The sequence below is a fragment of the Phoenix dactylifera genome, chromosome 3 (genome assembly GCF_051530095.1).
Source record: "Phoenix dactylifera cultivar Ajwa chromosome 3, Ajwa_hap1_PhDact_Kaust_v1.1, whole genome shotgun sequence".
Taxonomy (NCBI): domain Eukaryota; kingdom Viridiplantae; phylum Streptophyta; class Magnoliopsida; order Arecales; family Arecaceae; genus Phoenix; species Phoenix dactylifera.
Window position 1 is genome coordinate 1,884,556 of NC_143192.1, and position 143,330 is coordinate 2,027,885.

The 143,330-nt window shown below is 39.5% G+C and overlaps 10 protein-coding genes across 16 annotated transcripts; 7 read left to right on the top strand and 3 right to left on the bottom strand.

Annotated features, from left to right (window-relative positions):
* Positions 1-2,747: 2,747 nt before the first annotated feature.
* Positions 2,748-13,989, top strand: LOC103714533 (uncharacterized). Of its 2 annotated transcripts, none has more exons than XM_088717399.2 (4): positions 2,748-3,391; positions 4,115-4,339; positions 9,281-9,460; positions 13,385-13,989. In XM_088717399.2, the coding sequence occupies exons 1-4, from the start codon at positions 2,891-2,893 to the stop codon at positions 13,409-13,411; spliced, it is 933 nt and encodes a 310-aa protein (XP_088573525.2). In that variant the 5' UTR covers positions 2,748-2,890; the 3' UTR covers positions 13,412-13,989. The 2 variants fall into 2 exon arrangements, with proteins under 2 accessions (XP_088573525.2, XP_088573526.2); XM_088717400.2 differs by having other exon boundaries at positions 2,768-3,391; positions 4,118-4,339.
* Positions 13,990-16,242: 2,253 nt separating this feature from the next.
* Positions 16,243-17,633, bottom strand: LOC103714534 (putative esterase PIR7A). Its single transcript, XM_008801815.6, has 3 exons — positions 17,234-17,633; positions 16,837-16,971; positions 16,243-16,721 (listed from the first exon to the last, which is right to left on the bottom strand). Exons 1-3 carry the CDS (start codon positions 17,606-17,608, stop codon positions 16,443-16,445), a joined length of 789 nt encoding a protein of 262 aa, XP_008800037.4. The 5' UTR covers positions 17,609-17,633; the 3' UTR covers positions 16,243-16,442.
* A 1,553-nt stretch (positions 17,634-19,186) lies between these two features.
* LOC148714194 (LYR family of Fe/S cluster biogenesis protein) lies at positions 19,187-23,233 on the top strand. Its single transcript, XM_088717407.2, has 3 exons — positions 19,187-19,299; positions 22,435-22,551; positions 22,632-23,233. The coding sequence occupies exons 2-3, from the start codon at positions 22,446-22,448 to the stop codon at positions 22,772-22,774; spliced, it is 249 nt and encodes an 82-aa protein (XP_088573533.2). The 5' UTR covers positions 19,187-19,299; positions 22,435-22,445; the 3' UTR covers positions 22,775-23,233.
* A 1,722-nt stretch (positions 23,234-24,955) lies between these two features.
* On the top strand, positions 24,956-25,872 carry LOC103714535 (uncharacterized). The gene is made up of 2 exons (XM_089929396.1): positions 24,956-25,102; positions 25,183-25,872. Exons 1-2 carry the CDS (start codon positions 25,086-25,088, stop codon positions 25,541-25,543), a joined length of 378 nt encoding a protein of 125 aa, XP_089785522.1. The 5' UTR covers positions 24,956-25,085; the 3' UTR covers positions 25,544-25,872.
* Positions 25,873-29,459: 3,587 nt separating this feature from the next.
* LOC103714536 (uncharacterized) lies at positions 29,460-30,306 on the bottom strand. Its single transcript, XM_088717406.2, has 2 exons — positions 30,172-30,306; positions 29,460-30,091 (listed from the first exon to the last, which is right to left on the bottom strand). The coding sequence occupies exons 1-2, from the start codon at positions 30,186-30,188 to the stop codon at positions 29,731-29,733; spliced, it is 378 nt and encodes a 125-aa protein (XP_088573532.2). The 5' UTR covers positions 30,189-30,306; the 3' UTR covers positions 29,460-29,730.
* Positions 30,307-33,254: 2,948 nt separating this feature from the next.
* LOC103714537 (24-methylenesterol C-methyltransferase 2-like) lies at positions 33,255-34,558 on the top strand. Its single transcript, XM_088717402.2, has one exon. The coding sequence runs from the start codon at positions 33,305-33,307 to the stop codon at positions 34,556-34,558; it is 1,254 nt and encodes a 417-aa protein (XP_088573528.2). The 5' UTR covers positions 33,255-33,304.
* On the top strand, positions 34,446-63,446 carry LOC103708681 (uncharacterized). 5 transcript variants are annotated; one of them, XM_088717404.2, is made up of 14 exons: positions 34,446-34,582; positions 41,907-42,018; positions 45,613-45,725; positions 46,496-46,618; positions 46,717-46,925; positions 48,337-48,412; positions 51,345-51,431; positions 51,578-51,658; positions 51,767-51,799; positions 59,603-59,656; positions 59,758-59,799; positions 62,608-62,686; positions 62,769-62,839; positions 62,916-63,446. In XM_088717404.2, the coding sequence occupies exons 1-14, from the start codon at positions 34,577-34,579 to the stop codon at positions 63,003-63,005; spliced, it is 1,176 nt and encodes a 391-aa protein (XP_088573530.2). In that variant the 5' UTR covers positions 34,446-34,576; the 3' UTR covers positions 63,006-63,446. The 5 variants fall into 5 exon arrangements, with proteins under 5 accessions (XP_088573530.2, XP_026661059.4, XP_008791950.4 ...); XM_026805258.4 differs by lacking the exon at positions 34,446-34,582 and adding an exon at positions 39,020-39,681; XM_008793728.6 differs by lacking the exon at positions 34,446-34,582 and adding an exon at positions 39,069-39,544.
* A 4,350-nt stretch (positions 63,447-67,796) lies between these two features.
* Positions 67,797-78,822, bottom strand: LOC103708682 (uncharacterized). Of its 2 annotated transcripts, none has more exons than XM_008793729.4 (5): positions 78,460-78,822; positions 70,534-70,785; positions 70,293-70,436; positions 69,458-70,201; positions 67,797-68,104 (listed from the first exon to the last, which is right to left on the bottom strand). In XM_008793729.4, exons 1-5 carry the CDS (start codon positions 78,574-78,576, stop codon positions 67,874-67,876), a joined length of 1,488 nt encoding a protein of 495 aa, XP_008791951.1. In that variant the 5' UTR covers positions 78,577-78,822; the 3' UTR covers positions 67,797-67,873. The 2 variants fall into 2 exon arrangements, with proteins under 2 accessions (XP_008791951.1, XP_088573527.1); XM_088717401.2 differs by having other exon boundaries at positions 70,534-78,374; positions 78,460-78,705.
* Positions 78,823-89,423: 10,601 nt separating this feature from the next.
* Positions 89,424-98,570, top strand: LOC103708683 (putative RNA-binding protein C25G10.01). Its single transcript, XM_089929397.1, has 7 exons — positions 89,424-89,458; positions 89,566-89,585; positions 96,568-96,727; positions 96,840-96,939; positions 97,004-97,153; positions 97,764-97,833; positions 97,974-98,570. Exons 3-7 carry the CDS (start codon positions 96,648-96,650, stop codon positions 98,204-98,206), a joined length of 633 nt encoding a protein of 210 aa, XP_089785523.1. The 5' UTR covers positions 89,424-89,458; positions 89,566-89,585; positions 96,568-96,647; the 3' UTR covers positions 98,207-98,570.
* A 4,747-nt stretch (positions 98,571-103,317) lies between these two features.
* LOC103708684 (transcription factor BHLH3-like) lies at positions 103,318-106,294 on the top strand. The gene is made up of 4 exons (XM_008793733.6): positions 103,318-105,299; positions 105,443-105,610; positions 105,682-105,849; positions 105,952-106,294. Exons 1-4 carry the CDS (start codon positions 104,736-104,738, stop codon positions 106,036-106,038), a joined length of 987 nt encoding a protein of 328 aa, XP_008791955.5. The 5' UTR covers positions 103,318-104,735; the 3' UTR covers positions 106,039-106,294.
* Positions 106,295-143,330: the final 37,036 nt, after the last annotated feature.

Below are 143,330 nucleotides of genomic sequence, written 5' to 3' on the forward strand. Positions count from 1 at the left end.
ATCTCATGTTAAAGGGGAAAGAAAGGAGCAATTAGCTCTCTGGCATGCTCAATGGGTCATGGGTAACTACTGAGATACCACAACGGAAGAAGAGTGATGCTCAGCTAGGCTTGTTGGGAAGTCTAATCCACAATGTCGTTGATGAATCCTAAGTACTCTAGATAGAGTCATCCAGACAGACTCCATATGTTCACCTAGGAGTATTAAGTTCTTGGTGGTTAGACTGGTTCTGGTCTTCTAAGGGATCTTGATTATGAAGGTCAAATTCCTCAGGTAGGATTAGTTGAGTCCATGGCCAGTCCTTAGCATGACATTCTCTTATGGTTTAGACTCCATATGAAAGAAAACCAATAACATCTACTGGAGGCAATTACAAAACATATGTTGTTAATGCCGTTGATAGAGTAGCAGGAGTCTTCCTTGACTTTTATCACAAAACAAGTCAAGAGACTTGTCACTATACTCTCCAATATATTGATACCTAACATTGCAATATCCACCACTCAACTCTATGGTGAACATGGCTGATGGTATCCCTTACAAGATGAACTAGATAGCTGACTCTCATCTACAATATGGAAGTATCAAGACCTGGAAAGCCTGACCTTCAAAAATCTATAACGTATGAGAAGGGAAAGGCTAAATATTGTGTCAGTGAATCCTCAGGATCTAAGGATTAAGGTGATGGAGATGATTTTTCACCGATAAATATGGATCCAATAAGTTAGGCTGAGCTAATGATTCGAAATGCTTGAAGTTAATATCTGGCTAACTTTAGAACCTAGGATGAATTTCAGCCACCCAGATCTCCCGCTAAGTGCAAGGGAGAATAATATCGGCTTGGAAGTTGTCTTGGGACATATTCCCATACTGGAGATGGGTCACAGTCCTAATGCAGTGGCTAGGGGATGTCCTGTTAACTAGCCTATGGCATATGCTCCTCTGATGCCAAGGGCTAGGAGGCATCAGCCCTGTTGGGCACATCTCCTTCCAAATCAACCATGCATGTAGAATCCTTGTGCTGAAGGGCAAGCATGGTGGTGGATTTTACCTCTATCAGATCCTCCATCCATGGTCTCTATTTACTACTCGAGTTCACCTTTTCTAGAAGTAATCTTATCAACCTCCTCGGTAAGTGAAGTGAGTGATTGATAGGTTTGCAAATTATTAATAAGCTTTCCTTCAAATCAGCGAAGTTGGATGATTGCCAAATCTAAAATCTAACCATCGACTGATAGGATATGGGGGAAATCATTGTTTACACCGCATCTAGATTGATTACTGCGATTTATAGATCAACAAATTTTAAAATGTCATCCAGTGTAGACCTAGTAGTAGTAGGTCTTCCAAAGGAGCATATTATGCAATTGCAGTAAGTGGTTCTAAAATGATGTCAACCTTCGATTAAGTACCAAGGTGCATACTAAGAACTTAATTAGCAAGCTTAAGTACTCGACTGGTAAGTTGAAGTTGTACTTAACAAGCAGATAAAGTTGTGCTCGACTAGCATACAAATTACTTAGCTAGCAGGTTGAGAACTAATAGATTGTTACAAACCTCAGAGCAAATACCAAGTTGCATGCCCAAATACCAAGAATACAGGCCGAAGCATCAGAGGTGCAGGCCGAAATGGCCAAGGTGCAAGATGAAACATCGGGATGAAGGCCAAGTATCTAGAATGCAGACCAAGAGAGATGAGAGCTATCAGTTTAGGACAATGCCTTAAATGAAGTGAAACTCTAGAGGGTAGCTAGCCGACAATTATCACTATTTAGAATATGAGAGGAGTGGTAGCACTATCTTAAATGTAAAAGTGGTAGAAGGGAGGTAACTGCAATGCATAATTGTAGCGGCCCATATGGTGCAATAAGGTGGCATCCCAATAGTAAAAGTTGTTTATGCAGTAGAGCCTGCTACCATCTATCCTTTCCGATTCTTCCTCTCATTTGTTGCAAGCCCATTCTTCTCCTCCATCCCATCCAGAGGGGGAGCAAGTATCTTAGATAGGATTGTGGACCGAGTTGATATATTTGGTCGGTCGCATTATTATAGAGGTAAGAATCTCCATGCACAATCATTTTTGTCAATCTCATGGATGCCTCAAGATCCACTACCAACACCATCCCAGCCCTAGCCCTACAACCCCCATGTGGATCTCATGGACGCTTCCATCAAAGTTGCCACCCAAATGGAGAACAGCTCCTTCTCCTTTCCTCCGGCAGGTCGGATTTTGTTACAAGGTTCCATGTTGTTAGTTAAGTGAACATGGATGGGTAAAAGCCCCATATTGTTGGTTAAGTGAACATTGATTTTCTTTTACCAGGTTACATGTTCTTGGTCCCCATATTGTTGGGTAAGTGAACATGGATGGGTAAAAGTGGATCCCTGCTTTACTCTGCATGGAAGTAGGAAAGCTATTTCTCATAACCATAACCAAGTTTGATGTGGAAAATGGAAGGGTAATAAAATCGCCGTCCTGCAAATAAAAATAGATTCGATTGGCTCGATCTCCAGATAGGCATAAAGAACCCAATATTGAAGAGATATTGCACATGAAATGCGAAAGAAAACTCTAATTTAATATCACTAATATATTTTTAATTTATTGTTCCCCATTTTTTGGGGAGTATTTATTTATTGTTCTATTTTTTTAAATTTATTGTTTTATATAATATTTTAGAAATCTAACATTAGGTCCGTATCCAGTTAACGGGTCGGATTAAGGATCCTTCGAACGCGCGACAGGTATCTTTTTTATTTCAAACAAGCCCACCGCCCTCGCCTGTCTCCTCCCGCCGCCCCTCCTCTCCGGTGACAGCGGCGACGACTCCCCTGCTGTTCTCGTCCTCCTCCTCCTCCTCCTCCTCCTGCATCGCATCCAGTCCTCTCCATGGCCGGCGGCACAGCCTCGGGAACGGGGGAGGAGGACAAAGTCGACCACTACGCCGTCCTCGGCCTGTCCTCCGGCGAGGAGGGCGCCTCCCTATCGCTCAAGCAGATCGAGAAGGCTTACCGCGAGCAATCCCGCCTCCGTCACCCGGACAAGCGCCCCGACGACCCCAACGCTACAGCCGACTTCCAGCGCCTTAAGTCCTCCTTCGAGCTCCTCAAGGACGAGTCCAGGCGCCGCGAATTCGACGCCCGACTCCGCGCTCGCCGCGACCGCGCCCTCCGCGACTCCGCCCTCAGCGCAAAGCGCCGCAAGCTCGCCGCCGACCTCGACGAGAGGGAGCGCGCCGCGGCGGCGGCGGAGGAGGGGAAGGAGGATGTCTTCGACCCGGCCGAGCAGGCCAAGCGCCGGGAGAAGGAGGTCGCGTCCCAGCTGAAGAGGGAAAAGGAAGCGTTCCAAGCCCGGAAGGCCTCCGAGAAGACCGGTCCCCCTTCCACTTCGGTAAAGATTCGAGGGCCGCTCAGATCAGGGTTTCTAGGGTTTTACTTCAGGAGCGAATTTTTGACTGCTTTTTTGATGGCCGATAAATTGTCCCTCCTCCTGGAGATATTTAGCCTTTTCCTGCCTCTTCTTCTTGTTTTCTGCCCTCAAAATAACTTTTGTAATGTAGAGTACTCGTGAATTCCAACAGTTTTAAGGTGAGTTGATTGTTAGGAATGGATTGGGCTAATGAATGCCATCCTGAATTTTTTTTTTTATAACTTTTTTCCGTTTTTCCCGTCAAAGCAACTTTTTAATGTACAACATGTAGCCTCCTGAAGGATATAGCCTTTTTTCCCTAGCTTCCTTTTCTTTTCTCATCAAATTAAATTTAATGTAGGAATGCATGATTGCTCACTATTTGGTGACTAATTTAGCCTCCTGAAAAACTTTTATCTTTTTTCTGCTTCTTGTTCTTTGTTTCTTTCTTCCTCCTGAAAATAACATTTTTAATGTAGAACATGTGAATTTCCTAGATCTTAATTTTTAAGGTCATTTGAGTTTTGATATTTTGGTTTAGAATAACTTCTATAATATATGACTGTAGGCTTGAAACATATTTAGTTCAATGGATTGGAAGAATTGGGTCTTTTAGTTTTTATGCTTTTGGATGCAGAAATGTACAGGAGATTTATGGTTAGAATTATTTTCTAAATGAATTACTTTGGTTGTGTATAATTTCAGCAGACACCGGGGAAAGAGAAGGGAGAGGAGAATGGTAGGACGGCAGTGTTGGATAAGGAGAGGTTATTGAAGGTCTCCTGGGAGAGGGATTTGGGGGATTATAGTGCTGTCAAGCTGCGAGAGCTGTTTGAGAGGTTTGGAGCGGTTGAAGATGTTGTGATAAGGACAAAAGGATCAAAAAAGAGAGGTTCTGCCATTGTCGTCATGTCTTCCAAAGATGCTGCGGTAAGTTTCTGTTCCTTTCTACCATTTAGTATGTACGACTGTGGGTATGTGACAATTGCGCTACATTCTTTGCCCTTGCAATGGATTCATGAAAAGCATTGAAAACTGAAATACTTGCTATAAGAAAAACATGCTTGATCAACAGCAACTTTATTCATATTGCTGATGTAATCCATTCACTAAGCATCGACATTGCGTGGTGTATGACGCTCGCCGAGCGGGAGAGAAAGTGAGAGAGAGTGCATGGTGCGGATAGCGAATAAAAGGCCGTTGAGCGTGTTGGATATGGGTTAGGAATTGCACCACCCGAACGTACCATCAAGGGCTTCAAAATCTGAGGCCCCATCTGCATTCCTTCTTTTTTGCATTAGAGGCCACCACAAAAAACCTTTCCAATCCCGCATCCACAGCGGCGTCGAAACAGCAGATCCCTTTTCTCTTTTTCCACGGGTCTGAGATGAAAATGGAACATCTGACTCAATGGGAGCTTCACTAAAAGCTGGGGAAGGAAAGGAAGAGCTTCCCCGCAATAACTCCAATAGGCAGAAGTAATTCGGGATTGGAAAAACACCTATTTATAAACTCGCTAAAGGAGCCTTTTTTTGTCTGATTCTATATCAAATTAAGGAATCATGTTTCCATATCAAATTAAGGAATCATGTTTCCACTTTTCTCCGAGTACCAAATGAAAGAAAGTTGAGAAAGAGTCTTCGAAAGGATCCCACAGTTGCCGAAGAAAAAAAAAATGAAATTGGTGGATTCCAAAAATCCTCAGTTGCATCGCGTTTTGGTTGACCTTTTTTTACTCTCGAGTGCCATAAGGAACTTCGCCTACGGGAACAATACAGACTTATGGAGAGATCCTTGGCAGAGTAAAAGCTTTATATAGCTTATAGCCCGGGTCTTCTTAGTTTCACTTCGTTACGGGAATAGAAGACTTCCTCCAGTGCCTCTTCCAAGCAAAACATCGATAGGTCAACGACTTCGATTTGGTACCGCAACCCTTGCTTCTATTGTTTCTGGAAGAAAAAGTGGAGAATTTGCTAGAGAAAAAGAATCCCAAGATCTAGGGCGTCTTTTTGTATGGAGATAATGCCCTCAATTGTTCAAGCGAGACCGTCTGGATGATTGTCTAACCTATATGAATTTCGCACATGACTCCTCATCATGTGTATTCCGAACCACTTTTCGAAAGTTTTTTCATTTTCTCCAGTTCCCATAATTCGCGAAACTCGTGATGAAGAGGGAAAGTCTTTGAAATCTGGCATCTCGCATCGATTTGTGTGATTTTTTTTTTCTTTTCTTCTTTCTAATTCTGTATGAATCTTCTGCTCTGAGATTATTTGAAATTTATATGTTGAACTAGTGAAGTTGTATTTGAGAATTTAGGGAGGACATCTTTAGATATGCAGAATCACTAGCCTAATTGAACCTAATAGTCTAATGGTCTTTGTAATAATTGATTGTTCTGGTGGAAAAACCACTGGTCATGAGCAATTAGAAGAATGGCTTTATAGTTGGAAGTAAAGAAGAACATAGACTGAATTTTCCTCTATTACTTATCAGTTGTTGTATATTGCATTATATTACTATTTTAATTGAATAAAACATTGTCGCTTAAACATCTTATACCTGCATTGTGATAACAAACAAATTCTGATATTTAGATGAAGGTTTTAGAGGTTCTTGACAAAAATATGTATTCAAATCAATACAATTTTCCCCTCCCATAAAAAAAGGAGAAAACAAATCACTGCAATTTTCTTTACTGTCGCTTGCTAATTGCTATCATGCTTCTGCGATTTTTTAATGTTTTCTTACAATATACAATCCATTTTCTAAATGATTCTATAAAATGCTATCAAATCTATACAATAAACTTCTATCTTTTGTTCCTAAGAATTTTTTTAATCTGTTTCAGCTCCTTTCTAGCTCTTCTGGCAATGTCCTATTACAAACTCTTCTAATTTCTGTTTTGTATTTTTTCATGACATCTTGTCGCACAAGTTCTTATTTCTCAAGTCATGTCTTCCTAGCTCACTTTGTAATATCTGACATTATTATAGTTCATTTTCTTGTTTGGCTCTTGGGAGAGGCTGAACAAGACGTTAAGAGAGAAAGCAATTGCGCAATTGCACATCCCTTTGGCTCTTTAAGTTGGAGGAAGGTGGGGAAAGTGATTGAGACCAGGGTTCAATTCCTCTTCTGCAAGCATTTAATTTTAAGGGAAGGGTTAGAAGGCCTAGCATTCACAAACCACATTGCATGCAAAATTAGAAGAAAAGCCTATGTTACACATGTGTGTTTTAAATATGGAAATAAAATATCTGTATGTGAAAATAAGAATCATTTATATCCATCTCAGTTTGTTTTTCTTTACTTTGTCCGCAGTTGATGCAACTCTTATAGCTCCTGCAATATTCTAATTCCTTATCTTCCCATCCTAGTCTTATCAACCACCTATTTGAACAGTCTCTACCCGTTATATTTGGCTTGCACACACATGCGCACACATAAACATCTCTGAAGAAATATATGCGGTTACATGTATATATACTTGTATAAACATGAAGAAATGTGTATATTTATGTTGGCATGCATATATATTTTTGTGTATGTATTTATGTATGTTTACACATCAAGGAGGTTAAAATTCTAAGTGCTTGACAAAATCCGAGAAAGTGATGAGCTAGTAGATACTGGAGATCATGCATGATACCAACCTGTTTCATTGAAAAGTCATTAAATTTTTTCAGCAAAAAAAGTCATTAAATGTCAAATATTATTAGTAATATGATGTTAATTAATAGAAGGGATATCATAATTTTTGTATTAATACACAGATGAAGAAAATGAGGGCATTATTAGTTTGGATTATCTGTAATGCAAGTTCAGTAGGTTGGGTGAACATCTTCAAGAGAAGTATTATGAGATTATGTCTTCTTTGATATTTTGCCTAACAATTTCTTTCTGCACCTTCATGTTCGATGTTTATATGTAGTATTAAACTGTTGCCCTAAATAATATTGTAGAAGAATATAAAAAACTTATTCAGGACATCTTTTTTCTAAATTACTCGAGTTAATATTAGAAACACTAGTAAGAGATCTTGTTGGACACTTCTGTCATATTAGCAAGGGGTCACTTTTTCATGGAATGCCTAGCAATTAACATTCCTCCTTTTGGTTTCTTTTATTTGTAATTGAAAGTAGAAGAATGAATTTGAAAAGCTCTATAAAGATCCATGCCTTTGTTTAATAAATCTTGCGGGGAAGGGTTCTCACTGTTGAGAATCCTTCTGGAATATATTTGTTGTCAACGAAGATGTCACCCATGTTAATGGAAAATAAGCGTTTTGACCAATTGTTTTGTAAAGTGTTTTCCTGGTCAACTTGATGGTGCCTTGAAGAAAGCCAACTTTGCTCTCCCTTTTTTGGGATTTGTTGATTTAGCTCTTTCATATAGTCTGTCATATTCCGTTTTATGAATGGCTGGTTATAGTTTTCTTATATAGTGGGTGGTATGCATACATTGGAAGAGTCTGCTCTTCTCAGGTAAGTTGTCTTATGTAACTAGCACATAACTAGTGTTCAGTTTAGATCGAGTTTAGGATGATATGGTAGCTTTAGTAATGGCCATTTGTATAAATATAGGTATCTCCTTGTTCACTGATGAATGAGAATATAATGATGAATGCACTTCTTGCAAAAGTTGTTTTGTAATTTAAACGTAACTGGTTAACAATTCAGATAAAGATCAGGATCATATGGTACGTTTGGTCATGGCAAATATGTAGATTCCGATATCTTTTTCTTTGTTCATGAAGCAGAATTTTGTGATAGAAGCGGTCTTCAAATTATAGCATGTGAAGTCTGTAATTTAGACATGCATCTGGATCCATATATGTAAATAGAGGTTTCTCTGTTTTTATATACGGATTAGAATATTCAACAAACTTTTAAAAATACTGAACCTTAAGCTTATATATCTTCTACTTTCTAATTCTGTGTCTTTATATATCACAGTATGGTCCATCAAAGTATTAGTAATGGTTTGTAACTTGATGTCAGTTTTCTGTGAGACTGGTACCATTAGTGGCCAGGGATGCTGCAAGCATTAGAGGGGTCTTCCATGAAACCTATGAAGCTGTTTGGCATATCTAAACGGTTCGCATAGTTTAGGTTCTTCTAAGAGGGATTACTCTTCCGTAATTTCCCATACCTCGACATAGAGAGAATGGAAGGCTTCATATTGGGAAACTATGATTGTCCCTAAGGCACATATGTTGAACCATAGAGTAATGGAAAGAAATATCAGAAACATAGCTTTCTCCCTACTTTCTCTATTTATCCTCTCTCCCTAACCCTCATTATCTCCTTTTGCCCTCCTGGTTTTGTTCTTTCTTTTTCACTTAATTTTGGCACCCCTCTTTCCCTTTCAAGCTCCCTGAATGGTAGGCAGTATTATAGCAGGCATCCAAGTTTAAGTTGCGGCATTCTTTGTTGGTCTTTTGCTTTAGATTGGGGTGCCCCCTGGTCATGACTCGGCCTTTATGTTTTCGTAGCTTTCTGCCAGAGCTTTTGTTAGATGCTTAATTCCCACTGTTTTTTATACCATTTCCTCATATTCTTTTGCTGTTTGGGTTTTGTTTTGTGCTTCATGTGTGTGGGAGGTTGAATTTTCCTGTCCAATTTGTTGATTCCATATATTTGGCAATGACAAAAAAAGTTTTTGGGACAATCTCCCACCTTTTCATTTAATGATATTAAAATACCCTGAGCCAAAACCACAGAAGCAAGTCTTTTGGGAGCTAATTCTTAATCAAACTTTGATTTGCCATTCAAAAAAAATGCTTTCTATATCTAAGTTACTGGGGTATATCTGCATGCTAATATTCTCAATATACACTGTATATGCTCATTTATTCTGATTTTATCTCAGGAAGCGGCTACACACAGTATGAGTGGCAGTCTCTCAAATCCTTTGTTAGTTCTTCCTCTTCAAGCTGCTTCTAATAGCTCTCCTGCAAGATCTGCTGAACCAATCAACCCAAAACTGGGCAACATTGTTGGTGCTGGTTTTCAAGATTATGAGGCTTCTATCATGAAGAAACTTCAAAAGGTATAGAACATTTTTTCAGACTAATTGCTATTCCTCAACTTTTGTTGTTTGGTGTTATTTCATCATTCTATTGCTCCTCTTACTATATATTGATGGTAGCCTCCTTTCTTATGGTATAGGAACAAGATTAATCATAAATAGTAAAATATAAAAATTAAATTACAAAGTGCACTAGCAACTGCTTATTTCACCTAGCTGGAACTTGATATACTGATGCATCCAAAAAAAAGGAAAAGTCAAGAGAAAGCGCATATAATTACATTTTGCTAATGTTGTAATCTCCAAACCTGAATTTTCTTATTATCATCCATATAGACATGCATATATTATTTGCAAGTTGCTGTATGTGCATGTTAGTGTTTGCATTTAGATGTGTGCGCTAATGCAATGGTACAAATATGTGTGTATGTGCGTGCGTGTGTGTGTGTGTGTGTCTATATATATATATGTGCTTTTTCTTCAACAGTAAGCAATTTTATTGTGTAAAAAGAAATGCCATTAAAATACAAAAACATTTTAAATGAAGTTAAGTTTTAATATATGAAGCTTTTAACTAGGTAACTCAATGGGGCAATAAGGAAGAAAACTGGGTAACTGATGCTTTGAGCCGTCGTACTTCTTTGTTTACTATCATGCATGCTACTATAGTTTGTTCGATATTCTTAGAGATATATTGGCTACTGATCCATATTTTGTTAGCATTCTTAATGAGGTACGAGCTCAACAATATGGTGTATTTCAATTATAAGATGCCTTTTTGTTTAAAAGGACTCGCCTATGTATTCCAGATTGTTTGTTAAGGCATAAAATCCTACAAGAGCTATATCTCAAGGGTCACTTCTGCACGAGAGGACATATCAGCTTGTGTCCATGCAATATTATTGGCTCAATATGAGGGATGTAGTGACATATGTCAAGTGATGCCATCTGTGCATGGTGTCAAAAGGGATAGCAACCAATGCGGAAGTATACAATCTATTGCTGGTACCTGATGCACTATGGGCCCATATTAGCATGAACTTTGTGTTGGGATTCCCAAGGCCTCAGCATGGCTTCGACTCGGTCTTTGTGATGGATCATTTTTGAAAATTGCCCATTTCATCGCATGCAGGAAGACAATGGATGCATCTTTCATTGTAGGGCTGTTCTTTCGAGAGGTGGTCCGACTACATGGTGTTCCAATTGGGTCATATTTTTGGACGAGTTTATGTGGGAGATCGGAACAATTTGTTTATTTAGAAATGCTTACCACCCACATACATATGGGCAGACTGAGGTGGTGAACATGAGCTTGGACAATATACTGCAAAGCTTGGTTCGTAAGAATCCGAGGCAGTGGGATCAGTGTCTTACCCAAGTAGAGTTTGCATTCAATAGATCCATCAATAGATTGGTAGGTTGAGTCTTTTCCAGGTTGTGTATGGTTGGAACCTAAGATGTGCTTTGGACTTGGTGCCAATTCGACAACCAGGTTGAACTAGCATGCAAGTTGAAGACTTGGTACAGAAGCGTCAAGATATACATGCTTGGTGCATAAGAAGATCGAAGAATCAAAATAGGCATTCAAGGAGTATGTGATGAGCATAGGCATAGGGTGATATTCAAGGTTTGTGACTATGTGTGGGCTAGCATTACTAGGGACCACTTGACAGCTGCAAAATAGGGAAAACTCACTCCTCGTAAGGTTGGACCTTATGAGCTCATAGAGAATATTAATGATAATACATACTGTTTGAAGCTATTGAGTCATATTTGCATCCATGATGTCTTTAATGTCAAGCATCTCATGCCATACCATGATGATACATCTAATGAAAAAAATGAATTTGAGGGCAAATTCTCTCCAGTCCGGGGAGGATGATGCAGCATAGGGTGCAGCCAGTTGGTATTATGAGTAGTTGGATTATGCCAAACTTCATAGAAGCCAACACGTTCGAAAATTTTGACAAGCAAAAATTTGATTTTATTTCCATCCTGTGAGCGAGTGTGCGAGTAGGCCCATACTTTCTTTATTTGAGGGAAGCAGTTGAAAGAAAAAAGAGATTGTGCTTGCTAAGCGACTCCTGCTCTTTACAGATAGCTTACCTTATAGGCTTAGACCTGCAATCCCGGAAAAGCAACAGGATTTAGAGGTAATTGTCAGTTTTTCTTATAAATTGTTCATGAGAGATAGTATCGAATTTTAGCCAAATTTCTATATTTGTAATAGAATAATTTGAGCATGTTTTCTTATTATTGAGTTCTATTTTGATTATGATTTCGTACCAAGTTTAATGCTTGAATTAGGGTTAAGGGCTATATTCTATTTATATGCGTCTATTATATTGTATGGGGCAGCCTTTTGATATATTAGTAAAATTTCTCAGAGAGAACTTTCTTCACCGTATGAAGGGTTTTTTAATCCAACTTACTTCAATTTGTGTGCTGATCTTCGAAATTTAACTCCAACAATCGAAACTCCCTTCACCTTCGCGCTGCATCAAGATGTCTATAGGACTTGTATGATATGAAGTAGTTGCACTCTATGACGCCTGTAATCAGGAGATCACTGTGGATGAATCACCTTCAATCCAAATATTTGAAACATTTAAGAATTGACGGACCACCATGATGCCTTCCCAAGCACCTCAAAGTTCAGCCTTGGGAACCGAGACTTTATGGAAATGATACCCAGCTGTCACAAGCACAGAACATCTAAAATCTCTGATTAGAAAAACTTGCTCCATCCTAATCATTTTGCAGTCCACCATTGAACTGATCGATTTTCACTCAAGATTTACTGGGAATATTCTGCCTGTTTGCCCAAACCAATTGATTTAGTTTTATGGGCGGCGTCCTTATTTCTCAGTTTAAAATATAGTAGTTTTATAAATGCACTTCTACCCTTGTATAGAATGAATTGCAAAATTAATATCTCATCACATTTCATCGCACAGTTATTGGTGTGAGAGAGCTGCATGAACCCACATCTGACCTAAATTGCAGCTTATGGGCTAATTACAGTCCTTGAATCTGGTCTCCTATCTCCAATCAGGTCTCTTTTGCTTTGGAAGTCTGCTTCCAACATGGAAGCACCCCATCCCAAAACATCTAGAAGTTGGTCCGGTGCTGTAAAATTCAGATTCTTCCCAACCTTATCCTAATCAGATCTAAGCAGAAGTGACCCTTAATGAAATGAGTGTACATCAGGTCCCAAACTGTAAACTGAATATGAATTCAGGTTGTGTAACCTATGCTGATCCTTGGATCATTTTGGACCTGGACAAGGAATGATTTTCTTATATCAAATAAAAATTTGAGTGCAATCTTTTTCCATCCCAAATTTGGTTGACTTCCATTTCAAAACTACTTTGTAATTCTAAGTTTCCTTTTTCATTGCTTTGCTGACTAATTTGAATAACTACCATTAAAATAGAAATATTATGAAAGCCAATTTTGCAACTGAAGAAAAGTAACACATTAATGAACAATCATATGTGACACAGAACTAATGCCGATCGGATTAAAATCCAGGGATAAATTGGATAAAGTCTAGTTCATTATTTTTTTTATCAGTATTAGTCCTGCTCCAGTAGTATACAGTTGATTAAGAAATCCAAATGAAATGCCAATTTCTACATTTGATGCAGGAAACAAGTAGGTATGTTTGCTTCTGAAGGGATGATCTAAACCTTCTATTGAATGGAAAATAAGATTAGTAGATTATTTGCAATGATTTCAGAATAATAAAGCTACAAAGTTACCATTTGAAAATTGACTTTGAACTTTGAAATATATTATCGCATGAACAATTTAGAATATGGCAAGAAATTTTGTACATTTGACATCATCTAATATTTTGTTTATGCTGCAAAGTTAACTGCTTTTTTTAATTCATATTCTGATATTTTGGAGCTTACCTACAAATTCATTTTTCATATGCAGGCCAATGAAAAGAGGAAAAACATGTAATAATGTTAAGCAAGCCAACTTGGGAGATCATGAAATGGTTTAGTTTTTCTTTGACAACTTATACATGAAGCAAGTTTCTACTCCAATCTTTTGCGTGTAGTATCAAGTTTATGCCCCAGCAATTGATTTCAATTTAGATTATCCTTCATGAAGTATATGTAGTATAAGATCATGTGCTTGCCTGATGGTGTTCTGCATGAACATCATAACAGGGTGGGCGATACATTCTCTCACATATGGAAACAATTCTTACCCACAGATATTGCATTTGGAAGAAATTTTGCCTTTTCGTAGAACTTGGACATTATCTGGAGTATCCTTTCTACATCTTAAGTTCTGTATATTAACTCATCTAGGGGTGTCTGGGCTTGAAAACATGACATCGCATTCCCTGATGACATTTTACTTCCGTGTAATCTCCAGCATCCCTTTTTGAACGCTGCTAAGGAATACTGTCATGAATCCGCAACAAGTTACAGAATTTATACTGAAGGCAAAAATTCGGCATCCCTGTGGTTGTCAATTAGTTACTTGGACTATGTATTGAGTGATGTTTTATGAGCTGTTCTTTTCTTCTATGCTTCTCTTCTTGTGTTTTGTTTGACATGTGAGGAGCGATTGCGGTGATTAGAATCATTAATTACGTTGAGTGATGTAAGTATGGGTGAGCATGGCATCCCCTCCACCTAGCACGGGTGAAGCTATTTGCTAGCTTGCTGGTGGGTTTTACATGGTAGGCTGCAAATCTCTTGCTTCTGATGTTATTTCCTTGTTCATCATGGAAATTAGGTTTTGGGTTCTGTATTTATGGTCTCTAGATAACTGGATACAATTTATTATTGTATTCCAAATAACCTTCGACTTGTGGCTAAGTCTGGGACTGTTCCAGTGTCTGAGATGGTGATAACTGCCATTAGTAAAAAATGCTATTAGTATTTGCTGCCTTTTTTAGGCTAAGCTTAGAATCCAGGTCCATATGCTGTTTTTGGAGCTAAATGTACATCTGCTAGGGTAGATTGATGTGGATGTGAGCTAGCTTTCTAAACTGAGATGCTTATTATAATATGATCTTAGAGTAATTTTCAGAACCAGAATGGGTGCAAGCCTAGCTGCAAATTTGGGTTTGGATAGGAATGAATTTAGGTCATTTATATCAATACGGGAAACCTTGTCAATTGAGCTATTAGAAACCTGTCACTATTATTTTATTGTCATTAGTTATTATTTATTATGGAAGTGACTTATAACCATTAATTGCCTTAATTTTCCTTGATATTTTTGCTCTCTTATCTTGTTAGATTTCCAATCCTTCATAGAAATTTCCATATGAAAAGTAAGTAGCCATATTCATCCTTTTCTTGAAGTTTAATTTGCTACAACAAAGAAAAATAAACATAACCATAGCAAGGAAGCCTTGTTCCAATGACAGGTTTTTATGGACCCCACTGCTGACCTTTTGGTGTTATAAAAAATGTTATAAGATATTTTAATATCAATTTTGAATATTTATCATAGTTTAACATGGATTTTATGATTGACTATGAATGTAACATCAATTCTTAACCTTTTAAAGTATTTGAACTTTTCACACGATTTATTCGGTCCATCCTCATACAATTGCGAAGAGCCAAACAATTCAGAGGTAGACAATTTGCTCAAATCTTTAAATTCTCTATAGCAGCAGCAACAAGGTCATATTTTAAGTTGAATTTCTAAGAAATTTTTTCAACTACCTTTTTTATTTAATCTTCAACAATTTCAGCATATGCATGCATTTGATTAACAATTAGTGAATCATGAATAGATTTTCCTTTCTGCATAAATAAATTCTCAAATTTTCATCTAAGAGCTTGAATTGTAATTGTTATTACCTTTATAGTGCCATAAACTCTTGCTTCAAAGTAACCCATGCTGTAGGGAAATGTTTGGCGGCTGAAACTAAATCTCAAATATCTTGAAAGAAGAACATGGTCTTCATCTTTCATGCTCCATATGTTGGGAGTGTCTCCATTAAGGATCGAGATCGTAGGGTGTTAAGATCCCAAACTAATTTTAAGCATGAAGTAGTTCAACTTCAAGATCAGCTAATATATTATTTTGAGTCAAACTGAGCTTAGATTACGAGCGAAGCTGAATAGGAGCTAATTTTGATCAGCTTGCTATACTTACATCCAGCCCGTAAGCAGCGTACAAAATACCGTCATACAAAGATCTGGTACTTTTTATGTCCTTGGAGGGGTATTTGCTATTTGTTGATTAATAGAAGTGTGATATAACTCAAAACGTGAAGGATGAGGAGACAATTGTGGCTATGAAATTAGCAGTGCTAGAGAGACTCTTCATTTAACCTTCTCAAAAGTCTTCTACGTTTAGATGATTAGAGGAACTTCTCCTTATTAAATTCATCATGTGCTTCCTCTTAATTTGCCATAACCAATATTAGGCAATTTAGATGCCATCATCCAACAAAATCATGGTCTACTATGTTAAACCCAATCATATTATCTCCTGTAATTTGGGCTAAATACATGTTATCTATCAAAATATTTGTCTTCGGTTGGTTTGCTTTCACTGCAAACGCCTGCTCTCCTATTGAACTCAATATTTAATTGCACTTAGGAAAGTGGAGGAAATAAGAAACTTCCCCTTTTTATCACAAGAGTATTAGAAAAGAGAGTTGTTGATGAATGATTAGATGATTTTTAAAACTTGTGTTTGGTTACCTACTCCACCCCCCACCCCCAAAAAAACAAAAAATAATCATGTTTGGTTAGTTAAGATGCCTATTCTCCTACTAAAATCAATGTATCATCACATTATTTTCTATGCAAGCTGCAATCCAATGGTTGAAGATCGATCATTCTTTCGCACGAAAGATACAACCTGAACCCAACCTAGCCATGTATGCACCCCAACCTCATGCTATGAATCCAATGCAGACCAGAATGAATTCGTTTATTTCTGTAGTTTCTCCAATGGCAAGCGGAGAAACTCGATCTCTATTTATTATCAAGCCAAGTGCACATAAAATTCAATATTTCTTCGCAATCCCGAGGAGGACATTGCAGAGCTCCTTGGCTTTTGAAAGCATGACCATATGATCGGCGCCTTCAATCTCCTTCACCTCCACCCCTGGGCTTCTCTCCGTCATCCAATACTGGAAGTCCGGCATCAATGATCCATCCTCCTTGCTCACAATAAACACTCGGCTCACTGATCCATAGTTCTTCTCTGTGATCATGTCTTCTCTTGTTATTTCATCAAGGAATTGCCTCCCAGGGCTCACTAGCATAGTAGCCAGTGTTAGATCCTACAAACAATATTAGTATCGTTTGAGAATTACAGATACTTGATTTAAAAGAGGTTACGATAAAAGAGAGAGAGAAAAAAAAAAAAGATGGTGAAAATTTTGCTGCACATCATACCTCAGGTGGGCTAAGCTGATACATGGTGGTTGCCATGTACTTGGGGCCGAAAAGAAATGAAGTAAATGGATTTTCAGGATCTTCGCTGACAATAATTTTGGAATCCATAGGTCCGGGTGGATTTCTTCTTGAGTACTGGTTTCACCAAATCGTAAGATAAGTTAGAGATTCTAATTCTTTCAACATTTTTCCAGACTAATTTATACAAATCAATGATTTGGATATTCAGATTGACTGGTGATCCAACTCGAGCTAGCTTTCTATAAATTCTCCGCATGAAAGATTTGATTTTTTTTTTTTCCTTTATTTTCAAATTTAATTTTCCGTGAATCATGAATCAATCGAAAAGAAAAAAATAGACTAGTTTTCCCATGTGGGAGCATGCATGCATACATACCTCCTGCATGAAGACAGACATGGGAGTGGAGATGCTCGGCATCCATGCAGAGGCAAATACAGCGACTGCAATCTTCTCAGGGAATTTTTCCATGGCAAGAGCGAGGTTGAATCCGCCGAGGCTGTGGCCAACGAGCGCCACCTTCTCGTCCAGTGGGATCGACGCCATCACCTCCATTAGTGGCTCCGTGTAGTCGGCAAATCGCCGGAGCTCATCGAGACGCTTGGGGTTTATCCCACTGGCGGCGAGATCGAGCGCCGTGACTCGATGCCCGGCCGACCGCAGCAAGGTGGCGAGCTGGTACCAGCACCATGCACCATGGCACATCCCATGAACGAGGATGAAGTGCACCATCGCAGCACATTCCACACTCATAACTAGTATTATGTGGTGTCCATCGTTTCTCCTTCATGATATATATATATACACACACACATGCATGCATGCATGCATGTATACATACTTGGATAAGACTGATAGTTTTCAAAGTTTGCGTTCAAAGAAACAGTTTGTCTTCCGGCGACCAAAGAAAGTCGTAGTCTCCAATTAAAATCAATTAAAAGAGGAAGACAAGGGACAGCTGTTGAATGGCATAATGAAGCACTAGAGTACTAATACTAACTACCAGTCAAAGATGGATGAAAATTTCGCTCTCCTTACGCTGGCAGCAAAGTCCAGCTCAAATCGAGATGAATTCCTCTTTTAATTAAAATAGGATATCGATTATAAAAATAACATCAATATTTTAAAAATTTTAAAATATAAGTAGAAGTTTGATCTTAATTCTTATATCAACTTCATCTAGTTATATCATCAAATTATTTTTGGATTCAAAGTACATCTACATGGAGTCCTGAGTAAGTCTTCCTCTCCCTTTCTGAGAAAACAGGAATCATGGAAACCAAAACTGAAAATGACAAAAACCGCAGGCTTACCATGCTTTCTGCTGCATCGAGGTTTTCTTTGATTCGTGGGAAGCCATCAAGATCTTAATATATTCAAAGTACATCTACATGGAGTCCTGAGTGGGTCTTCCTTATTAGATTTCAAGATAAAGGCATAGAAAAGCAGTGTTGTCCTAAAGAATCCTTTCTTCTGGTTGTTTGTTTTGGCAACAAAAATCCAGATAAGAAAACCATTTTCCATAATTGATTGGAATTTGACCTTTTTGTTTTCTAAAATAAAGTTTCAGAAGATTACCACTTTTTATAGCAACAAAAAACTAGAAATTGTTATTTTTATCTTGAAAGTAATAAGAAAAGACTTTGCAACCAATGAAAAAAAAACCATTGTTCTCTCTCTATGTTTCTTTGATATATTTTTTATTATTGGATAATGAGCAAAGAAGATTCTTCTCCAACTTCAAATCTTTTGCTTTATCAGCAATCAAGTGTAAGAATATGGTCTAATTATGCAGACCAATCGCTGAGAGGCTAGAACCGAGGCCAGCATTGGACGCAACCGAGGATTTGGACTCATCTAGTCTCATAGTCTCCCTCTATATTACTTGGTTTAGGTCATTTTAAATGTGAGGAAATCATGGACATCGCAAAATCATAACCGTCGGTTACATATTAGTATAATTAGACGAAGCTGATTTTATTAAATATTTTTCTAAAAGCTTATCCTCTTACTTTGAATTTGCAACCATTTGCTGTACTCCCTCTCCATTTGATTTTAAAAGTGGAAGACGCTCTACTGTAGTTTCTCCCTGTGTCCACCCCTGGATTTATATCCACATAAAGTTCTGTAAGCGGGTCGAATGTAACCCAACTGTGTCCGCATCCACATCTGATTCGGGTCGGATTCGGATAAAGATTTTGGGTCCATATACCGATCCGGATAGGAAAAATGCCGCGTAAGTTTCGGATACGGATCTCTTTGGTTCCCGGATTCGTATTCCAGATATAATATTATATAATGTCGCGGATCCGGGAATTCCCTTCGGTTTTCCCTCGCCCTCGAGGCCGGCCAGGGTTTGTTCCCACTTCCCCACCGTCCCTCCTCCCGAGCGGCAACCGGCGATCGGCCGGACCGGCGAGACAAGCATCCAGGCGCGGTGCCAGGTAGTAGAATCTTGAATCTTGGTCCCTTTTTTCCTGCTTGTGTGTCGGTTGTGATGATTTATGGGTTGGGACTTGGGCGGTTATGGGGTTTTGATCGCGAGGTAGCGTGGATTCACTTGTTTATAGGGTTTTGACGATTCCTCTGGTGGGGGAAGTGCGGAAAGATTCAATGTTTGGAGGGATTTTTTTAAGCAGCGGTTTCTGGATTCTTGGGACGCAGGGTATGGGTGAGGTCTCAGATTTTGGAGGTCCAATCGTTTGAGTTGTAGAGTTGTCGTTTAGAGTATTTAACCGTTTAATCCCTATCACAGGGTATGCTTTGCACATCTGAAAGAACTAGTTCTAGCCCTTTTCCTCCTCAGTCTTGTCCTTCTTGCTAGAGGGATCGGCAACAGGCGACCCCCCTCATATGAGTAATCCAATTCACACATAGAGCCATGATTTCCTTCATGTCATTCTCTGGACAAGTCGGCAGCAACCACGACTATGATCTTATCGATTATGGTCTTGTAATTGAGTAAGGTTTGGAAGGATAAAACAGCTATTATGATTATGGTTGAAAACTAATATCCCCTGTTAGAGCCGAATTCGCCATAAAATCAGCTGCTTGATTACCTTCGTGGTAATTATGGGATGTAATAATCCACTGCCTAGTTGATTTCCAAATTTGAGTATCATGTAAGAGAGGGAAACAATGACATCTAAATGAGGAAGGGTTGGTTATCCATTTGACCACAGTTATAGAATCCCCTTCCAACCACAAATGCTGCGTGTGTAGTTTAGCAACAGCAACATTCCCAGCCAAGCAGCAACCAGCTGGGCATAAGGAATCGGTGAAGGGAGCAGTGATTTGCCTTCTGCTCTAATTAAGAGGCCTGTATGGTCTCTAATTGCAAACCCAGCTGTTGATCTAGTTTCTGTTGTTGCAGCATCAAAAATAATTTTAAGAACTCTAAAGGGGGGAAGCAGCCTAGAAACAAAAAGGTTATTAGAATTTGTAGATGATTGTCAGACCACCCCAGCACCTTAATGGAGGTAAAAGGTTTGCTGCTAACCAGAGAGGAAGAATAAAAAAAGGCTTTACTTACTAGCTGAATGTGAAGAGGATTGTTGGAAAATTCTTTCATTATGAGCGCAATGCAACTCTAATTCCTGTCTATAGCTAGGCTGTAGAAATATAGTCTGCTACAGCTGGCAAAGACTGAGGTTAAAAACCTTGCCCGCAAATGCATTGCAGCTGACCCCAGCAACTCGCAGCAAAAAACAGGATACAATCACATGATCTTAATCCTCCACTAGTGATTCACAAAGATCACAAAATTGACATTCAACATTTATGATTACCCTCATGTATAGAAGCTTGTTACAAGGTAATTGGTCCTATAACAGCCTCCAGCAGGAGGTTTTAACCCTTATCGGCATGTTCATTTTCCAAACCCACCTAAAATTTTATGGAACTGTAGATGATACAAGTGGTTTGACCAAGCTGTACGTGTCTTTTAAGGAAGAGGCCTAAAATTGTTGTGATTTTTTAAAAGGTGTTGGAGTCATCCAACAAGGAGTGAAAGTGTGGTGCACTTCACACATTGACTGCTTTGGTGTTGGACTGGACTGCTTCGTACCATTCTTGTCATTTAAGTTAGGAGAGTATAATCTGAGCAGATTAATGGATATTGTTATTCTGGCAATGAATATTAATGAATCAAGGAAGGTGAGTAATAGATGGCTGACTTGTGCAAAAAGTTTTTAGAGATCATGAATTCGAAGAGCTCATTACTGTGGTCTGTCTAGTTTGTGAGGTGTGGTACAACTCTAGAGAGTATAATGAAACTGCTGCCATGTCATTGTGTGGATTGGGTGGAATGGGATGAAGTTTATAATATTGTTGGTTTGATTATTGATTATGCTTAGAATGCTAAAAAAATATAGGAGTTTAATCTTTCATTGCCATGGAAATTATCGGTTTTATGGCTGAAACTTATGCAGTTATGCTTTCTCACAAAGTTAAGAAAACAGCCGATGACATACTGTATTTATTTACTGGGGCAATTTTGAGGTGACTGTTTCAATCATCAGCTGTCATCAAAACAATTTACCATACCGTTGAACTTGTTGGAATTCCAACTAATTTGCTTCTTTACATACATGTCTTGTGCAACTCAAAAGTCAGCAATCCTAGAAACAAGAGGGAAAAGAAAGAAAAATTGTGAGGAGGGAGATAGAATTAATGTTCACATCCTTTTATATTTAACAGCTGTTATTTAATTTTCTTAACCAGCTTTACAATTCAAAGTCATAGAACTGTCACTCAAGCATTTTTCAAACTATATATGGATCATGGTATGGTCCATCATAGTTTAACAATGTTCTGGATTAATATTTAGTAAATGTGAATCCTCAGACTCAGTATCGAATTCCTCTAGCCAAGACAACTTTTGGCAATAGAGGGTCTTGCTATTGAACATGAGGGCAGTTAGCATATGACAAGTACATACTTAGTTAAGCTTGCGAAACTGGGGAGTAGCATCCCAGGTCTCTTCAAAGTTGGAAAGAGCTTAGATGAGGAAGAAGGCAAGTTTTAGTACAGGAAGTGCACATATGTCTGCAGCAACATATTTTAAGATCAAGTTATAACTTGATGCATCAAAAGGGGATATCGGATTAGGCTAGTGGGGGCATTATTGACTAATCAAGACAGAGATTTTATTGCAGGCTTTTATACTTAGCAAGATCCAAAGAGCACCTCTTGAACTTCTAGTTCTTCTTGAAAAACTCTCTTAGCTAAGAGGAGGCATGTTTTAAGGATATAAATGAACTAAAATCAGAGAGGCAGAGACTGTAGTTTTATGGCTTTATGTCTTGTATCCACAAGAGTAACAAGCTGGCATGTTTATGGATGTCAAGTTTTCATGTAAATTATGTTATATTTATATATTTTCTAAAAGTTCGCTGGGCCATTGTATGTTAACATGGAAGTCTAATATATTTACAGTCGAGCTAGTCTGGGAACCCAAAAGCCTTTGGAAGAAAGAAAATCTCAGCAATAAATTAAACATATCCTTTTAGGTCTGCAGGTTTATTATATCCTTCTGGTTTTAGATGGACTGCTATAACATGATGCTCATCTCTTCACAGAGAATAGAACGATGGTCCGCTTCTTGGACTTGCAGGCTTTCATTATCCGGGCTCGTGTACTGAAGCTCTATAGGAAAGCGCTAAGGACTGCTCAGCGGGCCCCTATCCATGCAAGAGGTGAAGCTTTTGAGTCCAATCTTTCCTATTTTTGGTAGTAAAATATGTCTGCAGCTTCTGAGACACTAGGGCATCTGCAGATGAGCTGAGACAGACAATAAGGCAGGAGATGGAGAAGAATCGACATTGTGAGGATAGGCAGAAGATCCGCTTCTTGATTAGCGAAGGATTGCAGAGACTGAAAGGTCTTGATGAAACGCTTGATATGATGGGTCATAGTTAGCTGAGGTGTTGTAAGCGGTGAGGCATGAATTCTTATCGTTCTGCATGCCTCTTGATTGTAGTGAGGATTCCAAGGTCCTGATGTTTTTATGGACAACAGAGGATGGCAGAAGATACCTCAAACTTGGTTTAGTACATTACTTGTTAACACTTGGTTTTACTGATGTCGAGCACTGCAATACAGCCTCTTGAGCATATTGTGCCATAATACCTGTATGAAGAGCAGCGACTTGAGGAATCAAAGCTCAATTGGCACCAGTGGATGATAGTGCTATTTGTCAGCTTTTGCTTTGTCATCTGCTTACCCATTATAATTTTTGTTCATCTAGGAAATTCAAGAATGGCTATTGGATGTATTTCAGAATGCTCATGATCATTTGAGAATGTTTTCCTGGAATGAGGTTAATCACGAAAACAAATGGATCTTTTGTTATCCACTCTAGAACACAATGTTCTTCCAGGTCTCTCACTGTATGTGGTCAGCATTAAAATTGTGTCTCACTTCTCTTCATCTGTTCCCCAACTCTCCCATTCATTTGCATTCTCTTACCACAATGTTTTGCAAGTTTTTTGAGTTGTTTGAAAGTCTTTGTATTTTTTACTTATTTACTAAATTTATTTCACCATTTAAAGATGCATGTTATTATTCAGTAATAGCATGCTAAAAGCTTCAGCTAATGTTTGAATATTTGGTCCAATTTTCATTAGGCTTGTGATCCAGTGAAACATGACGTTTCACTTTTGTTTGAAGCATTATTTTCGTGAAATGCTTTACTTATGTACATGCATGAAAAGATAATTGAAAATGCATGTAAAAATTAGTTATTGTATAGCAACATAAATGAAGAAACCATTTATCTGCATTAAATTTTCTTTATTGCTTTTCTATTTTGGCATAGGGGTGCAAATGAGCCTAACAGCTTATAAGTTGTTTGCGCTCGATTTGGGTCCAAGCTTGACATAGTTTACTGTTACCAAGCTCGAGTAATTCAAACAGTTTTTTGAATCAAGCTCGAGTAGTAAAATATTAAAATACTTGGCTCGGAGGTATATGAGCCCTATATATATTTTCAATAATATTATATTTTATTTATAATATTTTAAAAATATAATATTATGTTATATTTTTTTTTTAATTATGACCAAGGCTCGAATTCGAGCTTGAGTATGGCTCGGTGCCCTAGGTACCACTTCAAGACCAAGGCCCTCACTATTCCTCCCTCTTGATGATGTTGATGATGATCGTGATGATCTCTCTATCCTTTTTCTGAATTGGATTTGAGCAAGATGAATGGGAATGTCCACTTGTTTGTGATTATTGGGAATACATGTACTTTGTGATTGATAATTTATATTTTGCAGGTTGTGAAAAGATCAGATTTTTATTTGTGTTCTGGGATTATTGTGAATATATGGGATGTCAGTTTGGATTTTTAAACATGTATTATGTGATTATTGCGATGTTAAATCGTGTGGATAGTTATAAAAAAAAAGATTTGGTTGTTCCTGTTTGATTATTGTGAAAATTTATGATGCGGGCACCGAAAAAGGTAGGATTTTTTTGTCACTGATCATGGCATGGTTTTTGTGCTCGATTGCTGTGGTTTGGATGGTGATTATTGGGTATTTTTGTTCTGACTCATTTGCCTTAATGGCCACTCTTCTGGTCTATTTTTTGACATTCTCATTGAGGTAAACGAAGGTGGGCTTCCTATGTTTTCTCGTTATTGTGAATAGTTATATTTAAAGAATTGCTGATTTTTGTGTGTGTTTGATGTGAGCTGGATTAAGGTTACGATAATTGGTTTATCGGTGGAAGTTTTAGTGGTTGCTGATATTGATACAGTTGGTAACAAGAGAGGTTGAAGGAATCGTTTGCTCGTTTGGTTTTCTCACTTCTTTAGTTAGTAATCTTGGCCTTCTTCAATTGTATATCCCTAATTTGTTTCTTGAGCATAATATATAATTGTGTTATGGCCTTCTTCTGTTTTGACAATTTTGAGCTTTAAAGTCTGTTTATTGTAACTTACATCTGCTTAATTAGTTCCTCCTATTATAGTGTTTATATTTGTTAAACTATGTCAAAAAATTCTGGTTTCTCATTTGACTATTTCTTATTCTCTTTTATTGCATTTCTGACTCTGGCTGCTTTCCAGAGACTCCTGGTTCGACCGTGTCTCTGAACCCACGGTGCAGTCAATTCCACGGGCGGCCGCGCAAAGAAATTTCCAAAGCTTCCAGAGTCCTTAAAAAAACCACCTCCAAATCAAACCAATCCCCTCCTCTCTCTCTCTCTAGTTCTTATCACCATCATGGCCCCTGTCTACCGGTAAGTGCTGCTCTCTCTCTCTCTCTCTCTCTCTCTCTCCCAAATGGAAGATGGGTGTTGATGTGGGTGCGGTCTTGCAGGTGCGCGGAGTGCGGGGCGGACCTGAATCTTAGCAGCGCCCACCTGTTCCCGCCGGATGCGTACTTGGAGGCCGGGAACAAGGGCACGCTTTCCTTCTCTTGGGTGGACGACTCCAAGCTCCGCTTCTCCAAGGAGGACAAGATCCGGCCTTTCTTCGAGACCGTCAACTACTGGGGCATCCAAAGGAAGCGCACCCGGATGCAGTGCAACGCCTGCGGCCGCCTCCTGGGCTACGTTTACGATGACGGCCCGCCCCTCATGCAAGGACACGGCCAGCTTGGCTTCGGTCCCAGCCAGGCCATCCCCCGGTGCCCCAGGTACCGCTTCAAGACCAAGGCCCTCACCATTCCTACCTCTTGATGATAATGGTTATGATCCTGATGATCTCTCTATCCTTTTTCTGAATTGGATTTGAGCGGCATGAATGGGATTGTCCACTCTTTTGTGATTATTGTGTATACATATATATATGATATGGCTCATAAAAAGACCGGATTTGATCTTTATGCATGAACTCCTTTGCAGGTACTGAAAATATCAGATTTTTTAATGTGTTCTCTGAGATTATTGTGAATATATGGGATGTCGGTAATAAAAAGTTTGGATTTTTAAACATGTATTCTGTGACTATTGTGATGTTATATAGTGTGGATAGTTCAAAAGAAATAAAAAAGACTTGGTTGTTCGAAGAGTATGGGCATCCTTTGCTGTTTGATTATTGTGAAAATATATGATACGGGTAACGAAAAAGGTTGGATTTTTATCTCTCTCTCTCTCTCTCTTCTTCTTCTTCTTCTTTTTGGCTGCAAGGGATGATTTATTAATTTTTAGTGTGAATGCATTCAAAAAAAAATTAAAAACATAATGTTTCGAAGCGCTTCTGATAACTCTCTCTCTCCAACCCACAGGCTCTTTTCTAGCGGAATGACCGATCATATATGAGACTATCCATTTTGCGGACCCATTAGCCTTTTTATAAGCATGCTTGGCCTGGAAGGCAACATCGCCACTAACCATAGCCCGAATGTCTCGAAGCAAGGGGCGGCATCTACCCCCCAACAGTCTTTGAGACTCTACTGTAAAGGACTTCCAAGTAGCCAAAAGGCGACGCTGAGCTCGGTGGAGGCCATCTTTAGAAAACTACATTTCGCACAAGAAGCAGATGTTCGGATCATTCATCTTGACTAGTTTTCTAAACGAAGTGTTAAAGGAGGGGTTAATCGCTCCCCTGCAGTTCCAAATAAAGATCTTCATTCCGCACCGCACTGCAAGTCCGGCCTTTGCTCATCGTTGCACAGGCCCTAGCTCCCTTCACCTCAATCTGGGTTGGCCAATCACCCTCAATAGGTCCAATGCCTTCCCCCATCACTGTCAATCTTGCCATTTGCATAGCCAAAGGGTGATCTAGGGGGCCTGCAGCAAGGCTAGATTTCGGCCGGCCAGCTGTCGGCCTGCCGCTATCGGCCACCTACTTGCCTGGCCCGGACTCCAGGAGGGCCGCAACCAAACCACCCAGGGCACCCCTTCCCAACGAAGTAGCGCCCGGAGTAGCCTCGAGAGACCTCACCACTGCCACCCCTGGTAGAGACAGAGGGGAGCCGAGGGTCACTGAGGGTGGTGGCAGGGTCGAGGCCGCCCTCGCCAAGGAAGAAGCTGGAGAAGAGGCGAAAGGGGGGGGGGAGCCCCTTGTTCCTGCGCTCCTGGGCCCCGATCGAGCCCGGCACGACGCTCGGGCGCAATGGACAAGCCCAGCTCGTCCACACAGGTAGCCCGACCTGCACTCCCAGGCCAGCCCACAGCAGCCTGGCCCAGCCCTGCCCCATCCGGACCAGACGCTAGGCTCCTGGGCCGCTTGTTGGATAGGCTCAGGCCAGTGTCCACCATCAGGATATTTGGGTCAGCCTGCACCCTGGCCGGCTCAATGCCACTCGCGTCCTCCGCCGAGTCAACCAAGGCAGACAACGGGTCAAAAGTCGACCCGACTCAGTGATGACCCTGAGTCACTCCTGATCTCGAGCCCGAGTCGCCGCCCTCGCCGGCTGACCGATCCTTCAGGGGGGAGTGCCGCTACGCCACCTTCGTCGATTTTTGCCGACGTTGAAGTTTGGCGGTGAGCCAGGGGAACTTGGACAGTTGGGCGAGGACTACGCCCTAGAGGAGGATGGCTTGGGCATAGACTCGGTCGTCTTCTTCAGCCGCGGCGGATCCTTAGCAGCACGTGGTGGCCGATTCCTCATAGCTACCAGCCAGAAACCAAAGATTGGCCATCGAATCTCCTCGCCAAAGCTGTATTCTAGCTCCTTGTGGTCTCCGCCGGTCTCCACCACCATGGATGTCTGCGCCTACTCCTCCATCACTGGTGTCCGAAATTTGCAGGACTCCTCGGCGTAAACCGATCTGCTCGCAACCGAGCAGAAATCAAGCACGTCCTCGTAGACGAAACTAGGCTGCCCCCATGGGATTCAAGACTTTAGTTTCCACTAAGTTTCATCCTCATTTGCTAAACTCAATTGAGTGAATAGTTTTTTTGCACACCTCAAGCCTCTTCATCCCTAAGACTCCTTCATAGACTTGCCAATCTCTGCCCTAGTTTTCCAGCTCAACCACTTGCCTCCCCAATACATTCCATACCTCTTGACAAGAACCAACCTTGAATTTTCATCTACAAAATTATCAAATCAATTATCTCCATAAATGGTCAGATAGCTCTTAGTGTAATTCATGTAACCTTCCATCTTTCAATTTAGCGGTTCCAAAGTCGGAGTTGAAGAATATCCAGATTTCAAGCATATTGAGTTTTGGGTATCAAAAAAGAGAAAAAAGAAAAAGTTTTTGTTAGCTAAATCTAGTGTTCTCATTTGTGTAAATGGATTCCATGCCCAAGAATTTCGTTCAAACTTGTTATTGATAACTAGTCAAATGGAGTCTCATATACCAAGATCATTATTAAACAAACTTAAATGTGCATTTACTTGGAACTAGTTTGACACATCTAGAGATAGCATTTGGTCAAAGATGATAAAACACATGTAATAAATGTGTGGCAAAGAAGCTAAGGACTAAATGAGGAAAATGCTAATTAACAAGACAAAGTTACTACAACATACTTGATCACAAATTCATTTTGCATGTTCGAGTGTCAAGGTGTATAACTTTTACCTATTTTGAAAAGCTATGTGGTAAATTTGTTCGTCGAATAGGTCAAATGGATTTATAGTTTCGCCCATAGTATTGTATAATAATGGTGGTGAAGATAAACACAGCATAGGTTGATCCTAACATGATATATCATAGACAAACCATCACCCAGCCCATACTTAATACACTACATTGTATTTCTGTTATGTAAACATTATTTAAGGAGAAATGGAAGAACATACTATGATAGATAATGTGATATTTGACATGAACCTCCACAAATAGAATGGAGAAAATAAAAATAGTCAAACAAGAAACCAGAATTTCATTTCAAACAGCTCATTATATAGTTTTTGATACTAAAAATGTAAATAATGCAAAACATTATATTTTACAAATATAAACGCTATAATAGGAAGGCTTAATTAAGCAGATGTAACTTACAATAAGCAGACACACATTAAAACCAAACTGCCAAAACAGAAGAAGTCACAAGTATTCATTACCCCCATAACACAATTATATATTATGCTCAATAAACAAACTAGGGATATATAATTGGAGAAGGCCAAGGTTATTAACTAAAGAAGAGAGAAAACCAAGGTTATTAACTAAAGAAGAGAGAAAACCAAGGAGCAACCGATTCCTTCAAGCTCTTTTGTTACCAGCCGAATCAATATCAGCAACCACTAAAAATTTCACTGATAAACCAAATATCGTAACCTCAATCCAGCTAAAATCAAACAAACACAAAAATCAGCAATTCTTCTTTAAAAGTCCAATCCTTCTACTACCCAAATCATGAATATAACTATTCACAATAACGAGAAAACACAGGAAGCCCACCCTCATTCATCTCAAAGAGAACATCAAAAAGAAGACCAGAAGAGTGGTCATTAAGGCAAATGAGTCAAAACAAAAATACCCAATAACCCACATTCAAACCACAGCAATCGAGCACAAAAACCAGACCATGATTAGAGACATAAAAATCCTACCTTTTTCGCTCCCTGCATCATAAACATTCCCAATAATCAAAAGGCAAAGGATGCCCATATTCATCGAACAGCCAAATGTTTTTTCTTTTTTTTGAACTATCCACACTATATAAGATCACAATAATCACAGAATACACGACTACGAAACCAAACTTTTTATTACCGAAATCCCATATATTCACAATAATACCAGAATATATGCCCAAAAATCCGATCTTCTCACTATCTGCAAAACATAAATTATCAGTAATCACGGAGTACATGTATAGAAATCCAATCTGATCTTTTTATGAGCCATAGCATATATGTCTTCACAATAATCATAAAAGAGTGAACAATCCCATTCATCTCTCTCAAATCCAATTCAGAAAAAGGGAAAAGAGATCATCAGGATCATCATCAGTGGCATCATCAAGAGGCAGGAAAAGTGAGGGCCTTGGTCTTGAAGCGGTACCTGGGGCATCGGGGGATGGCCTGGCTGGGGCCGAAGCCAAGCTGGCCGTTTCCTCGCATGAGGGGCGGGCCGTCGTCGTAGACGTAGCCCAGGAGGCGGCCGCAGGCGTCGCACTGCATGCGGGTGCGCTTCCTTTGGAGGCCCCAGTAGTTGACGGTCTCGAAGAAGGGGCGGATCTTGTCTTCCTTGGAGAAGCGGAGCTTGGAGTCGTCCACCCAGGAGAAGGAGAGCGTGCCCTTGTTCCCGGCCTCGAAGTAGGCGTCCGGTGGGAAGAGGTGGGCGGTGCTCAGATTCAGGTCCGCCCCGCACTCCGCGCACCTAGGAAACCGCACCCACATCAACACCCATCGTCCATTTGGGAGAGAGAGAGAGAGAGGAGAGAAAAGAAGAGCACTTACCGGTAGACGGTGGCCATGGTGGTGAGATGAATTAGAGAGAGAAAGAGAGGAGGGGGACTGGTTTGATTTGGAGGTCGGTTTTTGGAATGACCTAGAAGCTTTGGATATTTCGTCGCGCGCCTGCCCGCCCGTGGACTTGACCACACGGAGACACGGTCGGACGGACGGTGCAAATGGGTCGGATCGGATTGGTGATCCCGATCCAATTTTATTTTATTTTTTTTCAAATTTTAATTTTGAATCCAAACCTAATTTAATAAAAAATCAGATCGGATCCTGCTGGATCGAATCCACCGCTATAATTTTTGACCCAATGGGTCATTCGGATCGGATTGGATCCATGTATAACTCGAATCCAACTCAAAAAATTCGAATTCGGTTCATGTCTAGATCGGATCTGGTTCCGATCAATCCATCCATATCTTCAAAACTTGTTTGCACCTCCGTGAATTGCAGTATGTAGGCCCAAATAATTTGACAAATTCGGATCGAATCGGATCGTAGAATTGAAAACCTAATATTATCCAAATTTTAAATAGATAGGGTCGGGTCAGAATTCAATAAACTCAGATCCGATTCAAAAAATAGAACGGGTCTAATTTTAAAATCCGATCCGGCACAAAGAATCCTCCAAAAATAGGTTGGATTGAGTCACCAGTGAAGCAGATCATTTCGGCCTCACTCAGACAGGAAGAGTCGTTGATTATTTTATTTAATAATAAATACTAATAGCCTTCAATTTAAAAACATGACGCAAGACATTGGTTACACCGCTGTGCGCGACGGTATATGCCTGTCGTTACACAGAGACCAAGCCATTGTAAGTTATCGAAGGAAGAATTGGTCCCGGGTGGTTCTATATACACCCCCCCTATTGCTCAGGACACCCCCCAAAAATTAAAAAAAAATTAAATACTCTCTTACCCCCCCCCCCCCATTTGCTAAGGACACCCCTAAAAAATTAAAAATTCCTAAATTACCCCCCACCCTTCCCACCCCCTCACCTAAATTGCTCTCTACACCCCCCAAACCCCCCCCACCCCGCTCTTTCCCTCCAAAACACCCGCCGGCTTCTCCCTTCCGCCCAAAAAACCTCGCCTCAAGCACCTCCCCGGCCATCTCCCGAGCAACGAGCACCTCGCCGGTGGAGGAGGAGGGGGGAGGCGGAGGAGGAGGACGGGGAGGCGGGGGGAGGCGGAGGGGGAGGTGGGGGATGGGGAGGAGGAGGAAGGAGGACGGGGAGGTGGGGGAAGAGGAGTGAGAGGAGGTGGCGGAGGAGGAGGGGGGAGGCGGAGGAGGAGGACGGGGAGGTGGAGGGGGAGGTGGAGGGGGAGGACGGGGAGGTGGAGGGGAGGGGGGGGGAGGTGGGGGATGGGGAGGAGGAGGAAGGAGGACGGGGAGGTGGGGGATGGGGAGGAGGAGGAAGCGGGCGTAGGGGGGAGGGGGGGAGGAAGACGAGGCGGAGGGGTGATGGGGGAGGCGGAGGAGGAGGAGGAGGAGGAGGAGGCGGAGGAGGAGGACGGGGAGGTGGGGGATGGGGAGGAGGAGGAGGAGGGGGAGGGGTGATGGGGGAGGCGGAGGAGGAGGAGGAGGAGGCGGCAGTGAGGAGGAAGGGGGGTGTACTGAGAAAATTTCAAGGGCAATATGATAATTACACTAAAGGTTAGTTTGGGTATTTTTTTTTTGGTTTTTGGGGGGTGTCCTTAGCAATAGGGGGGGTGTATATAGAACCACCCATTGGTCCCCCACCACTTCACAACCTACCCATCTAATCTTATCTTCCAAGTTTTTGCTAAATTAGATAAAAATTAATTAAATTAGTCCAACCAACATGTGGGCACAGTTCCCTAGCAGAGCCTATATACATGCGGAGAAATCTTGCTCACAAAACCATGCACAGATCTCAAAACAATCCCACACGCATCCTCATGCATAGATCTCAAAGCGACATGCGATGATCCAACAACCGTTCTATCTCATATTAGCTTTTTTTTTTTTTTAAGCTGGATAAATTAAAAAATTCAAGTATAAGTACATATATGAAAATTAAAAAATTAATATTTAAAAATTAAGATGGAAGATGTGTTGAATAATTTGAGAGTGTAGGACTCGTTTGGTTCGCGGGAATCATTTTTCTTTCATACAAATATGGTTTCTGAAAAACAGATTTCTAGAAAGAGTATGCTTAGGAAAGTAATTTTGACATGTTTGGTTAACCATGCAAAAGTTACAAATTTCCAAAATATTTATGTTTATTTGACCATCCATTTTTCTGAAAAAAGTTATGTATAATTCCTATTATACCCTTAATAAAAATTAGATCTTTAATACCTCTTTAATGCTTCTTTAATGTTGAAGGGCCTTTTTGGAAAAAAATAAAAATGGAGTGATTCCCGCCTTACTTTTCTATGTTTCTCATGTCTTTTTCATGAAATATGGGAATCATATTTCCATGGAAATACAATTTTTCCATCTCTCTCTTTTGAAAGCTCTAACCAAACAAGAGACATCTCATTACTTTTCCGTTGACCACACTTTCCCTCCTCCTTTTCCTGCAAACCATCCCACAAGCATTAACGGCTCTTTTGCTGGCTAATAAATTCAAATAAATATTTATTGCGCATTCAAAAACTTGGATGGACCGTTGCCTTTCTCTCGGCATCATGATGGATCTCAGCCGTCCATTTGATGCTATCACGATAGGGGGGCTGCTTCGGGAAGCAATGTCCACATTTGTTCCACGGTGTAGAGGAGCCACACGTTACGTTAAGGCTAAAGGGTGGGAAGAAGAGAAGGCACCCGCTTCCACGCGTGACCTTCACACGTGGTGGTGTCAGGCGACACGAGATTCAAAAAAGAAGAAGAAAAAAAAAATCCCACTTACCTCGCGGGCCCCACCTCGCGCTTCGCACACCTCGTAGGATTTGATTTTGTCTTTAGATTAAAAAAAAGGAGCAAAGCCTGCAAAATATATGGATACTGATACATAGGTAAATACATGGCAAGGAATAGATATCCTCGATCTCCGTTCTGTGTTCCGCCGGACCATCTTAAATTCCGCTCGCTCCGGGCCGCAGGCGCCGGCGACCCAGGAGGAGAGGAGGGACGGTTCGCGGTTTGGCTGGATTATTCTATGGTCTCGCCGGACCATCTTACCGCGGCAATATTCTTCATAAGTAAATCCCAACAAATCCTAACAGTTCGCTTCTCTCTCTTTCTAAGTGGGTCTCTCTCTGGATCGGAGGAGGACAGGGGAAATAGAAGGAAGAGGAGGGGAATGGAGACGGTGGCGGTGGCTTGGACGGCGGTGGTGGTGGCGGCGGGGCTGATCTACTGGTTCGTGTGGGTGATGGGGGCGGCGGAGGTGAAGGGGAAGCGGGCGGTGGATCTGAAGATGGGATCCATAACGCGGGACAAGGTCGAGGACAAGTACCGGCAGTACTGGTCCTTCTTCCGGCGCCCCAAGGAGACCGCGGAGGCGTCGTCGGAGAATGTCCCCGTCTTCGTCGACACCTTCTATAACCTCGTGACGGATATCTATGAGTGGGGCTGGGGCCAGAGCTTCCACTTCTCGCCCTCCGTCCCCGGACGCTCCCACCGCGACGCCACCCGCGTCCACGAGGAGCGCGTGGCCGACCTCGTCGGCGCCCGCCCCGGCCACCGCGTGCTCGACGTCGGGTGCGGCGTCGGCGGGCCCATGCGCGCCATCGCCGCTCGCTCCGGCGCCCACGTCGTCGGCATCACCATCAACGAGTACCAGGTCGGCCGCGCCCGCGCCCACAACAAGAAGTCGGGCCTGGACGCCCTGTGCGAGGTCGTCTGCGGCAACTTCCTCGAGATGCCCTTCCCGGACTCGTCCTTCGACGGCGCCTACTCCATCGAGGCCACCTGCCACGCCCCCCGCCTCGAGGACGTCTACGCCGAGATCCTCCGCATCCTCAAGCCGGGGGCCCTCTACGTCTCCTACGAGTGGGTCACCACGGCGCTGTACCGCGCCGACGACCCCGACCACGTCGAGACCATCCACGGGATCGAGAGGGGGGACGCGCTCCCGGGTCTGCGAGCCCACGACCAGATCGCGGCGATCGCGCGGAAGGTGGGCTTCAATGTTCTCGAAGAAAGGGATCTGGCGACGCCCCCTGCTGGGCCGTGGTGGACTCGGCTCAAGATGGGGCGGATCGCCTACTGGCGGAACCACATCCTGGTCTCCGCCCTCGCCTTCCTCCGGATCGCGCCCAAAGGTGTCGTCGAGGTCCACGAAATGCTCTACGAGACGGCGCGCCACCTCACTCGCGGCGGCGAGACCGGTATCTTCACCCCCATGCACTTGATCCTCTGCCAGAAGCCTCCCGTCGCCGCCGACCACCAAGAATCTTCTACTTCCTAGTCCCACTCCATCCCGCCCATGGAGGTAGACCTTTGATCTTTTCTTCTTGTGTTATTTTTTTTTAATTTTGTTTTTTTAAACTTTTTTGGGTTATCTATCTTGTGCTATCAGAAGAAGAAAAAAAAAACAGAAATTGAGCTTTTTTTAATTAACTTTTTTGGGGTATCTATCTCTCTCCAGCTGAATTCAGATTACTTTTTCTCTCAAAAAATTAATTAGGGTTTCGGATGAACCGGCTTCCGGCACTTCTTTTTCAGTTCGATTTGAATGACAAAAATGCCCTATTTTTCGTTATAATTATTGCTTATGATCCGATGGTGGTGTTTCATGATCTTACTTGTTCTCCGAATCGGATGGTGGAGAATGAGAGGTATATATGTATATATATATATTATGATGAAATGAGAAAGATCGTGTGGGTGTCAGGGGTGGTGAGTTGGCGTGGGTGTCGGCTTGTGTTGGATTTGAGTGGGTGGCGGGAGGGGCACGTGAAAGGTACGGCGACAAAACCCAAAAGTCACGTCCCGCTCTGTGTTTCTGTTTGGAGGCATGGATCGCATCGGAGTTTATGAAAACGAGGAAACAAAGCAGAGTTTATATATATATACACACAGACACACACGCACGCGTTTAAAGAGCGTTCATAACTTATTCTTTGGAAAGTTATTAATCTACTCTTCTTCTTTTTTTCATAGATAAAAAATATTTTTATTTTTTATAATTTTTAAAAGTATTTTATGTTTTTTTTACAATTTCTCATTAATTCATCCTCTCTCTCTCTCTCTCTCTCTCTCTCTCTCTCTCTCTCTCTTATACATACATGTCTGTGTGTCTATATATATATATATATATATATATATATATATATATATATATATATATATATATATATATATATATATATATATATATATATATATATATATATATATATATATATGAGAGAGAGAAAAAGGGAGAGAGTATTAATTGGAAGGTTGAGGGAGTGAGTTAATGTGTGATTGAAAAAAGAGATAAAATATTTTTAAGAGTTATAAAAAGTAAGGATATTTTTTATCTAGTGAAAAAGTAGATAGATTGATAACCTATCATAACAGAGAGTAGGTTATCAATTCTCATATATATATATATATATATATATATATATATATACTAAAATATTTTTGGAGTTCTACGATATTATGTCTCTAACCTAACCATTAAATTTCTAATCTTCTCGATAGCTTCAAGCATACCTTTCTTCGCCCTCGCCAAAGGTTTGGATTCTCGAGCTCCTTCTCGTGCTATTGAAAGAAAATAAAAATGAATTGAGATTAGTCGGCGTGGATGGCTTATAAAGACAAGGATTTTTTTTCCTCTTTAGCTGTAAGATATGAGGGTGGAAAATGATATCTTTTTTAGTTTTTGCTAGTTTGTGTCATGTGGACAATTATTATTATGCATGGTAGTTATCTTTCCTTTACTGCTATATTCTGAGTAGTTATACCTCCTATCCCATGTTCTAGTTAGTGGTATGGATGGTAATAAGATAGGCATAACTATTTCGCTCTTCCCATATTTTAGATGCTAGTATGATATATGTAACCATATGTTGGTTTCTACCATTTGACCTACTATGCAAGACAATCATCTTTCTTTCACTATACCCAGGGCCGGTCCGAGCCCTAGACGACCGAGGCGGTCGCTTAAGGCCCCGAGCCATAGGCGACCGAGGCGGTCGCCTAAGGCCTCGAGCCAATGAAAGGCCTCCGGGAGGCTGACCAAAAGGAAGCAAAGGCCCCATATAAAACGGGATCTGGAACTGGCTACGAGTCTTCCCCCTTGATGGAAGGGAGGTGGAGAGTTTTCCTGGCCTGCAGAGGGGCAATTTGGGAAGTTGGGGACAATAGTTTTGTTTTTTTTTTTTTTTTGGGGGGGGGGGGGGGAGAGAGAGGGAGGGAGAGAGAGAGGAGGGATTTGGTTGGCTTGATAGACGCCTAAAGCCCCTCTTATCTTCATCCCTTCTCTTTTTTGGTTTTCCTTCCCTCACATTACTCCTGATCCAGCTGGGCCATCCGGAAGAAAGATAGGGGGATTGGAGATGGACTTCTTGGAGGGTGGAGATTCTTTTTGTTTTCTCCTCTCGGTTTCTTCTCCCTTCTTGGGTGGTAGAGAGAGAAAAGGAGATAGGGGGTTGAATGGCTGCTGTGCTGTGATGTTGCAGTTGCTGCTTGGGTACTCACTTGAAGGGGAGATGGTGCGATGGGGTGAATTTTCCATAATGACCCTACTTTCTCTTATGGAGAGGTTCTTTTATGAACAAATTCTTTTCTTTACCTTGACCATGAAGTGCCATGGGATGACCTTTTCATGGTAAACAGTATTGCCAAGCATTATCTCAGTTATTTAATCAGTTTCATGGCCCTTCATTTAGAGTAATTACTTTTATGTGCTTCCATTCAAGAATTATATTAAATTGAAAAGGCTTCTTGTCTATCTTTGTTAGATTCATGTATCTTTGTTGAAATAATGTACTTGATAGCTATCTATTTTTATATTTTTTAAGTATTTTATATTTATTAAAAAATTATTATTAAAAAAAAGAGGCTTCTTTCATTGGATTTGCCTTAGGCCCTAGAATGTATTGAGCCGCCCCTGACTATATCCATATTCTGGATAACTGCGGATAACTCTCACCCCTCTTGGTTGATGCCATATTCATTTGACCTACACTTCTGGTGTTTCAACTTGCACCTTTTTCGGTATATCAGCCTTTAGATTACAGTCGTTGGTCTGGATATGGTGTAAACAGTATGGATTAAATGTGTTTTTAGCATATTGCTGCTATTTATGGAGATTTGTTGTTACCTTGATTTTTCATTTGAGTCAATAGGGTCAGACCAGACCCCATAGTCGTGGCCCTCACAACCATTCTCACAAAGATGAATGCTCCAAGAGTACCTGTAAATCATACTAGAAAGTGGAGCTAAGACCCAAAATAAAAAAAAGCCCTAAGTGTAGTGCATCGGAACCATATAGATTTTCATGTTTCAACTCAAATTTTTTCCATTGGGGTCACCAAATTGCTGTGAAAATCTCTAAAGAAAGGACCACCGTATCAACTTGGGGTGGGCTTGGAGCAGCCCGCAGGTCTCTAGGGCAACAAAAAAAAAAAAAGACTAACAAAGGGGTGGGCAAGCCACCAAGGTGGTAGCACGGTTAGAACGGGGCTAAGATTTCACCAGAGTAATCTAGGTTCAAGACGCATGGACGTCGATTAAATGTGAAGACCGGATGCTCCCTATCTGGTTTGCTTGGTGGAGTCGCCATCTGGTCCGTCGGTATCGAGGTGGCGCTAGGGTGATGTACTCATACGTAGGTAATGAACCCAGTGGGGGGAACCCACAGGTCGGAGAGGGTACGTGGAAATTTGCGGTTTATATCAAACATTTCATGGTGGAAGGAGGACTCAGTGGGAGCTCCTACGGGGGTGAGGTTTTCTCTTCCCCTCCTATTTTGTATCCAAAAAAAAAAAAAAAAGAGGTGGGCAAGGAGGGTAGATTGAGCCTAGATGAGACTTGAGGATACTACTGAGAAAGGCTCGAGAGTGAAGCACCCTCTCTAGCTGTAGACATGGTATTGGAGCGATTCCCTTAAATTTGATGACGAAAAGCCTCACACATCTAACTCCATCCCCAAACTCGGCTTAGATAATATCAAGCTAACTTTGATCTAGTCAGATAGCCTGGAAAAGCAAATATGAAGCTTCTTCTATTGTATATTGGATAATGTGTACAAATTTTAAAGGGTGTAATATGTGGTACAACTAGCCTTTTTTTCTCCCCTTTAAGCATGATTAATCTCTAGTTTTGATCACAAACCCTTTTCTAACTAGTTAGAATCTTTGTTTTTCAAGGATAAAAAAAATCAATCCACAGCCATTTAGTGCACCCATCCAAGTTAAAAAGAACAAAAATGAGAGAAGGAATTCTTTGAATGCAAGCCATTATGTGCACCTTTTCTTTTGCATCCACATCAAGGGGGCTTGCCTTCTCCTCATCACCATAGAAACAAAAAGGACTCAGCTTCGGGTACAACTCTTAGAGAATAATTCATGAAAACCTAAGAAACTCAAAAATTAAGTGGGATAGGTCGAAACAACTTTCAAAAGTTTCAGCATAGTTAGCATCCAAGCAAGCATATAAATTTAGCATAAATCATATGATTAAACCCTGTGGATTCTTTATACATGGAGTTGTTCTCAAAGTATCCAATGGGGTTAATTTGTCACCTGCAATCTAGCTAAAAAGTTGGTAGTATCCAATAGAAATAATTTGTCACTTGTGATTTAGCTAAAGAGTTGGAGTGCATTGCAATCCAATTATCCCGTTATCCTAGCGTACAAGCTAAAGCCATATCTCCATCATACCATCTCCATCGCTCCCTTTTATTGGTATGAGTGAGCTCAGCACAACAGAAACTTGGCTAGCGACACACGACCATTTAACCCAAATCAGTGCCGGCCGAATCCATTGTCCCCCAAGCAAAGGCAACCCTTCCTTTCTTATCTTCTTGCGCCCGTTACTACCTTTTTTTTTCCCCTATTTATTTGGAGTGTCTCTCACCTTCCTAAAGCTCAAGTGTATAGTTACAAACACACACACACACCCCATCATTTAACTCAAGCAAAGGCAAAACCCTTCCCTTCTTATCTTCCTGTGCTCGTTTCCACCTTTTTTCCCCCTATTTATAGGGGTGTCTCTCACCTTCCCAAGCTCAAGTCTGTAGTCACAAACTCACACACACACACACACACACACAGAGAGAGAGAGAGAGAGAGAGATGAAGGAGCTGAGAGAGTTGCTTCACTTGTTTGCATGCGCCTTCCTCTTCTACTTCTCTGCTTTCATGGTGATTCCATCCATCGTCGACATAACCATGGAGGCGTTGTGCCCCGGAAGGGACCAATGCTCGCTGGCAGTCTATCTCGGGGGCGTCCAACAAGTGGTAAACCTCGCTTTCTTGGCTCTCTTCTTCCACCGGGACGATTTTTCTTTCTTCCTTTCTTTCTTTCTTTCTTTTCTTTGGTGCAATTCAAGAAGGAAAAAGGCTTGCTCCAAAGCCATTGCAGAATGGTATCACAGGTACGATATCACTCGAGAAAATACCGTTCTTGATATTTACTGTTTAGTACGTAATGATATTTACTCTTATGGATTCACCTATGAACTTAATATTTAACTACCTCAAGAATTATTTTCATGTCCAAATCTTTCTTTTTTTTTGAGAAACTGATGTTTAAAAGTTTAAGATAAAGTACAATTAGATGTATATGTGCATTAAATGTTTAAATCAAAGCAGTTATTCAGTTTCCTCTAAACTCGAAGGAATCTAGCTACACAAAGTAATGAATACAAGATTAAACTCTCAGTGAACTTTGCATGGATATGATTCTCCCTTTCTTTTATTAAAAAAATTAAAATAAAAATGAGGAAATAACTTTACCTTGGATGCCCGCATTATAAAACAAAAAGTCAGACAGGCCATTATCTGAATCCAAAAGTTATGGTATCCTTTTCTAAAATCGATGTCCATTCCATGCGTCGCATCAATGGACATTGCGAAGGGTATATATGTTCTTGTTTAGGACCAGTCCTACCAGAAGACTGGTAGGAGAGAACAGGACCAGCCGACCAGGCCACCTAACTTTGCTTGGAGATATTTTTCCCTTTTTCTTTATGTCCACAAGTTCTGCTCTTTCGGTGCACTCTAAATCAACTTTAGCTCTTCAGCATCAAAGTGATAACCTACCCCTTGAAAACGATCGTTTGAATATTGCAAAGCTATGAAATTGACATGTAGTTATAAAGATCACTTCCAGCTAATCTTCAGCAACAAATTAAGGCCTCCGATAAGTCTCGAAATTTTATTATATATTTACATAATGGAATAATAAATAGCGTCGTTATCTTGCCATCGTATCATTACAACAATCACCATAGAATGGGAATAACTGGTGGAAATTGACATTTCAGCTACTGATTTCAACAAGATGATAGATTTCAAAATCATAAGTTTCTGTCACAAAACAAATAATATGAAGAAAAAAAACAAATAATTTTTGTTATCAATTATTTACTGCTATAACAGTTACTAATTATAGCCATTAAAATTAAGTCAAATGAACTGGCATGGCAATAAACGAGGAGAAAGACCAAGAGAGAGATCGGATATAATAGATTGAATTTCAAGATAAAGCTCAATAAGGCTCGATGTCAAGATCTAGAGGCCAACCCTTTTTATTTCTCTTCCATAAAAAAGTCTTTCTCTTGTGCTGTAGCTAATCTGGCACATTATCTAAATAAGTGCACCAAGCATTTCATACTCAAAAAAAAAATTCAGACTTCATGAAAAAATGCATTTTGAATTCTTATTTATGTAGAACTTTTGCTTGATATATGCAGTATATACAGTGTGGAAGCAAGCAGAGTCTGATCGAGATGTTTAGAAGTTTGATGAGTTCTATATTAGATGGATTAAATGCTTGTCATGTATACATAAGCATGAACTCATTTCTCCTTAGTGGACCTCTCACAATGTTTAGGCCTTTCTTTTGCCTTCCCTGTGCCACTCTCATCTCATATATAAAATCCTAGGTGGAAACAACTACCCATTAGGAATCTTGCATAATATTTTCATATAGATGTCAATTATACTTATTTAGAATTGAGAGCATGCAGTCTCAAAAATCATATGATATGATTTAGCGTAACGCAATGTAAATCAACAAAAAACTACATGATGGATATATAATTAGTGAGACTACAAGACTTTTTGTTGCAGTATTTTTTTTTCTCTAAAAAAGCAATATATTATGAGTAGTATTGCTTCAACAAGGTGTGCAATAAAACCTTAACATGAGATGAGTTTGTTCATATTACATTAGTGAATCATCACAATGAACCCTAAATGAGGAAAAATTGAGAAGACCAATTATACAGGTAATTTCAAATAACCATCTCAATATATATATTTAAATTGGTATTTTTTTAAGAAAGCTAGAGATCAGCCACCATATAAAGACAAGTTTTTTGTCACAATGATTGGACATGCAAAGGTTTTTTGCTAAACTCTCCTTCTCCAATTTTGGACCATCACCTAGGCAAATGGCTCCTGATTTCTAATTTTTATTTCTTGGGGCCTAATATTTTTCTATGACAATGATTCTTTAACTTATTAGTAATTTTTATAGTACAAACCTATAAAATAACATGCCACGAGTAGTTTATGACATAGACCGTATTGTTTAAATGAATGATATGACATGACTAATTTACCTAATTAACATCCAACAATCCATTTCTTGCAGATAACAGGGCTAGGAACTCTCATAGTAACTCCTTTGATCGGCAATCTATCTGATAGATATGGCCGGAAAGCCTTGCTCGCCCTTCCTATGACGACTGCTATTATTCCCTTAGGTATGTACCATACTCTATATACTCTGAATAAAGGCTGATATAACTATAAAAGCATAATTAAAAATAATTGCTCAAAAAAAATTACTTTTGTTGGAAAGTAGATTCGATAATTCAAACTTTGTACTAGTATAAATTTTGTCTTGGAGACCATTGAAATACATAGAGTTGTCATACTGGTGACATGCAGTTGTTTCTAGGTTTTCTTTTATGATGAAAAAAAAGAAAAGAAAATGATGCTCTACTAAGAGATGTGCATATCTGCTATATCTCTCTTTTATTGAAGTATTAGATTATTATTGATGGGTAATATAGGATTTGCACACACCCCCAAACCTCGTTCTCTATCAAGAGACTTGAATTTTAAATCTTGCCTTCACTGATGTTGGGGGATTTTGGAGTCTTTTTGAGGAAGGCTTATCCTTTTGCACTGTAGCCCATTGGCAAATGAGACTCTCTCTTTAAAAAAAAAGGTATTAGATGAATCATAAAAAGTTAGGAATTTGGACATAAATGGCTCGGTTGTGGGTCTCACAAAAACCTACCAGTAGCTGCAGAGTACATCAAAGTTGAATTAGCATCCTATTATACTTCAGTTGAATATGATCAATAATATGGACTTTATTTTTTTGTTGCTAAAGAAGGCATGTAAAGAATGAATTAACAACAAGGGAAAGTCCTACCATAGATATTCTGAATCTTCAAACCCTCGAGAAGTCAGGATTTGAATAGATTTTTCAAAACCACCTTTTAGATTTCAGTAGCTTGATTAGATTGCACATTCAGTAAATGTCTACTTAATAGGAGTAGGAAACAGATTGAAAGCAAAAAAAAGTAAGCTAAGACATCACCAAATCATGAACATTTCTTTTGGAACAGATTTTTCTGGAGGATTGTTACATGCACTTTTTAAATTTCAATAAAAAGGATACTATTTGTCATTGTTACTTTCCAACACCATGAGGGGGTGCTTTGAAAATAAGAAGTTAAGATGCTTGAAGCATTAAAGAAGCAAACACACAGAACCTACCAATTGCAAAGGAGTTTAGATAGAAGTACTTTTACAACCACAAGGTATGCACCTAAAAGAATAGTGAGAAAAAGTGCTGCAACTACCCCACTATACTTGGTGGTTAAGATTGTAGAGAAATAACATCATCATGTATTAATAGTACTGTTTAAACACCTAAAATCAGTTCAGATAGAAATTAAAAATAATTAAGAAAACTTTAGTAGAGGTGGATAGCAATTTTTTGGGATGGAATAGACCTGTAGGCGATCGGTATAAACTAATAATAACAATTCAGACGGTTTCTCTACCAAAAAAATCATGCAACTTAGAAGAATGCTATAAAGTAATGATTTAGAAATTTGTACTTATAGGAATCTTACCATGTATATGTGATAAGAGGTTGCTAACCCTAATTATTTATAATATTTTGATATTATTAGTTTATAATTTTTAATTTTAAACTCTATGGAATGACATATGACTCTATATCTTGTTATATTCATCTTAATCTTCATGCCAACATGAAACCTAATATAAAAGTGAAGGTGATGGAGCCCCAAGTGGACCTTTTATTTTTTTTTTTGGCTTTGCTTACACCACACGACTTGAAAAAATGGTGGTTGCATGACCTATTGTCTTTTGAAGTCCAAAGTGCAAAGCAAAATGTAGACTTGAGATGGGCAACAAGATGTTCCATATGTCTCCTTGCCTTTATTTTCTTTGGCCTAGAGACAAGCAAGGATTAAAAAAAAAAGTCAAAAGAAATGATATTGACTCCTTTTTAAAGTTTATCCCTTGAGCAAGGAAGATCTTTGAGATCATATGTGCTGGCCATTTGTGTCATCCCTTTCTCCTTTTAAACCTTTTATCTTTAGTTCCTTTTTTCTTTGCTTGTTCTCTCCGCCATTGAGAATGCAGCAAACTTCGACAAAGAAAGATTCCAAGGAAGGCACGAAGAAATGTTGATAATGTGATTGTGGAAGCACAAAAATTAAAGGCTTAATGATGTATGTATACATGTCGAGCAAGGTTCAACTATAAAGCCCATTCTAATATTGCAAGTTAATTATCATTATAAATTAAACAATAGTTACTGTTTGTCCTGATTTCCCTGGACTAGGGATAGTTAGAAACAAAATGATGACTTGTATAAGATCCAACTTAACCCAATTAGTCAATTTTTAGGACCTGTTTCCTTAATCCCCCAATCCAATTAATACATTCTCGAGTGCGATTCTAATCAAGTTTAGGGGGAATTCAAAAGTAGCTGGGATTTGTGTTATTACCGCCCTCGACCAGTTGATGCAGTCCTCTGCATGGAAATGCTCCCATTTGAAAGCAACTTCATGCAGCAGAGCCAGCTAAATAACCAACATTTTTCAAGCTTGTTCAATAAGTAAAAAAGATCCAATCTTAAGATTTTTCTTTATATTTTAATTTGAGCATTATGATGGTAATGTATTGTTAAGGTTTGAAAGCTCTCCAAAGGATAAACCCTTAGGCAAATAAGGCCCACTAGTAGATCTAACGGCTATTGGCAGATCAAATCTTGAGCTGCTTCTCAAAACCTGGCTTATAAATGAGCTGAGCTTGTACAATGTAGTAGTACACTAACTAGCTCAAGAAAATACTTGTGACCAAGCTTGTTCAAGTGTATTAAATTGAGGGCCTGTTTGGTTGTCCATAACTGGTCATTCAAACAAAACTTGGCTTGCAAGAGTCCAATTTAGGCATTCTTTTGGTTCGAAGTAGAGTTGGAGTGAGTGAATTCAGTAAACTCAAACCCGACTCAAAAAATAGAACAGGTTCAATTTTAAAACCTAACCCGGCCTTACGGGTCCTTCAAAATGAGTCGGGTCGGGACAGGGGTCAATCCGACCCATTTGCTGCCTTAAGTAGAGGTGAAGTGAGTGAGTGTAAGAAGAAATAGCTCGAAGTAATTTTGGTCCATCCACTTCAACAAAGTGGGCTCCCACTCAGCCCACTTGTACCAAACTAAAAAGGCCATGCTTGGCTTGGCTTGGTCTATTTTTTTTAATTTAAGCCGAAGAGTGGATAAGCTTGGTCTAACTAGTTTTGCAGCCATAATTGATGCCTTCATGGAATAAGCCAAATGTCTTCTCACTTATGTTAACCGCTAAACCCGTGGAGGCAAACACCCGTGGTTGCAACACGTAAAAGCCCATTGGTTGTATTCAAAGATTTATAATTGCTAAAATAATTCTAGTTTCATGGTCATGAAGTTGCATTTATCTTTGTCAAATGCATAGCAAAAGGCCTTTCATCCTTTTGAAATGTGAATGTTTGCTTTGAGGAATCATGTAGGTGATATGAGCAGTCACTTTGATGCATCTCTACAGCTTTTACTTATATTGTCACAAAGTTTTTAAAATATGCAAAAATTTAAATTTGTTCTTCTTATTTTTTGAGAGAATGGACAGAGATCCACTTTAATTCTATTCACCACATCTAGATTTCTTCGGTTGCTAAGTAGATTGTGTAATTATGGAGGAAAACTCGAGTTCACTAAAAGTTAAATTTTATATTACTAAGGATTATTATCCATTGTCTCATTATTTTTGCAGCTATATTGGCTTATGATCGGTCGAGAGCTTACTTCTATACTTACTACATCATCAAGATGCTTACCGGCATGTTTTGCGAAGGCAGCATGCAATGTCTTTCACTTGCATATGTGGTAACTACTCATACCACCATACCATTAATATAACAATACATTAACAATCGAATAAGTTAGTTTCAATATATTATTATATTCTAACAAAAGCATGCATAGAACAATAAATTATTATTAACAATATGTTCGTACATACTACAATACATTAATGATGAAGCTAGTTTCAATAATATTTGCTTCATTGCCTCGAGATGTACCGGACTTTTCTCAACATGAGAATCAAAATTAATCATTGTTGATGGTTCCCAAGAATGTATATCCTCGAAATGGAGAAAATATCCCTAACTCTAATGCCTAACAATCGAAGATGATATAGTTCATTATAGCGAAGGTAACCACAAACTAAAGTGAAAAAGAAAAATTAATGCTAAATGCATTGATGAGCCGGCTGCATAATTTAGTAAATGCCTAAGCTAGCGCGACATATGGTCTACCAATTGTTTCGATTCAATGTTAAGAAGTGAAAACTAAGACAGCAAATCATCAACAATTTAACCTAAAAATCAAACTTATAAAGGAATTAGATCAAGAAAGCATATATGCACGCTTGTTATTCTTGGTCCAAACCAGGCATGGGCTATTGGCTTCATGTCTCGCGGAGTCCGCATACTGTCGTAAAATATTTTATATGCGGCACCGAGCGGGCATGGCCGTTACGTACACATCGGATTTCCAACACCAATCTCAACGTCATCGATTCAGCGTTCTTGATTTTGGAACACGAACTCCAAAGCCATCGGTGACATGCGTTACGTCTCCCTGTGGCGCAGGCGGACAAGGTCGGCGAGCGGCGGCGAGCGACGGCGTTCGGCGTGTTCTCCGGCGTCTCCGCCGCCGGGTTCGTCTCCGGCACCCTCTCCGCCCGCTTCCTCTCCACCTCGTCCACCTTCCAGGTCTCTCTCTCTCTCTATTCTTTTCTTCTTCTCCCTCTCCTTCTGTCCCCTTCTCTTCGTCACCCTCTCCCTTTCTTCTCCTCCTCCTCTGCCTCCAGGTTTCCGCCATCGTCGCCGTCATCGCGGCGGTCTATATGAGGCTCTTCCTGGTCGAGACGGACCGCGGAGTGGCCGGCGGCGGCGGCGAGGAGGAGGCCTCCCAGCCTCTCTGTTCCACTCCGTCTTCGGACGGCGAATCGTCTCCAAGACTGCCGGCGCTGCCGAAGCTGCCGTCTCTGGAGGACATGATCGGCCTTGTGCGGGGCAGGTATTTCGATTCTTGTTTTGATTTTGATTTGATTTTTTGCTTTGTTTGCTGTTAGTCGAGATCAATCCTCGGGCCCACATTTTTGGATTCTTGATTCTATTTGGTTTGATTGACTTTGTCTTTCTTGGATGGGTTGGAATTGGGAACCGCGTGGAGTAAATAATAAGCTGTTCCCTAATCTCAATCTTGACTCAAATGGTTGAGGTCTGCTGTTCTCTTTATATTTCATGGAATTGTCTTGCTCAAGTGCATGGCGATCGGCTTGCAACAGAAGGGATAGCAGAGAAAGTTCTGATTATGTCTGCAAGATATTTGTGTTTTTTTCTTTTGATATGTTATGAGAAAGACATTAATTTTTAAATTAATAAAATGCTATCTAGTGATATCTTGGTGCAGCTGGAAAATTTTACTTTCCATCCTTAACTTTTGTCCCCATAAACTTGTTCTAGCTCATGGAAAAATTTAAACTTCTGGTATATATGCTTACTATTGGGATTATTTTCCTTCACTTGATCTTGTTTACAAACTCCTCTTCACCTATGTCCTGTAGGTGTTACACACATGTTCTTTTTTCCTTTTTTGGAACCTAGCTTTCCATATATTTTCTTCATTTTGGAGGAAAAGAATTTATGTGACTATCCTTGCAAATCTTATCTGTGCAGAGTTGACTTTATGCATGAAATTATGATAAGCTCAAGTTTGTGAACTTGAATTATCTTACTCTCAGTCCACCATTAACTCCTGCATTAAATTTCTTACCAAAGCAATTGAGGAGCATACATGAAACATATAAGACTGCTTGGTGGCAAGGAAACCTACCTTATTTTCTACACTGTATAGATGAATAGAGAAGAAGGCAAGGTTTGATATGGTGAGTGTATCAAATTGAGGCGCAAAGTATATGATAAAGAGAATATATAACATGATCCCAATTTTGGTACGGAAAAGAATGGGCTGGAAAAATTGTTTTGTTTTGAAATGTGTTTTCTTTTTAAATAAAAATCTCCCTTTTTAATCTTTTTCTCAGAAAATTCAGCTTCGACTTTGACAATAATGAGACCTCAAATTGTGATGGCTAAGTATACAAGATGAAGTACCGAATGGTGTCCTTACATACATGTACCTTTTCTTGTTGTTTTTTTACTCTTGTATGGTTAAGTGTAAGTGATTTTTCTTACAGACCTTTATTCTGGTAGAGAGGGGAACCCTAGCATGGCAATTCCTTGAAAGCTTATTAATAGAAAGGACATGGAGCATCATTGTGTTTTAATACATAAGTCCTTCATTTGAAATATATGTATTGATTCATTATTTCACAAGCTGAAACGTGTGCATTTCCATACCAAATAGACTCAACTTCTGACTGATGTTTTTACTGGATGATTCTCAAATTTGCTGCCTTATCATGCAGCTCGACCCTGTCAAGAGCAGCAGTTGTTGTATTTTTCAACAGTTTTGCTGAAAGCGGTGTTCAGAGTGCACTATTGGTACCTTTCATCCTCTACTAATTTGAGATTGTTTTCCTATTTGCTTTGCCCGCAATAAATTGTTGTTACTTAGAAGTCTGCAATTGTCTTATTCTTTTGTTAACCTTGTGTTGTTACTAGAAATCTGCAATTGTCTTATTCTTTTGTTAAACTTGTATTGTTCTTTTGTTAATTAAAAGTATGTAGATACAAAGGAATAAAATGATCAAAGTTTTAAAAAATTCAAGATAGTTGGAAGCAAGTATCTATAGAGCAGAGTTTGAAATAAAATACTTTTTTAAAATATTGTGTTGATTTCTGAATTTACCTCTCATGCAATTATAGTGTATATTTCATAGTTATTGAATAGCCTATGCAACTCCAGTGATAGACCTAGCCTATTGCTTGGGAGGTTTCCCAAGTCAGCAAGATGATCGCCAACATGCCTTTCCTAGGTGACCTACAACATTTATGTGACGTCTAAAGATAAGGCATAGGTGTTCATGTGTTCCTGCCTCTTGGTAGCAAGAAACTTTTATCTAGAATGCTATGCCTGCCAAAGACTCAAGTCCCAACAGGACATCCTGTAGGTTACTTGGACGGGGTACTATCCCAAATGTTGGGAGAGGACCATCCCGCCATTGTCCTAGCATCTTGATTGGTACGTCTTGGGACATCCCTTGTCCCAAGTGTTGGGACAGGACGGGACGGTGGCATGTCCTGTTCCATGAAAAAACTGGGACAACCCCATCCCACGGAATTTAAAACCTTGATGCCTGCTTTGGTATCTCCTAGGAAACTAGCTCCCACACCATCTTTTTATTGAAAATTTATATTTAAGTTATCTGCTTCCACAAGCTGCATCTAAATTTGCTTTTGGCAAATGTCTTACAATTTACCCTATTGTGCTAAACAGCTATTTTGCTCAAAATTTTTTTGAATTGCATAGCACAAGAACCAAGAAGTCAGCAGTTTCTGATCACTGGCTATAACTCTTAGCCTCTTTTATAACAGGTGAACATTAAACATTTTGGTTCCTCCTAGGCAGTCCATTGAAGAGTTATGGGAAAACTTCAATTGCCTTTAACAATCACATGGTCGGCGTGATAACTCGAATTAAAAATGAAGACGATGGTGTGGAACTATGAAAAATTATATTCTTTCTTCATTAAACTTATTACAACCAAAATCAAGCAAAACTAGTGCCCCTTAGGTTATTGAAGGTTTCTTAGATTTTAGATGACTGATAATGAGATATTCGTGATTTGAGGCTTTAATTTAATGAAGGTTTCTTAGATTTTCGATGACTGATAATGCAATATTCGTGATTTGAGGCTTTAATTTAATGATGCCACTGCTTTACACACTTTTTGAATAAAACATTTTTAATGCTTATGTCAACAAGGAGTCATTTTATGGTTAAAGGGCCTTCTTCAAACATGTGTATCATTTTACAATTCCCAACAATTTTTACCCCAATGTCCCTCTTCCCTCTCTCTTTCCGTTCTTTTCCTCTCTCTCACAAAAATTATCTTCATTACCACTCAGTAAGCTTCAGTTGGAGTACATGTTCAAGGTGGTTCCATGATTTCCTTGACCATAAATTGGTCAAATGACGGTACACCTGTGCTTATATACCCTCTTATAAATAAGTGGTAACCACTATAATGTCCCTCTCCAAAAGGGAAGTAGTTGGATATTGTTGCTTCCAAGTTCGATGTCCTACTGTTCTGCTAATTATCCTCCAAATGACTCACTGCACTTCTTCCCAATCATGCAAAGTTACTTTACTGTGAAAATCTTGGGTTCTTTAGTCCGCAATCCAATTAACTTGATACAATTAGAAAATCCTTTGGTTGTTTTCTGTCGAAGAAGCTTTTTTTTATTAATTAATCTCTGTTCTCCAAATAAAGTGTCACAGCAGGACCTCCAGCATCTTAAGGACACCCAGAATAAAATGATAGTATGATGGCCTATTTTCCCATGACAAATTTAGTCAACTAAATCATATAATATGTAAGAGGACCGCTCTTCCAAATAGGGAACATCTACTTTCTCTAAGATTTTGGTAGTTAACAAGAACCAACTAAGAAAAATTTGCGAATTTATGATAAATTGAAGGCCCCACCTTATCTCCTCATGACCATTTTTTTTTGGCAAGCTAACTGTTGATATTTGGCGGTTTGGTGAACTTGGGTTGATAAGCATAATCTAAGGCTTGAGAAGAGTTTAAGACAGCAACTTTCAGAGTTAATTCAAAATTGCACCTCAAGATAGCCATGCTGCATTTATGGGCAATTCATTATAAGTAGGTTTACCATCCTTAAATGTCAGTGTTTTCCTATGATATAATTGCAAGAGTAAATTGAGACTGAGCTTTGCTTTACTTTCACCTCTTTAACTTTTTTTTTATGTTGATGGGTGTAAAACCAAGCTTCTCATATATATTTCACTAATTACTGTTTTGTTTTTTTGATAGATACACTAATTACTGTTTTAACTGTATGCCAACCTACTCATCAACATGAGCAACTGAAGTGAAAGCCTAATGCACGTGCTTGTGGGATTTCTGTAAATGAATCATATGATCTATACACCTTAAGGATAAAAGGCCAACTTCTGATACCCTAACAAAAATGTTGAACTATAATTTAAACCATATTTATATAACTGATTTATAAAAGAATAGATATCCCGATAAACTTTAGTCTGCTTTTCAACTTGATGGAAACAAAGTCTAAGCTTTCGAACAGCTCAACTTTCTAACAATTAAAATGAATGTATATTTGCATCTGCAGTTTTTTCCCATATATTTTTCAACTTTATTTTGAGAGTACTTTTACAAATCAGGGACTTATGCATCTGCATATTCCTTCATGTATAAACTTTAATTTCTGCATGCCTGTCTTGAAGGTTCTGATTACTTATCAGTTTTTACTTGATATCAACACAGTACTTCCTAAAAGCACAGTTTCAGTTCAGCAAAGATCAATTTGCTGATCTGTTGCTGATCATCGGGATTGCAGGAGCTTTCTCGCAGGTACGATTTTTCTGTGATGGTGCTTGACACTGTTTGCTTGTATAATATCTGTAAACTTTCACAGTTACTCATGTGCATGCATTTCTATGTGCATGTACAAGCATGTAACTAGAAATAGTTTCAACTAAGAATGTCTGGTCTTGCAGCTACTCCTGATGCACTTACTAATTCCTACTTTGGATGAGGAGAAACTCCTTAACATAGGGCTCCTAGCAAGCTGTGCACATGTAACTTTCTTTTAGTTTTGATCATTCTCTTTCATATTTGATTTTTTGTACTAATCAACCTTTTATTACTTAATTCTGACTTGCTGAAATTTTCTCAAAATTCTGCAGCTTTTTCTTTATAGCATTGCATGGTCATATTGGGTAAGTTTTTCTCTCAGCCTGCTAATTTGTGTGGGCATCTTTCTCTTAAACTGTTTGTCTAATCGTAATGGTTATTTATATTTAACTATCCATTTCTTCTAAAGTCTATTAATATATGTTCGGACCCATGTATTCATCTGCACATCTATATATATCGATACATAAACACATAAGAATGGTCATGGATAATTGTAACGTGTGTTTTTCTTCTAATTCTAGATGTCCATCTGTCAATATCTCTGCTATAACTAATATTTGTTTTTTCTTATAATTTTTATATGATATATTCACACAAGAAAGTCAGTGCTCTAATAAGTTGTGTTAAGAGATAATTCATCTCATCTTTACACTGCTTCAACAGAGATGACTTTGAAACAACTTCATTGATAGTACATAGAGCTAATCATAGGCTTGACGGCCCGTCCTTCTCGCCTAATCCAGCCCAAAATTTGGAGGGGCTTGGACGCTAAAAATAGGCCTATGGGATAGGGCTCGGCAAAAAAAAGGCCCGATCTGAAAATCAGGATGGGCCAGAAAAATAAAAGATTGGCCCGGCCCAGCCCGCCCCGAGATAATTATACATATTTAATATATATTTTATATGTTAATTAGATTAACTAACTATATATTATAATAATAAAATCTTATACTATATGTTAATGAATACGTCAATATCGAGTCTATTGGATGGGCCTAGTACTCACCTTTCAAGATTGGACCGGGCCTGGACAAAAAATAGAGACTCGATATTTGGGTTGAGTCGGGCCAAGCCTGGTTATAAACATTGGGCCTATTTTCTACTGTATAGCCTGGTCAGACATTTGATCATCTCTAATAGTACATTTCATTTAAGACAATGCTGATTTTCTTTTGTAATACTAGCTATGGGGTATGTGGTAGTGGTGCAATTAGTGTCTACTGTGCTGGTAGCGGGCTCTGGACCGGTTGCCCGGGGCATGGGTCGGTACGGACCCATATTGTGTCGGGCCTATATCGACATAGTAGAAGAGGTGGGAGAGAGGGAGAACGGAAGAGAGAAAAAGAAAGAAGGGGGAGGCTAGTGGAGGTTGGAAAGCCGCCACACGGAGGAGGCCGGGGAGCTGTCGGGGAAAAGGCCGAGGAGGGGCTTTGCCTCCTTCGTGCTGCGACTCCTTGGCCTTCGCCTCCTCCACGCGGTGGCTCCCTAGCCTCCGCCGGCCGGCCTCCATCTTCCTCTCTCTTTCTTCCTCTTCCTCTCCCTCTCTCTTCCTCCTCTCTCTTTTTCTTTTTTTTCTTCTCCTTCTCCTCCGTCGCCGGTCTTGTTTTTGTTGCCGAAACCGTCCCGATCTGCCGCCGGTATGGCTCAAGATGCCCCAAACTGGGCGGGTCAAGACGGTTCCGCCGACCATGGGTGCAATCCACAATTGAGGAAAAAGAGGAGGGAGGAATAGATATGTTTTAAAGAGAATTCAATTTGTTTGGGAGTTTTATAGGGCTAGAATGGGCTCCGGCCAGCCCGATGCCTATTGGATTGGACCGATTTTGGGTTGGGCCCGAAAGAGTTCAGACCGAGTTTGGGCTTAAATGTATAGCGCATCCCATTTATTTTTTGGGCCGGTCTCGGGTATGTCATTGGCCCGGCCCTAGCCCGAGCTCGAACAAGGCCTGAAATAGAGCCCAATTGTAGGCCTAAATCAATTTATTTTTCTATATTGTTATTTAGAGAGAATAATGAAGAAGTAAATGACAAATTAAAATGTGTTTAGCTGAGAATAATATATCATGTATCATTTACTTGTGTTATAGATGAGAGCCTATTTTTTAATTAGCTTATTTATTTGTGAATCAATATTATGAAATATTAAACTTCAATTAGATTTGGGACAGACCTATTTTTGGCCCAAACGGATATTTCGGGTTGAACTCAGGCCTAGGCTCGGGCCTAAATTATCCAAAATTTTTTGGGCCTAAGCCCGGACCGAAGCCTAAAAAATAATTTGGGTCGGGTTCGGATAGAGGCATGGCCCGACCCGGCCCATTTCCAGCCGTAGAGTTTTAAGGGAGGGGTTGATCTGATTGGTAAAGAATGTACTTAAATTTTGACAGTTAACGTAGGGGAGAGAGTGAGTGACATAATAATGTATTACTTAAGATAAGTGAGAGTGTTTTGAAATGTTTCCTCATTCCAAAACCATCATTTTTGTATATAGTATAGATAATATGGAGTCAAATTTACCTAGGGTAAAAGCTAACAAGGGTCAAGATCAACATATCAACTTTTTCATCATTCAAAACTCAAGTATCAATTCTAGCTTTTTTAGAACTATGCCTTGATTGGCTAGAGTCATTTTTATCCTAGAGTTATTCAATTTCCGGTGTACACTCTAGATGAATTCCTATAGTGAATTAGATAAACACAAACTAGTATCAGTGCTTCAAAGCTAACTACAGATGTTAAAATCTAGGAAGCACAAATACTTCAAATCACATGCTATGTCCATATTTGTATCCATATCAAATAGTGATACTCGTTGGATACTTCTCGGATTCATGTTCGGTACTTGTGCTAAATATCCATTTTTTAAAGATTAAAAAACACTCTGGATTTTGGGATATACTTTCGATACTTTCCCAATACCTCCACAAATGAGGGGGAGAGTCAATTTATAGTCTATTAATATTAGTATTTAGACATAAATTATGGATTGTGGTCAATGAGATTTTACTAATGGTGAATTTGTAAAAGTTAATGATACAGTACAAAATACAAAGTATGGGCTATTTTATTTTGATAGCCTATTATGCTTGGTCAATGTTCTATATATAGCACTCGTGTTTGTCTATATGCATAAAATAAATGCATGCATGCTTGCCTACATACATATATACATATCTATATGTTTCTCAATATATTCTAGTTGCACGACATCCTACATTTTTAAGATTTGCTATATTGACATATTTGTATCCTATATCTGTGTCCGTGCTTCATAGGCTAAAATGTTGTACATTGTCTGGGCTTAAGATTCATTATTTGTCTAAAATTGTCATCTTTTCATTCAAGAAATCTAAAGCTTCTTGTAATTTTTTAAAATAATTTAATAATATATTATAGAAATAGATGCATTTTTCCCCTCTCACCCCCTTTGTGTGTGGGGGTGCCTCCTCCCCCTCCCCAATCTTCCAAGTGAAATTGCTTAATAGATCCTATTATGAGTCTGAATAGCTTATTTTCTTAATCTATCTTTAAACCTGCAGTTTTGCATGCATGTATTATGTTTTATGTTCCATATATTGTGGAACATGCTTAAAATAGTCATTCAACTCATATCATTGTGCCATTTCATGGTTCTTGTTAACTAACTATTATACTCAAAATCTCAAGCTATTAGAAATGGGTTAAATAATGTATAATATATTAAACAAGGTTCGTTGTCTCGGTACCAGACCTCGTACTGCTACCATCCTAATATAGTGTCGGTATGCTCGATATGGTACCCAGTTCGGCATACCGAGTGTTGATATGCCTCCGTACCGCATACTGGTTCGGTATTGGTAAGGTACGGTATGATTGGTACACACCGATACCAACCAATATGGCAAACCTTGATATCGAGCTTTAATAACCCTCCATGTGTGGCCTGGACCACATATATGAAGGCATAAAAGATCAAAAACAACTCACGGCCTGGACCGCATACATGAAGGCATAAAAGATCAAGAACAACTCAAGCTAACAACTGGAAAAAATGGACTAAATAGGATTTGAACTCGCGAACTTTGCTTCTGATACCATGTTAACTAGCCATTAGACCTTGAATGCTTAAGCAGATGAGGAAGGGGTCAATAATGTATAGAAGACCAACAATTAGAGAATAATATATTCCTAATATAGCTCAATAATATTTGATGTGTATGCCTAATAATGTTTCAGTAACATTACAAGACTATAAGAAGCATGAATTCAAATATTGGCAGAACAAGATCGTACCATCGATATTGTACTTAAGGTTTTAAGTTCTGGCGGGATGGGGGGTGTCTCGGTCATCCTATCCCGTTCTTGTGAGAAAATAGGATTGGGATAGGATTGGTCCGAAACTCATCCACGCTAGGAGAGAAAAAAAGAGAGAAAAAAATCAGGTACGCCGTACCGGTACCGGTAGGCATACCGGTCGCCTACCGGACCGGTACAGTTCTGGTTCGGACCGATTTGAACCGGAACCGAAGCGGCCAACAGAGCGTAGGTGGGCTGCCAACGCGGGGAACCGCACGCAGGCGCGGTTCCCAGCGCGGAGAATCGCCCGCGGGCTAGCTGCCTAGTGCGGGGAACCACGCGTGGCGCGTACCGGTGCGAACCGGTATGGTTTGCACCAGTATTGGGCTTGTACCGCTCGTTTTCCATGCTTGAACCGGACCAATCAAGGACTGGACCGATCCGGTACTGGCTGAACCGGTTGGTACGGGCCGGTTCGGCATACTATGGAAAAGATAGAAAGGAAAGAAAGATGAAGAAAAGAAAAAGTGAAAGAAAAGAAGAAGATGAAAAAGGAAAAAAAGAAAGTGAGAAAAAAAATGAAAGAAAGGAAGGAAAAAAGGAAGAAAGAAAAGAGAAAGAAGGAAAAAATAAATAAAAGAAGGGAAGGTAGACGAAAAAGAAAGGTAGGAAAGAAAGATGAAAAAGAGAGAGAAAGAAAGGAAGAAAGGAAGGAAGAAGGGGAAAGAGATAGAGGATATGTATGGGGATGCATGAATGGAACCACCACCAGGACGGGGCGGAATAGCAGGGCATCACATTCTATGGAAAAACTGGGATACCCCCATCTCACAGGATTTAAAATCTTAATTGTACCCTTTTGACATGAAACTAACAGTAATACAGATGTCAGGGCATCAAATCAACATAAGATCAAGATATATTGGCCATCCAGATCTAGATTAACTAATATCAAGACTGGTATGCCAATACAAAGCTTATCCCCATCGGGAGGGCAAACTTTTTTTTTTCAAGATCACAAGAATGGGGGCAAACCAGCCACCTCAATCTGTTCCTACTAGTATGAGCCAATACCAAAAAGACAATTTTTTCTAAAAAAATATGAATGGCCATGTTGGCTAATGTAGCGTGAAATGTGAAAGACAAATTAATCCAACATTAAGCCTGGTTCAAAATCTTACTAGGAATAGAATTGTTCGACTCATTAGTACAAGGAAACATGCTAAAATTATTCAACCATTTAATATGAAAATGAAAACTAATGCCGATTCTAAAGAAAATGAAATCCATTAGACTTTTGACCAAAACTTTTTGAACTTTGCATCCATCTATCAAAAGACTTATAAGCATTGACCATGATTTGTAGGGACTAGGGAACAAAAATTCCTTATGCTAGAGGCAATTTAATGATTTTAATCCTATAGTCGATTTTGCAATGAGACAACAAATGTCAATTAGATCAATAAAATAGGCAGTCAGATAAACTTCAATTCAATTCATATCCATATTGCTCATCAAAGAAAACAAAAGAAGGCTGACTTAATATCCATATAACTTATCAAAATTCCAAAAGAAAAAGGAAAAACCAAAAGAAGAGCAAAAAGAACCTTTCGAATTTGCATACCGGTGTGGCACTAGTTTGCACCACCATCATGAGAGTTGGTATTATACGGATGAGTACCATATTGATGCTGGGAAAAACTGGTACTACCCTTATGCTGATATTTCAGTCCTTGGTAAGAATGAATTTGATTGAAAATTTTTCATCAAAAATATTGCACTTTTTTTGTAGCAATAATTTGCTGGCAAAATATGCCTTGTGGGCATGCTATAGGAGAGGTTGGCAGTTTAATCATAATTCTATTCAACATATTTTCAATCATACACCAATTTTAATGGCTTTGTACTATCCCACCAAAAACATGAAGGAATAATTATAGCTCTTAGCTAATATATAAGAATCTAGCATAATGAATCATCCAAGATATCTATGTTAATTGCTGTTTAAGATATGCATGCATAGTCTCAAGTGCCTTTCTAGGCAAGATCCATGTACCCTAGATTCATATATTCAAGAGCCGTATGGAATATGAACATAAAAGTAAGAAATAGAAAATTGGCAGCAAAGAAAAGGGAGGGAAAAAGGTCAAAAGACAATTGAAAGCTCACAAGAGGAGAATGGTACAAGATTCAGTATAAACTCTCTCTCTCTCTCTCTCATGTTGGTGAACATAAAAGAATTGCAGTTCATATTCCGAGATGCAAGCATATTGATGGGCTTGTTAACAGGGGGGATGAGCTTACTAGTAAAAGAGAAAAACAGGATCCTGCCAAAAGGGGAAAAAACAGGAGGGCTTCACTTGAATTATGTGCTGACCAACATATACAGTGTGGAAAGCAGCAATTGCAGCAGAATTTTAGGAAAGGTTGGCAGGAAAAAGAAGGGGGACGGGGGAGATTGTGTCGCAACCTTATGTCTCCCTACCGACACTACTCATCTGAGAGTTTAATAGAATAAGTATTTCTCAATATATAAATCTTTTGTTGCATGTTCAATCAAGGTACGTCGTACTAGCCCGAACCGGATGGTATGAGGGGTACCGTACCATACCGGTTCGGTACCGATACTTAGTATGGATGGTGTACCGACACTCGGTATGCCAAAAAAAATTTATACCGTACCGTACCGACACTGTGCTTGTGTGGCACCAGCATAGGGTTTGGTATCGAGACGGTGAAATTTGTGTTCAATTCTTGGAGGAGGTGTGGAAAACAAAAGAATTCTGACAAATTGGGTTCTCTAGCTGTTTGGATGTTGGGAAAACTAAAAAAAAAATAGAAATAGATTTCTACATTTGACTAGAGTTTTCCTTTTTCCTTGGAAAATATTGTCCTTTTCCTTTTCCTTTTTCTTAGTTTCCTGAAAACAAACATACCCTTAAGGAAAAACCTAAATCTCAATGTTGACTCTTTTCCTTTCAAACTTATTTTACTGATAATTTGTTCTATGTTTTTTGTTACATTTAACAACCAATGAACTTAATATTCTTCTATTCTGTCAGAAAATTAGCCAGAGTTTTGACCTAAATTTGCTTATTTTAGTACTTAGTTTTATTAAAGTAACTTTTGCAACGTTTCAATCAATTTTAAAACTTCTTGTTTACTGCTTGTAGAAGCCTATTGTGTCATCTATCTCAAGGATTTAACTATCGAATTAAGAACCTATACTGGTCACCCATCAGTAGGTATGTACCTTGATATGGGGATGATAGGGGGTCAATGAGCCTCGATACAAATAATCAAAAAGAAAATAAGGCCTACCAAGCATTATGGGTTGATATGCCTTGATATAGTGCGGCATGGGGTTGTATCCATTGACACGGTGCAATATGGGATGGTTGGAGCCTAGCTCCCTAAAATTAGTTTATGTCGTGGTCCCCTGACCAGTCCTTGGCTACAAGCTATCAGCAGCATTTATTCATACTGCTAATACCTTGAAAAAGTGCTGCAAATATCTTTGCCAGAATTTCTTGTGGCATTTTCTTATGTACCAGTTTAGGATGGTGCCAGCAATTAATTGCAGATTTTTTTTTGCAAATGCTGATAAAATTTTATTTATTAATGGCATCTATAAGTGCTGTTAAAGTCTCAGTTCCTGCATTGTTTTCATGTTTTTGGTGGCACTTATGTTTGCTGATAATGAACCATTTGGGACACTTGAGGGAATGTTGGTAGAAAAGCTGCATTTATAGGTGCCTAAAATATATATTTCAATAGCGATTATTTGTTGATTTTTCTATGAAGTGCCACTAATATCGTTTAAATTGCAGGTTCCTTATTTAGCTGCTATATTTGTAGTTTTGAGTATTTTCATCCAACCTTGTGTGAGTGCTTTCTATTGATTGCACTAGATTTCTTTGCCTTTTTTTTTTAATTTTTTGTTGAGCATAACTTCTTAGTTGTTGAACTTCCACTCTTTGAGCAGATAAGGAGCATTGTATCCAAAAAAGTTGGACCAAATGAGCAGGTATAAAGTCATAACGTCGCAAGTTTATTTTGGTTTAGATGCTGATGAACTTTGCTATAATCTATCTAAGAATGCCACATTCAGATCACTGGTTTATCTGTTTGAGACATTTTACTATTCTAGTTACATAATGTTTCTCACATATTTCTTGTTCTCTAATTACATTTATGGCCTGCTGGCAATTTATATATTTCACATGTCATCTTCCCCTTTGTCTAGATAATCTCCAACTCAAGGAGAACTTAGTTGTTTGTTCCTTAGTCATATGTGCTTAAGTTGTAACCCACAAGGTAGATCTCCCTATCCACCAGCTATGTTTCTAGATCCCATGGCAGGCCTCTTTTATGCTAAAATATTCTTTGCCAAGTATTTGACAAATCAAAAACTGTGCGCATTTCCATAGCCTTCTTCACTTAGATTTGTACTCTATAGTTGAAACCATGCTGATGGAAAAATACTTGGATAATTATCATGGCAAATTATGAATATTTATTTTCTTAGATTTGTGTATCTTATTCTTGTAGTACTACTAGAGAAACCAGGTTTACAACTTCTATAAAGTACCTACATGAATTGATACTCCGGTTATTGCATTACACTTAATTATAAGTGAATTTACTGGTTATCACCGGATTACTGATCTTGGTTCCTATCAGACTCATACCAATATTTAACTAGTTTTTCTTGCATCGATTGCTTATCCTCGCCGAAAGAAGGCTTTTTTTAAGTTTCTACAGTGGTTTCAAAAGCTGCCTGCGTCAGCCTTTTTTACCAGTCTGTACATGTGTCAGCCATGAGCCAGTATGGGAGGATAGCTGAACTAGCCCCATATAGGAATGAACCAAGCTATACTGCCTGTTACCACTTGGCATGAGTCTTTAAAGGCCTTTTCAGCAATGTGGGTATGAATTGACTGAGATTCCAGGAGCTACTAAGCCCATTTCTGAAATTCAAACAATGATCATCCAATTCTTTAGTCTCGAAAAATATTCAACCTTAGTAAATAATCTCTCCCCTTTTTTAATTTCTTGAACAATTTGAGAATAAATTAGTGTTTAATTTGAAAAAACTTGGGGCGGTATGTTATTCCTGGACTTGGTGGTCTTTGTTCACTGGATTCATGTAAATCCAAAAATAATCTGAGCAAATGGTGTTTGTTTGATGCTTTTACCATATTTTGCACAAAATGAGGATTACAAAATCTCCAGCATATGTTGAAATCCATGACTTGGGATCACATTTTTTTCCAAAAACATAGAATTAAAACAATAATGCATAAGAAAAATGCAAAAAGGAGGCCAAACAAGCCATACTAGGCAATGTTACTTGGACATGTGACAGGTGTGAATTGTCCAAAAGAATCGGCCATGAGGACACATTTTTGTGTACACATGAATATATACTAACGTATGCTTATTATAAATAATATGCTAGATCTATGCTGTTTAACTTCATAAAATTTGACAAAATGTTTACTAATTACTATCTTAGGGTTAAAAAACTTTATTTTGGAAGTTGCCAAAAGTAGATACATCATATTTTGACAGTAGAAGTGTCAAGAATTATCATGAAGTGACCTAAATGTCTAAGTGCCAACATGTTAAAAACCCAAAATTTGGAGTGTCCAAGTAACAAAGAGGCATACGACCCTATCAAAGCATATTTATATATAATATATCTATCCCCTTTTATTGGCATGGCTCACATGACTTGTGGTCAGTAAAAGTTCAGTACTTGATATTTTGAACCTCGAAACCAACAATGAGCAAACTAAGTTTGGGTTTGTGATTTTGAAAAATTCTAGAGTCCTGCATCTTGTTCCTTATGGAGAAGGAGATAAAGTTGATGGAGAGGAGATATGAAACAAAACAAAAAAAGGTGATACAGAGTAGAAGAGATATTATAAAACCCACCACAGTAAAAGTAACAACAAAAAGGAGAAGGCACTACTTAAATTTATTCATGACAAATATAAAATTGTTTTCCAAAATAAGCATAACATGGCAAAGGCACATCTTCCCTATTCCTGAACATCAACTCAATTTATCTTGAGCCTATAACTTCTATAAAAGTAAACTATTGATCAACCTAAATTTCACTATAGGGAAGGTTTGGAACCCTACTATACCCATGACCCTAAATGACTTTATATACAACTGCATATTGTTCCTAGTCACGTCACAGAAAGAGATGCCCAGTTTACGAGGTTTTTGCCACTGTAGGGTCTGAGGAGGGTCAAATGTATGCAACCTTAGCCCCGCACACATAGAGAGGCTGTTTCCATATTTTGAACCCATGACAACCAGGTCGTAGTGGAGCAACCTTACTATTATTCCAAGACTCACCCTCTTTTCTTAGTCACATCATATGCCTTACTAATTCCTGTATGCATATTCATAAGTTATACATCTGCATATTTATAGTACTTTGCACTAATCAAATTATAACACTGCCTAAAATTAGCAAGAATGCACTTTTGCATTATTTAGTTCTAAATCTAACTTAAGATAAATGGCTTCACAACTAGATGAGCTGTTATAATCAGGAAGTGGTCTGCTTTGCATTAACATCGATCTTAGAAGACTGATTTAATTTTAGCACAACTTTTTTATGTTAGACCTGTTAATATTATCTGCAGTTCTACCATTGGTGCCCATTCTGGAGCTCCATTGTAATTAAATATTTAACCTGGTATCCAATTTTTACAAGATTCTGGTTTCTTACTGCTCAAACTGCTGTTATAAATCCGAGATTCTTTGCTCTATCTCAATGCATTCATGGTTGTCTAATAAATCTTGCTTGTTTCAGGGAATGGCCCAAGGATGTATAACTGGCATCAGTTCATTTGCTTCAATTATATCTCCATTCATTTTCACTCCGCTAACAGGTAGTTAATCAATTGGTTATTCTTTAAAACACTGTGGTTGTATGAAAAGTTCATAAATTGGACTGCCTTCTTTTTCCTTTAGCTTGGTTCCTGTCAGAGGATGCACCATTTAAGTTCAAGGGCTTCAGTATCATGTGTGCTGGATTTGCATCGGTAAGCACTGAGTCACAATCACGTTCCCACTAGTTCTTGTAGTTCTTTTGATATCATTAATCAAATGTTTGTGCAGTTGATAGCCTTCGTGCTTAGTATTATGATGAGGGCTGCACCTCCAACTACAAGCCAGAAACTTGTGAATGGCATTTATGTACAGGCCTGATGCTCAAGAATCTGAATTCAACTCAGCATCTCATTCAGTTGTTCATATTCTGACGATTGGTTAAATGTAAACAAGTGGCATTTGAGAAGCAGAGATTTTGCAAACTGCTTATCCTAGACACTTGCGGCATTATTCCATTGTATGGACTTCTCTGCTGCTCTTGAGCGTATAATCTGACAAGTTAGATGGCAGCTTGTCCTTTGTTTGAGGCCACAGATAGGGAAGGCAAGATGCAGAGTCATTTCTTGTAATTATGTTCGTTTAGATGGCTATTTCTTTCTCTTTAGGTTTTTAGTCTCTTCCTGCTGTGTGACTGCTGCTGCTTCCATGGCATGTCCCGGTGCCCTTACAGTGATTCAACAGGTACGAAGCACATCTTCTTTGTAATCTGTATAGATTATAAACCAAGCACTAAGCATCAAAAAATTAATTTGTCCACAATGAAGCTTCTTTGTCATGCTCTGAGCAGAATGCAAGATCATAATAACTTAATGCCAACAAGCAAAGATTGTTAGTATATCATAGTTGTCTGTCAATAACTCTTGGCTTTCTATCAGATATTCCTTTCCCTTGAGTCATCATGCATTGTACTTGCAATATTCTACTTCTGGTTGAAAATGAATAAAGATACAAGTAAGAAGAATAATTTGAGAATAGATGGTTTGATTGGAAATGAGCATGACAAGTTGGTGATGGCCCCTTCTAGGAGAAGGAAAAATGAGACATTCACATGATTCAACCGTGTAGATTGTTGGGAAGTAGACCTTTGATGCTTTAGTTAATGTAGTGCTTGTGAAGTGGCTCTTCGTGTTTCTAAGTGATGTCTCCTAAGAGTTCTGTATTTATTTAATGATGGTGTCTTAGGATGTTGTAGTGCCTTTATGTAAGGATGTACAAAAGTCATATCATACCTATATAAACCCCTATAATTAATCATCATGTAAGTGGGGAAGTGAAGAAATAGTGTGTTGGGTGTCCCTAAATCACTCCTATTAGAATTTGAGTGTGTGTTCCTTCTCCAAATTTGTTCTTTTTGCTATGTTATTTTGGTCCTACTACAATCCTGGGCATGTAGTCTAGAGTATCTAGTTATATATTAGAGAGTGGTCATACTCTCCAAATGACATAATGATATCAGAACCTCATTAGAAGGCTTGGTGGTAGTTGTGGCCTTGCAAAGAGAAGGGTCAAAAGGTTGGTGGATTGGTTCTTGTTGCCAAGGATGGACTCTCATAGTAGTGGTTTAAACCAGTAGGGAGTAGACAAGCTAAACAGCACCAACTATATGTATCGGATGCTATGCATGGAGAAATTCATACAAGGACAAGTCTTTTAGGGGCATCATTCGGGAGCTGGAAAGATGCTTGTCAAGATGTTTCGAAAAAGGAATAGTGTTTTGAGAATATTGTGAATTGCAGTGCACTAAGAAATTTGGAAGCATATTGAAAACAAAACTGGGGAGGGGTCCGTGCGGCGCGCATGCGGGCTCCGGAACCAGACAATATTTGGCAGTAGAGCTCCGTATTCTCCTCTTATGTGGCCTCCACGTGGGCACCGGGTGCCTCACGTGTCTTGCGCAGGCGGGGGCGTGACATTTGGTATCAGAGCCGAGGACGGCTCTTGTCCGATGATGGGAAGGGTGTGAGGCTCAATAGTTCTACATCGGGAAGACTCGTTCTAGAGCCTAAGCATATGAGGCGAGTGTTTCCAAATCCTGCGGACGCGTTTTGGATGGAAAACAAAGCCGGAGAGGGGTCTGAGCAGTGCGTGTGGCGCGCATGCGGGCCCGAAATCGGACAATATTTAGCAGGGGAGCCTCGTGTTCCCTCCTCATGTGGCCCCCATGTGGGCACTGGGTGCCTCACATGCCCCGCGCAGGTGGGGGCGTGACATTTGGTATCAGAGCCGAGGATGGCTCTTGTCCGATGGTGGGAAGGGTTGTGAGGCCCAATAGTCCCACATCGGAAAGACTTGTTCCAAAGCCTGAGTATATGAGGCGGGTGTTTCCAAATCTTGCAGACGCATTTTGGGTGGAAAAGCAAAACCGAGGAGGGGTCTAAGCAGTGTGTGCGGCGCGCGTGCGGGCTCCGGAACCGGACAATATCTGGCAGGGAAGCTCCGTGTTCTCCCCCTCATGTGGCCCCCACGTGGGCATTGGGTGCCGCACGTGCTCCGCGGAGGTGGGGGCGTGATATTTGGTATTAGAGCCGACGATGGCTCATGTTCGATGGTGGGAAGGATGTGAGGCCCAATAGTCCCACATCGGAAAGACTCGTTCCAGAGCCTAGGCATATGAGTGGGTGTCTTCAAATTCTGTAGACGCGTTTTGGGTGGAAAACAAAACTGAGGAAGGGTCTAAACGGTGCGTGCGGGCTTCGGAACCGGACAATATCTGGCAGGGGAGGCATGTGTTCCTCCCTTATGTGGCCCCCACATAGGCACTGGGTGCCGCACGTGCCCTGCGGAGGCGGAGGTGTGACAGCGAGATGAGTACATGATGGATGACTGTAGGATGGAGGAGGCCCTCACCGTCGCGAATCATCCTTGCGAGAGACCCCATTCAACCTCGGGAAGAAGACATTGATGGTGAGACAAGAACAAAAGGGTGAGAGGATGGGGAGAAGAGAAGAGGGAGTGAGAGAGGGTGGGGAGTAAAAGTGGCTTGGCGAGATGGCAATTGTGAGAGCTTAGAGGGCGGCATGGTGGTGAAAACCATTGGTGAGAGCCTGCATCTTGTGGCGGAGGAAGGGAAGAAGAGAAGGAGACGAAGAGGAAAAAAGAGGGCGCTCTTATAACTCTTCAAAAGGTAGTGGTATGATGTGTTCCTGTTCCCTTAAACAAGCATCTATTGGTCGTTCAAAAAAAATGATCTGCCGATTCCATGACCTATCCATCATTGTATTTGTATTAACACAGAGTCTTGTCCTTGGAGTAAGAACTAATCCAGACCTAGTCTATAGCCTATGTGGATTAGGAGACACTGCAGCATGGGTCTATTAGAGTTAACCATGAGCTTGATTGGTGGTGTTCGTGAATAGATTTGTGGTATTTGTTAATGAATTTGCATAAATTTAAATTTTTAACTTGGTGAGAATACCATGACTTAAATGAGGTATATGTGTGTGTTTAATTCCATGTCAGCTATGCATTGGATAGATCTAAATTACTTATATAGGATCAAAACAATTAAATTATATATTTCGATAAATCTTTTTGAATGTAGTTCTAGATTGTTACACACTTGATGGCGTAGAGTGGCCGATCATTCTTTAAAAACACCCGCTTGTTATAGGGGTCTGCAGCAATGGTTAAGTCGAGGTTGTAGAAGGATTCCTTGATGCCGGGATTAGAGGCGATGTTTGATTGGATCGGGTTGATGGCGCCCTCCGGTGCCGACTCCTTGAGGAGGGGCGGGGATAACCAAGCTACGTCTGTCATTGCCGAGCGCCGTGGATAACCAAGGAACCACAAGATCTTCAGATAAGATGGTTACAATTGGGGATGCATTTCGGATTGGATATTTGTTGCTGAGGATGAGGTCAAAATCCAAGTTCTTAGTACCTTTCAGAGCAAGGTTCCATCAAATTTCATTACCCTGCCTTCAACTCGCTCGCCACCCAACTCCTAATTCTCTGCTGCAAATTTTTTTTTTTTCTATTGTAATTTCTCTGTATTGTATTCCCTATTTGTTTTGGTTGTACTTATATCGTTTTCTCAATGAAGCTGACGTGTGACCATCTTTAGGTTTTTTTTTAAAAAAAAAATAAACTATATACCTATCATTTTTTAAGCATTGGATTGTCCCCTTGGTCTTGTACAGCATCCATTAGTAACGTGCGTTTTTCGTCTTGGTTGATGATTAGTTAGGAGATTGGAAGAGTTGATTCAATGAACACCTGAGTTCATTGTGTTGGTGCTTTTTGATTCCAGGGGTTCTGTTTGTATTAGGAGGAGACAGGTATGTATGTCTATGTATGAGAAATGATTCATTAATCTTGGAAAAAATTATAGACAAATTAAGATCAAAACTTGAGCCTTGAAACAAGTTCCTTTTTCCTGCAGGGTTATCTCCTCTTTCATTCAATCTAGAAGCCATGAGAATACCCTCATAGCATACAAGTTTTCACCATTGGCATAAAGACATATTTATAGAGCTGGCAAATCCGATGTCATATTGCATAAATATAATCCCTCAAGCCTACAAGACTACCAAATATGAAGTTTTCATATAAAAAATTTATAAATATAAACAGTCGGAATTTAAGGCTATATATAGCAATCTTGACTCAATTTCCATCGAGCCTTTGTATGGCAACACGTATAACAAAAGTTTACCATACCGGCCAGTACTGTTTCAACATCTTTACCTCAAAAAAATATTTGATAGAAACTGGTAAAAATTTAGTAATATAATTGGTGTCACATCCCACATATACTATGCAGCGGCATTAACCTGCCCTTCATTTTCTAATTAAATTGTCCAACATAACAAAATAGATAAATGACAACAATAGGAGCTGCTGCCATGGTAAGATATAATTGGCATATGGGAACCCTAACTCTAGATCTAAAACATCCTCCAACAAATAAATGAGAATAGAGATGCATTAAATCAGCAAGCTATATTATCAACTCTAACTAGAATATGAGATTCTATTCGTATGTACCAGATTTTTCAGGTTACATAAACTGTGAATGCGTGCTTTGCTTATTTGGATGCCTACTCCAGAAGTATAGACCCATTTGACAGATGTAAGGATAGAAATAACTATTAAATAAGAAAAGTTTAAATAGTCTCAAAGCAAAAAAGTATAATTTATTCATATGTACAGTTTTCTTAGAGTTTCTGTTCATGGTAAATGCATGATTCAGTTGACTATACAATCCGCTGGATTCCCAGATGAATCTCCATTCTCATCAGAAGAACTATTTCCATCGGTCAAATGCATTATAAGATTCATCAGGTCAGCATTACCAGGCCAGTCTTCACCACGGTGTCCCGAGTTAGATCGTCGCCTCTGCAGTGCCAACACCTGTGTTATCATGTCTTCTGGAAATGAGAACTGGTAAAGTCTGCTCCTTCTCTTATGCCGCTTTAACTGGTAATTTCACAGGAGCCATACCGTCAACGCCATCATCACAAACATCACCAACAATTCCATCATCATTCATCATCAAGATCATCATCATCATAACAAACAGGACCAACATCATCATCATAATCACCATCAAAATAGAAATCATCATCATCATCACCATCAATGTCATAGCCATCACCATAGTAATAGTCATAGTCATCAAGTGTAGAGCAATCAATTTGAACAGCGATAAGTGCCTTGATCACACACGGAGCAGCAGAGAAATTAGAACCTCCTCTGCTGCCCAATCCATGTAAAGCCTTGAAAACTCAAATCCATTTTTCCAGTAGGGAGGGGAAGAATTTCAGCTAGAAAATCTAGTGTAGGGATCAAATGATTAAGTTTTATTTCAAGAAAAGTAGGATACGAGATGCACTATACACGGTCACGGATGGCTGGTCAGATGAAGGTGTGAAAAAACAAGTTTACATGTTAATAGACATTGCCAAATTCAGAAACAGCGGTTGCAAAATGAAAATATAACCCCTCCGACATGAGCTACAAGATCTGAAATTTCTACAAACAGAAAAGCACATTTTCTGGATAAAATATGAACAGCACCCAAATAGGTTGATTACAAAGAATTAATTATTCTAAAAACATATTCGGTATTTTGTCATGTATATCCGTTAAAAAGTGCTCATTTGATCATTCACCTCTCAAAAGAGCAAAACATATACCCCTTCAAAAAGTCTAAAATTTGTATACGTGCTGACCTGAAAATATGAAACTTGCATGTGTCCCTCTAAAAGTTTACCCCTCACATGACCTTTCTAAAAATTTGAAACTTGCATACAAGCCACTGCAGTTTGCTTAAATCCTCCAAACGATAAGTAACAACATTATTTTCCTCAAGAAGAAAAAAATGAAACAATATGATTACCTTTTTTTTGGTTTACAAGGATTTTTGGGAATAAAACCTTTGAAAAGTACATGACTATTTTCATGTCCTTGAAAGTATGAAAAGTACAAATGTATTATTGGTTTAAATTTCATATATTCTCCCCAAAATGGCCAAAAGTATTCAAAATTTAAGAATAATTAAAGGAAAACAGTCGATGACCAAGTTAACTTTAACCTAGACAAACTAAGATTAGAATGAAGTGACTGCAACATGATAAGAGTACTTTTACTTTTAGAAGGTGCATACGTGCACTATTGACATTTTGAAGGGTAAATAAGAAACCGTGGACAAAAATCCCAAAAATACCAACATCAAATGAAGATAATTGATACCAATTGTACTCAAAAAGAACTGATAGTGAAATAGCAAAAAGCAACTGAAATGCAAGCAGAGAGCAGCAGAACACATACCTCATCCATGTTTACTGGCAGAGCTGGTTCCAGGGCATTGGGAGTCCAAATCTTAACATCCTTCTCAATTCCACTACTTGCAATCACGGTAGCATATGGATGAGGTTCGATGCAATTCACCACATACTTGTCCCCTTCCATGACACGCAACAATTCCCCATCTCTCTTCCTCCAAATGAAGATTCGGCCACAGTCTGATCCACTAGTGACATACTCACAGTTGGGACCAAAAAAGCTCACACCCTTCACAGTCTCAGAGTTACGGTGTCCCTTGTATACTTGAGGTTCAGACGGATTTGCATCAGCAGGGGATGATGATGAAAATGATTGGGACCCATCTCTGGTTTCAGTGTCCTTGGCAGCAGGTTTTGGTGATTTAGGTACTGGGTTGGGTCCCAAACCTTGATCTTTAGTGAAAAGATAAATCTGCTCATCATTGTATGAGGCCAGCAGCTCACTCTGGTCTGAGAATGCCAAACCTGTTATTCCAACATGTCCATCACCAATAAGATGTGGTGGGCAGAAACAGTTGGTTGGACAATCACAATCAGTTGATCCATCCCATTTGAACTTGCGGATGTCATAAACTCGAGCATATTCATCTGTTCCTGCAATTGCAAAAAAATTGGGGTTCCTTTGATCTATTGCAATAGTGTTTAGTTGAACACTTTGCTGAAACTCCGACCTATCTGGAAAAGATTTGCATGTAAATAGCTTTGTAGCAGATTTTGTTCTCAAATCAAACTGCATAAATGGTGACTTTGTTAGGCTTATGTAAAGGTGACTCATGCTTACAAAGGAACTGGAGAAAATGTAAAGCTTACAAAGAACTCACATGTTGAACTAGGCCATCTTCACCACAGGTATAAAATATGTAAGGGCTTCCGGGCTCAATAGCTAACTTATGAGCCCGACCTTCATGTTGGGCTAGCAATGAAGTCAACACCTTTCCACCTTCACGTATCTCAGCATGTCTCACCTAGTGATATGAAGGAAATATATGCGTTCCTTACATGCTCACAATACATAACATCCGAGGTTTAAAGGGAGGGCAAGAGAAAGGGAACGGCACGTACCTCCCCATCTGCAGCACAGGTAACAATGATCCGATCCTCCATGTATGGCATGAATTTTGCTTGAAAAACATTGTTTGAATGGCCCGAGTGGAAGGACAATTTAACAAGACCAGCATCCCAATTCCACAAAATTACCATTCTGTCATCAGAACCAGACACAAGAATATCACCATCTGCATTGAAGCTAACAGTATTCACACAACCTCCATGCTTCTCTAGTTTTTTATGGATTCCAAAGCGCAGAACAAGGTCCTGTGTAAAAAAATATAAGATAAAATTATGTATAGAACACAAGATTCAAGGAAGTATGAAGAATATCCTATGTAGCTCCAACTAAACAAGTTAACAAGGTAGTCATTCAAACAAGGAAAACATGAAATCATGATATGCACCACCTCATCTGTAAAACCAAATCAGAAAAATGACCATCCATAGGAACATTTAGACTCATCAAGGATTTAGAAAAGAAATTTGGGGAAAACTGCATATCATGCAAAATTTTAGGACCCTCAGTGATAAATAAATCAATAAATCCATCCAAGAATATTCCTAAATATGACAAATGCATGAAAAAAGAAAATTAATTGGTTTTTTAGGCCTTTAGAAGTTCTATAGAGACAAATAAACCTGTTCTTTCCCCACACCTGATGTGATGAGGGATGTGTTTGTCTTAGCACCTTCTTAATCAAGGAGAGGTGAAGGGAAGTTGAGGCTCCCAGACTGTCCCTCGGCACAAGAAAATTAATTTGGTTTTTCAATATAGAAAATTGTATAAATTATTTTAGATAATAGGTTAGAGTGTGGAGCTGAATCCTTGAGAAAGGATCCAGGATACATGATACAGCCCCATAGTATTAGCACATGATCCATCCTTCCCCCTACTCCGCCCTCAACCAACACATGCCTGTGCATATTGTACCAAAAGAAAATGAATTCCATATGGTATGCAGTGGTAAACTACTCCTTTATTGACTAGTCAGGAGTTGCATCCTGGCTGCCAATCCAATCGATGACAGAGTACTTAATTGCCAGACTCTAGAATAGGTAGTAAGTGCGCATGTGGATTTGGGTAAGTGGATATTTTAGAAAAACTTGAAGCCTTCAGGAAGCAGGCGAGGGTTCAAGATTCTAGGAGATTCCAAAGTGGGCATGTGACCCTAGTTAAAAGATTTCATCTACAAAGAAAGATTATATAGGAAAATGTGGCCCTAAAAATATCAATGTAATGCAGCAATTTATCCAAGTCTGAACTGCTTGCCCTCATAAATCACTTAGAGGACAAGTGGAGATCCCCGTGTATTTTACAGAGAAGATTCCTTATTTTCAAGCTAGCAAGTGCTAATGAATAAGCATATCTAACAAAGCATAAAATATGTGGTTTTCCTCAATATATCTTTATTATAGCACAAATTTTGACTTTGAGTTTGCCTTTTTCTACTCACTTACTTCCTAATTGAAGTCAATAGAATCAAAAGAGCCACTCTCTTTAGCCTCATTAGAACACATCATAATTACTTATCTTCAAGGAACTTCATAAAGTCAAAGTACTCAAGATTATCTAGCCAATCAATTAACTATTTAAATGAAGATCCAAATGATACTAAAGATCATTTGCATCTTCCATAATCAAAGTCATGCAAAATCATCACTGACATCTCAAACTCCTTCCCCATATAATAGCAGTCATATCCACCCTAAGTACCATATTGCCCTTGGTAGCTACAGCAGGTAGAGGCAGGTCCCTAGGTTGTAATTTGTAAACAGGCCATGACAACTCAAACTTAGACAACCAAAATTATCTGATAACATCCAATTCATCTGCCGCAGCACTTCTACCATGGAGTTAGATACCTTGCTGACAAGCATGCCTATGTTATTCTCCCTTCTGTCTCTTCCATGTAAAAAGGACTTCTTTTCGCAATGCATTAGACTTCCACAACAAAGATAGGATTTTATGAATGCTGAAATATAGGCAAAATGCACTACATGATGATATGACATGATACATGCAGCTACAATAGAAAATGATTTTTTTAATAAAAAAGAAGAAAAAAAATGAAGATGCCAAAGTCAGACCTATGAGGAGGAAAAACAAAAATTATCCTAGAACAATCTATGAAACTATGAAGCCTTGACACAAATATCTATGTATGCATGTGTGCAAATTTTGAATATGGATATGTTGATATGAAAACTTTGAAAAAAGTAAGATATAATATAGCTGGGATCAAGAATTGCCAGACTGACCTACCAAACTGACCCAAATCAGGCAGCTCGACTCATATCGAACCGACATCGACCCAAGATGGTTCAGTCTATTTCAATGGTTCGAGAAATAATTTTTTTTCAAAAAAAAAAAAAAAAACTCGTCTCCCTGAGAGCTTTGAGAGACTTCGAGGGCTCTCTGGAGCCGCTCTCTCCACCTCAAGCTCAAAGTAAGCTCTCCCCTTTTCTCTCTCTCTCTCATAGTCCCCATCCTTATCAGGATGCCTTAGCCCCTTTCTCTTGCCGGATCCAGATGCCCTCCCGATCCGAACACTGATCGTGAAGCCTTAAGCTTGCTTCGAGCCCTCGCAAAGCCATGCGAACTAGTTGCCAGCCAATACCCCCTCCGATACAAGTTCAACAAACCTTAGCTAGGATACATCAATGAATATATATAAGTGTATATGTGTGTGTGTATGTATTTTATACATAAATATATGTATACATGCATGTATGAATGGATGTACCTGGGTGCGTGTATACAAAAGCATTTATGAAGCATAGTAAATTATTGAAATTATGTAGTCCATGCTTTAGTCAATATCAACTCTTTTAGTTATCATTCAAATCCACACACCCTAATCCATACTTCATATTTTAATATTAAAGACAGACTACAAAACTGACATTAGAAGGTTAACATTAATAAAAGAACCCAAACACCCTTCCCCACATGCTTGGAGGTACCGAAGAAGTATCTCCGAATGTATAAGGGAAATATCCAGAGTTTTTTTAAAATTTTAAAAAATAAGATACTCTACAGGCAAATATTGGTATTTGATATGTATATGATGCAGATATGGTATGTGATTAGGTATCCTTGATTCCTATGTTGAACATCAGGACAACAATTAGAAACCCTAAGGTCACAATTGCAGAAGGCTAATTCAAATATTTGTTTAAAAAGAAAAAAAGAAAGTGCAATCTGAACTAAAATTGAACATTAAACGTTTGATATATGCAATAACTGCCTTAGAATTAACTTGATCTGATACCAAATATAACAAAGCCTAGTTATAGGATGGCTGAGGAACAATTGGTCAAAAACAATAGGATCCTACACATTCAGGATTCAGAAAGTGCCCAGTAGAATAAAAGCAACAAAGCAAAGATTAACATATCAGTCTTTCCACCCTAGATTTCTGTCTCACCAACAAAAATAAAACAGGAGGAAAAATCAAGAGCAACACTAGACCTAAATCATGACTAATCACGAAAATAAAGACTGATGTCTATGCCAAACAATTTACACTAAGAATCATGAGCAAATCATATAGTCAACATGGACTAATTATTCTATAGACAAGAATGGTGGCAACATATGTTAGGGACGAAGAGATGGAGGAGAGAGAAACAAATAGGAAGGATTTAAACAAAGATGCAAACTGAGGAACTCAACAAGCTGATCAGTGGCCATTTTACTAAGCTTCTTCTCTTGTTGTGCATTATGAGATGAATGATCACAAATGTAATCTCAAAAATACAATTAGCACAAGCTGATTTTCCCCCAATAACAGCAGTTTTAAACAAACCAAACTATATAAGGAAATTCTAGCAAATAATTTCAGCATCTAGCTATCTATTTCAGTTTATAAACTACCCAGCTTATACATGAATTGGCTGATGAATCTGCAAGAACAGCAAAGGAACATGTTTTATTCAGTTAAATTCCCATCATTTTCCTTAGAGATATCCTATATAGCAGATGGAAGACTACTTTAAAGGTAAAGGAAGGATCATGTATCACTTCAAAATCAAATTACAGAAAACTGAGCTTCTAGCTAAGTTTCTAATGTAAATCTGTAGTTTGATGTCACCACTTAAACTGAATCTATGGCTTCTGGCGATCAGCATTAAAGAGTTTCATTAGTCTTTTGCATATATCTCTCCATCCTCGTACGCTAAAGGTAAAGGTAAAGGAAGGATCATGTATCACTTCAAAATCAAATAGCAGATGGAAGACTACTTTAAAGGTAAAGGAAGGATCATGTATCCTTAAAGATAGCCTATATAGCAGACGGAAGACTACTTTAAAGGTAAAGGAAGGATCATGTATCACTTCAAAATCAAATTACAGAAAACTGAGCTTCTAGCTAAGTTTCTAATGTAAATTTGTACTTTGATGTCACCACTTAAACTGAATCTATGGCTTCTGGCGATCAGCATTAAAGAGTTTAACTAGTCTTTTGCATATGTCTCTCCATCCTCGTACGTTAACCCTTCTAATACGACTCCACATTCCTTATCCTGATACTAACATCAATTTCAAGATAAAAGTTTCCATAATTTCAGAAAGTGACATAGTTCCTAAAATAAGAGTTGTAGTCCTACTCAAAACACTATAAAAAAATGAAATAAAAAGAGAATAATACAAGAGAAATGCAAATATAAGCTTCTGAGCCTCTTCACGCAAGTTTACAAAAGGAATCCTCCTTGAAGTGGCCAAGTGAGAGAAAAGAGGGTGGTTTTGGTTGTTCTATCTATTCCACATTTTGGTTGTTCTATCTATCCACCCCCTTGTCATTTCATCTCTTATAATTGCCGCTTGCAAAAGGAATCACATAAAGCATCAACCCATTTTCATGATATCTAACCTAAAATCGATGAGCTTTGTTTCATCTCGTTGATTGCCACCTGCAAAAGGAATTATATGAAGCATCAAGCCATTCTCATAATATCTAACCTCAAATAAAGGCCCCCAATTCCCGACAATAGAAGTTTCATAAAACATAGGAGACTTTGAAGTAATCGGTCGTTATTGCAGACCCTTCCATAACTTACAGCATAGCAAAGATCTAGACTGCTCCAAACATAATCTAAACACTTGTAAAGGTACCAAAATGGCCACCATACCATATTCTATTCACCATGTTCTAGTAAATGTAAAACACAATCCTTGATGAAAATGAGAGAACAAAAGAGAAAAGCTAAAACTTCAACCTTCCCTCATTACATGAGAAGGTAGAAGAATAGCAAGATAGAAGAGGGAAGAGAAACAAAGAGAAACGGGGGGAGGGGAGGGGGGGGAGAGAGAATGAGGGACCAAGCCTTCTTTTATGGAGGACAAAAATAAAATGTTCTCTTCAATTACAAAGTGGATAACAAGAGGGAAATGAGAGAAAGATAGAGTGGTAACAAGATGACGGGGATATGTTCAAGGTATGAGGCATTAAGCATCATTTAAAACAGCATTTAAAACTTAAATCATCCCTTCCTCTAATCATTGCAGACTTTCCTAATATCTATTTATTTATTTTGAAGCATATACTGGACACCCCTTAGATGTCATGTTATTGTCATATAACCACTGAAGTGAAGGGATGTTTTCATCCTCAACATTGTAAGTTTAGAATCATCTCCTAATAAATATTTCTAACATACAAATGATAAAAAAAAAAAAAAAAAGAAAGAAAGAAAAGAAACTAATTATAATGTCTATATCACAAGCATAAACTATGCAACTGTAAAGAACCTGCTGGTCGAATGCTTATCCAGATGCTAAAATAAGCTGCCAACGTACGTTTGCTAACTTTCCTAGTATTTTTAAAAGGCACAAAGAAATTAGAGAATTTAAAAAGCGTTCACTTTTAAGAAACAAAAAATTAATTGGTATTTTCAAGATTTTGTTAGTTTAATCGGGGAAGACTAAATGAAAGAGAAGAATTGGTATGTAACAGATGTCACAAGTAGTCAAGTTGCAGACAAAGATTTGAAGAGCAATTATATACATGATATTATTATGAACATTGTGAAATTGTATTCAAAAATAAACTATTTAACATGACTATTGTTGCCAAAGGGGTAATGTTTAGCACTCAAATAAGGTCATTATATCTTCGATGACAAATCATGTTGTTTCTAAGGATGGTGGATGAATCTTTCATAAACTATGTTTTCCAACTAATCCTACCACTCCCTTGTCAGCGAAACCCTCAAAAATTTTACGATAGATTGCAAAGAGTTCCACACAAGGACACTGGGTGGGACAAAAACCTGATGATTAAGGTAGGGGCTAAGGTGCAGTAGACTAGGCTTCAGGATCACAAGGGCGTTTGCCACTATGTAATGTGAGTTTCAAGGATGATGGGCTTTCCAGTTTAGCCTGCTTTCTAATTAGATATGCATGGGTTTTGATCGTTACAAAATGAAACAACAGTGGAGAATAAAGAGAGGAAGGAATGAGGAGGAAAGAGAGCAAACATGAATAAGGACAACATGGAGGGATGTTGCTTGTAGTTGGCTTTTTTTCCCTTATTCTCTTTCCCCTTAAGCAAATAATCCAATATCATTTGGGCCTTAGCCAAAGTCGTCTCCAGCTCTACAAGTCAGTATGTCTATAATCTACATATAAAGAAGACAAGGAAACAAAACAAACAAAATACAATACAATACATGCTCTACCAACGTCCAAAAAATTAAAACAAAGAAAAAACCTAGCCAGCTGTTCCTCCCAAAATTACTCCAAAAGATTCCTTAAACACCCATAACATCCCCTTGAGGACTAATTTGCTGAAACAATAACACCAAATCATCCATTTGATGAACTCCCAGTCTTCAAAAATAGCTCAATTATGTACATGCAATAACATCCTTCCTTGCAAGTTTTGCACTATTTTTTTTTCTTCTTCTAAAGTGTCCTCAAATAGTTTTGCAAAAGTTGATCGCCCCACATAGATTCTCCTTCAAGGATTTCCATGCCAAACTAACTAGCAATCTAGAAAGGAACCAAATCAAGCAAACAGACAGAGAAAAGTAGTTTACAAGGTGGCTTTGAAAATTAATCACTTGCAATTTTATGACGGAAATGAAGAATACTTCAGAAGAGCATGACACAAACTTCATGTAGTTCAGTTATATTTGAGTATTCTGATGGAATATCTATACTGCAGAGATATGTAATAGTTTTCTTGTGGTTGAATTCAATCTTTTAAAAGACTGTAGGTGGCAGATTGATGGCCAAGGAACCACTTAGCGCCTAGGTGCTAGGCAGTCACCTAGAGGTCAAGACAGCCCAAACATTAAAGAGAAGCCTAAAAAAGAAATTATAAACAAATGAAAAATAATTTTCTCCATATTCAAAAATAATTAAGGTAAGCACCTAGTCTTGATGTCCATACAGCCAAGATAGCCTCTCCATCTATAATATTCATTAAATTAAGTACATGTTGAATTTATCCATTCACACATATGCTCCTTTTTTTTTTCCTTGCTACCTAAATGTCCTAGGGTTATCCAAGAGCTACAACTATATCAGCAGCAAAAAACTATTTCCTCAAATACTTCTAACCAATTTCCAGTAATTCCTCAAAGAAGCAACGATTGCCAACTTTAGTGAAAACAGAAATCTTGAATTGATTCTCATTGCAATACAAAATTGAAATTTTCACTTCAATTCCACCATAACAAAATCGCTCAATCGTATAAATCTTCTTAATTAGCAGTAAAACGATCAATTAGTGTTTTTTGAAAAAAAAAAAGATCACATAATTCTCCGTGTACAAAATCTTTTTTCCTATCACTTCCAGATTCAGTGTGCTGTATATTCAGATCATGCTGAAAATCACTCGCTTTCCAAGCTGCAAAATAGCCCCCAAATAAGACTCGAATATTTTCAGGGGAAAAAGGGGGAAAAGAGGAAAGAATGACAATTTTAGATCAAACCTCGGCAGCCGCGATGCGACGGGCGAAGGATCTCGGGGAGACATCGCCCACCTCTCGGTCCCAGAGCTGGACGATCCCGCGGCCGAAGCCCCGGCCTCTCTTGCAAGCCCTTCTCATCACCTCTCTCTTCTTCTCTCACTCCCACCCGATGTTCGACGAAAAGTCAGAGAGAGAGGCGAAACCGGCTCGCGCCGGAGATCGAATCGACGGGAGGATCGGATCGGATCGGATCGATCGCCCGAGGCCTCGGCAGCGGTGGGGCGATGAGAAAGAGATGGCTCTCTGCCCATAAAAAGAAGATGCCTCTCACTCTCTCTCTACTCTACTACGTGTAGAACGCGCTCCTGCACTCGGATTCGGGTTGTATCTTTCTCGCGACCGAATGATCGTTTTATTTTCACGATATCGCCCGTCGGATCTCTCTCCGCACAAATCTCAAAGTACTCTGGACCTGCCCGCTAATCCGATGCTCGGATCTCGAAGCAACTATTGCGCGATCAACGGTGGATGCGCGCAAAGTAAGGTGAATCATTCCTTCGCGCAAAAGATACAACCCAGTCCCCATGGACTCGTGGCGCTTCGTGGTTGTTTGCGTGCGAGGGATGGACGGCTGGATGGTGCATGTGCGATCGGATACAAGCAACACTTCAGTGGGGTCTAACTGGTGTGATCAATCAGGGGGCTGTGCCTCCACTTGTTAATGACTTTGCTATAAAAAAAATCTATAAATGACAAGTGTGATACAACATTGAGAAAAAACCAAATGATAGATAGTTGATATTTCGCCTTGAGCTTTATTCATTGATAAATTCTCCAAAGAAAGGCAAGTTGTACCTAACATATAGAATGCCTAACATATAGAATGCATAGAGTTTAGGGGGAAAAAAGGGCAAGAGTATATATTTTTTTTCAAAGTCAAAAAAAAAGTATAGTTGTATAAAAAAATGATTATCTTGCTAATTGAGATATTAGGATATGTGAATTACTAATTTTTCATTTATTCTTGTATATTTCTTATGTTTTAGCTTTTTTAAAAAATAAATGGATATTTTTATCATAAAGTGTGCAAATATATAAAGAAAAATAAAGGGTCTCAACTAATCTCTGTGGGTGTTCTCAGCCTGTTTTTAGATTTTGGTTTTCGTATCTTCCTCCTAAATTACTTATTTCTAGGAGATTGATGAGGCAATGTAACTTTCCAAAAAAATAATAATTACTCAAGTTGCTTCTTTTTTCTTACCACCCCCCCCCCCCCCCCCCCCCCCCACACACACAATAAAAAAAGAGAGAGAAAGAGAAATGCGACATGAATTGAGCAAGAGTGGACCTCACGAGCACAAATAGAGGTTTTGTATCTTTGTTTGAAGGATCAATAAAAAAAAAAAGAAAAAGAAACCTACTTTCACCACCGTTTCCATATTTTTCTAAATTTACTTGAGATTTAGGGCTGAGCAATTTGAGGAAATTACTTTCTTCTCTCCGATTGGATCACTTTATAATATGCAGATTGTTGCTGGTGGTCCAAACCGAGAACGATTGACACAGCGGTGTGAACGGGGTTCCGTCTGAGTTGTCTTGGTTGGTGTTGGTTACGCTCCACCTTCCACCGGAAAACCTGCAAGCAAGCCTCGCACCACCACTGGGGTAGTGGGGGCCCTCCGACGATCAAGTCAGAGGAGATTGGAGGAGGAGGAGAGATGATAATCGCAAGCAAGAGAGTGCTCTGGAAGATATTGCTTACCCCCCCTTCTCCCCCCAGCCGCATATATACCTGGCTGGGGGGTCTCTCAGGGGGGTTTGTCATCGTGGGGCGCGATGGAGTGGCCACTGACATGGCCGTTACAGGGCGTCGTGGAGCAGCGCTGGGTACGGCCATGACAGGGCGTAGTGGAGTTCCGCTTTGTACGGTTGATACAGGAGATCGTGGAACAGCATCGGATACAGCCGTTGCAGGGAGTAGTGGAGCAGGAGGCCTCGGCGTGCCTCTGGGAAGCAGCCTGTCGTTATCAAGAGATCTCCGACTCGGGGTCGGAGTGCTGGATCAGGGGGCAGCCGACTCGGGGTCGGGCTGCGTTGCTGAGGACATCCGACTTGGGGTCGGATTGCTAGATTAAGGGGCAGCCGACTCGGGGTCGGGCTGCGAAGCCGAAGATGTCCGACTCGGGGTCGGATTGCTGGATCAAAGGGCAGCCGACTCGAGGTCGGGCTGTGGAGCCGAAGATGTCCGACTCGGGGTCGGATTGCTGGATCAAAGGGCAGCCGACTCGAGGTCGGGCTGTGGAGCCGAAGATGTCCGACTCGGGGTCGGATTGCTGGATCAAAGGACAGCCGTAGTCTTCATGGGCGCGCGTGCCGGTCACGTGGAGCATGGCGGCTTAGTTCCCCCGTAACAGTAGCCCCCCACTTCCGAGCCTGGAACCAGAAGGGGAACGGGTGAAGGGAGTGATGCTTCGAGATTGCCGCCATCCCTCGGAGAGGCGCGCGCGCTTCGAGCTCCCCGCCTTCTTTATGGCGTATGGCGGTTGTTGCTGATCTGGCAGTCTGAGGATTTCGGCGGACATCCTTCCTTAATGGTGTCGATTCGCCTTTGGGGCGCGAGCGACCCTTTGGCGGCCAGGCGTCCTCTGGCGTCATCGAGGCATCACCCGCCTTTCCGCCTATTTAACCGGGGGTCCTCCCCCGTCCGTCTTCCTCTTTACAGACATTTTCGAGTTTCCCCTTTGCGCTGCTGTTGTTGCCGTCGGACTGTTCGCTTGCTTCTCCTTTGACGCTCTCGGAGCCGTTCTTCCTTCTCTTCCGGTGAGTTACCCCATTCTTCTACTTAGGGCTCTTCATACTTTCTCCTTTTGTACTAGTGTACCCCAGTCGTCTCGGTCTTTCCCCCCTTCTTGTCCTCGTCCTGACCGTAGGTTTATTGGCCATTAGGAATGGGCGAAGTGAGAGCAGACCACATTAAGTCGGAGGCGGTACGGGCCTATCGTCAGTCTGACGAGTTCGTCCGTGACGCGTCGGACGCGGGGTCCGAATCCTTCATCTTAGGCTTCGAGGAGGGCCTGGCAAGGGTGTCGGCTAAGTACCCCGAAGTTGACCTGAGTGGGATTTCCCTTCTCGACTCCTCTCCGGCGCCATCGCCTGCTGATTCTCCTACCGCCTCCCTACCCCCTGCGGACGAGCCCGACGCTCCCGACCCGGGGGTTCCTCCAAGCTGACCTCTTGTACCTTTCATTGTCCTCTTTTTTTGTATGTCGGCATTTTGCCAAATTGTATGGGCCTTGGCCCTGAAACAATGAAAATTAATACAAGTCGAATGTTTCTTCATCTCGCTTTCGTCCTCCTCTTTTTTTTTCTTTTTAACCCTTGGCAGCGTCTTGCCGACTCCTGACTCTCGAAGTTCTTCCGGCCCTAAGCCAGGCATCCGAGGGTTAGGCCTCAGGAAATTCTTCCGGCGCTAAGCCAGGCATCCGAGGGTTAGGCCTCAGGAAATTCTTCCGGCACTAAGCCAGGCATCCGAGGGTTAGGCCTCAGGAAATTCTTCCGGCGCTAAGCCAGGCATCCGAGGGTTAAGCCTCAGGAAATTCTTCCGGCACTAAGCCAGGCATCCGAGGGTTAGGCCTCAGGAAATTCTTCCGGCACTAAGCCAGGCATCCGAGGGTTAGGCCTCAGGAAATTCTTCCGGCACTAAGCCAGGCATCCGAGGGTTAGGCCTCAGGAAATTCTTCCGGCGCTAAGCCAGGCATCCGAGGGTTAGGCCTCAGGAAATTCTTCCGGCGCTAAGCCAGGCATCCGAGGGTTAGGCCTCAGGAAATTCTTCCGGCGCTAAGCCAGGCATCCGAGGGTTAGGCCTCAGGAAATTCTTCCGGCGCTAAGCCAGGCATCCGAGGGTTAGGCCTCAGGAAATTCTTCCGGCGCTAAGCCAGGCATCCGAGGGTTAGGCCTCAGGAAATTCTTCCGGCGCTAAGCCAGGCATCCGAGGGTTAGGCCTCAGGAAATTCTTCCGGCGCTAAGCCAGGCATCCGAGGGTTAGGCCTCAGGAAATTCTTCCGGCGCTAGGCCAGGCATCCGAGGGTTAGGCCTCAGGAAATTCTTCCGGCGCTAGGCCAGGCATCCGAGGGTTAGGCCTCAGGAAATTCTTCCGGCGCTACGCCAGGCATCCGAGGGTTAGGCCTCAGGAAATTCTTCCGGCGCTAGGCCAGGCATCCGAGGGTTAGGCCTCAGGAAATTCTTCCGGCACTAAGCCAGGCATCCGAGGGTTAGGCCTCAGGAAATTCCGCTCGTTGGTCGGCCAAGGCTGGCGCAAGCCGAGGCGACCGGTCGGGGCTTCAGGCTAGTTTGGTCCCGGGATGGTCATCGGGTTAGCCTGGCATCCGAGGGCCGAGCCTCGGGAGATTCCGCTCGTTGGTCGGCCAAGGCTGGCGCAAGCCGAGGCGACCGGTCGGGGCTTCAGGCTAGTCTGCTCTCGGGATGGTCATCGGGTTAGCCTGGCATCCGAGGGCCGAGCCTCGGGAGATTCCGCTCGTTGGTCAGCCAAGGCTGGCGCAAGCCGAGGCGACCGGTCGGGGCTTCAGGCTAGTCTGGTCCCGGGATGGTCATCGGGTTAGCCTGGCATCCGAGGGCCGAGCCTCGGGAGATTCCGCTCGTTGGTCGGCCAAGGCTGGCGCAAGCCAAGGCGACCGGTCGGGGCTTCAGGCTAGTCTGCTCCCGGGATGATCATCGGGTTAGCCTGGCATCCGAGGGCCGAGCCTCGGGAGATTCCGCTCATTGGTCGGCCAAGGCTGGCGCAAGCCGAGGCGACCGGTCGGGGCTTCAGGCTAGTCTGCTCCCGGGATGATCATCGGGTTAGCCTGGCATCTGAGGGTTGTCGGGCCTCAGGAAATTCCGCTCGTTGGTCGGCCAAGGCTGGCGCAAGCCGAGGCGACCGGTCGGGGCTTCAGGCTAGTCTGCTCCCGGGATGATCATCGGGTTAGCCTGGCATCCGAGGGCCGAGCCTCGGGAGATTCCGCTCGTTGGTCGGCCAAGGCTGGCGTAAGCCGAGGCGACCGGTCGGGGCTTCAGGCTAGTCTGCTCCCGGGATGATCATCGGGTTAGCCTGGCATCCGAGGGCCGAGCCTCGGGAGATTCCGCTCGTTGGTCGGCCAAGGCTGGCGCAAGCCGAGGCGACCGGTCGGGGCTTCAGGCTAGTCTGCTCCCGGGATGATCATCGGGTTAGCCTGGCATCTGAGGGTTGTCGGGCCTCAGAAAATTCCGCTCGTTGGTCGGCCAAGGCTGGCGCAAGCCGAGGCGACCGGTCGGGGCTTCAGGCTAGTCTGCTCCCGGGATGATCATCGGGTTAGCCTGGCATCCGAGGGCCGAGCCTCGGAAAATTCCGCTCGCTGGCCACGCGCCTGTCGCTTGCCACTCGACGGGATTTCTCCGTGTCCAGCTACGATCGTGTTTCTCCTCCTCTCCAAGCGTCGCCTGGGGAACACCAGAAGGGCATTAAATGCTAATTGAAGCGTTACCTGGGAAATCGGACCGCCAGTTGCTGCTTGCAAGGAGTGTCAGTTAAGCGGCCGCGATACGCGCGTTCTTCGAGGCGGATGCAGCCTGGGCGCGAGCGGAGATACGTGGACCGAGGGATACATGCCGCCCGGAGTGTCCTGCACAAAGAATGCAATTAAGGAGAACGACGCTTAGGGCTTCCACGGGCTTCTTCCCTTTGAGAGTCGCTAGGAAACATTGCCGTGCGGTCGGTTGGTCACCTCGGACCTCTCCGATCCCAGCCGCCGTGGGGAACCGCATGAGCAAGTGGTACGTAGAGACCACCGCACGAAGGGCATTCAGTCCAGGTCGTCCGAGGATAGCGTTGTAGGCCGAGGGAACACGGACGACCAAGAACCCGAGTCGCACCGTGGCTTCTACGGGTGCAACGCCCGCAGTCACAGGCAGCTCAACGACTCCTTCGGCCGGGACAGCGTCACCAGTGAATCCGATGAGGGGGGTGGATGTTTTGTGCAACAATTGTCTGGTCAAGCTCATCATGGCGTCATCGTGGGGAGTCTGAACCCCCTTTACATCCTCATCAGAAAAGGTGATTACATTACCGACCCTCTGCCTCTTTACGATGGCCGTCCCTGACGCTTCCGCCGAGCCCCCTGCGTTCCTCACGGGCCGTGAGCAGCCCCCAGTGATAGTGTGGATCACGCCCGCAACGGGTCGATTCTGCTCCCGAGGCTCCGGAGGAGCCGGGTCGGCTGGACGCGGGTCCGCGGGGGGACGTCGGTCGTTCACATATCGTCCGAGACGCCCCCGGCGGATGAGAGCCTCGATCTCGTCCCGAAGCTGGAAGCAGTCTTCGGTGTCGTGGCCGTGGTCCCGGTGGTACTCACAGTACGCCCGAGAGGGCCTCCTCCCAGGAATCTTCTTCATCTGTCTCGGGACCGGGAGGTCCTCCCGCCCCTTGATTTCCATGAGGATCTGGGCCCGGGGAGTCAGGAGAGGAGTGTACCGGTTGAAACGTCGGGGTGGAGAACGAGGGCGTAGGGCGCCGTGGTTCCTCGCCGGCGACAGGCTTCTGCGCCGATGTTGAGGCGTCGGGCTCCTCCTCTGGCGTGCCTCTTTTCGCCTTTTCTTCCCGAGCTTTGGAGGGATCTCGGCGGCCTCCTTGCTCCGGTGGGCGGCCGCCTCCTCGGCGTCCGCATACTGGTTCGCCCGGGACAACAGCTCCGGAAAGCTCCGCGGCAGGCGTTTGTCCAGGGAGAAGGTGAGTCTGCCCTTTCGGAAGCCACGCTTCAGGGCTGAAAGAGCCACCTCCTGGCTCAGGTTCCGGACTTCCAGCGTAGCCTTGTTGAAGCGGGTAAGATAATCCCGCAAACTTTCTCCCTCGTTTTGCCGGACATCAAAGAGGGAGTCGGAGACCAGTCGCCGCCGGCTACTGACGGCGAAATGGGTGATGAAGAGGCGAGTAAACTGGTCGAAGGACTGGATTGAGTTAGCCTCCAAGCCGGCGAACCACGCCCTTGCCGGGCCACGGAGGGTCGCCGGGAAGGCCTTGCAGAGGAGAGGATCTGATGCTCCGTGGAGGAGCATAAGGGTCCTGAAACTCTCCACGTGATTCCGCGGGTCCGCCGCCCCGTCATAGGGCTCGATCGCCGGCATTTTGAATCCCGGCGGATTTGGGGTCCGCAGGATCCTCGAGGCAAGCGCCGGTTGGGAGGAGATCTCCAAGTCGGCGAAGAGATCTTTGGAGTGGCCCTTCAGGACCTGGAGTTGTCTGTGGAGATCGTCCACCCGCCGGTCCAGGGAGCGCGACCGATGGGTGGGAGACAAGGAGCACCGAGAGGGGGACCGACTGGAGCGCGGGTTCCTTGAGGACTGGGGGGTCTGGGAACGCGCCCGGGCCCGCCTCTCGTACCCCGCGCAGCTCCGATGGGAAGGTCCCGGCAGAATGGACCGTGCTCGAGAATCTTCCTCGCGCCGGCGCTCCTCCCCATGGGAGAGGAAGGAGCGCGGGTTGAGGAGGACAGGTGAGCGCTCAGGGAGCAGCGGCTCCTGGGCCCGCTGCGGCGCCCGAGACATCACACCCTGCAGGTTCTGCACTGCCTCCGCGAGGGTGCGAACCTGCTGGGCTAACTGGTCGAACTGAGCGGCTTCGACCATCTGAATGGGAGGTGGAGCGGTAGAGTGTTGCTGAGAATGTGTTGGAGACGCAGCGGCCTCCCGGCCGGAGGCGCGAGAGGCCCCGCGACCGGAGGCATTGGAAGCTCCACGACCACCTCGCCGTGCCATTACGATCGCTCTGAGATTCGGCCCTTCCTCTAGCGCCAACTGTTGCTGGTGGTCCAAACCGAGAACGATTGACACAGCGGTGTGAACGGGGTTCCGTCTGAGTTGTCTTGGTTGGTGTTGGTTACGCTCCACCTTCCACCGGAAAACCTGCAAGCAAGCCTCGCACCACCACTGGGGTAGTGGGGGCCCTCCGACGATCAAGTCAGAGGAGATTGGAGGAGGAGGAGAGATGATAATCGCAAGCAAGAGAGTGCTCTGGAAGATATTGCTTACCCCCCCTTCTCCCCCCAGCCGCATATATACCTGGCTGGGGGGTCTCTCAGGGGGGTTTGTCATCGTGGGGCGCGATGGAGTGGCCACTGACATGGCCGTTACAGAGCGTCGTGGAGCAGCGCTGGGTACGGCCATGACAGGGCGTAGTGGAGTTCCGCTTTGTACGGTTGATACAGGAGATCGTGGAACAGCATCGGATACAGCCGTTGCAGGGAGTAGTGGAGCAGGAGGCCTCGGCGTGCCTCTGGGAAGCAGCCTGTCGTTATCAAGAGATCTCCGACTCGGGGTCGGAGTGCTGGATCAGGGGGCAGCCGACTCGGGGTCGGGCTGCGTTGCTGAGGACATCCGACTTGGGGTCGGATTGCTAGATTAAGGGGCAGCCGACTCGGGGTCGGGCTGCGAAGCCGAAGATGTCCGACTCGGGGTCGGATTGCTGGATCAAAGGGCAGCCGACTCGAGGTCGGGCTGTGGAGCCGAAGATGTCCGACTCGGGGTCGGATTGCTGGATCAAAGGGCAGCCGACTCGAGGTCGGGCTGTAGAGCCGAAGATGTCCGACTCGGGGTCGGATTGCTGGATCAAAGGACAGCCGTAGTCTTCATGGGCGCGCGTGCCGGTCACGTGGAGCATGGCGGCTTAGTTCCCCCGTAACACAGATATATTTATTTTATTTTATTTATTTAAAAAAATGGTGCCTAAACACCAATCATTCTAATGGTATAAAGAACAATATGATAAACTTGCTTTATTATTATAGATGGCATGCTTTTAGTTGAGCTCTACCATATCTCTGCTAGCTACCTATGTTTATGAGTTTATACACTGATGTGGTTAGGTGTGATTATCAGCAAGAAAATTCAGTATCGATGTAGGAATTAGTGCAGCACATAAGGATACAATGTACAACCAATATCAGCACTTAAAGGTCCTAATAAATGAGATTTTTATCTATAAACTAATTGAAAAGTCATTTTAGTAATAGAATTTTTCGCCCCATTTTGATAGAAACATGCTTCAAAAGTCTAGTCTCACTAATTATTTAAAAAATTATCCTAACTTAATGTTGAGGATTATGTGTGGAGTCCAACATGAGATAATTAGTAGAAAATAGATGAATTGATATAGATGTTTGGATCTAGAAGACTCAAGTTTATGAGTTGAATTGGTTCCAACTTGTATATCAAGGTCTTCTCCTAGCTGGACTTGAACTTCTCATTTCTCTGTGATAAGTGGCATTAAAGTTGACTTCCAACAATCCTAACAAACTTTTGAAGCTATAAAGGGTGCTCAAATTGGTAGTTTGTATGAAAAATGGTAGCATGCAAGCTGGTAGAGTTGAATCTTGGTAGCAATGGCGTGTCGAGAGGGTGTAGTTATTGTGAAGAATGGTAAGATGCAAATTGGTAGAGTCGAGTCATGGTGGTCATGGTGTGCTAAGAAAATTTGGCAAGTAGAATCAATAAAGCATAACAGGCTTTGAATGCAGGCTAGAGCTATTTTTTGGAAGAGCAAACTTTGGTAAGAGTGAGCATGCTTCTTGGAAGAGCAGATTTTTATAAGGGTAAGCATGGTTCTTGAAAAAGCGGACTCTTATAAAGGTGCGATGAAATGTGGCTCTAGGAGAGCGAGTGACTCTTGGCTTCAACAATAGTAATATACTATAGTGAAGTGTGATCTTGGAGTGTAGGCTCTTAGGTTGGTAACACATGATATACTCAGAAGAATAACTGGATATGGAGTTTGATCAAAGAGTAGTAGATTTGACTCATGGGAGAGTGGAAATAAGCTTCCAAGTGAAGGGGGAAAAATTTTGAGGATCATGTGTGTGGTTTATTCCACATTGGAATAATTAGTGGGATGTAGATGGATTGAAATAGATGATTGGGCCAAGACACTCAATGGTTTAAGCTTTTAAGTTGAATTGGGTTTCAACTTACATGCCTAGACCTTCCGTTGGTTAGATTCAAACTTTCTATTTCTCTCCAACACTTTTGCGAAAACAATAGCTTCTTTAAGTCATCTGTTGTTGATATTTGGGTCTATCTTCTCATTGAAGATAAGTTGTAGATGGCATGTAGATGACCAAGTCCAAAACTTAATGATTTAAGCTTTTAAGTTGAATTGGATTTTAATTTATGTATCAAGACTTTCTCTAATTAGACTCGAACTCTGTGTTTCTTGTTAAGACTTAGCTGAAAAAAAAATAGCCTTCTTTAGATCAGTTATCATTGATATTTGGATACATTTTCTCATCGGAGATAAGTTGCATTCAATTCCCCAACCATAAACTCCTAGCCAACATTAATTGTGTTAATGATGTACATATGATTGGTGATACTATCTAGCAAATTAGTTATCATACAACATTATGAATATGTTTCTGTTAGAGAACGATCTTTCATTACATGCAGTCAATATATGATGATTTTCTCCTACCAATAAGCAAAAATAATTTTCAGTCCATTATATTTTAAGATTTCCACATTAAGATCAATAGTTCATAATTTTTTTTATACTATTAATTGGTAATGTAATTTTACTCACTACTTATCTTATTCTTATTTATCTCATATCCACTACAACATATCTTCGACATAAATAAACTTTAATGTTTATACCATCTAAACACCATAAATTGAAATCAATAATATAATTTTTTATTTCAAAATTATAATCGATTTTTATTGAGAAATATTTGGATCAATTATTAAGAAGATACTAGCTTGATATGTAGGGCTTGGATTTATCCTCTTCACCAAATTAAAGCATGGATCGGGCAAGAGATGGGCCAAAACCAGACCGAGCCGGACCACTTTGAATTACTGCTTCCGGGTCCATTAGTCAAGCGCAAACCAGACCGAACCGGACCCCTTTTTTTTTGGATGCAGCTTCCGGTACAAATTTGTTTCCAAACCCATCTCTCCTCTTCCTCGCCCTAGGTTTCGTTTCTTCCATCACGCCATGGTAATCTCTCTTCTCCCCCTCTCCCTCTCTCTCTCTCTCTCTCCCCTCTTCCTCCCTTTTTTTTTTTTACTAACAATTGATGCTTTCTTGTTCTCTTTTCGTTGCAGGCGGATTCTCCACGCAGGAGGTAAAACCCTAAATCTTACGAATTATAACGTTTCTCGTTTCCTTCTTGTTTAATTTAGGGTTCGAACATCTTCTAGGATTTTGGTCCTTCTGTATCATTCACTCTCGCGTAAGAGAGCCCCGATCCCATCAAGAAGTTGTGCAAACCCTAATTGATTATGTTTTTTTTTTAATTTCTTGTTCCCCCACTTAGATTTTTTTTTCTTCCAATGTTGGTAAGGCTATTTCATAAAGAAAAATCATAGATTCAATAGATTTCATAGCGTCTTGTTGATATCCTGCTTCTCAATTTATTGACCAAAGTGATTGAATGATTAATAAATCGAGTATGGCATGGCCTTTCAGTTGATTGATGCTCTTTCGAATTGCTTGGCCTTATTGGACTGTTTGATTGGAACATTGCTGGGTGTAATTTTCCATTCCTTAAGGATGACTTCCCATCGAGAATCGATTTTGAGGTAAGGTTTTACAGCTTAGTTGTATAGATACGTTGTCTGTTGGTCAAGATCCTTCGATGGGTAAAACTTATTTTCCATGGGCTGCAACCTCAAGAACAATTGGGCTGTTGGTCTGATCAGAATTATAAACACTGATTCTAGTTTTCAGAGTTTTAGGATTTTTATTGGTTCATTCTGGGTAAGAGATTGGGCCAATTCAATGGCTGGATCAATAATTCAATATGCAGGTTGTACATCAAATATAATGCATGCTTGTCCTGATGATTTCTTATATTACATCACATAGAGATGTTAGTTTCACATAATATGTTGAAGTTTTACCTCTGTTAGTCTGCTATCTGGATATTTCTATTGATCAAATATGGTTTGTATGCTTTTCTTGGTGATCTAGATTCGTTTGGGGTCATGTGCTTGGGAGGAAGGTCATAGGTTGAAGGAAAATAGATGTGTACAGATTTGATTTTGTGTATAGGGGTTCTCTTGTTGATTTTTTTTTTTAATTTTTTAGGAAGTTCTCTCTGTATTTTAGTCATGATTAGGTGAATGGCTTAGAGTAGATGATTTCTAATCTTTTGGATTAAGATGGATCTTGTTTCACCAATTTTATCTTGCGATAGCCAATAGAATCCATATACAAATGGTTGTAGGATTGGTCATTTATTTACTGAGGGTTGCAGCCACTCAAGAAAAGAGAAAATATGGACATGTGGCAGTTATAGGGGGTGCAAGGCAGGGGTCATATGACTCCAAAGTAATGAAATACTTGTTTTTTTTTTTTTTTCAGATGTTGATAGTAATGTTGTTAGGTCTCTGGGTCATGTTGACCTGAACACTTAACTGCATAGGCCCTGGCTTCAGGCTAAGAAAGTAGGCTCTTGAGCTGTGTTTGTGCTTAGGCCTTCATATGCGAAGCCCAAGTCCATATGAGTTTGGGCCAAGCTTGGGCTTGTGGTTTTAAGAGAATAAAGGCTGTTTTTGAGCTTGGCTCAGAGGCTCATGGAAAGTATCTACTTTCCTGGTTATATTTGGATAGTAAAAAAGGGATGTAATAAAGCTAAATATGGTAAAATGTTGGAACCTATGTTTTTAATGGGGTATTTTTCAATTATGATGACATAAATCTCATGCCTATATGCCTTTCATCTCTAAGCGTTCAACCTAGTTGACAACTTAGTAATTAAGATGGTTTCCCTGCTTTGTTTGGCAAATCTGACATATTTGAAACTGAGATGTTTGAGCACCAATAAGAAAGATGAGGGGGTTGTAATGCATCTACATAAGATACATTATGTACTTATTCAAATTTCCTGGACTGTTCAGGCCTAGATGAGCCATTTAGGTACCTTCCAGGTGGTTGGCCTGCATATTGGTTGTTCTTCTAAATATCTGTTTTTTTAGAGGCTGCCTCATCATTAGCTCAAAATCAGAAGGAAGTTAGTAAAGCCATGTAAACTAGTATTTTTACTCTTTAAAAGATCCTGTCGATCTTTTCTATTCCACTATGTCGAAAATGATGCCATAGTGGTCATATTCACTGTTGTTGAATTCAGGAATGAATTCTTTATGATCTGATGACTCTGCTAAAATGTTCTTGATCCTTGAGTAACTGATTTGTTCATGAAGGTGTAGCAGGGACATGTATTGTGCTTTCTAGTTGGTGGTTCTTGGCAGCTATCTGGCATTGGGTGAATTGGGATCTAGAAATACTCCTTGATGACATACAGGAAAACCAGCTAGTGACCAATAGGAGCATGTATTCTGGTTTTTTAAAACCTTGTTTATAAGGCACTCAAAGTCTTTCATGTTCCATGCATCCTAAAGAGGTATCTAAGTTCTTGGTGTTTGTTTGTTGTTGTTGTGTTTTTGGCTCTCTCTCCCTACACCCCTAACCCCCCCCCCCCCCCCCACCCAATCTCCAAAAAAAAAAAAAACAAAAAAAAGGAGTTTCAAATTCCTCCATGGTGAATTATCACTGAACTTGCAACTATGGTTGACATGTTGGTTTGGCATTGCTTGTGTCTTTTAAGATAGTTTTCATAAGTGCTTCAATGAGAAGCACTTCTTCACTTGCTCAATGTTTGGCTAACGCATAATGTAAGATCACTTTTAGGTCTGTTTGATTCCAAGTATTATGGATCTAGATGTAGTAGAATCAAATCACACTAGAGTGCAATGTGGGTTTATATCGAGGACCTGAAATCAACTTGTTATTTGTTTTATTGTTGTTATTGTTGTTGTTGTTACCTCTATTGCTAGTGCTACTACAACTATTATTACCAAGGTTCACCATATCAATACATTCCACCTTGTGTTGGGTGTACCATATCATATCAGTGTGGGGCCGAGACTTGGTATGCCCGTTCCAGGCCTCGGTATATCAAACTGACCCCCATACTGCTGGCATACTGACAATATATCAACATGGTACTGGTACAGGGTTCGGTACCAAGAGTGCAAACCTTGATTCTTTCTAGACTGTTGTTGTTGTTGTTGTTGTTACCTCTTTTATGATTTATGATAAATGTAGAGTGTTTGATTTTGGTAAAAAGTAGAAGGGAGTATATGAGCTTTCACTATATCAACTTGGTAAGTTGAAATTATTATGTTGAGGTTTGACAATTGTCATACAGAAAACTCTCCTGCCATTTCATCCTACTAAGAGGAAGAAGGTTCTAGTTTGTATTTTAAGCAAAAGTTTTTTAAATGTATTCTAAGGTGTCTTTTTAAGCAAAAAATCTTATTTCCTAAGTAATATGTTATAATTGAATTATGTAGATGCGAAGCATTTGATTATAGTTTGGGCTTAAACTAATATTCTCCTACGTGACCCAGAATGGTGCACCTACCCAACCTTGAGCTTGGCTAAGCTAAAATTTGTCCACAGGTGAAGATGAACCCAACCTGAAATGGTAACCTGTATTGATTACCTGTACTGATTCCTTTATTTTCAACTTATATTACCCTCTGAGAAGAAGAGTAAAATATACTTGAAGTTGATGGCCTTGATTAGGGTGAGCAGTGAGCATCAAGACAGGTTAAGGGAGAGATAAACCGAGGTAGACAGTGAATGATGTGGAGGTAGATTTTGGAGATCAGAGGTGGTAAGTGAAGGGCAAAATGCCGGCATCATCATGATGTAAGAGTGCAAGGAACAAGAGAGGAGACATAGTGATTCTTTCTGGATGTTCAATTTTATGGCAATGGTTTTCAATACGTTTTTAGGATCATATTGGAGAAGCGAGGATCTTTTACTGAAGGTGCCATTGCTTAGAGATCTTATGCCACATTAAAACATGCTTCATGTTACTTTGATAGTGATCCAGACCAACTTTTTTTCTAGGGAAATTATATGATAATAATTATTCCATTTATTGGATTCATGTATTTCCTGGAGAAATAGACAGTAATGGCTCCAGATAGGAATATTAAAATAAATGATAATATATCTAATTGGGAGGGAGAGTAGTTTGAATTCTGTTTTTCCTTCAATTTGAACATAAAAACACGTCGCTAGAAGGCAACACAATTTGAACTTTTCTCCATTTTCTCCGCACATGCAACCTCAGTTATTGTGATTGGAGGTCTTAGATTTAGTGATAAATAAAGGGTAGGCTTGTCTGCCAAAGTTAAATGGCATCCATATCTGAATATTTCTAGATGAAAGGATTATAATATCGAGTGTACTGGCTGCTACATGCCATACCAGGCAGGTACTGGTACTGAGCATTCCCTTGGGACCAATTTCTGGGTGAATTGGCCTTCCCTGATTTGGCTTTGAACCAGTTCTTTTCAACCTAGTACTGCTTGGTATCATGCCTAGAGGTGTTTTTACTCTTATTTCTTTGGTTTCTGCTTGGTAACAAGCCAGCTTGTGCACTGTGTCCGTATGTGTTTCATAATGTACCAGCTAGTGACCAATATGAGCATGTATTCTGGTTTTTTAAAACCTTGTTTATAAGGCACTCAAAGTCTTTCATGTTCCATGCATCCTAAAGAGGTATCTAAGTTCTTGGTGTTTGTTTGTTGTTGTTGTGTTTTTGGCTCTCTCTCCCTACACCCCTAACCCCCCCCCCCCCCCCAACCCAATCTCCAAAAAAAAAAAAAAACAAAAAAAAGGAGTTTCAAATTCCTCCATGGTGAATTATCACTGAACTTGCAACTATGGTTGACATGTTGGTTTGGCATTGCTTGTGTCTTTTAAGATAGTTTTCATAAGTGCTTCAATGAGAAGCACTTCTTCACTTGCTCAATGTTTGGCTAACGCATAATGTAAGATCACTTTTAGGTCTGTTTGATTCCAAGTATTATGGATCTAGATGTAGTAGAATCAAATCACACTAGAGTGCAATGTGGGTTTATATCGAGGACCTGAAATCAACTTGTTATTTGTTTTATTGTTGTTATTGTTGTTGTTGTTACCTCTATTGCTAGTGCTACTACAACTATTATTACCAAGGTTCACCATATCAATACATTCCACCTTGTGTTGGGTGTACCATATCATATCAGTGTGGGGCCGAGACTTGGTATGCCCGTTCCAGGCCTCGGTATATCAAACTGACCCCCATACTGCTGGCATACTGACAATATATCAACATGGTACTGGTACAGGGTTCGGTACCAAGAGTGCAAACCTTGATTCTTTCTAGACTGTTGTTGTTGTTGTTGTTGTTACCTCTTTTATGATTTATGATAAATGTAGAGTGTTTGATTTTGGTAAAAAGTAGAAGGGAGTATATGAGCTTTCACTATATCAACTTGGTAAGTTGAAATTATTATGTTGAGGTTTGACAATTGTCATACAGAAAACTCTCCTGCCATTTCATCCTACTAAGAGGAAGAAGGTTCTAGTTTGTATTTTAAGCAAAAGTTTTTTAAATGTATTCTAAGGTGTCTTTTTAAGCAAAAAATCTTATTTCCTAAGTAATATGTTATAATTGAATTATGTAGATGCGAAGCATTTGATTATAGTTTGGGCTTAAACTAATATTCTCCTACGTGACCCAGAATGGTGCACCCACCCAACCTTGAGCTTGGCTAAGCTAAAATTTGTCCACAGGTGAAGATGAACCCAACCTGAAATGGTAACCTGTATTGATTACCTGTACTGATTCCTTTATTTTCAACTTATATTACCCTCTGAGAAGAAGAGTAAAATATACTTGAAGTTGATGGCCTTGATTAGGGTGAGCAGTGAGCATCAAGACAGGTTAAGGGAGAAATAAACCGAGGTAGACAGTGAATGATGTGGAGGTAGATTTTGGAGATCAGAGGTGGTAAGTGAAGGGCAAAATGCCGGCATCATCATGATGTAAGAGTGCAAGGAACAAGAGAGGAGACATAGTGATTCTTTCTGGATGTTCAATTTTATGGCAATGGTTTTCAATACGTTTTTAGGATCATATTGGAGAAGCGAGGATCTTTTACCGAAGGTGCCATTGCTTAGAGATCTTATGCCACATTAAAACATGCTTCATGTTACTTTGATAGTGATCCAGACCAACTTTTTTTCTAGGGAAATTATATGATAATAATTATTCCATTTATTGGATTCATGTATTTCCTGGAGAAATAGACAGTAATGGCTCCAGATAGGAATATTAAAATAAATGATAATATATCTAATTGGGAGGGAGAGTAGTTTGAATTCTGTTTTTCCTTCAATTTGAACATAAAAACACGTCGCTAGAAGGCAACACAATTTGAACTTTTCTCCATTTTCTCCGCACATGCAACCTCAGTTATTGTGATTGGAGGTCTTAGATTTAGTGATAAATAAAGGGTAGGCTTGTCTGCCAAAGTTAAATGGCATCCATATCTGAATATTTCTAGATGAAAGGATTATAATATCGAGTGTACTGGCTGCTACATGCCATACCAGGCAGGTACTGGTACTGAGCATTCCCTTGGGACCAATTTCTGGGTGAATTGGCCTTCCCTGATTTGGCTTTGAACCAGTTCTTTTCAACCTAGTACTGCTTGGTATCATGCCTAGAGGTGTTTTTACTCTTATTTCTTTGGTTTCTGCTTGGTAACAAGCCAGCTTGTGCACTGTGTCCGTATGTGTTTCATAATGTACCAGCTAGTGACCAATATGAGCATGTATTCTGGTTTTTTAAAACCTTGTTTATAAGGCACTCAAAGTCTTTCATGTTCCATGCATCCTAAAGAGGTATTATACATTTTTCAATAGATAAATGTTGTATATACAGCTGCAGGAATTGATATTATGCAGGATATTCTGACAAATCACGGACTTATGGATGTCGGTCCTTGTGGGCTATCAGTCTGTTCACCAGAAAATCATGTCTGACACTTTGTTTACTTTGGAATTTTTGTTCTCTCTCCCTGCCCCCGCACCCCCCCCCCCTCTCTCTTCTCTTCTCTCTTATTTTTTTTTTTTTTTGATTCCTTAGCCAAAATGGTTGCATGTTCTCGTGGATGTTTACAAGTCCATGGCAATTTTCTTACTTGCTATACTAAAATAGGCCTCACTTAACACCTCTCTTTTGTATTTATTTCTAGGCCCTTTTCAGTTTGACAAGGTTGGTCCTTTATTTAACTATGGGTGTTTCAGGTATTCACGATCCCCTTCTCCTGATAGGATGTACCCTAGCTCGAGATCTAGGGGTCGGTCTCGAACACCCATTCCCAGATCACGATCACGATCTGGAAGCCGTAGCAGGTATGATGCTTACATTGACATTACTAAATATAGTTGATTTTGTGATTCTATCAAGCTTATTTGATATGTGGATTTAACTATGAGATTTGTCGTTTATGACCTGTGGTTGCAGGGATGATTCGGTAAATCCTGGAAATACTCTCTATGTAACAGGCCTGTCGAGTAGAGTCACAGAAAGAGATCTTGAGTATCACTTCTCCAAGGAGGGCAAGGTTAGTTTGTGTTACATATTTGTTTAGCCATATTGATGTGTATTAACTACTTTTGTATTCTTAGGTTAAGGGATGCTTTCTCGTTGTTGAACCCCGTACTCGTGTCTCTCGTGGTTTTGCATTTGTGACAATGAATACAGTTGAGGGTGCTGACCGTTGTGTCAAGTATCTCAATCAGTCAGTTTTGGAGGGCCGATACATAACTGTGGAGAAGGTAATATTTTGCACCATGTGTACCTAGATGATGTTCAGGGGAACACTTTTTCACCTTTTCTTTCTTTCCTTCTTTTTCTTTTGTTTTTTTTGACTTGGAGGTTTTTGATTATATTCAGAAGAAAATTGCCTCAGCTATGTTGGCAGCAATCAAGATGATGAGACAATCCATCTCAACTTTAGTCCCACAGTTGATGAATGGCCAGCCTATTGTTTTTTCCATGCTTCAAATCAGCTAAACATTGCAAACTTGTCCAACTAAACAACCTCAGCATTCACCTTCAACTCTCAACTAATCAACGGACAATACCAACTCTTTAAGCGGGAATTTATGGTACCTGATACCTAGCATATATCTAATGATGCTACTAGTCATGCCTAGTGTCAAATGTTGTTCCGGTAGTATTAAATTTCTTAACCCTTTGCCAATGAGTTATATCATTTAGTGCTCGTCATACTTTTATTTCTGATTTTTAACCGGAGATGTTGGTGTTTCGTATGTGTGCTTTTGCTTTTTTGCTATGTTTTTCCTTTTCCTTATTGATTATATGCTTTTTTGAGTATCATGGATGGAAACTGTAAAGAATTTGAGGAGTTCTGTTGCTTTTCAGTCGAGGAGGAAAAGGCCACGGACACCTACACCTGGAAACTACCTTGGGGTGAAAAGCACCCGAGATACCAGTAAGTTTTTTGTGTTTTCTGATGAGCACAGCATAATTTTGAGCTTGTTTTGAGTCTCAATACTTTGTTCTTCCAGTTCGTTCAGTAGCAGGCTAATTATTTGTTTCTAGTTTCTTTATACATCCCTATGCTTGCTGCAGGAGATCGTTATGACCGTGACAGGTACCGTGGAGGCTATGGTCGCGATGACTATGGTGGTGGGTACCATAGATCGCCAAGACGTTCACCATATCGAGGTGGTCGAGGTTTCTCCCCTCTTCGGTCACCTTATGGTGGTAGATCAAGAAGGGAGCGGTCAAGATCTATTCCTTATTCTCCGTATATAAGTCGAGATAGAGGCTATGGTCATCGTGCAAATGTTTATGCCAGGTAATCGTTAATGGGCAATACATGTTGGAGCTCTACGGTCAGTTTATCCTCTATGCTTGATGTACTTAACTATTCTTGGGGCATGTTGCTTGGAGTTATATTTATGCTTGATATAACCCTAGCTTTGTTCAAGAACACTAGTTTAGGTACTGGACGATCCTGATATTAGTTTGAGAACGCTGGGTTAGCTTTTGAAGGATGATGAAGACTTGGTTCTTGGCATGAGTTTTTACTTGTGGTTATGGTGACTCTTGCTTTTATGGTACAATATACTTGCATTTTCAGTGGGCATGCGTTGTATATTGTTTAACTGCATTCTGGTTCATGCAGTGAATAATATGCTTCATTTGCTTGCAGATTATTTAAAATTATGTTTTTCCAGCTGCTTTGCTTGTTCATGCCTGAATCCTACCAATTTGTCTGTCTTTTTTTCACGGGCCATTGACCGAGAACATGTCTACATGTCTGATTGCCTTGATTGCCATTAAACATCCGAGGGATACGGTAAGCCATTAAGTGCTTTAGTTCTCGAGCCCATAACCTATTGATATGTACCAAGTACCATGCACCTAACCCTTAGGTGTAGATCCCGCATAGCCAAACGTTGGATCATGAATTTTAGATCTTTGAGATCTTTGGTCATTTAAGTTATTACTTTTTACTAACCTTGGAACCCATTTTTGTAGCTATTGGTAATTATTGTCCCAGTAGTTCATTTCACCTTTGCGCATGTTCGCGTGTCCCTGGCATAGCACGAGAGTGTAATGTAAAGGTTCTTGGGGTGGTCCAAGTTTTGGGCCTCTGACGTCTTGTCTAATAATCTCCTTTACACGAGAATTAAGGCCAAGGACAAGATTGGTCCCTGTCCTCTGCGCCTCTCTCTGGTTGCTGCACGGTAAAATATAAACGGAAAGAGATGCCGACATCATCCATGAAGATGGATTAAGAAAGAATTTTAAAACTAAAATTACGATTATCAGATAGCTTTTGCATCCATCTTCTATTATGCCGGACCCTATGCTCTTTTGCAGAATTATTCGTGGATGGTGTCTACGTTGCTTTCTATCGATATTTCACATATATTTATAGAAAAACTAATAATATAGTTAATTGGATGACGTCTCATGCAATCAAGTACGTTAGATCCGTATTATTGGATTCTTTGATAAATATTAGAATTTAATTGTTAAATATTTTATTTTCTGATTCTCAGGATGTATCTATAATCGAATGGATTAATTTGTCCATTCACCAAAAGAATAACCAACATTTACAAACTTTATGTAAAGTTTGCCTGCTATAAATTTTTACTGCATGCTTTATTTAGACCATCTTTCTTTTGGTCATATTCTTGTCAGCTTTGCCTTATTTTGGTGGGCCCTGTAGCTTGGTTTTTGTAAATCATGAGCCATTACCAGACTACATGAGGTGTAGTGAATCTTAGTTCATGGTCCGCTTCTCTGATCGTAGACATTTTGAGTTCCATAAAAGCTAATATGGAAAAGCAGAGAAAACTTATTTCTTTCTAGGTCTTGCATTAGCCATAATGACAATTTTCTTTGAATAAGTGGAAATTCTTGAATTATTCTCATTTTTTTTTACTTGGACTAGACATCAAATTATTCTAATAAATGGATTAGTTAAGAAATTCCTAAGTATTCACAAACTTTCTGATTTATTCATAAATTTTTCATTACCAATTCAGGAATCCTTATTTTCCTCAAAAATTCAAGAGTCCTTTATGACTTACAGACCAATGATACTATATTTTGTTGATTCTGAAGTTGTTTCCTATATTGTTTACTATATTTTTGTTAATTCCTTGCTAATTTTATCTAAAATTTTTGATGAATATTTTTTTGTTACATCCCAAACTTCATCCCATGACATAGTAGCATATCATCATGGGTATGTCCTCAAAGAATATGCAAGCCCTCCAGATCTGAACCAAGTATTCAAAACTAGGAATATATAAATCATAGTTAACATTCCAAAGAGCAACTAAATATTTGCATCAAGAGAGACTGAGAGAGAGATGTAGAGAGAGAGAGAGAGAGATCCTCAAAGGCTCAAGCGGAGGAATGGGGCAGTGGTTGGGGGTGATCGCTGACCCCCTCCTCCCGGTGTCTTCACGTGCCTCCGTTCGGGCACCGACACGCGGCTGGTCCCCTCACCGGCTGACCTGACCAGGTCCGGTCCAGCTGGACCGGCCGGTCCTTTTATTATTTTTATTAATCATCTGCCGTGCCCTAAATGTTTTCCATTGGCCAAATTGTCCTGGAGTGGCTAGTTTCAGATTATGGTATAGATGCCATGTGTTTATTCCCTAGCAGGTTTTTCTACAGTGCTCCAAAAGGTATTTTATTCCTTCGACCCCTATTCTATACTTGGCCGTCCAATTTAACGTAGACGGTTTAGATTTCTCCATCAGCAGCTGGTTGCAGACGGTAATGCGTATGGCTAGTGCGATAAATATTTTAAATATTAAAATTGTTTGAACATTGAAATGAATGGCAGGTCCCATAATCAACTCAAAGTTCAGATGTTTTGTTCAAATGCCCTAACCCCACCCCTCTCTCTCATAAATCCTAATGCCTGGTGGGTAGCGACGGTGAGGATGGTTTGCGGGGTGGCTGGGTCACCGTCGAAGGTGGAGGAGGAGCAGAGGGGCTGGCCGAGGGCGGCGGCGGAGGAGGAGGAAGATTTATAAGCTCAAAATTAAATTTTGGCAAAATTGTGGACAACTAATTTTAGCATATAGTTGTGGATTACTATTGAAGTCATTGTTGGCTTCGGCATACACCGGAGGAGATGGGCTAGTAAGGAGCTACTTGGTAAAAAGTTGTTGCATGAGGAGCTTGTCTTACTATCAGTAGGTGTTTATATTATCATGGTTTTAATTTTGGATTTAGTGTTGGTGTAGATTAGTAGTTGGGAAGACCTTAAATTTTAAAAACTGTCTATGGTTTGGACCGAGTTTTAGTTAGGTTTGGTGTTTAGCTAATGCTTTGTTGCCAGCCACATGAAGACTTTGATTTTTTATTTTTTTTGCTCGAGCCGATTCTCCATGGTTAATGAACCTACGAAAGGATTTTACAAAATAAATCTTATTTCTAGTTTACTTCTATTGTTGGTGGATCGCCTAACGTGCTCTAGGATTTTTGTCGTGCTCCTAAGTTCATCCAACGTAGAAGGAGATAGAGGTAGGTTTAGTTTTATAGATTAGCAGCCCTTGAAAGTTTGATGATTGGCGTGCTCCATGGTCTCTGATAACTAGAACTTAAATCTATAAAACTTAAACTTTAATCATTTATTTTAAAAACTTTTAATTTCATCTAAGTAATTGATCATTCTTAAGTTTGCAAACTACTATCTTCCAAAATATATATTGATATAATTGAGCATATTATAAATAAGAATCTACCAAAACAAATAATGAAATATGAATTTTTAAGTGTAATTCAGAGAAAATAGATAAGAGGAGATGCCATTATTGAGATGAAAAAAGAATTAGTTTAAACGAGAGTTTATTCAAGAATTTATGAAAGATACTTAAGAGTAAAGGAGAAAGTTTATATGATTTTTTTTTTTTTGGTCTGGTTAGATCAGGTCATGTCGGCTCGAGCCTATTGTTTGTTGACCCAAAATAGACCTAATGATATGTAGGTTGGGTTGAAAAATACAAGATCCATAGTTCATATGAAATTTAGATCGGAACCAATTTTTCTGCCTGATCAACCCCATGGGTTTTCAAATACAGATTGGATCAGATCTAATTAGGTCGGGACTGGGTTGGTTCACAAGTCAAACTAACCTATTTGCAGCCCTATCCGGATTGAAATTATTGGAGTCAACCCAATTCTTTCTTCTAGCTTGTCAAATTCCTGAAATGAAAAACTGACTAGCTTTCCTTCTCCAATTCTCATTTTGTTGGTAGGCAGAAGTCTACTCTGAAGGTCCTATCAAGGTATTGCCACAAATTCTGATTATGATATTCCTAGTATTGCAAAGTCAAGTAATTGCAATCATCCTAAGCCCAAAATCTTGGAATCTCTCCTTACAAAGTTGCCTAACATTTATGCCAGCCTGTTTAAATTTATATTTCCTTTAGTCTAATGCTTTCACATATCCACTAAAAGCATGGGTTATAGCTACTACCACGCATAAAATAAACAAATAGATAAATAAAGAAGAAGAGTCTAATGCTTCACATATCCACTAAAAGCATGGGTATAGCAACTACCACACATAAAATAAACAAATAGACAAATAAAGAAGAAGAAGAAGAAGAAGAAGGATGCCAGCCTTTGCCTGTGTTTTGATGAAGTATTGCTGCAATCCAGAAATCATCCAACACAACAGATTCAACTCAGGCGATCCTGCGCGGCAGTCATTAGAATTTTGTTTTTGATTAAAAAGACCTCAAGAACTTGAGCCTAGTAGAATGAGTTTGAAGCTAGAAGTATTTCTAATAAATAAATCCTTGACTTGAGAATGAGAAGCAGGAGATCGCCACCTAATACTTCATGATCTCTCTTCCTTCACTACATCTTAAACCTGTTTCAATAGATTAACCTAAGAAATAGATGAAGAAAATGAATAAGAGACAAGATGAGGATGATGATCTGAGAAGCAAGGTCAGACATGTACCTCAAGAATCCATTCGAAATCTTGGACAGCTCAACATGGTTCACTCTTATTAATTTATACTCCCCTTCGTGCTGAGGAGATTAATTATATGATTACCACTTGATTCACATCGATTCCACCCCATATCGTATCTGCGAGATCCCCATATCCTACATGCAGGTTTCTCCATGGAAGTAATTTTTTTTTCCTCCTTTCTAATATGGCAGACAGGAAGGGTTCAACCTTAAATCACAAAACACTCGCAATATCTTTGACATTCACAACGGTAATGACTGATACATTTGCTTTCTATAGCAGCCAAGAGAAGAATAAACCATTACATGCAGCTTATAAAGCCCTTCAACATGTTCTAGATAAGATATTTAAATCTGAAAAAGAAAAAAAAAGAGAGCAAAAGATGTTTGGCCTTACATCAACTTATATCCTTAAATCATTTATTTCAGCCACCTACCAATCTTTCTCAGTCACAAACAGTTCATGGTGGATGACATGGTTCTGATTATAACATTTCATGGAGATTAAGAAGGCTGTTTTGGGCCCAGAATTATTTACCAAACCGAAAGTTGGGGGAGCAAGAATCAATAGTGATACAACAAGTAAAATAGCATCCGCAACACTCATTCCAATGGAGATATTACTCTAAATCTTGCCCAAATCTTTCTACTACAATGGACTAATTGTAGTCATGAAATATATGGCTCTTTTACTGGCTCCAGCAAGACTGCCAGAACATAGTTCACAGGCTAACATAACAGAAATCATCAAGCGAGTTCAAAAATCTGTCAGTGACCATCAACATTGTTGGACCATTTGTTGGACCATTTGTCAGGTTACCTTCATCTACCATGCCTTCAGTCAAACTCACACAGCAAATCCTCCACTTTCCAAGAAAATGCTGAGCTTAAATCAAAAAAAATTTGAAGAAGATGCACATCATGTTATACAAGTAGGTTAATTTAGTGCATTGAGATATAAGTGCCTTAGATCACAGCAAATAAAGAAACAAAAAGCCTGCAAAGAAGAACAGATTATGGGATAAGGAAAGATATGGCTTCTATCTTTTTTTTGTTTAACAGGAATTGTAGAGTAGGACCACAATGCAACTTGCTATCCAGAAAGATCAGTAAGATACCATTTACAATATAAATATGAGCCAAATTGTCATCCATCTTCATCTACCAAATACCTAGTCATATGCAGTGGAATATTGTAAAGTATATTTGACACGAGGTGCGAATAATTTCATGTGCCCATGCATCCAGCACCCATGAAGAATTGTGTTTCTTGCAAGTTTAATCAAATGCTTCACTGGGCTGCAGGGATAGAGACCCTGAGAGAAGAGAATGCAGATAGTTTTATTTAATGAGCACAAACAATTAAAGATAGACTTAGAGCCCTGCAACCATTGGCACAGTGGCCCAAGGAACAAGGCCAAAAGAGCTTGCATTGAGGAATGAGTGGTGGTCCCAGAGCCAACCAAGACACCCTCCTAGCAGCACTGGACTATAGGTGGCCGTGACAGCTATTGAATAATTTCTTAGCCTACCACCCCTTCCTTCTGAGTTCCCACAGATCTGTGGGTCAAAGCTTTCAGGGCATGGGAGTTAAATGTGATGGTTTTAGGATTGCAGATATCAGTGAGAAAAGATATGGAATCATTGACATAGGAAGGTGGAGAGAGAGAGAGAGATTAAAGAAAGAGGAGTTTTCATTCCCATCTTTGGCTATATAGGTTCTAATGCATCTAGCATACCTTGACGCATTAATTATTTCATTCATTACAGGGAATAATTGTTCCTATAGCTTTCATTTGTTATTCCTTTGGTTGGTGCAACTTCATACCACCCTCCGTCCTTTGTTACTTGCGTTTGAGGTGAGAGACAATGGAAAAGATGGAGATCGATGAGCAAAGCCTCCTGCAGGAGCTTTTTGCTCCATGGAGGGAGACAGTTGAACCCAGCTGCTTCCAAGGGGGAATTGACTGCTTCCAAGGAACTGCAAGCCCGGTCGTCTCACCGAATTACGCTCCATTCGAAGAGCTAGTCTTGCAGGCCGAGCCCAACTTCGATTGCCTGAGTGAAGTCTACTGTCCATTTGGAAGTGGCTTCCTGTCCGCAGCACCAGAGTTTCAATCCTCATGCACCATGACGACACATAGCACCATTTCTTGCTCAACTCAGGAAAATGAAGAGATTGGTGTGATCCCCGAAGGAAGCCACAGCACTTGGTATCAGGAGCAGAGCATCTGGAAGGTAGAGCCAATGCAAACTATGGATACTCCTTTAGTCTTTGGTGGCGCAGGATCTTCGTGTCTGGAGAGACAGAATAGCCGGCCGAAGAAGGTCGATGGCCTGCCATCGAAGAATCTAATGGCAGAAAGGAGGAGAAGGAAGCGGCTTAATGACCGGCTTTCACTGCTAAGATCCATTGTTCCTAAGATCAGCAAGGTGATGCATTGAAACTCTTGTTTTATTTATCCCATGATATTTATTCTCTTCTTTCCTTGGTTACATATCTACAGCTTTGTTTGCTAGGTTCTTCTAAATTTACATGATCTTTGCTGCATGCTGATACTAGTGTATGTTACTAGATGGACAGGACATCAATCCTTGGAGACACCATTGATTATGTGAAAGAGCTTTTGGAGAGGATCAAGAGCTTGCAGGAAGAGATTAAAGTGGGTCAAGATCAGCTGAATCTACTGGACACTTTGCATGGTGTCAACCCCAACGAGATGTTGCCAAGAATCTCTCCCAAGGTAACTCTTGCGTGCAATTTAGTTTACAAGCCCCTTGCTCAGCTGCATCTGATCCATGAGAGCATGCGCAGTTCCATGTCGAAAGGAGGGAAGGGGACACCAGGATAGAGATTTCCTGCACGGCGAAGCCGGGTTTGTTGCTTTCTTCAGTGTATACTTTGGAGGCTTTGGGGCTAGAAATCCAACAGTGCGTTGCTAGCTGCTTCAGTGATTTTGGGATGCAAGCTTCTTGCTCAGAAGTAAGATGCCTAGCATTAGATATTTTTCTGTAAATTAGAGTCCCAACTTATGTTACTATTCTGTGATTACTTAATCTATCTGGATCTCTTGTGACTGTTTAGGACAAGGAGCAGAGGGCATTCATAAGCTCTGAAGAGATTGAGCAAGCATTGTTCAGGACTGCTGTTTATGGGGGCGAGTGTGTTTAAGAAAGAGTAACAATACAATATGGGGAACATATTTTTCTGTTTATTTATCATTTTAAGAAGCTTCAGAGTTATTTAGTGGTGTCCGAGAAGACCTTTGATGAGAAGAGTTTAACTCTTTGCTTCTGTTAGGGAAAGATTGCCAATAAGATTGTTATGCATGTACTTAGAGAAGCCTAGTCTCCAGCATCAAACAATGACTATGTAGTTGAATATAGAGTTCATCAAGAAATGCGAAATGAATAATGTTTCCAGTTTATTTTCTGCTCAGAAAAAAGGAAATGCTTCCAGTTTATATTCATACAAGAAAAGATCTTTCAGTTTATGAAATGGCTGATTGTAGTCCATTCAATTCTTCAAGAATCCACAAAATACGTAGCGATGTTTACCGACTGCTATGCGTTTACCTTCATCACTTATAATCAAGCAATCTGATGACTTCTTCAGACCAATCTATCATTTGCTTGCACTAGGGGGATTTTTGGGAACATTTGGGCTCAAATCTGTAAAGGATAAGAGCCAAAAGTGGTGTACTTGATTTACCATTTAAATCCAATCATCGCATGATAATTGATCGGAAACTAACATGGAATGCTAGATCTATGACGGTTGTATATCGGTGCCAAATCGGTGGTTTTTAAGTAGCCTTATGGGGGGATATGATGCTACAAAAATATGAAACTCCTGTAAGATTGGCATGTACTGTAGGGTGTTTGGAAGTAAGCAATGATTTTTTTCACTTAAGGAGTGCGGTTTCTTGATGCTTAGATAACATACATGTGAGGTTAGGTAAGTTGGAGCTTCAAATTGGTCTTTCTACACTACTAACTCGAACAGTTTTAAAGAAATGGAAGTCCACTTGTAGGTGTTCGACATACAAGTCTGCGACTCGAAATACAAGAGTAGAGACGATAATAAACAAGACAACATATTTCATTTCAGGCATTTTTTTTTGAGTAGACCAGATCTGAACATCTTTTCTAGAGGGATTATGTTGGTTCATTGCCCAATTCTTGTGCTAAGAGAAGAGATCTTTCTTGAACAAAGAAGATATTCTATTCTTTTTTTCAAGTCGAGTTAGAGAATTGTAAGTGGACTCTTAGTTGTATTGCTCTACAATGGATTTTCTTTGCCATCTTCAACCTTTGGAGCTAGACCACATGGCTTAAGATGAGCTATGTAATTTTTTTTTTTTATCCTCCAAGATCTCTTTCTTTGGTAACACAACCTATAGTCTTTGTCTTTGTGTTATGTACGATCATCTTAAAAATTATTAGGCTTTTCTGCAACTTGCAACATGGAGTCAAGTTGGGTTGAGTCAGTGCCACAGCTAATAGGTTAAGCCAACTTGCTTTCCTGTTTGTTGAATAGTGCAAAACTCTGAAAGGTAATATGACCATTTGGTTGTTTTGTTGTTTTAAATTATTAACGTAATGGATGTCTTTGATTGTAAGTGTAAGCCAAGAAGCTATATTTCAAGTTTCTATTCAAATTCTCAAATGTAGGGAATTTCCTTTGGACTTCTGAAACATTGGCATGACCACAACTTTCAGGAATTGCTTATGCGTTTCTCTCAAGAAATACGTTAAAGTCTTAAGTTCATCTTATTCAATCTTTACTTGCTATCAATCTTGAGCATGCCATTTTTCTGGAACTAGATCGGATGAATACTAGAGCTTTGTTATCATGTGCACAATAACTATTACAATTGTCAGAATCATGTGATATCACACCTACCACATATTGCATGCACAATTTTGGTTATATTAGCTCAGAGCAATCTCCAAAAATCATGGAATCCAATTGTCATATTCAAACTTAGTATCTGTATCAAATTATGAGATTTTACTATTATATTATACTATACCTGATTCCTAGTATCTTTCCATAGTCATGAGATTTTGTTGTTACATTCTACTATATTTAGTCCCCCCGAGTCCAGGAGCTCAACTTATATATAAAGCACACTAGTGCATGAACATAATAAATAATTCAAATCTCATTTTCAATACAAATTTTTCAATAACTGATCAACAATGACCTTACCTTACTTATCTTATCTTGTTCTTCAACCAACCAATGCCAGTGTGCCATACTAAGGGACTATGCATAGTTTCCCAATAGAATAATATAGGTTGTAAAGTCCAAAGTCTTACATAACCTAAAACTTCTCTTTTAAAGAGAACTAGGATGGCTGACTGCCAAGAGTAAGTGATAGAACCAAGATCTCTTGTAATGGTAGAAGAGGCATTACCGACTCAACTAGTTGGTAATTTGGTTTCTCCTTTGTATCTTGAAACTAAATAGATCGGCTTGCCATACGTTGGATCCCAATTTTTGATGCAAATTTTTACTCAAAAGAAAATCTCGAGTCAAATTAAAGGTATAATTGGATTAAGTAAATGCCGATTTCACACCTCTCCATTCTCTCTCTCTCTCTCTAACATTTCATTGATAGAATGAATGGTTAAATAGGCCAACAACCTCAAAACAGAAAAATTATACCCTACACTATGTGCACCATATCAGCAATGCACCATAGGAACAAACCAAAGCAAGATGAGCGCTGCAGCAATTTGAAATAAGTGCATCATGAATAGAGCCCATAGGAATGAGGCGAAGTGAATGACGTGGTGCACCGCTATGTGGTGCACATGGTGTAGGGTATAGTTTCTCCTCATAGCAAATGAAAGGCTGAAACCAAGCTCATCCATCTCCGGAATACTGATGCAAGATTGTGAAGGCATTAGGGTGGGAGGTACTTGAGAGAGCTGACTATTTTATCGAGTGTTTTGAATGCTTGTAAGAGCAAGAGTCCTCAGTAAAATTGTTCAAATCCTGTGACAATAAAATCTTGCACTAATAAAAAAGTTTGTCTCCATTTCTTTCCACTCTCACTTCTTCTCGAACACATGAAACCTAGAGGGTATGAATCTGTCAAAGGTGTGGAAGCTAGACCTGCTCCGAGATTAAACCGAGTCAGGTTCAATGTTTGTTACGAACTCAACTTGACCTGACCCACCCTACCAATTGCTAGCTCATTAAGCCCAAAGAAAATTGGGTGGGCCGCCCACGTAGATTGGCACCCACGCCTCGGCCGTACTACCGATCGTTATCTGAACATTATTGCATGCCACGTCAGGCCAGGTAACAATAAAATGAACTCTCCTATATAAAAGGTTAGCCCGGAGGACCTAAGGTATGTATGCAATATTACTCACAGATTGAAATTCTCTCCCTTCTATATTGTTGCCTCATTATTCTGGCTTAGAAATCGGAGAGTCTTTTGCTGGAAACTCTTCGGCAAGCAAATTTCTTGCAGGTCATCTCCAGAGAAACTCGGCACTCGACGTGTCAACTGACCTGCTCAACCCGCCTTCAGCCGACCTCAGAGTCGTCCGAGCTGTACTCCCACCTCGGTTCGGATTCGGCGGACGCTTTTTTTGAAGATAAAACATCAACAACGGGTGTTTGGTCCCTTTCAAACCATGACTTAGGACTAGATGGAGATGGTGCCAGAGTGCTTCCATCAACGAAACCCAAGAGATGTTGGGCACGAAGTGTGGGAACAAAAAGAGACTTCCATAATACATAATTACCTGCATTTAGTTTGATTGGAATGAGGCTTGAGATATTAGAAATCACTATAGTAGGGGCTGCGGCACTTTGGGCTGATGATGTAACGGGTGGCGACACTTGAGAGCTTGCTGCAGATGAAGTCATGGCAGAGATATCATGGCAGGCTGGGGTGGCGACACTCTGATACCAAATTACAAAGAGAGTTTTGACAATGAACGGCAGCCGACGTTTTGATTTCTCCTTCATTGGATATTTATAACAAAATATATATTGTTACAATAGGTTACAACAAAATGTTTATTAGACAGTAGGTTACAACAAATGTTGTTATAATTTAGAACCTAGATTACAAAAAGAAGTTGTTATGAGCTGGCTTCTTAGCATGGTTTGAATATTTTCAAATTATTGTTGCTTATGATCTACCATATTCATGGGCTCCTCTCTGACACTTCTATCAGATCAATTGCCATAGATAGAGGTACAAATGGGTCGGGTCGGGTCATGAGTGACCCCGACCCAATCCGGTTCTTTATTCAGGTCCTAATTTTGGATCCATATTCAACCCAATAGAAGATCGGATCGGGTTGGGTCCATGTATGACCTGGACCCAATCCAAAAAAACAGGTCCAGTTCGGGTCAACCTATCCATGACTTCAGAACTTGTTTATACCTCCGCGGGTTGCAGCACGCAGGACCAAATAATTTTACAGATTCAGGTTGGGTCAGATCGGGTCGCAGGATTGAAAATCCAAAATTATCCAACTTCCAAATTGGTTGGATCTGGTTGGGTCTGACTTCAATAAGCCCAAATCGACCCAGAAAGTAAAACAGGTCCAATTTTAGGCCTCGACCGGTCCTATGGGTTTTCCAAAATGGGTTGGGTTGGATCTAAGTGGGTTGGGTTGGGTTATGGGTCAACCCGACCCATTTGCTGCTTTAGCCACAGAGGACTTCCACAAGAAAATCTACCCCTCACTTTCTTTCTAATAGCCCAGTGGAAGCCCCATCTGGGCTGGTCCAGCCTAACTAGAGATGGGATTTGGACCCATTATCCTCTCACTGGACCCGGATTACAGGACTTTTGGTGGGCCCTCGGCCTACATGACCAATCAAAGTTTCTCGCTTCGAAATCAAGTGCGTGCGAGGAGTAACGCACAATTCTCGCCTACTAAGTTAATTAGCAAAATGGTCTCATTCCAAATCAATCATGATGACTAAAATTAAAATAATAAAAAAAAACATGAGATTAGGGTAGGTCTCATTTGGACCTCCAATTTGGACTGCATGATGACCATCGTCTGATCAATGGATGACAGTAGAAGATGAGAGTGCAGGTATTGGTGTGGGAGCTTGCAGCATGGTTGCCCTGCATTTTCTCCATTTTGGGAGACAAAGTGAAGCAATTATTGGACATGATTTGAAGCCATACATCATGTCAATTGAAATACCAAGATTGCAGTAGATGCGGTGGACCCTTTTCAATCCAGCTAGGTCCACCATTAGGTTTCCTTTGTCCATGGTGAGTATTTCACAAAAATGGCTTCTTTTTAGTGGATTCTGACCTTTTATTTTCCTTGACAGAAATAGTTCAGTTCTAGGGATAGCTAAGCTTTTATAGATATATTTCAATCATATATTTAAGCAAAGTTGAATGTACATAATTGTTTTTTACAATGATGCACATATTTTTAATACAAATACATGCAGCATTATGATTAAGCCACGCTCGATGAATCCTAGGGATGGCTAAGCTTCTCTTCAAATTTGTTTCGAGACTGAATTTTGAGGTCAAGTTTGATTCGTTTATTATCTGGGCAGGCCTAATTTAAGCTTGATCGATTAATTTATAATAATCTCAAATCAAGCTGAGACTAATTCGAGCCTCTACCAAGTTTGAGTCAAGCACAATCTGATGGGACATCAGAGCCCTTCATCCAGATGATCCTGAGCCCCCGGATTGAGTCAGACCCGTTTATTTGCATATTTATTTTATTATTTTATTTCTGGGCTTATTTACATTTTAGGGTTTATTTGTGGTTTATTTTATTTCTGGGCTTATTTGCATTTTAGGGCTTATTTGTGTTATTTGTGGGTTTATTAGGATTTATTTCTGTGTAAGGAGGGTTTATGTAAGTTGTGTATTTGGGCCCTATATATAGGGAACTATTTTCATGATTAGGGTTTAATGAAGAATTAAGAAATTTTCTCCCCACCTATTCTCCTCCTCTCTTCTTCTCTTCTCCCTCTTCTCCTCCTCCTCCTCCTCCTCTTTCTCTTCTCCCTCTTCTTCTGTTCTGATTTAAAATCCCACTGAAGTTTTCCTCCAGAATTGGTGCGGCATCAACTTGGTATCAGAGCCTTGGAGGGCTTTGCCCCTGCTGCCAAAGCCACGATCCAGCATCGTCTTCCATCTGTCACACCACAACTAGTTCCCTCCCCGACACCACCGCCGAGTCTGTGAAGACCCAGATCGCCGCCCATCCGCATCCGACCCTCCCTCTCTCTCGGTTTGTGTTTTCACCAGAAAAAAAAAAAAAGAATCTCTCTCTCTCTCGGTTCAAACCAGAGGAAAAAAGGAAACCCCTTTCCACCGCCCCACCAAAATCCCACCCGAGACTACATCTGTCTCTTCCCCTCGGTGCTCACCAGAAGAACACACACACACTTAAAAAAAAAAAAAGAGGAAAAGAGAGAAGGTCCCTCCCTCCCTCTTGGTTCTCATCAGAGAAAAAAAAAAAAAAGAGGGGAAGACCCCTGTTCGCCGGCCCCGTCCCGCCGGCCGCCAAGCCCGCGGCCACCACTCCCACGCTCCACCGCCGCTGCATCACGCCACCGCCAGGCCGAGCGCCGCCCCCTCCGAAGTGTCGCCGCGCGCCCCGAGCACTCCACCACCATCGGGCACCCTGTTGCCGCCCGCGGAAGCCTGAGACCGGCCGCCTGCGTCGTGTCCGCAGAGGGGACCGCCGCCGTGGAGTCCCGCGGTTGGTCGCCGTCGGTCGCCGCAAGCCCGCAGCCGCTGCCGCGATCTCCGCCCCGCCTCGCAGCCACCGCCACGAAATCCGGCAGATCCCCAACGAATCCGTCGGAGATTGAAGACGGCCAGCGTAGCGGGTAAGATCCAAACCCGTTAACCCGCAACCTATTAGCCCGGTTCCACAAAAAAAAAGGGTTCGGCACGTGATTTACACGTGACAACTCTGTAACGAGTATCGGGTCGGGTCAAACCCGATAACCCGAAACCCGGGTCCAAAAGGCCCGCACGTGACCGCATGTGCGTACAAAAAAAAAAAAAAAAAAACTGCTTACCTCTGTTCCTGACGAAAGGGAAACCCTAGGGGTTTCCGCCGCCATCGCCACCGACGCCGTCTTCGCCGAGCCGCCGTTCGTCCACGGTGCCTCCCCATCGTCTGAGTCCAACCGCCGTTGCCCGTCGCCGCCCCGTCGCCGAGCGCCGCCGCCGAGCGCCCCTCCGGCTCTGCCACCTCGTCCGAGCACACCGAGCCGTCGCCGCTCGACCTCCGGTGACCGAGTTGTCGTCGTCTCCGCCGTCCAAGTTCCACCGCCTGAGTGCCTCCCCGCCGTCGAGCCCTCGCCTCTCGCCGCCCGAGCCCTTCTTCTTCATCCCAACATCCTAGATCCTGATCTTAGGATCTGGAACACCGCCTGAGTGCCTCCCGCCGCCCGAGCCCTCGTCCGAGCCTCCTCCGAGCGCCGTCTCCTCCGAGCGGGTCACCTGCAGCGTCCCTTCGCCGAGCTCCATCCGGCCTTCTCTTCTCACCTGAGACTAGGAGACATCCTAGCGGTGCCATCACGCCACACCCGAGCTCCACCAGCCTGACCCTAGCCCGAGGTCAGCAGGCCGCAAGCCCAGCTCCCCCACCTGGCCCGCGCGCCAACCTTCCTTGAGTGCGGCCCAGGTCCAGGCAGTTTCAGAACGGGCTTGGTCCAGGCCCGTGTGCCGTTTGCTGAAGCGCAGCCCAAGGCCCTTGGCTGCAGGCCCTGTTTTAGGCCCGATCCAGAGTGTTCTTCAGCCCATTTCGATAGCCCAGGAATCTTTGTGCTGTAGATCCAGGTCTACAACTCCAGCTAGCTCTGCCCGGCGCCAACTTCGTGTTCGAGACTTCACAACGGACGCTTCCGGTTGACTGCATCCGCCACAGGTGATAGGTTTCTACTTTTTCTGGCTTGTTCATTTAATTATGTTCTAGTTCTCTTGCATGATAGCCACATTTTGAAAACTTATATTGCTGTTATAATTCAGAACATTGAACCTTTCACTTCCGAACCCGTCCTATTACCCTTTAAATCTTGACATTAAATTAGCACACCCTAGCAACAGGACGTTTCTCAACATTATTCGATCAGATTGATTTAGGATCAGAACAACTGTACTACTTGATTGCAATCTAATTTCTTAAATTGAATAATCTTAATCCTTAATTCTGAATAACCGAAGTAAAAATCAGCAACATTTAAATTTTAAGTTATTATTGTGAAGACTTGCTGATTTCTGAAATCATAATAGATTGCATTAGTAGGTTGTCCTGCATCAAATTTGGTCCTACATCATAGTTATTAGGGTTTCATTAGTGACACGGCATTTCACATCATCACCTAGTGTCATCATTGCATGTCAACCTGCAGTGATATGGAGTACTATTTCAGTCAACCTAAAATCCCTGTAACTACCATGAATTCCGACATTTTGAGGTCTATCAAGGAACAGATCGTTGCCATGCGGGCTGGATACAAGAAATTCACACAAGAGATCCGTGAGCTCATGCAAAATTCTAGGATCCCTACACCGCCAATCCCTGTTACAGCCCAACCTAAAATCGGTTTGGTTGCACCACCTGTAATCCTTCCCCGTGTTCTTGGGCACCAAACCCAATGCTCAAGATGTCAACAATTCGACCACATAGCATCCCAATGTTCCATTAGGACCTACCTGAGTATTGAACCAGAAGCTAGGAGCCAAGAGGTCGAATATGTCGAAAAAGTCTATGAACCAAATATAGAAGACTATGAAGAAGACTTTGAAGACGAACCTATAGAATTAGATTTTGTCCAAAATGATTTCCAAAGGGAGACTATTGATCTAAGTACAACCATGTCATTTCACATCACTACTGTGGAAGAGATAGTGACAGATATTGAGAGTCAGTCACCTAAATTGGCACTTGTAGCTAAAGATACCCATGTGGAGTCCAATCTTGAACATTCCCCTATAGTAGTTTTCCTTCTAGAGGAGCTTAATGATGTAGTCCCTGATGATCTTCCGGATGCACTTTCTCCGATGCGTGATATCCAACACGCAATTGATCTAGTTCCCGGAGTATTTCTGCCCAACCTTCCACATCATAGGCTCAACCCAAATGCATATGCTAGGACTTGGGATTTAATTTTACCGACAGTTGAGTTTGCATATAATAGTTCGGTTCATAAGTCCATAGGCATAAATCCATTCGAAGTGGTGCATGATTATAAACCTAGGCAACCCATAGACCTGTTTTTCATGTCTCATCAGTATAGAGTCTTTGAGTCTGCACAATCAATTGCTTCACATCCACATTCATTGCATCAAGAAATCAGCAATTGTAGTCATTTTAATAACTTAAAATATAAATTTCTTGCTGATTTACACAGACGTTATAAAGATTTAAGTGAAAAAGATTACGTCATAATAAGAACTAGGCTTGAACGATTTTCTTCAGATACGTTTAAGAAATTGCAAACTTGTAGTGCAGAACCGTTCAAAATCTTAAAGAAAATCAGTTCGAATGCATATGTTGTGGATCTTCCTGATGACTATGGGATTAGTGCGACATTTAATATTGAAGATTTAGTCCCATACAAAAAGACAATATTCATGACTTTTGACCCCTTTATTGATATACCTGCCCATGTTGGACACCCTGACCTATTACCTGCTGTTGAGCCGCCACCTTCCAAAGTTCATGCACGTAGAGAACAAATAGAACATATATTGGATGAGCAGGTTATTTCAACCAGGAACGGTGGTTACCAACGTTACCTTATTCGGTGGAAAGGTCGACCAAAGTCTGATGTGACGTGGATTTCCAGAGCACAGTTGCAGCGCCTTGACCCCGATCTTCTGGAGCAGTACGACGGCCGGCCAGACCTATACTCGACGGGGTCGAGTTTTTCTCACCCGAGAGGAGTTGATGGGGACATCAGAGCCCTTCATCCAGATGATCCTGAGCCCCCGGATTGAGTCAGACCCGTTTATTTGCATATTTATTTTATTATTTTATTTCTGGGCTTATTTGCATTTTTGGGTTTATTTGTGGTTTATTTTATTTCTGAGCTTATTTGCATTTTAGGGCTTATTTGTGTTATTTGTGGGTTTATTAGGATTTATTTCTGTGTAAGGGGGGTTTATGCAAGTTGTGTATTTGGGCCCTATATATAGGGAACTATTTTCATGATTAGGGTTTAATGAAGAATTAAGAAATTTTCTTCCCACCTATTCTCCTCCTCTCTTCTTCTCTTCTCCCTCTTCTCCTCCTCCTCCTCTTTCTCTTCTCCCTCTTCTTCTGTTCTGATTTAAAATCCCACTGAAGTTTTCCTCCAGAATTGGTGCGGCATCACAATCCAACCTTGAATTGATATTTAATTGAGCTGAACAATTAAATTTGGATACTAACTAATAGTTTATCATAAAATATTAAATTTAAAAATAAATGAACATACAATGAAATATATTATCACCCAAAAAATATATTAGGTTTAACTTGATGGCTCTTCATTTGACAAGCATTTTTACTTAGAGTTAGCTTAAAGAAATTCAGAGAGTTTCCATATCCTTTCTCGATGATGTCAATATTATCTTAGGTGTTCTCTTTTCTTTGCTATATTATTTCCGAATCATTATGAAATCCCTTTCCAATTTTTGTTGGAAAAACTCATATTATTCCAATTTATTCTCCAACATCTCTTCTTAAACAATAACAATCCATCTTTTTATTCTTGATATATACAACTTCTATAGCTTTTCTAGTATGCTCATTTTTTATTCTATCTTTTCTAATTTTACCTTGTATCCTTCTTTAACATTCTGATCTCCGCTACATTCAACTTATTTTTTAAAACTCTCTTTGATGCTTGAAATTCAAATCCATGTAGTATTAAAAACCTTATTTTTGTCCTATAATTTTTTTGATCAAGAAATTATATCAATCAAATAACATCTTGAAACACCTCTCCATCCATACTATTATATGCCTTCTTTTATCTCCTCATTATTTTATATAATGAATTTTCAATATAAAATTAATTACTTTATAATATCCCTTGTCCGTCAATTTCAAAGAAGGACATCATTTTTATTTACATTTTCACTGATTAAATTTGTACTACATAAATTTATCGATCTTTCATATATGGACTTTAAATTTGTATCCTATAAATTTTTAAATCTTGTATATGTTAAGTTAAATTATTAAATCATGCTTAATGAGTTGTGATAGGTCTTTGCTTCATAATAGTACTGTTAAGTTTTTTTGAAGGTCCATTTGTTTTCATTTCTTTTATCATGAAATTCCTAAGACTCCTATTTGGATTGAAGATGAAAACAATCACAATTAATTGCATAGCAATAGGTCTAATATCCATGATTTTTTTTGATTATACAAGGAATTTGTTATGTTTTATAGCAATTGCTTTCCTTTGTCATTACTTGTTTAACCTTATAAACATTGATGACTTTATCCCAAGCTCATTGAACTTATATATATGTTGATTTGGCAAATACTCCATCAATCATTTTTTTTTTTTTTTGTAACTTTTTGGTAGATAAAATATTTCTTTCAAAATGGATATCTAGAAAGATATTTTTCTCCCCAAACCGCTATTACCTTCCCATCCCTAAGACAGAGAATCCGGGCTGGCTTCAACGTATATACCACCCAAACCTATCGAAAAGTACCTACAACTCACAAAACAGCCGCTTCAACCGACTCGGAACCCAACACGTGTCAAACCCATTACCACTCCATCCGGCCACCCCTCCCCCGGATGCGATCACGGCCGTACGTTGGCGGGACAAAAGCCGTTATAACGATAACCCGCCGCGCAACACAGCAAAGACCGGACAGGACAAGAGAGGAGATCGCCAAGGCGGTTTGGCCTTAAAATACAAACAACAGCAAGAAAGTTAAGACCTCTCTCTGTTTTCCTTCACCTCTGTTCCTCTGCAGCCAAATGGTGGACGCCGGGCTTCTTCTTCTCTCCCTCTGAACAAGAGAATTGATTTCTCTGGATTGGATGAGATGGGCCAGTGCTTGTCGACCACGACGAGGAGGAGAGGCGGCGAGGGGTGGAAGGATGGCGCCGCATCGGAGAAGATCGGTTGCCTCGCATTGGCGAAGGAGCAAAGGTCCAGATTTTACATTATTAGGAGATGTGTGGTGATGCTCCTCTGCTGGCACAAGTATGGAAAGTATTGAAATTCTGTGGAGGTTGCGGTTGGGGGATCGCTTTGCTTGTGATCCAATTTCACAACTTCTCTTTGCTTTCTTCTTGATGTTATGGTTGCTATATGTTTGTGGTTTTGTTGAAATGGAATTCATTTAGATTGGGAAAGGAGTGTTTGGTTTGATTGTGTGATTAGACTTGGGTTGATGAACATTGGAATGTATGAAGTATGGGGTTTGTATGCTGTCTCCCTCTGTATGGCATGGGGAATGGTCATGTTTGTTCATCTCTTGATTGTGCTTTTCTGCTTTGTGAGAAAAGTTTGGTGGTTTTTAGCTTTTATTTTTGGAAATTGTACTATTTTCTTATTTCTTATGTCTTTGGTGTTCTACCTTTCCATAGGCCAAATTCAGGTGAGCCCTACTCTTTTGATTAAAAACAAAGGTTCATATATCATTTTTAGCTATTAGCGCGGTTTATGCACAAGTTTTATTTATAGTTTAGTGTTTTACTTTAAATTATCTGGGTTTAATCACATCTTATATGAGGAAAGTATGGGCGTGTTTCTTTTTATCTGTATTATCTCCTAGGCTAACAACTGCTATGACTATGAGTTAGATGAGATGATTTGAATCATTAATAGGTTGGATTCCTTAGAAAAGGATCCAAATTGGAACGGCTTTTGATACTTTCTGTAATTTGATAGTGAAAGGTTTGCACTTTAGCTAGAGAGAAACTTTTCTAGCAGATGCTGCTTTCCATTAAAAAAATAAAAAAATCAATCTAGTTGATGTTGCTGGTTGTGGTTAGCAATAATCGTTGTGATTAGCAATGATGGTTTTATGCTCAGATGGTGTGATAGATAATGTGATTTTGGGGAAAGGAGCAAAATGGCTCTATTCTTGTAAATATAGAAGATGTTTCTTTCTTCCCCTCTTGCTTTTAGTATGTAGTGCCTAGTCCTCCTGTATGATTATTTGTGCAATTTAGAATCCAAAGTTGTTTCTATATTTTGTTTCAAGTAAAGTATCTTCTTTTCTTTTTTCTTTTACTTAGGGAGTCAACCACTTTAAAGATTCCTGTCCTAACTTTTGATGCCTCTAAATAGGAAGTAAAGTTTTTAGTTAGGTAAATTCATCATTGCAATACTGTTTCTTACACCAGCTATATACATGCACTTCCCTGTAGACTAGGATTCCTCTCTCTCTTTCTCAGATCTTGCTGTCTTCTGCAGACATAAACCTACACCATATTCTTTCTTAAACTTAAGCCCAGCCTGAAAATCCCAAGAAGAGGTGTTATTTCAAACAATCAGGATGGGTTTCCTTAAGATTACAATCTTCAATCATCCTGCTTATCAAGCTCAATTCACAACAGTGGGGTGACAACTGCATTTTTCGACACTGGCACAAGCGTAGAACTTTTTAACATGAAATCTTGACGGTCCTCGTCACGAAGACCAGCATGAGACAGTCATTTGGATGTCTAAATCCATTGGAATAAACATTTGCTGCTTCAATCCAAGTAGCCGTTCTTCTGATTCCGTGCTCATCCACTGCATTTGTGAAAATATGGGAATAGACATGAGGGAGAATGTGTGATTTTCTTTTTAAAGGACCACTTTTAAGGCATCAGAGAAGGATATTTCAGTATGTGAACTATAGCATTTGGTTGGTAACTTCAAACTCAGTACTTTAACGCTTGTTATTCACCTAGTTGATTAAGCTAGGAAGTGTAAGATGGATTCGAAGGTATTTGTGTAGACTAAGGAATACATATATTTTTTTTTTACCAACCTGCTTGTTAGTGATGCATCTGCTTTTTGTTTTTAATTAATGCTCTGAAACTATAGGCAGAGTTTTTGACCCAAGGGCTCACTTATTAGTATTTTATTGCTAGGTAGAGACAGGTAGCAGCATAGGTTGTTGTTTTCCTTTCTGAAATTTAACTATTCAATGATATGATTTAGGTCATCATTGCTACATTCATTGATTGGCATCTTATCTCTGATACCTAGAATCCTAATATCACTAAAGTTCTTCTAGTTGCTAAAAAAAAATTATATTTCCAAATGAAGAATGGGAGACAAACCAGAAGAAGACAGGATGAATTAACCAAGTATTATCTGAAAATTTAGAATCAGGAAATGAGCATAACAAGAATTGTTCACTTTAGGAGAAAAAAGTTGATAAATTTTTTTTCCATGTTATTAAAATTTTCATAACATTAACAATTAAATCCATCCTGTAGATGCAAAATTGGGTATATGATGTAATCCATCAATATCAACATCATAGGATCAACTCACAGAAATTGATGTTTGTATCTTTGATCAAGGAAACCTGCAAACCTACGTACATGCATCAAAACTTATGCAACTAAAGAATGTTACAAGGTTTTCTTCGAAACAAAAAGAGTCTACGGGGATACGGAATTGCGACTAGGGCATCTATCCTAGTCCAAAGATCAAATAGCAATCCAAGAACTCCAACTGGATGTTGCCCCTCTGGATGAATAATATGAGAAGAAGCTTGATTAGAATATCTCCATTTACAGGTTGCTTCGTGGGAGTTCGGACGAGTTAAGCTTGCTTCAGCTTGATAATCTTTATGTAACTGTATTCTGCTAGTAGGTCAGCTGAGAGGGTTCTTCAAAAAAAAAAAAAAACAGAACAAGAAAATAAAAAGAAGAAAAGCTAGCCTTGGGGGTGTGGAAGATGGTCCGTTTTTTAAAACAGAAAGCTTTTTGACAACAGAAAAGGGTCCACCAGACAATAAATCTGTTGTTAACAGTGTATTACATGTAGAAAGTCAGCAAATCTACCAAAAAAAAAGAAGCGTGCCACGAGTGAATGATTGATCCATAGCTTTATAGATTGTCTTTCTTTCCACATGATGTGCAATTTGAAGTTGAATGAATTGGAATATTCAGAAACTAAGTTGGAAAGTGGAAGTAATAATTGAAAAAATAGTGGATATAACATGAGTATGCATGGTAAAGAAAGGATGCAGTTTGGAAGAAATGGAAACAGGGAAGCCTTCATATTAATTTAGACAACAAAAACTGAGAGAGTACAAAGGAAATTAACAAGAGTAAGTGCAACACAAATCAAAACATGGTTTATTTCTTTGAGGAATTAGTTGAATTATCATTTTTGTGAGATTGAACCCAACCTTGCATTGCATTGGATATCCTTTTTTTTTTTTTGCTGTCCTGTCAATTCTGTAGTTATGATGCCTGGCTAGAAAAGTGAACCTCAATAATTCACCACTGTCTCAATCTAAATCATTTCTGTAGATCCTTTTGAGCTTAGTGTGGTAGTAACTGGAAGGTCTCCTTTTAGAACATCTACAGTTTTCAGAAGATCTCCATTAAGTAAAGCATTCCACACTTCAGTTGTTGACATCAAAACAGATGATAGAATTTCCTTAACTTAGTTGTTGATTTAGCAGAGAGTTAATCTAACTGTATCTCGCTTCTGGAGTTAAAAAGTCATGCTTATTGCATAATCTTTGCATCGAACATATAATAGATCACCATTTTTGGGTGCATTAATGGAAATATTCATCAAGCTGCTTCTTATGATTGCATGCTTGACACTTTTGTTTTTATCAAAGTGTGTTGTAAAACATTTAAGGGATGCTGTGCATTTCAGATTCTGGTTGTTGTTGCTTGGTGTTTCAGTCAGGAGTTGGCTAGAGAAGGTTTAAACTGTTGGGCAATGTACTCCCTAGATTAGGTCTTGTGGAAAAGGCAATGACGACATACTCTGTAGAACTACAGCAACTCAGGCCCAACATTTCTAAGGCTGATCAGGCTTCAGAATAGCAGATACAGTCTTCATGATTCTAGCTAGGGCCTTGTCAGAAAACCACGCAAGAAACTATATCCAGCAGATCATAATCTATCCCTGTACCGGACATATAATCCTTGTTCGTCATTTTTCCTTGTCGTAGTTCAATCAAAACAAGCTTCTTCTGTCCTTTCTCATGGCTGATTTGAACTTTTCTTTGACCACCTGTTGCAATTATATTTCTTGCCTCATCTATTTGGTAATGGAGCAATAAATCTATATACTTTTAGACATCAGAATGATTGTAGATATTTTGATATTTGGTGGACTTGAACCATATAGGTAATAATTCTCATCAGTTAGACTATCAAAAAAATCTATTTTATAATTGATAATAGGAACATGCGGAGGATCTGCCAAGCGTATTGGATGGAAAATTTTGCGGACTTCAAATCCTCTCTTTTATGATGTATTGGTTGCTCTCTGGAGAGATCTTTATTGCAAATGTTAGATATTCGAAAATTTTAAATGACTTTTCAGGTGTTTTTTAGTTTTTAGAGGTCTTTTTATTGGTGATTGATGTTTGGTAGGATATTGCAAAAGACTGAAAACTTCAATCATTAGAATCATTGACACTTCATTAGTTTATAAATTCTAGTTCTTTTTTGATAGTTCAAATACAAGTAATCTTACCACCAACTATTCCTATTTGTCTGTGGGCATTTTGATTTGACTCAGCTCAACCAGCCATGCCATGCACAGTTATGTACCCAAACCTAGACTCAATGGTCTCAAACTAGTAGTGATTAGGTCTTTATATAGGGTTTAAGACTCCTTGACCAAGCCCCCAAGTGTGTCATGTACTCATGTTAGTTGTGTACTCTAGATGACTTCCACTCCTCTACCATCTAAGACCACTCTTCCAAACCCTCTGAAAAACTGCCATGTTTGCTACTGCTATCCCCTGTTAATGCTTACGAAAAAAATGTAAAGATCAAGTAGCCATACAATGAGGTCCCAGCCATCAATATCAAGCTCAAATGGTATGAAGAAGAAGAGAAGGAATTCTATCATAATCATCTCCTTCATTTCCCAAAGGTCAATTGGAACAAGAGAAAAAATTGTAACACGACACATATTGTGCTAATTAGCATGTCACTAGAACATTACATTGTAATATGCATTAAATGTACGCCAAACTTATGTTTGTTTATAATATTTTATAAAGTGAAAGAAGAATCTATATGTACTGTTTAGGCCAAGTATGAAATGCAACGAAATCATTAGATTTTCATGTCATTGGTGTGCTTTATATACAAGTTGAGTCCCTTGACTCGAGAGACTAGACATAGTAGAATACAACAACATAATTCCATCATTATAGAAAAGATACTGAGGACTAGATGTAGTATAATATAATAGCAAAATCCGATGATTTGGTACATATACTATATTTAAATATGATAATTAGATCCCATAATTTTTTAAGATTGCTCTAAACTGATATATCAAAATTGTGCATATGATATGCAGCTGGTGTGATATTTAAGATTGTGCATACTATAATGAGCGAGATTGTGCATGATACTGACAATTGTAATATTTTGCAAATCTCATGAGATTTTGAAAGGCTTGTGTTTTGCTTGGAGAATGAGGAACTTCTCGATATCCGAACTCATCAGCTGATTCTCATGTTGATCGCAGCCATGACATGGGTCTCTTGGAAAGAAAGGAATGCTAGATTGTTCTTGAACGAGCATTCCTCCATTTTCTCGGTTGCTACGGAAGATTAAAAGATCGCCTGAATTGCTTAATGGAGCTTGATTTCGACATTCGCTGCTTGTGCTTGCTAAAGTTCTTCCATGGAAAACATTCTCTGCTGTATGACCTCCTGTATCAGTTGATATGTTTCTGGCAACCCACAAAAGTCTCACTTGGACCTCAAGAGGGAAATTGAGGGAATATCTGACTCAAATCTGTTGCAGCCTCACCTTGTTCTGATGTCGATCGCAGTTTTGATAAGTTGATGTGGCCTTTTTGCTTCTTGTTCTCGTTGGGTTTTGTCTGCCTTGGTTGGTCTGTCTCACTATAACTGGTCTGCTCTATCTCTCTTGTTTGTGTGTCTGCTGTCTTTCAGAGCTCTTTGGTTGGTCCGTTTGGTTTTGTTTTTTGACTGGCCAAAGCTCTTGAAACTCTCTCAAACTAGTGCTGGTGTCTTCAAATTAATAAAAGCTGGGTGGCTGTCAAAAGAAAAAAAAAAACTAACCAATAATCACTACATAAGTGAATAGTAAACAATAATATACAAATTATTAATAAATATTATGCAGTTACTAATGAATTTTGAGTTATATCAAGCTAAACATGAACAAGCTTGGTCAGGCTTGTGCTTAGCTCATTTACTTTTCGAAACTAAAATCTTGTTCATGTTTGGCTTGTTTGCTAATTTAACGAGACAATATTGAGTTGGACAAGGAACTCTCCAACTATAATGCATAACTAGCTTATCAAATCTTAGTCAATTTAATTTTCTTGCCATTTAATTTTTTGAGTATAAACAAAGTACAATGAGTCATGTGCAATTTAATTTGCTCTGTCTTTGTTCATGAAAAAGGTCCAAACGCACTACTTTGAACTAAACAAAAGTTGTGACGGCCAGGTAATTAATGTTGTATCAGAATTGGGCTCCTTGGAGTTTGGTAAAAACTGAACACAAAATCATCTTTCATATCGCGACAATTTGATTTATGAATTTTGTCTCTTCTTTTAATTATAAAATATTGTTAATGTTTAATTATCATATATCTAAGCAAACATGTTATAGTGAACTTTGGATCTCTAGGATTCGTGACCTTAGTGGAAGTTGGGTGAGGGTGGAAATCAAAATCAGATGTATTAAAGAGAATGTCTTTTTCAACTAATTAGCTAGCTGGTAATGTGTTTACACACACACACACACACACACACATATCAAAAATTAGTTAGGTATTGTTGTACTTGTGTTTATGTGCATGCACATGCATGCATGATTATATCCAAAATTTATTAGTATATATTACATGCTTCCGTATGTGTGTGTGCGTGTGAGTGTGCATATAAATGTTCTCTTGGGAGAGAATTTTTGGAGGCCGGGAATTTCCATAGAAGTGTTGCATCATATTCTCATTAGGCAGTCAAATACTTTCAATGCACTCAAAAAAGGCACTTTGTATGATCTTCTATGAGGGTTTGGTCCATTGAACGGCCCACATATATTTGGGCATGTGGGTTAGCCCTAAGAGCCCAACCCAACTCCTCACGTGCGCTGCATGTGAGGGAAAAGGGAAGGAGGACTCTGGCTAGGATTCTCCTTCCTCCCTCATCCGATTGTGATTGTGCGTGAAACCTAGGGTTTCAGGGCGATCCGAACCCCAAAAAACTTAGGATTTTTGCCTATTTAAGATCTCCCATCCTTCTCTTTTGAGATCCATCAAAGAATAGACAAGATTTCACTGCGATTTCAAGCTATTTTTCTCGAGGTTCTTTTTCTAATTTTTGCTAGAAAGAGTCGTCGGATCACCTTGTCGGACTGAGGTAAGAGTCCTTCATCTTCTTCTCTTCCTTCTTTGATGTTTTGGCTTTTGTTCCTTTTGATTTGAGCCGGCAATCACCGGAACTTCATCCAAAATAGGGCACCCTTATTTCGATCTTCTTCCACAGAATTCGGCCGGCTAGCCGCTGTTATCGACTGCCCTTTGCTATTTGCCACTGCTGCTTGCTACTACCTCGCTGGACCACGACATGGCAGCCATCGGTCTGCCTCTCTTCCTCCTCTTCTTTGTTAAGAAGGGAGAAGATAAGAAGAAGAAGAGAAGGCTCTCTTTATCTCTCTCATTTACACCATTCTCTCTTTTCTCCCTCTTTCTCTCTCTAGAAGATCTATGAATTTCAGTTTAGAGTCCCATCGACCTGATCCATGAATCCGAGTTGATCCCTAAAAAGAGGCCCTAAACTACTTTGGTGCTCGGACTGCCTACTAAACTGATCATTTCGGCCCTATTAAGTGTCTCTAGAATCCACTAATTATAAACCCTATCGAACAACCATACCCTTGATCGGTTTCATGCCCCATGATTCATTGTTCTAGTTGCTTAAACCTGACTCGTTCGACGCCACCATACTCTGTCACTAGACAAACCATCTATTTTTCTTACTATTTTAATTCGACCGTCGACTAGAAATTAATCTCGCTTTTAATATTTTTAAATAAGTGTAGCAGATTTGCCTAGTAAAGTTTGATGGTCTAAGGTGAAAGATGTAAGTAGATCTTACACTTCTTATTAGTTTGTCAAATTATCATATTTTCATGCATATGATATTGGCAGCGAAGATGTTATGTTTTCTTAAAATTATGGATCAGCATATATGTTATGAAAATCATATTTTATTAAAAAAAATAATTTTATAAATATTTTAATAAAAATAGTTTTGTTATGAAATATGAATTTGATCATGCTATTTAGTATTTTTTATCTATTTATATGTATGTTTTAAGAAAAAAGATATAAGTATGTGAAAGGCTCTTAGATAACTATGTGTGGCCCTCGCCAGCGAATATATTAGTTAGTAAACAGCCCTGCCGGCAGATATAATAGTTGCCATACGGCCCTCGCCAGCGAATATAATAATTAGTAAACGGCCCTGCCTACGGATATAATAGTTAGCATATGACCCTTGCCAGCGAGTATAACAATTGGCAAACTATGACATGCAATTGATTACAACCCTGTCATGAGTAACCATAGTATGAATATATATAAGTAATGTTTGGATCCATGATAGGGTTAAATGATATGAAGAATGATTTACGAATTTATTTGCAATATAAACTTGGAACTTGTTTATGAAATATGGATGATTTGTTCATGCATAGTTTGCTTTATGACTTATTTTAATATATTGTACTATGAAATGCTTTAGTTTCACAATAGTATTTATTTTCTATAAATGATGCATTAATATGAAAAAATTTATGATTGATCTGGTAAAATAGTATAAGATTTGCTAACTAAGCTGTGTCGCTCATAAATCTCTATTTTTATTTTTTTCTCTTCAGGCGAATACAGTCAATAGGGACGAAGGATGGTACAAGCTTCGAGTTTGTACTAGCAAGCTTGGCAATCTATATAACAGAACTTTAGTTCTTTAGTTGATTATGAATTTATAGCTTAGAAATTTTTTAGTATTTTGAGGATTATGGATTTGGTATTTTTGTTTATATTTAGACGTTCTGAACCAGTATTGGTTGAATTTAATGAATAATGAAATTATACTTTTATTTATTATATTTTGTTTAAGATAGATTTGGAAGCTATATGTAATGTTGGATTCGTGTTATCATGGGTTGCACTCCTCGGTTGTATAGCGGTGTTATATCCTAGACTTGGGGAGTAACTATCTTCCACACAAAAGCAAGGTCTCTGGTCAACACCCTACCAGCCATCGGTATGACCTACTCTCCATACATTATCCCCTCTCTCTTTCTCTTTGACGTGCCAGGTATTCCGGTTGCTTATCATTCAATAACCTAGTAAATATAACTAAAGCCACAAGTATTTGGTCACCGAGAACTCGTTGGCCAACCCTTGGCGTTGAAAAATTTAGTTAATATGCGGTCTGGCTCGAGCAGAATGCATTACCAGCCTGGGCCACCAAAACAGCATCAGATCCTGTGTTTTGACCAAGCCATGCCAATATCTCAGTAGTCCATCTCCACAATCTCATCTTTGTCTCTTCACTCATCTTTCATTAATTAAACTTCCGTCGCATGATCTTAGCTGAATGCGAGAAATACTACTCCGTCCCCATATCATTCACATTTTACAATAAGCTGGCGTCTTGATTCTGATAAAAAACTTGCACAGGTAGAAGCACTAGTTTTCTCCACATAAACGGCAAAATTTAACGTCAAAAAATTGTAGTAATTCACAAAATAGAATCTTTCTACCATCTAATGGTTCTGAAACAAGGACAAGAGCTCATGAGCAAGGCGGACGGATCACTACACAAAGGCAGACATGCATAGGCTTTTGTTGAAGAGTGCTGCATGCACGCTATTCTCAATGAACCAACAACTCATCTGCCATCCACTGGCACACTGGGATCCACCCAGACATGCCTCGTTGCAGCAACCACCATGAGCGTGAATCCCAACGCAACAACAAATGCCAGATGGTCTTCCAAATTAACCAGAGCCAAAAACACGTTATATCACCACTAACCCCTGATCTTGACATGCATGCACACTCTTCTGCTATCGTATTCTGGGGATCACCAGAAGCCGGTGCTATGTATGAAATATTACACAGTCTTCCCCCCTCCTTCTCCAAAGAGAAGAGAGAAGAGAAGAGAGAGAGAGAGAGAGGAGAGGGGCGTCGGCGAGGGGTGGTTGGGAAGGAGTAAGTGATAATAAGTGAGAGCGGGAAAACGTCACTCAGGCTCGGTAAACAGTGGTGAGAGTGGAAGGCATTTATATATGTAGATGCCTGCTATTATTATGTCTTCCGTCAGACAAAGATTCCCTCATTCACTTCTCTATCAGCCCATGCCTCCATTTACTGCATCCCTTCTATTCCACACCCTTTGTATGTTTTATTGCTTTCCTTTTGCTATCAATGTAATGCTTTTATTTTATAATGAAAAGTGTTTTTTTTTTTTTGAAATATTATGTGATGTTTTTGTTAGAATTTCGCTGACAAAATCTTATATTATGCCAGAAAAGAGATTGCGTGGGACCATCTGATCATAGTATTTTACTGACCCGACGTAAAAGCTATTGTATTCTGGTTGGATTTTTGGCACGAAAGAACTGCTGATCTTCTTTCACAACATTGACCGAATGGTGGATTCATGCAAAAAAAAAAAAAAAAAGATGAATCTTTTTTTGACGCAAAAGATACAACCCTTATCCACAAATACACGAACCCATGGACCATTTCATTAAGAGAATGAAAGAGTGTATATCAAAATGGCCTGCAGGCCGAGAGAAGAGGAAAGGAACATGGAGATCATAGACAAGGGGCAGAAGGAGGTAACAAATTCGCTTCATGGATAGCATGGTGAATCATTAGCTTAATTTTATTAAAATATGTTCCCATGAATCCTAAAATAAATAGTAACTTTTATGAATAGCAAATCATATGTACAACCTAGTTTACTAAATCAAAATCAGGTTTTATGAATTTCTAACTGTAATTAGACTCATAGCCATAGGCAACTAAACAATTATTTAGTGATGTACATAGTATATATTTATAATATTCAATGGGTCTTGATATTCCCATCAACTATCGATAGTGATGTTACTGGCAGAAATATTATATCCTATCAAAAGAACTTGATCTTATTCAATCCATGGCGTGGGGAAAACATCTTGTTATTAATTGATTACCCAAATATTTTTTATAAAGGTACAAACAAGGATTTCTAAGGTCTGGATTTGGCACGGTTGTTATTAATATCAGAAATGAACTCCCTGCCCTTGTGTTTCCTTGTTAGAGAATTCCTACATGCATGGGTCCTATATTAAAGTAGGCTGGACCCATTCATTCACATTTCACCCCTTTACCTTGTTTGTTCAATTCAGTTGCGATTGGAATATAGAGAATATATAAGATGGATTCATCATAGTAAAAGAAACCTGGTTGCCATAATAAATGACGAATTAATTACGAATTCAGTATTCAAAGTTATTGTATTGGCTATATGTATATAGATTCTACAGTGCAAGTCTTTTATATAATATGCTGAAATAAAACTGTTTCCGAAATGTGTTTCCTTGGAGACTGTAAGTTGAGTGGAATACGCTTTTCGTGGCACTATAGCAAGTATAGCATTATTACAGTGGCTAAAAAAGATGTCTTGGCAACTATAGCAAGTGTACGTAGCATTATTACAGTGGTTAAACAAGATGTCTTTAGCTCGATATATGGGTTATTAAAACTTTGAAAAAATTTCGCTTCACTATGCATGAGGTGAGAGGGCACACTCCGAAAGCATTTCATGGGATGAAGCAGCTGTCGCATAGATAATAATAATAGAAAAAAGTTTTTTAAAGTTTCCGGTATGTTTTGTAAGTTTGAAAATGTTGAAGTCCAAATAAACAAAAACAAGTTTCTTTTATTCAGTTCAAATGAATATAAGCTGGTAACAGTGTGATTTTGATATTTGTATCTTGTGAGTGATATCCATTACTCAATGCAAAGATCTTTTGGACAATAACAAGTTGTTTGAGATGGATCTGAGTCTCTCTCTCTCTCTCTCTCTCTCTCTCTCTCTCTCTCTCTCTTTTATTGATGACGAAAGATGGCGTGTCTCTTAAATTTCAACTTTACATATGCATGAACCGACTAAACTTTCTAAGTTTTGAGTGCAGATAGATTGCTCAAGTCTCACAGGCTGAAGGCTCAATATTTTAAAATACCGTAGTCATCCAATGACTACTCTCATCCAAATTAATTAGGGCATCCTCGACTTATGCTAGTGTTCGTTGAGTTCATAACGATGGCCGGCTTTATTCTTATATTCTATCTGAAATGAAGGATCTTCAATATAGAAGTTGGGTTGTTGCGAGCTAGAGAAGACTAATCTGGCTTTCACCAAATCTGATCTTAAAATGGCTGTAATGCAACTGCTTAAATTTGCAGACCAGCAAGCATGCCACTCACAGAATCAAGAGCTACGATGGTTTTCTTATTTCTTACCTTTATTTTCTGATATGTACACTACTAATATATTTCATCATAAACTTAAAATAACTTTAGATGAATATCAGTGTATCATTTTTCGGTGATATACTATATTAAGATATATTAAAGCTCTATCGTGATCTTGTGAATTTAATTTCTAAATCTAGTCTAGTACGCGTAGTTCCATCAGTTCAGAAAACTAAAAGGGGATCGAGGTGTACTCCTAGATCCCGGTTTTTTATTACTACAACAAAAATTACTTTTGTTGATAAATTGTTTGTGGCTTTTATTATTTTATGTAGTTAAAAATCTTTTTTGTTGCATTAAAATATAAATATCGTCAACTTCCAATAAGTATTTTTTTTATTAGTGGTACTTTATATAAATGATGCTATACATTTTTATGTTACAGCATGTAACTTGAAGTGCTGGGAACTAAAATTGCCATTATGGCATTTAAGTAATATGCTAGTAAATAATCTTATAATTTATGGAGTTTTAGAAGATTGCTGCTAAACCTAAAATTATTAATTTTATTTACAGAGCCTGGTTGTAGACCTGTAGTTGCCCTGAGGCCATCAAATATACTATCCTACACATGGTGGTGGTCATAAAATCATGTCATGATTGGAATCTTTGTTATAAAAATATTAACATCATGTTATCATACCTTTTTAGCATTAATATGTGTAGGTCACTAGTTTGACCAAACATGTAAAAAAAAATTAAGATAAAAATATAATATAAGAGTATTAATATTTTCTTGCATCAAATATTCTTATTTCTTTTTATTATAGTATAAACAAAAATAATCATGAATTATCTATTCTTAGTTAGCTTATAAGAAAAATTATATATGAATATAGGAATAAACAGATATAATTATAAGAAATAATGATTAAAATATAAAGTATCATAATGTATATCAAATGATTATTTGATGACCTGAATACATCTGAATAACTAAATGAATATAGGAATGCATGTTGTAGCTTGGTGGTTGAGAGCTTGCAAAGGTACATTATTAGAATATACAATCACTACTATATATTTGAATAAAATATTGGGATTTAAAATTTAAGGGCACTTACATATACCGTTAAAAAAATATTGTTTTCTATTTTTTGAAAATGTTAGAATTAATTGCCGATACTATCTTAAGACGATAAATAAAATAATACCGCAAAAAATACTGAAAAATATATTAATGGCATTTTTTTGCTTATAGTGGCACTTACGAACACAACTAATAACACTTTTTGTTATAGTGTATAAGAATTTACATTCCTTTAATGTATTAATATCTGTGATTTAAAAGAAAACAAATATTGCACCACAATCAATCAACATAGGGTTTCCTTGAACTTGCTATAAGTATGTGATCTTGTCCTCAATTATCAGATATCATATTATTGATGGATATCAATGCTACTATCATGCAAACTAAAGTATCTTATTATGAGAATTTGTGTAGATTTGTGTTTAGTCCCATATTGGTTATCCACTGGATAGATTTTTGATATTTATATAGGGCTAAGAAACCATTAACACCTTCCAATTAATCTTAATTTAGATAAATATCCTACTTTATTACAAATAGTATAAGAATGAACCTGACCTACGATCCATGTAGACAGGGGGCACTGCAACATGCATCCATTTGGATTGACCATGGGTTGATTGTGGTATTATGATTGTATGATAATTGTGATTGGATTTGAATGGAATTGGACTGTGCCACCCATGCAAGTGTATATTTAATTCCACAGAGTCAAGAAACCCAAATAACACCTTCTTGGCTAGTCTTCTTATGTGAGATCCTGGGATGTTATATTATTACTTTGTTGGTACCTCTAATTTCTATATCAAATGATCAATTTAAAACTTACTTGAAATATTGAACTAATTTCTCATTCATAGAAAATTCAAATATATAACTAAGTTAGCCGCCTCAACCATAGATTTCATAGAGAAACAAGAGTGCAAAAATAGGTAAACAATTATGCAGTTGATAGCCAATACATACAATTATCATTAACTATAACGGGTGTAACTTTCACATTAAAATTGCTTTGTGACCACTTTAATTTTAGAGTCAGTATTTTAAGCTCAATGATTCTAACAATTGACAAAGCCATTCATCCCAATTCTCATCCTCAAAATCCATGCTTGCAGGGCCAATGCGAGTCTAAAACTAGAAAAACTTACTGTTTTAATAATTTGTCCTTTTGTCTATATAGAGTTGCCTAGGATTAGTTCAAAGTTGAAATTTTTGATTTTGATTAATAAAATTCTCATGGAGTAGTTTGTTTCATTTTTCCTATCTTGTATTCTTTATGCTTCTTCTCTTTCTCTGCATAGCATGTGAGTTAAGTCTGCACCCCGAACACAATTCTTTTTCTTGAATTTAATAATGCAATTTTTGACTAAATTCTCATGGATTTTTTACTAAATTCAGGGAAACCTCAATATAACACATTAATGAGGATGTAAGGTGATGCAATGCATGACGAATCTATAAGAAATGCTTTTCCCCATGTATTGACAATCTAGAACTTTTCCTTTTTGTATCACTAGATATTCTACATATGACAAGATATATCCAAATCCAACAAGTGTATCAACCTTAATTTGAATTGTTGAATTATAGTGGAAGCTATCACGCATATGAAGATGCAACTCAAGAATTTATACTTGATTTGTTTTCTGACTTCTTTGTTAATTCCAAAACCAACCTTAATTTTATTTTTTTTAAAAAAAATAAAAACAAGCCTTTTTCTTAAGTTTTTCTTGATATGTTTTATAAAACCAAGTCATATTTTTTGGATTTTTTAATATCATCAGGATTCATTAGTAAGTCAAATTCATCAGGTTTAAGGAAGTGCTGTATACGGTAAAGTCATTGTATTTTTTCTACCAAAATGAAAAGTACTTGTATTCAAAAAATATTCTCTGCCTTCTTTTACCACTATATTGGGTATATATCCTTTCATCCCACAATATAAATGCAGGTCACTATCTCATCCATAACATTTATTCCTCCCTCCCTCTCCCTCTCTCTCCATGCCATAACCTCCAATATGATCAGAACTCAGCAGTTAAGGCTGAGGGAGCTAAATCTCAAAAGGTGTTGGTGGAGTGATAACTATACCTTTTGGATGCTTATATATAAATATAAAATGGGTTTCCGGGTCCTCAGCACTGGAAGAAACGGGATCTTATTTATGGGACGAGACAACTATAAATGTTAGTAATTCATCTGTGTGAGATAGAGAGAATATTGTTGGGAGGAGGTTTTCTATTAATGCTGCAGCCTGTCTTTCTCGTTTGGTAGTCGGGCGTTTTAAATGCTCTCACACGCTCTCACACACATCAACCTCCTTAAATTCCACCAACACATTCCCCACCTCCTCCATCCCTCTCCCTCTCTCTCTCTCTCTGATATCTCTCTTTATCTTCTCCCTCTTTCACGTTAGGAGATTGAGCTCGTGAAGGCTTAATTTTTTTTCATCCTTTTCGTTTCTCACTTGGAAGAAGGAATGCAAGCTTCCTATCTGTCTCATTTTTTTTCCCTTCTCTATGGTTCGTCTTCCTCTTCCTCTTCATCTTCTATTTTCTTTTTTTTTTAATGAGAAAATTTCATCTTTTTTAACTATCAGGGCTTTTCTTTCTTTTCTTTTTTTTTCTCTAGAGAGAAAAAACTTGTTAACATTCCCTGCATTCTCTTCTCCTAATAGCTGCTCGACATTTCTATCTCCTGTTTTCTTCTTTCAAAAATGCTTTTCTTGCTTAAAAAAATTCAGTTTTGCCAGTCCTGGTTTGTGTTGCAATACCATTTCTCCTCTCTAATTTATCTTCTGACAAAGTGAAAGGCGTAGTCCATCTCTGTGATTTTCTTGAGGTAGATTTTTGAGTTATCATAGCATTGTTCTTTCTTCTTTTTGCTTCATGCTTCTCCCTCCCTCCCCTCTCTCTCTCCTCCATACAGCGTAAGTTAGAAGGAAATTGAGAAGGAGCAAGCACGTACGAATGAAATAGTTACTATGATGTTGGCCCGGTTCACTCAGAAAACGCTCCTAGGGCAACACGAAGGCTTTAGACCCTGCGTTCTGATTGAGCCGTGCCAATATCTTAGTACTCTTTCATCCTCCCCTACCATCTCTGTCACCTCGTCCTGCCGCCGCATCATCACTGTTCTCGTCAAGGTATATATATATATATATATCTCTTTATTACTGGCCCAACATAACTGTGCTGTTACCAGTCCATCTTAATCCTGTTTTCTAATCGAGTGTTACCAGAAAAGCTGCAGGTATAACAAAAGTACGTCAAACTATAAAAAATAAAAAAACACGCTATTATAAACGTAAGTCTACCACCATTACAGTGACGTCCGGACATAGATGAAATGGGAGATTATCCCCACAAATCTTTACGAAACCGAAGGTTTTATTTGATTATATCGGTGCAATTTATGGAGGATTTTTTTACTTATGCTAAATACTTGCATGGCTCGTTTTAAGGCATAAAGTTATCGCATGGACCAACTGTATCTAATCTTCTGACTATCTCTAAACTTTTTTTCTTGCCAAGGACAATCTCTAACGTTTGGTCTTCTGGGCCTTTTATAACATATAGTTCGATCCCAGGTCATTCTGATCTACTGCGGTGAATTAGTTGTCGCCAAAACAAACATTGATAAGTTTTTTTTTTTTTAGGGAAAACAAATAGCAAAAAGTTACTCCCCATCAAGCAGTGGATGCTTCAACCAAATATCTTGCTCTATAGAGATTGTGGGAAAAGAGTAGTTGAAGCGGAGTAACTGTATATAAATGAGAGCAGGTAAACATCAAAACGGTGTGAATGGTAAGCATTTATACAAGTAGAGCTTTTCCTTTATGTCGTCACTCGGACAAAGATTCCCCCCTTCACTGCTCCACCCTTGGCTCCGTGCCTCTATTTACTCCACCACTCCCACTAATTATTTATTTCGTTTTTGCTTTCTATTTTTTATTTTATGTCATGTTTTGTAATAAAAAATAATTCAAAATCAGTCCTTTGTTATTAATTATGTAATAACTCAAAATCTTCCTGGCGTGATGCATGACCAAATACACATCAGTTCAATTTTTTATGTATTTTTTCTTTAAGCCCTAACATTTTTACCAAGTTAAAGATATAGGTATAGGTCCAATCACAAACATCATAATCCATCTATTGTCAAAGCAGTGTCCCCTACTCTGATATTCACTAAATTTATTATATCTTGTCTCAAAGGTGTGAGCTGGGAATGTGAAAACGATCGCATATTGATCCCATAAGGCTTTGCCTTACAAGACAACCAAAATCTGCCTAGAATTCTCAAGTCCAATACAAATCTTCTAAGAAGAGTTACTATATGCTACGAAAACAGTGCTGAAATTTTAGAGCATCTATAACTCAAGTAAAATAAGTTTAATAGCAACATCCAATAACTGCAAAAGTACCAAACTTAAGATTAACCATCCTCAATTTACTCATTAATATTGTCTCCAAATTATTAGCAGCATGCACCATACATCAATCACAACTCAAAAGATAAATTGTGTGTGTGTGTTGGGGGGGGGGGGGGGGGGGGGGGGGTACCTTACTCCTCTGGCTTACACTTCAAAAAAAAAAAAAGAAAAAAGAAAAAACAAAGTCTCCAAATTATTAACAAACTTTGATATGAAGTTTTAATCCATAATTAAGAAAAGAAAATAAAATTGATCCATAGGCTCTCTAGCTCGCAACTCCTAACCCATAGTTCGAGCTACTTCTTAGCATTTGAAAGATGATAGGAAAATAAAATAATGAGCTGATAGCCCAGTAAAATGCCTCTAACACCTCTAGCTGGATCAAGCATATAAATAAAGTATCTAGGTAAATATAAATTTCTCTATGAGTCCGCAAGAGAATAATTTGGAAATCAAGATAAGAGTTCCATGTTTGGCATATGAATAATAAATACTTGAAGCAAATAATCTTTCAAAATAAGAGTGAAATATCTAAATTTAAAACTTTGAGCAACCCACAACTTTGTGAAAATCCCATAGGATATATTTATTATTATATCCTTTATAGGATATATTACTTGATCGATGATTGGATTAGGGATCTTTTTCATGATAAATACAAATATCTCTGTGCACCTGGATTAGGGCTCTACTATCCACAGAGATATTTGTATTTATCTAAGTATTTTTATTTATATGCTTGATCTAGCTAGAGGTATTGGAGGCATCTAATTTTGCTATTAGTGATGGAAGTGTAGGGTATCAAGCATGATGTTATGTAGCATAATAAAATAATAATTACAATAGAATTATATGTTTTATAGGATATTGCTTTATTGACATTCATATTAGGGATCTTTGCATGTTAATTTATGGGGTTGTGCACTAGGATTAAGGCTCTACAATCCATAAAGATATGTATATTTGTCTAAGTATTTTATACTTGATCTAGCTAGAAGTGTTAGAGGCATCTTACTAGGCAGCTAGTGATGGGTGTGTGGGTATCCCGCAGGATGTATGCAGTGGAATAAAATAACAAGCATGGAATAGGTCTCTCTTTTTTGATAAATCTTTATGAATACATAGATTACATGTATAATAAGAGAGATATATACATGTTAGGAGACATGATGGCTGCAAAAGTACATACCCTTTGAGAATTGCTATCCTTAGCCACTTTAGTCTACATGCCTATACGGAAATTTTTCTAGCTCTGGGCCTTCAACAACCACATGCCAAGGTGATGCACTACAAACTACAATAAAAATTAATGACTTTTGTAAATGTCGTTATCTTCCAATAAGTATTTTTTTTTATTAGTGGTACTTTATTATAAATGCGGCTATAAATTTATCACTTAAAGTGCTGGAAATTGGAATTACTATTTTGGCATTTAACTAATATGCTGGTAAATAATATCATAATTTGTAGGATTTTGGAAGATTGCTGCTAAACTTTAAATTGTTAATTTTTATATAGAGGTTGGGTTTAGTCACATCGATGCCATCAAATATGTTATCATACTTATATCTTCTTAACATTACTATGTATAGGCTATTGGTTCGACTTGTATTAAAATATCAAGAATCGAAAACTATCTAAGATAAAAATGTAAAAGTAAAAAATTATTATTACTTTTTATTATAGCATAAATAAAAGTAATCATGAATTAACTATTTTTATAGAGTTTGTAAAAAAAACAAATATGGTGACACAAAAAATTAATTTTTAAATATTTTTAACAATAAAACTTTGAAAATATCATAAATAATTAAATAAAATATTTTTTTATTTTTGTGAAAAATAAAAAAAATATTTTAAAAAATAATGATTAAAATATAAAATATTAAAATGTAAATAATAATACAAGTTGTAGCTTGGTGGTTAAGAGCTTGCTCTTCAAATAAGAGATCATTAGTTTGATTCTAAGATATACATTTTATTTTTGATAATTTTTTTATCGGCGTATATAAAATGCAGGGATTGTCTAGGACTTGATAAGAAGTCAAATCAAGGAATTTAAGTGCAGCAATGCAATGCATGACCCTATCTCAAGAAAGATACACATTTATGCGGCAGTTATTATAGCTCACGCAAGGTTCTCATGAAGAGATGAGCAACAAATACCCGGCCATTGCATCAAGGATTACGTTTCTTCCCTATCTTCCTCTTTATAAAACATGCATGGTGTATGTGGAGAGTGAGAGTGAAAGACACGGCTTTATGCTGGCATTTATCTAGGATTAAAACACTACCAACAGAATTTTGATTTGTAACTTTCTTTGAAAATATTACCTACGACCTCTTATATCATTCAGTACATGCATCCCTATTGTGGCAGACTATAGACTGGCTGATTTTTCTATGACTTTTGTTAGATCAATCACCATTCTATTAAGAAGATACTTGAGGAAGAGGGATGATTTTTTTTTTTTTTTTTTTTTTTTTTGAGCTGCAATGGAGGAAGTCAAAAACACATCCCCAAAATTTATTGATATAAGAGTTTATTTTGAGGCAGAGAGATGATAAAGACGGCAGCAATTGCTTTGCATCATGTCATGCATTGCTACTCAAAACACTGTACCTAAACAGATAAGAGATTCATATTTTCAGTGAAAAACATTCTGAAAGAGATTCAGATAGTGAAGCCCACTTTGTTTGGCACTGTGGGCCCACATAATTACAATCTGTGAAGCTTTTACAGATTATCAGTGAAGGCAAATTAGAATTCATCTGCCCTTCAGTTCAAGATCATTTCTTTGATTACATTTTTCTCTATAATTTTTCATATGTTCCAGTTCTTCGAAAGTTTAGACATTGGCTTGGCCGTCGTGGGCAATATCATAATGTTTTATTTTTGAAGGGTGTCCACCAATCAAGGAATGTTTGAGTGCTTATCTTAATTGAGAGTTTACAGCTGTCCTATAACAAACTCCCACATGGTTGCTCCATATGGGTCGCAACCCAGATCCTCACTCAAAAAGGCTAGCCAAAAATCTTGTTTGGGTTCTTTGGTCATATACAAGTACCTAAGATCTACATAATATATAGCTGATGTGGAAATAAATATGGGTTTGTATGGGTCCTCACATATTCCGCCCATTTAAGTTCTAACGTCCTCGTCAGGCTAAAGGTCTAATTTCATTCAAATTTAATCACAAGCACCACAATCAGCCCATGGTCAGCCTCCATGAATCCGTACTGCAGTATCTCATAGTTCACATAGGTCGCTGACTAGATCTGCTTTGATATTATTTTATCACAACCCAGGACCTTACCCAGAAAGGCTAGGTATTATTTGGATTTTTTGATTATGTACAATTACCTAAGATCTACCCAATGTATAGCTAATATAGGACTAAACACACGCGCACGGCTCCTCAAAGCTCCACAATCCAAACTATATCATGACTCAGCAAGGGAGTTAGCCAAGTTGGTGGTGGCGGTGTCTCAAGTTCCTAAGGAGTTCCATTATGCGACAAATTAATATCTGAAAAATATTCAAACTTGCAGCCATCTAATCCGGTCCTTAAAAAAACCAGGTTATTCCAGCTTTATCAAGGCTTTGTCCATGAGTATGGAATTAATTTTGTCATTGCCATGCTTAGACCACTTATAGCAATTTTTTCCAATTTTATACCCCTTTTGCAAAGTCATAAAACTTATCACAAACTTCATGGCTTCAAAGAGGCAGAGAACGGCGCCTTTTTGTTATTGAAAGAAAGATTAGAGTAGCCTAATCACTTTAGTTAAATCAACAAGGAAAAGATACAATGTTAAAGAAAAGAGGATGCACAAAGCATACAACCAGGTCTGTGTCCAGCTAATACAGATGAGCTAGAAGGCAACCAACTAAGGAACTGAAGAGATATTAAGAACAATGAACATAGGACACAACTTCCTTTGAATCTTGTCAGACAATAACTTAGTCCAATCTTTGATCAGGAAGATAACTCACCAGCAACTTATTGCAACAATTGTTTGTTCTGAAAGCCTGGCTATTCCATTCCAACCAGCATTCCAACTTGTGATCAGGGCCAACGTATTCCAACGAAAATGAAATTCCTTTCTCAACTTGTCATCCTTTGGAGTAAACAGGATACTCAATAAAAGGCATCCATAATTTGCGAGAGAAAGAACATGAGAAGAAGAGATGCTTAATGCTCTCCTCTTCTCGAAGCACAAGATACAAGCATCAAGCTGTGACCAGATCCTTTTTATCAGATTTTCTTCTGCTAGAATTTCTCTTTTTGAGGAGCAAGACTGGGAAACATTTGGCCTTTTCTGGCAAAGGACTTTTCCATATTAGTTGATGTGAGGATCGGTGTAAGTATGTATTTAATCCCATATTGATTGTGCACTGAGTAAATATTGAATATTTATAAAAAATGGAATTTAAACAGTTTTTTTAGGGCAAGTCCTTTTTAGTAAGATTCCACATATTATAAGTAATATTAGAACAGGATCCGACCCATAGCCCAATTATGGTGTTTGCGTGAGTTTTATTAAATTTGGACCCTTAATCTGGTAAAGATACTGGGACATAAAGTAGAAGAGTGTGTGAGGACTCATGCAAGTGTTTGTTTAGTCCCCTACTTATTTAGGGCCAAAAAATCCAAACAATATTTTTCTATTTCTTATTAGACACAAGTTGAATCATGATCTTATTATTTTACAATAATATATTATTTTACTATACCAATGTATATACAATACTATTAGAATTTCATATAGTGTTACTATCATAATATTAATATTAAAAACCGACTTTAGAAGATAATTAGGCACTTATGTCTATTATATTCTTTTCTATATCCATTATCTATTTCAAAATATTTGTTATGTATTGCAATCCTGGAATAGTTCAAAAAAGGAAAAAAACTGGACCTATGCAGGTTATATGCTAGTAAGATGTAAAACTTGCGAGATGGTAGAAATGAAGATTTTTCTCAGTAAAAAAGAAGAAACGAAGAACTATTTCGGGCAACACTACTAAGAGAAATTAACAACGAAAAAACAAATCAAATCAATAGCTATTGAGGTAAAGTAGTCATGATAAAATGGAATTACACATTCTACTAGAATTCGATCCTCGTTATACTGAATGTGTGCATGTCCTGCAATAGTATTAGTTTGGCCCATATAAACAATGCAATCGTTTCATGAACATAAGCAATTTTTCAGCAACTTGATAGGTAAAAATTTTGCTACCCCATACCCAAAAATGGAAGGAGTAAGGAAAATTCCAAATTAGAAACTTCTCACGTACTAATGTAATTATCTTGCAATAGCCCCTCTTTTCTTTTTCTTTCAAAATATCTTGTCGATGATTGGTAGTTCAAGTATTGCCAAACCAATTTGGATGCCGATGTCATGTCTTAAAAGCCTATGCATGAAGGAATTCCTAAAGAAATAGCAAACAGGCTTAAACATGCCTCTAGGGTTAGTATTGGGCCAGCTGGAAGCCCAATCCAATTACATGAAGTGGTAACGAGCCCAACAAACAAATTCTGGCCAGCATTCTCCTTTCCTTACCGTCAGAATGCCACATGGCAGCAGAAAATTGGCACTTATATCACGGCCAACTAGATCGCACCAATCTCATGAAATGATGCATGCTAGTGATAACGAGATTTCCTTGCTAAAGAGTATTGCTACACTGTCTCACTCGAGTTCGGGTTGGAGCGAAAGTATGATTGATCTTTTTTTACGACGTCGCTCTTCAGATCACGCTCAGATTTTAGCACTGTATCGTTTCGTTCATCCATCTGCATAAATTTAAAGAATTATTATACAATCCAATAATTGATTTGCACAAAAAAAAAATTATTCTTCTTTCTTACAAAAAGTACAACCTTGTTGTACCATTTCACTATTGCCAGCTCAGATGTAGTACATTGAAAGTACATTGTTGTTAGCCCCACCCTTGCTTGACATGTACACTGGAAGTACATTGTTGATAAAAGTACAATGCTATGCTCTGTTTCAGTCTATTGCGGGCTCAACTTTCATGTAAATATGGTGAGCAAGGAATAGAGTAGTGTCATGCAGCTTCCTTGCTTTCTGTTAATTTGTATCAGTATTAGGTCATCCCCCAATACAATATATATAAAAATCTGGGCTCTATTATCTTGGCTGATATAAAGCAACAATATCCAAGTATTTTCTTAAATTTTAATTAAAATTTGATATCAGGATCTTGGAAAATCTAGGTTGGTCTTAAATTTCTCTACTTTTGGTATTGGCGTGATTTATATCAGCAAGATAACTAATGTATTGAGATTTAAAATTTTCTACATTATTTTGCAATTCTATAGACAACATGTTGGAGCTCGGAGCACCGTATGGTGAATCACTAAATAGGGAGCGGATTGGAGTTTAGATCCTCTATGATGCATATTTTGCGTTATGAAGTGATGTACAATCTTAGATATATAGCTGCCGTGTTATCCATTTTATAGATAAACTGTCGTTGCGCATCTTAAGAATAGAGAGGATCATGTTGAGCGGTAAACAAGATGCATTGTGAAGATCAGCAATAACTATCCATCTTAGAAATGGATGATGTGGTAGCTATTCAGGCCTAATCAGCCTTACAGTATGAAAAAGGGTCGAACGCGATGATCTCGCATTTTTCATAATCCAAAAGTGACACGTGCTTTTCCAGCATTCAGACGCGTTGCTGTCTTTTTCTAGCAAGCTGGATAAACTTCAAGTCGAGAGGATATGTAGAAGATAAGCTCTTGGTCCCATGGAACTTTCGTTTTCAAACTAGGTCGAGAGAATGGAGATGCATCTGCCATCTTATGTACCTTATATTCTTTCTTTATTTAGCTTTGCTTACAAGGTCTCATTAATTTTTAACTCTCCCGCTCATAACGTGCTCATGTGGTCATAGTGCAGCAAGCATTATGTTTTCTCTTTCTTTATTTCTTCTGAGGTCTCCGAAGAGAGGCTAATGCAGTAAGCCTTGTTTCGAAATCTAACTTTTGCACCGCAGAGTACAGTATCATTATAGATAGCTATCATTCTGAAAAGAGACAACTCTCCTTTATCTCCACATGCACCATGTCTCGTACCGAAAAGTATTTGGATATGTTCTCTAAATAGATGAGAGTATCCTCCTCCATGATGGATGACACAACGGCGATCTACCATAATACAGAATTTTGACGGATGTGGCTTGAATCCACAACTAGTATTCAGCCGGTTCAAGTTGATATGAAG

What these genes read in the sequence shown, in the direction of transcription:
- LOC103714533 (XM_088717399.2), top strand. Translation starts at nt 2,891, where the DNA reads ATGGCCGGCGGCACAGCCTCGGGAACGGGGGAGGAGGACAAAGTCGAC. An exon ending in TGTCTTCCAAAGATGCTGCG is followed by an intron (nt 4,340 to 9,280) that starts GTAAGTTTCTGT and finishes ATTTTATCTCAG; the next exon opens with GAAGCGGCTACACACAGTAT. An exon ending in TCATGAAGAAACTTCAAAAG is followed by an intron (nt 9,461 to 13,384) that starts GTATAGAACATT and finishes TTTCATATGCAG; the next exon opens with GCCAATGAAAAGAGGAAAAA.
- LOC103714534 (XM_008801815.6), bottom strand. Translation starts at nt 17,608, where the DNA reads ATGAGTGTGGAATGTGCTGCGATGGTGCACTTCATCCTCGTTCATGGG. An exon ending in TGTCTGTCTTCATGCAGGAG is followed by an intron (nt 16,972 to 17,233) that starts GTATGTATGCAT and finishes TGGTGAAACCAG; the next exon opens with TACTCAAGAAGAAATCCACC. An exon ending in ATCAGCTTAGCCCACCTGAG is followed by an intron (nt 16,722 to 16,836) that starts GTATGATGTGCA and finishes TATTGTTTGTAG; the next exon opens with GATCTAACACTGGCTACTAT.
- LOC148714194 (XM_088717407.2), top strand. Translation starts at nt 22,446, where the DNA reads ATGGTCCGCTTCTTGGACTTGCAGGCTTTCATTATCCGGGCTCGTGTA. An exon ending in GGCCCCTATCCATGCAAGAG is followed by an intron (nt 22,552 to 22,631) that starts GTGAAGCTTTTG and finishes GGGCATCTGCAG; the next exon opens with ATGAGCTGAGACAGACAATA.
- LOC103714537 (XM_088717402.2), top strand. Translation starts at nt 33,305, where the DNA reads ATGGTCTCGCCGGACCATCTTACCGCGGCAATATTCTTCATAAGTAAA.
- LOC103708681 (XM_026805258.4), top strand. Translation starts at nt 39,415, where the DNA reads ATGCGCCTTCCTCTTCTACTTCTCTGCTTTCATGGTGATTCCATCCAT. An exon ending in ATTGCAGAATGGTATCACAG is followed by an intron (nt 39,682 to 41,906) that starts GTACGATATCAC and finishes CATTTCTTGCAG; the next exon opens with ATAACAGGGCTAGGAACTCT. An exon ending in AAGTTGGACCAAATGAGCAG is followed by an intron (nt 59,800 to 62,607) that starts GTATAAAGTCAT and finishes TGCTTGTTTCAG; the next exon opens with GGAATGGCCCAAGGATGTAT.
- LOC103708682 (XM_008793729.4), bottom strand. Translation starts at nt 78,576, where the DNA reads ATGAGAAGGGCTTGCAAGAGAGGCCGGGGCTTCGGCCGCGGGATCGTC. An exon ending in GTCGCATCGCGGCTGCCGAG is followed by an intron (nt 70,786 to 78,459) that starts GTTTGATCTAAA and finishes TTTTTTACACAG; the next exon opens with GACCTTGTTCTGCGCTTTGG. An exon ending in TGCCAGTAAACATGGATGAG is followed by an intron (nt 68,105 to 69,457) that starts GTATGTGTTCTG and finishes TGAAATTACCAG; the next exon opens with TTAAAGCGGCATAAGAGAAG.
- LOC103708683 (XM_089929397.1), top strand. Translation starts at nt 96,648, where the DNA reads ATGTACCCTAGCTCGAGATCTAGGGGTCGGTCTCGAACACCCATTCCC. An exon ending in CGATCTGGAAGCCGTAGCAG is followed by an intron (nt 96,728 to 96,839) that starts GTATGATGCTTA and finishes CTGTGGTTGCAG; the next exon opens with GGATGATTCGGTAAATCCTG. An exon ending in GAAAAGCACCCGAGATACCA is followed by an intron (nt 97,834 to 97,973) that starts GTAAGTTTTTTG and finishes TGCTTGCTGCAG; the next exon opens with GAGATCGTTATGACCGTGAC.
- LOC103708684 (XM_008793733.6), top strand. Translation starts at nt 104,736, where the DNA reads ATGGAAAAGATGGAGATCGATGAGCAAAGCCTCCTGCAGGAGCTTTTT. An exon ending in TTGTTCCTAAGATCAGCAAG is followed by an intron (nt 105,300 to 105,442) that starts GTGATGCATTGA and finishes GTATGTTACTAG; the next exon opens with ATGGACAGGACATCAATCCT. An exon ending in TGCAAGCTTCTTGCTCAGAA is followed by an intron (nt 105,850 to 105,951) that starts GTAAGATGCCTA and finishes GTGACTGTTTAG; the next exon opens with GACAAGGAGCAGAGGGCATT.